At 46.8% G+C, this 130312-nt stretch overlaps 14 protein-coding genes and 1 long non-coding RNA gene across 100 annotated transcripts; 10 read left to right on the forward strand and 5 right to left on the reverse strand.

The window, feature by feature from the left end:
- The first annotated feature begins 248 nt into the window (after window positions 1-248).
- Window positions 249-4827, forward strand: AOC2 (amine oxidase copper containing 2). 12 transcript variants are annotated; one of them, XM_085532426.1, is made up of 6 exons: window positions 309-1290; window positions 1423-2023; window positions 2987-3272; window positions 3493-3622; window positions 3837-3984; window positions 4410-4750. In XM_085532426.1, the coding sequence occupies exons 1-6, from the start codon at window positions 460-462 to the stop codon at window positions 4748-4750; spliced, it is 2337 nt and encodes a 778-aa protein (XP_085388552.1). In that variant the 5' UTR covers window positions 309-459. The 12 variants fall into 12 exon arrangements, 11 of the variants coding, with proteins under 11 accessions (XP_015741496.1, XP_085388552.1, XP_085388560.1 ...); XM_085532434.1 differs by having other exon boundaries at window positions 309-2023; window positions 3815-3984; window positions 4707-4827; XM_085532428.1 differs by having other exon boundaries at window positions 309-2023; window positions 4707-4827.
- On the forward strand, window positions 4749-9861 carry LOC107325298 (amine oxidase [copper-containing] 3-like). Of its 3 annotated transcripts, none has more exons than XM_015886009.3 (5): window positions 4749-6358; window positions 6571-6856; window positions 7454-7583; window positions 7696-8016; window positions 9112-9861. In XM_015886009.3, the coding sequence occupies exons 1-4, from the start codon at window positions 4792-4794 to the stop codon at window positions 7993-7995; spliced, it is 2283 nt and encodes a 760-aa protein (XP_015741495.2). In that variant the 5' UTR covers window positions 4749-4791; the 3' UTR covers window positions 7996-8016; window positions 9112-9861. The 3 variants fall into 3 exon arrangements, with proteins under 3 accessions (XP_015741495.2, XP_015741493.2, XP_085388563.1); XM_015886007.3 differs by lacking the exon at window positions 9112-9861 and adding an exon at window positions 8131-8400; XM_085532437.1 differs by lacking the exon at window positions 9112-9861 and having other exon boundaries at window positions 7696-8400.
- Window positions 9862-11082: 1221 nt separating this feature from the next.
- On the forward strand, window positions 11083-14055 carry G6PC1 (glucose-6-phosphatase catalytic subunit 1). The gene is made up of 5 exons (XM_015886014.2): window positions 11083-11339; window positions 11712-11821; window positions 12504-12612; window positions 12728-12843; window positions 13126-14055. Exons 1-5 carry the CDS (start codon window positions 11110-11112, stop codon window positions 13635-13637), a joined length of 1077 nt encoding a protein of 358 aa, XP_015741500.2. The 5' UTR covers window positions 11083-11109; the 3' UTR covers window positions 13638-14055.
- Window positions 14056-14541: 486 nt separating this feature from the next.
- AARSD1 (alanyl-tRNA synthetase domain containing 1) lies at window positions 14542-18552 on the reverse strand. Of its 3 annotated transcripts, none has more exons than XM_015886015.3 (12): window positions 18380-18552; window positions 18181-18303; window positions 17950-18109; window positions 17661-17718; window positions 17155-17311; window positions 16942-17058; window positions 16620-16750; window positions 16389-16455; window positions 16125-16216; window positions 15727-15781; window positions 15181-15275; window positions 14542-15018 (listed from the first exon to the last, which is right to left on the reverse strand). In XM_015886015.3, the coding sequence occupies exons 1-12, from the start codon at window positions 18416-18418 to the stop codon at window positions 14883-14885; spliced, it is 1230 nt and encodes a 409-aa protein (XP_015741501.2). In that variant the 5' UTR covers window positions 18419-18552; the 3' UTR covers window positions 14542-14882. The 3 variants fall into 3 exon arrangements, 2 of the variants coding, with proteins under 2 accessions (XP_015741501.2, XP_015741502.2); XR_014940807.1 differs by having other exon boundaries at window positions 14764-15018; window positions 16381-16455; XM_015886016.3 differs by lacking the exon at window positions 18181-18303.
- A 54-nt stretch (window positions 18553-18606) lies between these two features.
- PTGES3L (prostaglandin E synthase 3 like) lies at window positions 18607-20520 on the reverse strand. Of its 2 annotated transcripts, none has more exons than XM_015886026.3 (7): window positions 20447-20520; window positions 20050-20163; window positions 19884-19950; window positions 19524-19622; window positions 19112-19201; window positions 18971-19024; window positions 18607-18808 (listed from the first exon to the last, which is right to left on the reverse strand). In XM_015886026.3, the coding sequence occupies exons 1-7, from the start codon at window positions 20452-20454 to the stop codon at window positions 18797-18799; spliced, it is 444 nt and encodes a 147-aa protein (XP_015741512.2). In that variant the 5' UTR covers window positions 20455-20520; the 3' UTR covers window positions 18607-18796. The 2 variants fall into 2 exon arrangements, with proteins under 2 accessions (XP_015741512.2, XP_015741510.2); XM_015886024.3 differs by having other exon boundaries at window positions 20050-20178.
- A 67-nt stretch (window positions 20521-20587) lies between these two features.
- RUNDC1 (RUN domain containing 1) lies at window positions 20588-24161 on the forward strand. 2 transcript variants are annotated; one of them, XM_015886011.3, is made up of 5 exons: window positions 20588-20950; window positions 21639-21797; window positions 21989-22187; window positions 22395-22502; window positions 22731-24161. In XM_015886011.3, the coding sequence occupies exons 1-5, from the start codon at window positions 20639-20641 to the stop codon at window positions 23594-23596; spliced, it is 1644 nt and encodes a 547-aa protein (XP_015741497.2). In that variant the 5' UTR covers window positions 20588-20638; the 3' UTR covers window positions 23597-24161. The 2 variants fall into 2 exon arrangements, with proteins under 2 accessions (XP_015741497.2, XP_085388614.1); XM_085532488.1 differs by lacking the exon at window positions 22731-24161 and adding an exon at window positions 22634-22701.
- Window positions 24162-24590: 429 nt separating this feature from the next.
- RPL27 (ribosomal protein L27) lies at window positions 24591-26369 on the forward strand. Its single transcript, XM_015886027.3, has 4 exons — window positions 24591-24777; window positions 25030-25199; window positions 25637-25747; window positions 26279-26369. Exons 1-4 carry the CDS (start codon window positions 24697-24699, stop codon window positions 26325-26327), a joined length of 411 nt encoding a protein of 136 aa, XP_015741513.1. The 5' UTR covers window positions 24591-24696; the 3' UTR covers window positions 26328-26369.
- Window positions 26370-26908: 539 nt separating this feature from the next.
- Window positions 26909-29950, forward strand: IFI35 (interferon induced protein 35). 3 transcript variants are annotated; one of them, XM_015886019.3, is made up of 9 exons: window positions 26909-27116; window positions 27220-27300; window positions 27580-27732; window positions 28026-28139; window positions 28392-28536; window positions 28721-28854; window positions 29005-29194; window positions 29411-29517; window positions 29686-29950. In XM_015886019.3, exons 1-9 carry the CDS (start codon window positions 27105-27107, stop codon window positions 29875-29877), a joined length of 1128 nt encoding a protein of 375 aa, XP_015741505.2. In that variant the 5' UTR covers window positions 26909-27104; the 3' UTR covers window positions 29878-29950. The 3 variants fall into 3 exon arrangements, with proteins under 3 accessions (XP_015741505.2, XP_085388620.1, XP_085388621.1); XM_085532494.1 differs by lacking the exons at window positions 26909-27116; window positions 28392-28536; XM_085532495.1 differs by lacking the exons at window positions 26909-27116; window positions 27220-27300; window positions 27580-27732; window positions 28392-28536 and having other exon boundaries at window positions 27999-28139.
- A 159-nt stretch (window positions 29951-30109) lies between these two features.
- On the forward strand, window positions 30110-35842 carry LOC107325297 (uncharacterized). Of its 4 annotated transcripts, XR_014940792.1 has the most exons (6): window positions 30110-30515; window positions 30622-30725; window positions 31641-33155; window positions 33566-34541; window positions 34878-35086; window positions 35403-35842. XR_014940792.1 is itself a non-coding variant. In XM_015886005.3 (5 exons), exons 1-5 carry the CDS (start codon window positions 30338-30340, stop codon window positions 35470-35472), a joined length of 3462 nt encoding a protein of 1153 aa, XP_015741491.2. In that variant the 5' UTR covers window positions 30110-30337; the 3' UTR covers window positions 35473-35842. The 4 variants fall into 4 exon arrangements, 3 of the variants coding, with proteins under 3 accessions (XP_015741491.2, XP_015741490.3, XP_085388544.1); XM_015886005.3 differs by having other exon boundaries at window positions 31641-34541; XM_015886004.3 differs by lacking the exon at window positions 34878-35086 and having other exon boundaries at window positions 31641-34841.
- A 345-nt stretch (window positions 35843-36187) lies between these two features.
- On the reverse strand, window positions 36188-43650 carry VAT1 (vesicle amine transport 1). Its single transcript, XM_015886017.3, has 6 exons — window positions 43261-43650; window positions 42187-42394; window positions 41807-41977; window positions 41634-41723; window positions 40594-40835; window positions 36188-40207 (listed from the first exon to the last, which is right to left on the reverse strand). The coding sequence occupies exons 1-6, from the start codon at window positions 43594-43596 to the stop codon at window positions 40106-40108; spliced, it is 1149 nt and encodes a 382-aa protein (XP_015741503.1). The 5' UTR covers window positions 43597-43650; the 3' UTR covers window positions 36188-40105.
- A 2547-nt stretch (window positions 43651-46197) lies between these two features.
- LOC146752265 (uncharacterized) lies at window positions 46198-47007 on the forward strand. Of its 3 annotated transcripts, none has more exons than XR_014940818.1 (2): window positions 46198-46286; window positions 46853-47007. It is a non-coding gene; the product is annotated as an uncharacterized LOC146752265 (long non-coding RNA). The 3 variants fall into 3 exon arrangements; XR_014940819.1 differs by lacking the exon at window positions 46198-46286 and adding an exon at window positions 46328-46465; XR_014940817.1 differs by lacking the exon at window positions 46198-46286 and adding an exon at window positions 46640-46733.
- A 1738-nt stretch (window positions 47008-48745) lies between these two features.
- On the forward strand, window positions 48746-58131 carry RND2 (Rho family GTPase 2). 2 transcript variants are annotated; one of them, XR_014940809.1, is made up of 5 exons: window positions 48746-48852; window positions 48949-49036; window positions 55003-55112; window positions 56018-56214; window positions 56740-58131. XR_014940809.1 is itself a non-coding variant. In XM_015886023.3 (5 exons), the coding sequence occupies exons 1-5, from the start codon at window positions 48751-48753 to the stop codon at window positions 56986-56988; spliced, it is 684 nt and encodes a 227-aa protein (XP_015741509.1). In that variant the 5' UTR covers window positions 48746-48750; the 3' UTR covers window positions 56989-58131. The 2 variants fall into 2 exon arrangements, 1 of the variants encoding a protein (XP_015741509.1); XM_015886023.3 differs by having other exon boundaries at window positions 56080-56214.
- A 3606-nt stretch (window positions 58132-61737) lies between these two features.
- Window positions 61738-78123, reverse strand: BRCA1 (BRCA1 DNA repair associated). Of its 11 annotated transcripts, none has more exons than XR_014940785.1 (21): window positions 77761-78123; window positions 77052-77151; window positions 76453-76506; window positions 76099-76179; window positions 75530-75618; window positions 75283-75440; window positions 74825-74933; window positions 74093-74138; window positions 73674-73789; window positions 69827-73165; window positions 69095-69180; window positions 68177-68351; window positions 67075-67400; window positions 65997-66084; window positions 65097-65174; window positions 64821-64861; window positions 64469-64552; window positions 64010-64064; window positions 63576-63649; window positions 63262-63418; window positions 61738-62847 (listed from the first exon to the last, which is right to left on the reverse strand). XR_014940785.1 is itself a non-coding variant. In XM_015886047.3 (21 exons), exons 2-21 carry the CDS (start codon window positions 77129-77131, stop codon window positions 62738-62740), a joined length of 5202 nt encoding a protein of 1733 aa, XP_015741533.2. In that variant the 5' UTR covers window positions 77132-77151; window positions 77761-78123; the 3' UTR covers window positions 61738-62737. The 11 variants fall into 11 exon arrangements, 9 of the variants coding, with proteins under 9 accessions (XP_015741533.2, XP_085388529.1, XP_015741532.2 ...); XM_015886047.3 differs by lacking the exon at window positions 63262-63418 and adding an exon at window positions 63147-63207 and having other exon boundaries at window positions 75295-75404; XM_085532403.1 differs by lacking the exon at window positions 63262-63418 and adding an exon at window positions 63147-63207 and having other exon boundaries at window positions 75283-75404.
- A 388-nt stretch (window positions 78124-78511) lies between these two features.
- Window positions 78512-95811, forward strand: NBR1 (NBR1 autophagy cargo receptor). Of its 2 annotated transcripts, XM_085532424.1 has the most exons (21): window positions 78512-78846; window positions 80818-80880; window positions 82242-82260; window positions 82647-82669; window positions 83506-83652; window positions 84199-84273; window positions 84410-84627; window positions 85205-85369; window positions 85809-86015; window positions 86760-86919; window positions 87399-87686; window positions 88107-88259; window positions 89021-89096; window positions 89529-89630; window positions 90119-90280; window positions 90402-90536; window positions 91137-91494; window positions 91787-91881; window positions 92448-92526; window positions 92919-93024; window positions 93417-95725. In XM_085532424.1, the coding sequence occupies exons 1-21, from the start codon at window positions 78745-78747 to the stop codon at window positions 93588-93590; spliced, it is 2907 nt and encodes a 968-aa protein (XP_085388550.1). In that variant the 5' UTR covers window positions 78512-78744; the 3' UTR covers window positions 93591-95725. The 2 variants fall into 2 exon arrangements, with proteins under 2 accessions (XP_085388550.1, XP_015741536.2); XM_015886050.3 differs by lacking the exon at window positions 90402-90536 and having other exon boundaries at window positions 93417-95811.
- Window positions 83065-104911, reverse strand: MPP2 (MAGUK p55 scaffold protein 2). 50 transcript variants are annotated; one of them, XR_014940800.1, is made up of 12 exons: window positions 103249-103332; window positions 102093-102307; window positions 101245-101397; window positions 101002-101151; window positions 100302-100529; window positions 99266-99397; window positions 98769-99051; window positions 98515-98676; window positions 97955-98157; window positions 97755-97883; window positions 91119-91336; window positions 83065-84791 (listed from the first exon to the last, which is right to left on the reverse strand). XR_014940800.1 is itself a non-coding variant. In XM_085532477.1 (12 exons), the coding sequence occupies exons 4-12, from the start codon at window positions 101035-101037 to the stop codon at window positions 97492-97494; spliced, it is 1242 nt and encodes a 413-aa protein (XP_085388603.1). In that variant the 5' UTR covers window positions 101038-101151; window positions 101245-101397; window positions 104102-104618; window positions 104772-104904; the 3' UTR covers window positions 96881-97491. The 50 variants fall into 50 exon arrangements, 49 of the variants coding, with proteins under 49 accessions (XP_085388611.1, XP_085388578.1, XP_085388607.1 ...); XM_085532477.1 differs by lacking the exons at window positions 83065-84791; window positions 91119-91336; window positions 102093-102307; window positions 103249-103332 and adding exons at window positions 96881-97668; window positions 104102-104618; window positions 104772-104904 and having other exon boundaries at window positions 98769-98837; window positions 98946-99051; XM_085532474.1 differs by lacking the exons at window positions 83065-84791; window positions 91119-91336; window positions 102093-102307; window positions 103249-103332 and adding exons at window positions 96881-97668; window positions 104102-104618; window positions 104772-104904 and having other exon boundaries at window positions 98769-98840; window positions 98946-99051.
- Between the last annotated feature and the right edge of the window lie 25401 nt (window positions 104912-130312).

The following is a 130312-nucleotide window of genomic DNA, read 5'->3' on the forward strand; positions in this document are numbered from 1 at the left end:
GGAGAGTGTTTGCAAGGAAGCAGCCAGATAAATAAGGAAATTTGACAAGTTGCAAAGAGGTGAAATTCTACAGTGTGGCGACAATTCCCAGCCTGTGAGAGCCTCACTGTGGTCCCAGCCTCCTTGGGCTGACTACAGGATCGTCCTTATTACAGGCAGCCTCAGGAAACTGGGCTGGACTGAAAAAGTAACAGTGATGTTAAGTTGGTCTGAGTCACTGACTACATCCCCTGTGGTTCTCTGAGGGCAACTGCTCTTGGAGGAAGGCAGAGTAGGATGCAGTGAGTGAGAGCTGCTCTTTCTGGTCACCACGAACTTCAGATCTCCTCCTCCCATAGCCTCTCCCTGTCTTTTGTACTTTCCCTGCTACTCCATCCACTGCAGCATGAACTGGCAGAAGCAGCAGTTAGAAGCCCTGCTCTGAAAGCGACTTGAGAAGCGTTGGAACCAGCAGCAGCCATGAACATGAAAACTGCGCTCATGCTGCTGCTCCTGGCCCTGGCCACAATCTTTGCCCTCGTCTGTGTGCTGCTGACCCGGGCACGGGCCCCCGGCGCCTGCCAGCAGCAGCCCCCGGCACAGGAGGAGGACGATGGCCACAGCCGGGTCTTTGCCGACCTGAGCCCCGAGGAGCTGGCACAGGTGGTGCAGTACCTGCGGGGCAGCCTCGGGGTGCCGCTGGTCGATGCGGCGCGTGCCAAACCTTCCGACAACTGCATTGCCTCTGTGGATGTGCAGCTCCCGGCCAAGGCAGAGGTGCTGAGGTTCCTGGACGATGGAGGGACTCGCCCGCCCCGGGAGGCACTGGCCGTGCTGTACTTTGGAGCCCAGGCTGAGCCCAACGTCACCGAGTACGTGGTGGGCCCACTGCCAGCACCAACGTACCACCGGGACGTCACGGTGCAGAAGTACGGGGGGAAGGTGCCGTACCACCGCAGACCAGCGTTGCCTGCTGAGTACAAACAGATTGCTGACTTCTTTAAAAAACAAGTGTTCCCTGCAGCTCCGTCCTTCATGGAGCAAGTGATGGAGTATGACGGAACCAGCCTGGCCACTGTGACAGCTGCTCCTCGTGGATCGCGGTCTGGAGATCGGCTGACCTGGTTTGTCATGTTTCAGAATGTGAGCGGGTTCTTCCTGCACCCAGTGGGGCTGGAGGTGCTGGTGGACCACAGCAGCCTGGATCTTACACAGTGGGCAGTCCGCAGGGTCTTCTACAATGGGCAGTACTACGGAGACATGTCTGAGCTGGAGAGAATCTATGTGCAGGGTGGTGTCCGTGTGGAGAAGGTGAGAAAAGCACCACGGGATGGGGACTTCTCATCCATGAGGCCCCGAGCACCAGTGGCTGCGACATTCCCTTTGCAGTATGAGCCCCAGGGGCCGCGGTACATTATCAGGAGCAACCTCGTTATCTTCCAGGCCTGGAGCTTTGCCTTTGGAATGAGTGTGACGACAGGCTTGCGCCTGTTTGACATCCGATACAATGGGGAGAGAGTTGTGTATGAGCTGAGCGTGCAGGAGGCGCTGTCAGTGTATGGCTCCAACTGCCCTGGGGGGATGTCCACCCGCTACATGGATGGCAGCTTTGGCATTGGGCGCTACGCCTCACCCCTGGTGCGAGGGGTTGACTGCCCATACATGGCCACCTATGTGGACACGCACACCCTGCATGAGGGCCTGAGCTCCAGCAAGAGGACAGTGGCCCTCTGCATCTTCGAGCAGAACCTGGGCTCCCCTCTGCGGCGCCACTACTCCAACCTACAGTCATTGTACTACGGTGGGATGGTCAACTCCGCGTTGGTCCTTAGGTCCATCACCACTGTGGGTAACTACGACTATGTCTGGGACTTCATCTTCTACCAGAATGGGGCCATTGAAGGCAAAGTCCAAGCCACAGGGTACACGAGCTCGTCCTTTTTCCATGGGAATGGCCTGCAGTACGGCAATAGAGTTTGGGAGCATACACTGGGTACAATTCACACCCATTTTGTCAACTATAAAGTGGACTTGGATGTGGGAGGTAGGTCTTGTCTCCCTTTGATTTATGCCATTATAGTGGGGAATGTCTCAGCTCTGAGGGGGGTTGCTTTCTGGTCTCTGGAGTCTCTGGTAGTTGCTGTCAGATCATTGCTTTTTCTATTTCCCAACATTTGATTGCAAAATTATTTTTCTGTGTGTGTAGTTGTCTGTCCAGGTTAGGGAGTTGTAGGCAGAGGAAATTGTCTGTGAGCTCTGTATTCATCCTAGGGAAAGTATGAAAAGTAGCAGCTGCAGAACATGAGTTTCCTTGAGGCCCCATGTCTGGCACTGTGCATGTTGCCAAAAGCATGGCCAGGCAGACGGGGCAGGCACAGCCCTGTCTGCAGCATGAGAGGTGTGAGCTGGCTCCTGCAATGCCTGGTGCTACTCCTGGCATCCCCTCACATGCACAAGCATAGCATCCCTTATATGAGGCCTGCTGCAAGGCAGCTGTTGGGACCTGAAGAGAAAAGGGACTGGAAGTGAGGCAGAAAGCAAAATAATCTAAATTAATGTAGTGGGAGAAAAACAATATGGAGCTATGAGACTTCATCTTCTAACAGAATGGGGCTGTCGAAGCCAAAGTCCAGGCCATGGGGTATGTGAGCTCCTCCTGTTTTTCCATGGAGATGGTACAGCAGTAGGGTTTAGGATTCTGTGTAAAATATGCATTCGTCCCATCAACTTTAAAGTAGACTTGGATGTGGGAGGTAGGGTCTGGGTTTTGTCTCTTTTGTCTCTGAGTTCTTTCAGACTCCCTAAACTCTACTTAGTGGTCCTAGTTTTTCTTCCCACATGTGGGGTAGGTGATGTGCTCTCACAAGGAGCATTAAGGCCCCCAAAGCAATACTAACTCCTGCCTGCAGGTGGTGGTGATTGGAGCCTAAAGTGCAGGAAAGGCCAAAGGAGAGAGTGGGATCTGACTGCAGAAAAGTTCCTCAGCTGCTTTGCTTTGTCCTCATAGAGGTGAAGAACTCTTTGGTGGCCCATGACATGGCATTTGAGATGGTACAGGCTCCCTGGAACCCAGAGCAGCAGATTGAGCGTCCACGGCTCACCAAGAAGGTCCTGGACACGGAGGACCAGGCTGCCTTCCGGCTCCACTCCCCGATGCCCAGATACATCTACTTTGCAACCAACCAAAAAAATAAGTGGGGCCACCAGCGCGGCTACAGGATTCAAATCATCAGCTTTGCAGGGGATCACATTCCCGAAGCCAGCTCCATGGAGAGAGCCATCAGCTGGGCAAGGTCAGACTGCTCTTATGGGGACACTGAGTACTCTGCAATGCTTCCAGCCTCACTGGCTGAGGAGGTGCTGCAGGGATGCTCCCTGTAGGGAGGGGAGAGGGGTGGATGCAGCCCAGGGCCACAGTTTACTCCACAGGACCAGCCTAGTAATCTGCAGGCTCCAGGGAGCAGCCTTTAGCTCTGCGCTGCCCCAGGGTCCTGTCTCTGTCCTTGTCCCCAGGTACAAGCTGGCTGTCACCAGGCGGAAGGAGGAGGAACCCACCAGCACCAGTGTCTACAACCAGAACGACCCTTGGACCCCCACTGTCGCTTTTGCTGACTTCATCAACAATGAAACTATCACCAATGAGGTGAGGAGGGTCTGGAGCCATGGGCTGCTGGTCCCACACACTGCCTGTGGGATCCACTGTGACAGCAGCAGAGCATGAGGAGAGTGGGTTGGAGTGTTGCTGGGCTGTGGGAATGCGGGCTGCTGGTGCCCACTGAGGTACCCTCTGCTCCTCTGTGGCCCAGGCACAGATTCCAGTCTGAAATAACCACAGTCATGTACCTCCTCCTGCCTAGGACCTGGTGGCCTGGATAACTGCTGGTTTCCTCCATATCCCTCACTCAGAAGATATTCCCAACACCTTGACAGTGGGAAATTCAGTTGGTTTTCTTCTGAGACCCTACAACTACTATGACTTGGACCCCTCCATTTACTCTCCCGATGGTGTGTTTTTTACCAGTGAGCAGAACTTCATGGTGTGTGAGGTTAACCCCATCACCTGCCTGTCCCAAACTGCCTCCTGCTTGCCAAGCCTGCCCCCATTCACCTATGATGGATTTCAAAACAGCAGCAGGCTTTGAAGGTCTGGCAGGCAGGGTCAGAGGCTGATTGTTTTCTGCGTTTGCCATCGTGTAACAACTTTACTTTTTATTGTGGCTTTTATAATGCAGTGATCTGTATGAGTGAAGCAAGTTGCTGAGCAGAGGTCTGCAGAATCTCTGCTAACTGCTGCATGCCAGGGGTAAAAGTGAGGAGAAAATGCTCTTCCCCTCTTGTAGCAATAAATGCTGTGTAGTGCCAATGTCAGTTAAAAAAAATAATAATAATCCAATGCTATTCCATCTGCCTTGTTCTTATGCTTCCAAAAGTGGCTGCTGGGGGGTCCTGGGGCACCGTGCTGAGTGCAGGGGGTGCGAGGAGAAGGCGGTGCCAGGAGCACACTTCTTTCTCCCCATTGTCCTGCTGTGTCCGCCCTGTGCTGCAGCGAAGCCTGCGGGACAAATGGGGAACGGCGGGTGCAGGAGCAGAGAGTCGATTTAACACTGTGGTCTGCTGGAGGAAGCAAAGCAAAGTTGCCTTTTATGGTTCCCAGCAAATCCCAGGCACGTCTGAGAGCACTGTAGTGCGCCCTCCCCATGAGCTCATCCGGGCCATCCTCTCTCCAGAAAACAAGGGAGAAAAAACGCCCAGCCCACCAAATCCAAGCTGACAGAAGCAGCGACTTGAGAAGCGTTGGAACCAGCAGCAGCCATGAACATGAAAACTGCGCTCGTGCTGCTGCTCCTGGCCCTGGCCACAATCTTTGCCCTTGTCTGTGTGCTGCTGACCCGGGCACGGGCCCCCGGCGCCTGCCAGCAGCAGCCCCCGGCACAGGAGGAGGACGATGGCCACAGCCGGGTCTTTGCCGACCTGAGCCCCGAGGAGCTGGCACAGGTGGTGCAGTACCTGCGGGGCAGCCTCGGGGTGCCGCTGGTCGATGCGGCGCGTGCCAAACCTTCCGACAACTGCATTGCCTCTGTGGATGTGCAGCTCCCGGCCAAGGCAGAGGTGCTGCGGTTCCTGGACGATGGAGGGGCTCGCCCGCCCCGGGAGGCACTGGCCGTGCTGTACTTTGGGGCCCAGGCTGAGCCCAACGTCACCGAGTACGTGGTGGGCCCACTGCCAGCACCAACCTACCACCGGGACGTCACGGTGCAGAAGTACGGGGGGAAGGTGCCGTACCACCGCAGAGCTGTCACTGGTGCGGAGTACGCAGCCATCAACGAGCTCATCCAGAAGGAGCTGAAGAAGGCACCGCGCTTCCTCGCTGCATGCTGTGCATCTGACGGAACCAGCCTGGCCACCATCACCACTGCTCCCCGCGGCTTCAAGTCTGGAGACCGCACCACATGGTTCGTCCTCTTCCATGCCATTGATGGCAGCGGTTTCTTCGTCCTGCCTGTGGGGCTGGAGGTGCTGGTGGAGCATGGGCCGCTCGACGTCTCCCAGTGGTACCTGCGCCAGGTCTTCTACAATGGACACTACTTCTCCAGCACCGCTGAGCTGGAGAATGCGTTTGTGACCAAGTCACTGAAGGTGGTTGTGGTTCAGAAGCCCCAGGAAGACACAGTGCTGGGCTCCATGAGACCCCTCCTCTCACCTGGTGCTCCGGGGCCACTTCAGTTTGAGCCCCAGGGTCCCCGCTACAGCATCAGGGACAACCACGTCACCTACCAGGGCTGGAGCATTGCCTTTGGCATGAACCCCAACACTGGCCCACGGCTCTTTGACATCCGTTTCCGTGGGGAAAGGATAATCTATGAGCTGAGCCTGCAGGAAGCCTTAGCTCTGTATGGCTCCAACTGTCCTGGGGGTATGTCCACCCGCTACCTTGATGGCAGCTTTGGCATCGGCAGATTTGCCTACGAGCTCGTCCGGGGTGTTGACTGTCCCTACACGGCCACCTACGTGGATCGGCACTACCTGTCAGAGTCAGATGTTCCCAGAACCAACCAGAACTCACTCTGCATTTTTGAGCACGACACTTCCCTTCCTCTGCGGCGGCACTTCTCTGACACGCATTCCTTGTACTATGGAGGGCTGCGGAAGAACACCCTGGTCATCCGTGCTGTCTCCACGCTCATAAACTATGACTACGTCTGGGACTTCATGTTCTACAGCAATGGGGCTGTGGAGGTCCGGGTCCATGCCACTGGCTACATCAGCTCCTCCTTCTTCCATGGCCAAGGCACCACCTATGGCAACAAGGTTGGGCCACACACACTGGGGACGATGCACCTGCACCACATTCACTACAAGGTGGACCTGGATATTGATGGTAGGTCTCATCTTGTGTGGTCACCAGGGCTTGAGGAGGCTGTTTCCCCCCTTGGGTGAGCACTCTGCCTACAGACGTGCTCTGTGTCTTAAAAGCTGCTGCCTGCACACCCAGGGATGTGCAGCAGAGCAGTCCCCCAGATGCGTTTCTTAGTGAGATGCAGCTGTACGCAGGGTGTGGAATTCAGAGGGATTCTCCCTTTTACTTCACAGGGCAGCTGAACTCCCTGGAGTCCCATGACATGGGGTACCAGACGATAAGCGTCCCCTGGAGCCCAGAGAACACCCTCCAGCAGCCGTTCCTCCACCGGGAGAAGCTGGAGAGAGAGAATGAGGCGGCGTTCCCCCTCAATGCCTCTCTCCCCCGCTACCTCTCCTTCACTGGCCCCAAGCCCAATCGGTGGGGACACCTTCGCAGCTACCGGGTGCAGGTGGTCAGCTTCCCTGGGGAGCACCTGCCCACCAGCAGTCCCATGGAGAAAGCCATCAGCTGGGGCAGGTAGGTGGGGGGCTGAGGCTGCAATCATGCTGCAAGCTGCCCATATTGGCAGTGCATGGGGCAGCTCTGCATTCTGTGCCATTGGGACTCACTGATACCATTCCTGCAGGTGCTGAGAAGCTTCCCAGCCACCCGTCCCCAGTCTGGTCCCCTCCTGCTGACAGAGTAGGGTCTGTCAAGCCTGTCTGCAGGGAAGGGTTAAATAACAGGGTCGTCTGCTTCTTGTCTTTGACAGTCCATATAAAAATTGCTCAATGGCATCTGTTCATAGTAGTTCCCAGGCAGGAATCTGACCCCAGATAAGTTTAATTTAGAACAATCACATGTTTTCCCAAGGGCTGCATTGGTATCCGGAGGTCTTGACTCCTCTGCGCAAGGACAGGATGCCTTTTGGAAAAATGCTGTGGAAAACTGCAGTGCTGGCTTGCAACCAGGGTGAAATCTAATGACTTGTGTTCGGGGGGAGGTTGCGTAAGTTAGACCTAAAGTCAAAGCATTGGGCTGTGCCTCTCATGGCCAGCAAAGTCCTGCAAGCTCCATAGCACTGCACCCACCCTGTGCCCTGTCCCGGTGTCACAATGCCTCCTGCTCCAACAGATACAAGCTGGCTGTCACCAGGCGGAAGGAGGAGGAACCCACCAGCACCAGTGTCTACAACCAGAATGACCCTTGGACTCCCAGCGTCGCCTTTGCTGACTTCATCAACGATGAAAGCATTGCTAACGAGGTGAGCTCCATAGGACTGCCTGTGGCCAAGACTTCATGGTCACAGTGGGTGTGAACAGGGCTGGAAGGGATGGTGCAGCTGATGATGCTCTGGTCTCCCCTCTCTCTCCCAGGACCTGGTCGCGTGGATTACTGTGGGGTTCCTCCACGTTCCTCATGCTGAGGACATCCCTAACACAGTGACTGTGGGAAACAGTGTCGGCTTTTTCCTGAGGCCCTACAACTACTTTGACCAGGACCCCTCGCTGTACTCACCCGACAGCATCTATTTCAGCAGTGAGCAGGGGATTGGGGCATGTGGAGCCAACCCCCTCGCCTGCCTGTCCACAGCCAGCTGTGCCCCACGCCTGTCACCCTTCCAATACGGTGGCTTCGTCAACATCAGCCTGGGCCCCCCGCTTGGCAGGCGCTGATGGGGTCAAAGAGGAGGACAGGTACTGGCACAGACAGGCTGTGTCCAGCCACTAGGCTGCATTCCGGGAGGCCTTCAGTGATGGAGGGAGTGCAGCCAGCTGACTGCAACCTGCCCTGCTCGTTTCCTCCTTCAGGTCATGGATGTGAGGCTCTATCCCACCAAGGTAGTCAGGCACCTCTGTGGGGATGGAGCTGCCCAGGGCCAGGCTGGAGTTGCCCTTGGAGCCGTACTGCTCAGTGGCTGCTGTGCCAGGTGATGCTGGGTGCCAGCTGCTGTGGCAGCACTGGGCACTGGGAACAGTACTGGGGATAAGGATGAGCACTGGATGAGGATGCTACTAGATGGCAGCCTGGTGCCCAGCCAGCTCCAATAAAGAAGCACATTAGTGCATTTTCTGACCCAACTCTTGCATAGCTCATCAGTGTGGCTTTTGATGGTCAGATCCTGGATGCTGGTAGTGTTATGGGGTTGTGTTAGTTTGCAGGCACATGCTGGAGGGGGCAAAGGTCCAGTGGTGGGCACAATGCCCAGCATGGCTATGTGAGCATACACTGGTTGTACTCTTGGACCCTGTGTGCTAGCAGGACCCTTCTGCAGCAAAATATGGGACAAACAAAGGAGTTAATGTGTAACAGCTGTATCGAGCTGGATTAATTGGTGCTGGCCTTGGCTGCTGCCTGGGGCCTTGTTCTCACCCCCCAGCTTGGAGACCCTTGCTTCAGTGCCTGCACAGCCCCAGCTGTAGGAGCATGAAGCTCATTGCCAATGCATTGGGCTGGGTCGGGCCTGTGGTGCGCCAGGATTCAGTGAGGTTTGGCTCCAGTGCTGGCATCTCATGGGCAGTTGGCTGCTGTGTCACCAGGAGTTGCAAAGGGATCTGCACTCCCTGGGGTCTGTGATGTGGTGGCCTTGAGGAGCCCTAATGGCAACAAGTATATTCTGGAGGTGCCTTGGACTGCAGCAGAATGGAGGGACTGAAACATGGGGAAGCGGTTTGGGGTGGGATTGATTGCATTATATCCTCAGGCCTGAACGGGGAGCATCAGTCCTGGGAGCTTGGGGGAGCAGGTTCAACATTCCCTGTGTGGGGACGTACTCCTGTGTGTGTTTACAGGTACTGCCTGGACTCTGCCCACATGCTGACGCAGGCAGTACTGACCTTGTTTCCAGCCCCAGCGCTGCAATGGACTGAGAATCTTCTGGATGAAACCCTGGTGCTAAGGGGCAGCCAAGTGTGACAGCGTGCGCTGCGCGTGCCTTGGCCGTGTCTGGTGGCCTGGGAACCATGGGGACGCCGTGTCCTGGAGCCAGCTGCTGTCACTGCAGGGCATGCAGCTCCTGGGCTGCCAGCTCATCTGGCTGTGGCTGTAGGGGAGCCATTGTTCCCATTCCAGTTCCTGGCCTCTCCCAGATGCAATCCCCATTTTGTTGCTGTGACTCCTTCCAAAGGGGCTGGAGTGTGCTTGTCCTGCTTGTCCCCATCCCCCAGTTCCTTTTGCTCCCATTTTCTGCAGTGAAGCTTTTGAGGGATTAATTGCTAACTGTTCAAAACATCTTGGATGTGGGAGCCAAGCCCACTGAATTCCTTTGTGCTGGCCAAAAGCTTTCAGTTGAGGACAGTGAAATGAGTTGCTGAGGAATTTAGTTTTACAAGAGTAATTCTGTTTTTGTGCAAACTTCTGCTCCATTTTGGGTACTGGCGGCTGGGATGCTGTGCTCTCCCTCAGGTGATGCTGATGTGTGACCTGCTGCACTGCCATGCTATCTCCAGCCTCCTGCTGCTCTGCACCTCAAGGTAGATCTCTAAACATTTTCACTGCCATAAAGAAACTGGTGTTGGCCAATAAAAACGGCTCTTCCTTGACCTGGCAGTTGCAATTGTGGACGTCATGGTGGTCACTTGAGGCAGGGGGCAGGAAGAAGGAGGACGCTGCCCTGTGCCTCCTGCTGCTGCTGGACACAGCCTCTGCATTGCGTCAAACCGCACCACGGAGCAGTTCAAGGCTCCTGACCTGAACTTTCTAGCAGAGTGAGAGATAAGTGGTACATTTTCACTGGCTGCTAATCATTAACACTCTGCTGTCTGCTCCTGCTGTGTGTGCAGCTGCGTGCCTGGGGCTCTGGCCAGGTGCCCCGTGCTGCTGTGCTGTGTGTATCTGCAGCAGCCAGGGATGGACACCCAGGTTTGTCCTGCCAGGCCGACCCCCGTGTCCCAGGATCCTGTAGAAAGATCTGTGTTAACCCGTTCACCCTTTACTCCCAGAGAGGAGCAAGAGAACAGATCTGCATGACTGAGGTGGAAAGTCGACAGGCAGGGACCCTGAGTGACAAGGGATGTCTTCAGCTCCATCTGCATTGCTGGGGGCTGACAGGGCAGGAGGGATTAACCTGGGGATGTACTAGTTAGGATCACTCCCCCTGCCTGGTTTGCACAGGTTCTGAAATCTCACAGATCTCAGGAAAACACTATTGGAAGCCAAGACCTCCCCAGGCCTTACTCTGGGGATCTCCTGAAACAGCTTGGAAAGTTTCTTGCTGAGGAGAGCACTGTTTGTGTCAGCATGGCAAAGACTGCAGCACAGCACGTTAGCATCAGGTACAGGTTTCAGAGGGGGTCAGGGTAATGGGCAGCTCTGCTCTATGCACAACCCATTCCATGCACCAGCAATGCTTGGGCTGATGGCAGAGGGATGGGATAAATGTCACTCCATCCCTCTGCAGGCACTTAAACCTCTCCCCTGCTGAAACACTGGGGTTCACAAGCAGATCATGTGTTGTTTTGTGTTTTTTTTTGTTTGTTTTTTTTTTTGAGGAGGAGCCAGACAGAGCAGGGGCTGCAGAAACCTCTCCTGAGTAATGGGACAGAGGAGGATTAAGACTCCTAAAGGCCATGCCCTATGCCACTCTGCAGCCTGTTTTTCTCCTTTATGCAAGTTGTTCTAAGCATGTTTGTAACAACCTGCCAGTGATGCACCCTTCAGCAAAAGTGGTTTTGGGTCCAAAGATCAAAGCTGGGACAAGTGACCTATCGGCAGCAAACACGAACCCGTGGGGTATAAAACTGCAGCTGAGCACGGGACAGCCTGAACCAGGCAGGAGGCTGTGGAGGAGGATGGAAGCCCCCATGAACCTCCTGCATGATGCCGGCATCCAGGCGACATACTGGCTGCAGAAGCATTTCCAGGGCTCTCAGGACTGGTTCCTCTTCATCTCCTTTGCTGCAGACCTCAGGAACACTTTCTTTGTTCTTTTCCCTATCTGGTTCCACCTGTGTGAGCCAGTGGGCATCCGGCTTATCTGGGTGGCCGTGATCGGGGACTGGCTCAACCTCGTCTTCAAGTGGTGAGTAGAGCTGTGCTGCAGCTTGCTGCAGATGCACCAACATAGCTGGATTAATATAGCCAGATGTGTGCCTAGTCCAGACGTACAACCTTACACTCTAAGCATGTGATGGGGACAGGTGGCCTCTGCCCATGCTGGCACCATTGGATGGCTGCTCATAGACTGAAAAGGCATGGAAGGAGCAGACATATCCTCTTCATCAGCTTGCTCCCAGGGCATTCCTGCTCCTCCTGATAAGGATTTGGGGCTGGGGACAGGACCAGGTGCTGTCTGGGTGCTATTTTGACACCTTCCAGCTCACAGCCAGAGCTGGAACCACAGCCCGCTCTGGTGCCCAGGATGACCATGAACCCCTTTCTACTTCCATTTCAGGATCCTGTTTGGGGAGAGGCCATACTGGTGGGTGCACGAGACTGATTATTACAGCAACACCTCTGCGCCGGCCATCCAGCAGTTCCCACTCACCTGCGAGACCGGCCCTGGTAGGGTCCCCTGCTCTGAGACAAGCAGTTGGCACGTTGTTCAGGGACCCCAGAGCCCTGATCCTATGCCAGGGGCAGGGGGGTGCCGGCACAGCCAGAACTGTTACCTTGGCCATTATCACTGAGCTGTGGGGCCACTGCCATGCCCTGGTGCAGAGCAGACTTTTACCCTTGGTGTGTGCAGATGTGGAAATTTAGCACAAACTCTGCCTGTGCCAGGCTGCAGAGATAGTGGGAACCTGGAGCACCTTGTGATGATCTGATCAGTGCTGATTAGTGTCTGAAGGGTGGAGGCCAGGATCCAGGATCCCAGGCACCAGGACAGGGGGCACTGGGCACAGTTCTATCTGACTGCAGGGAAGAACTTTTGTGCTGTGAGAGTGGTGGAGCTTTGGCACAGCTGCCCAGAGAGGTGCAGGAGTCTCCTTCTCCAGAGTTATGCAAACCCATATGGACTCAATCCTGTGCAACCTGCTCTGGGGAAACTGCTGGGGTGGGGGGAGGTTGAAATGGAAGAGCTCCAGAGGTCCCTTCTGCCTCCTGCAGTTCTATGATTCTGTGCTCCCTGTGCCACACTATCACTGCCTATGGGTGGGTGCTCAGTGCCGGAGCCCCTGGGGCATGAGGGCAGCAGGGACAGCCTGCTCTGAGGGGGCTGACTTAAGCCCTGCTTCTCACCCAGGGAGCCCCTCTGGCCATGCCATGGGTGCAGCAGGAGTTTACTACGTCATGGTGACCGCTCTTCTTTCCATCGCCATGGGCAAGGAGAAGTCAAAACCACTGAAATACTGGTGAGTGTGTGCAAGTCCTGACCCAGAGATGAAGGGGACTACGATGCTCTGGCACCGCTCAAAGTCCGTAGCGTGCGCCAGATCTGGCACTGATGGAGCTCTCTACCCCTTGCAGGATTCTGTGGGCCGTGCTGTGGATGGGGTTCTGGGCTGTTCAGGTCTGCGTCTGTCTGTCCCGCATTTTCATCGCTGCCCACTTTCCTCATCAGGTCATTGCAGGGGTCATATCTGGTGAGCTCACCTTGTTTCTGTCCCTTCCTCAAATTAGCATGCCCCTGTGCTCCCACTGTGTGTACGAGAAAGGAGCAGGGGCAAGCAAGAACTGCAGACAATGGCTCTGCACTTGTTGCTGTTGAGAAGGAGCCTTTGTCCATGTGCCATTGGATGTGGGCTGGGGGACATAAGAAGAGGGATTTATGAGTGTTAAGGGTGCAGCAGTGACTGTCAGGTCTGCACCGCACTCTGGAGCCATCTCCATCCCACTCTGACTGCCCGTACCTCTTCTCCTGGCAGGCATGGCAGTGGCTGAGACCTTCCAGCACGTCCACTCCATCTACCGTGCCAGCCTCCGCAGGTACCTGGGCGTCACCTTCTTCCTCTTCAGCTTTGCCTTGGGCTTCTACCTGCTACTGCGGATGCTTGGTGTTGAACTGCTCTGGACACTGGAGAAGGCACAGAGGTGGTGTGCCCATCCCGAGTGGGTCCACATTGACACCACGCCCTTCGCCAGCCTTCTTCGCAACCTGGGCATCCTTTTTGGGCTGGGGCTGGCCCTGAGCTCCCACATGTACCTGGAGAGCTGCCGGGGGAAGCAAGGCCGCCAGCTGTCCTTCCGCCTGGGCTGTGCTGCTGCCTCACTGCTGGTCCTGCACCTCTTTGATGCCTTCAAGCCACCCTCCCACATGCAGCTGCTCTTCTATGTCCTTTCCTTCTGCAAGAGTGCAGCTGTGCCGCTGGCCACCGTCGGCCTCATCCCCTACTGCATCTCTCAGTTTCTGGCCACGCAGGACAAGAAGGGTGTCTAGGGGCAGGTAACAGCATGGCCACCCTGGCTCAGGGCTGGGGACAGGAACCATGGGTCTGTGGGGGTTGTGTTGGTTTCTCCCCATTACAGCTTCATGGGCTGACTCCAGCACAGCGTGCACTCACAGTGCCAGACGTGCCACAGGTGCCAGTGGCACAAGGGACAGATATGGCAGGAGCAAGGCACTGTGCAGTTGTGGGTGCTCAAAGGCTGTTGCAAGGCAGCTCTGCAGGGGGACAGGCAGGAGATGGAAACAAACACCAGCTTATGGGAGCCCCCAGCCCCAAGGCTCCTCAGCCCCTGGGACCTCTGCCCAGTATTCACTGCTGCGTGGAGCAGCTCTCGGTACGTGTGTATATGTGCACATAAATGTAGCGGTGTGTCGAGGGGTATTTTATTAAAGCTGAAGATGTATTTTACTGGTGAGTTCGGCTGTCTTATGGGTGCGCGGATGGTGCCCAAGTGCCATCCCCAGGGTCAGGGAGGCTGTTGGTGCCGCAAGAAGGATGTCCCTTCTCAGGTCCTGCTCCTGCCTGCTGCAAAACATGGCTGGAAGCCCAAGGAGAGGCAGCACCAGGCTGCCCCAAGGCTTTCAGCTGCCCAGAACACACAAGCACATAAAGAGCTCAGGACTTCTGGGAAGGTACATGGAGGCGTCCTGACCAAAGTTCAGCAGCGGCTGCACACAGAGCAAGGAGGCAAAGCTGTTTTTGTGCTCTTTGTTCAGGGGCCCTGTGTGCACCACATACCAGCAATGAAAACACATTTGTGACACCCCACCAGGCTGAGGCTGGGTGGGGTCGGTGCAGTGCTGACTGGCAATCCCACATCCCCTGTACCCTGCCCCATTAGCTGAACAGCTGACTGTGATAGGGGTGACCCCAGTACATACACCCACAAAGCAGTTAAAGCTCACAAATGTAATCAGTGCATGCTGGCAACTGTCAGAGACACGGCCCATGTACAAGGTGTGAGCAGCCCAGGTAACAAAAACCAAAGAGCAAATCATCCAAATCCCATGCTAAAATTCATATCAACTGCTTTTTGACCATGGCTCTTCAGTGACCCTTTGGTTTCTGCAGCTGAAGTTGTAGCAGCCTTGGGAACTGCTGGCAGAAATGGCAAGATTGGAGAGACATGGAGCAGGAGTCATTCCTAACTCCATGGGACTTTTTATTCTATGGGAGATAACTTAGTGGAGATCATACAAAGCAGGGATGACAGCCCTACTTTTAAAATCCTTTCTTTACGCTTCATCTCTTTGTTGACTGATGAATTCCTCGAGCAGAGCCTGCACTTCTCCTCGTCGACTCATCTTGGTTGCCTTGCCCTGGTATCGGCCTCGCTTCCCAGCTCCTTTGCCTTCCAGCAGCTCTGCCACCCTGCAGTAATGTCAGGACATGCTGAAGGCCACTCACTTGCAGAGGAAAGTGGCTTGCCCTAACCTGCTCAAGTGAGCACACAAGGGTCTGTGCCCTGATTACACTGCTCAGCTGCTTGGGTGGAAGTGTCACTAATTTTACAGAAACCATAGAACACAGTACCTGGGACCTAAATTCTCAACTGCTTCAGCAGATCCAGCTAGAAGGAAGAGTCCTGCTTCCTTTTCATCTCCCACAGTCAGGAACAGCAGGGTTTCCTGTTGACGAAAAGAGGGATGATGCTCCTGAAGGGCCTGTGCCCTCCTTTTCCCATTAAGACATTAAAACAAGTTGCAAGTTTGTGCTCATTACTGGAACTCAATTTGAATTAAGAGGGGAGGGAGCTTTTGAACCTTTCATACTGAACTGTATATTGTGGGGGACTGAACAGGTACCGGAGTATCCTAAGTTACCATGTCCAAGGAGGATCTGTATGGCTTTTTGTGAGACAGGCTCTTCCATGGTGCTCTGAATTTTCACTGCTGTATTTTTTACTACTGAGGATCCCCAGCACACTGAGGCTGCTGGGGACTACAACCTTGTCTAACTTTTGGAAGGAAAAAGATCTGTAGCTTGTGACTGTGGTGCAAATGGAAGCCTATCCAGCCCGTGCTACAAAGTTGAATGAAAATACCACTGGTGTCAGGTTTGTCTGTACCGACAACTCACCTCTTTCCCAATCTCATTAGCGATGATGTTCATGAACTCAGAGTCACCTTCTTTCCTGCATGGACAGGTAAAAAGCCACTTCAGAGAGGAAAAAATGCATGTAGATCCACACCAGAGTCCAAAATTTAATTACCAATGGCAGGCTATGACTCTCCAAGCCTAACAATTCCTAAAAATCAGAGGAATTTAGTGACTGAACTACTAACACATTTCTTTAATCACACAACCGTCCGGCAGGCCCAGACAGTTCAATCCACATTGTTTGCATTTCTCCTTGAGGATTCTTTGACTTTTAAAATATCACTGTTATAAACAGGCCTGAATAGGTGTCAGGAAAATGCAGCTGTCACAAATGATACACCATGGGTTCTTATCCTGTTCCCTGAACTCCTTCATACCTGTGTAAGACAAACAGCGGACCCTGAACAGGTTTGCTTTTGAAATCCCGGGCTATCAAAACAGCAATGTCTCTTAGCAGGTTCAAATTATTCTGAAAGAAAAGTAAAAAAGCAGCACTGCAGATGGTCAAGCCAGCATGAACACTGAGCTGTGTCTGCAGAATTGGAAACAGTTTTGATAAAAATGGATGCCTTAAATTCAATTGCTCAGGTCTACAAGAAGCAGACAATCTGTTTTTCCCAGCCAACCTCATACCTTCGTACCTTCTGAAGCAGTTTCACAGAACTCTGCAATCTCTTCACGGCCTCTACGTGTTCACCTGGACCATTTCTGAAAGAAAAAGGAGAATTTGGATTCCTGCTCTGAAGATCTACTGATAGAGCAAAAGTGGGTAATGTATAATAAAAAGCATCATGTAGATGCACCTGAGACTTATGCTATTTTTGTCAGAAGGAAAAACAAAGATGAAAGAACCAAAGTGAAAAGGGTATTACTTCAGCAGTGAGGTCAGGGCCTTCTCAGTACGGTGACTTTGTTCAACTGACTTCAGCAGTCTGTTTCCTGCCAGGAAAACCAAGTTGGTTTTGTTCTTTTTCCCTTTCTCTGTGCAAAGAAGTTTAATAGCCTTAAACAGAAAAATAACCCAGTTAGAAAAGGAGAATGGTATTTTGCTTTTACTCTCATATGTGGTCAGTTTTGACCATTTTCCCTCCAGGGCAATTTCAAGTAGACCTCCTGTCTCCAGGATTTCCGCTGTCCTTGAGCTGTACGTGTGTTTTGAGGGCTCCTGGAGGTAATGTGGTTGCAGTCCCCTACCTGCAAGTCACTCAGGTTGGAGACATGAGTCCCACAGCACATGTTGGAGTCTATGCCTTCAATGTCTACAACTCGAACTGGCCCCGTGTAGTCACCTGGTAAGCCGCGACTTCTCACCTAGCAAAGCAGGAGAATGGCAGACAAACCAATATACATGCTGCAACCGCTTTGGCCCAATGGATATCACCAGCTCCCTTCATTCCCATCACTCACTGTTTCAACCTCAGGGTCATCTGCAGCCAGTTCCCGCACTGTCACAGGTATCCTCTCACGGATCTTCTCGTTCACGCTCTGCTCCAGGGCCTCCATTTGTGCTGCGGTCATGGAGGGGGTGTCCAGCTCAATGACACACTGCTGCCGGCCCAGCTCCCTGCACAGATGAAGAACATCTGCTGCTGTGAAGAGCAGGTGAATATACCCATAGGCAGCATTAAGTGCCACCTGAGAGGAGCTGCTGGGATTGAGACTGAAACAAAATGCTTTTCTCCTCTCCCTGCTGTTTAAAGAGCATAAGATGCACATCGTGCCTATGCAACAGGACGAGACAAAGCAAACTGTTTACGCAGCTCGTCTTATTTCAGCCAGTCCTCCCAGACCTTCTGTGCTTAGGTGAAATATCACAGCATGTGCTGCTTTCCATTACCAACGTGCATCTCCTCCTGCCCTGGAGGCACAGACACGAGGGGAGGCTGAGCTTAGTGGCTGCTTTTCCTGCTCACCATGAAGTTGTTTTGAATCCGAACATCCGCTCTGCCATGGCAGTGATGAGGTGCTGTCCTGGAAGAGAAGCGCAAGCAGTGGTTTGAGCTCGGGATGCAGGGAAGGTTCCTCCACCAAACCGCAACCTTCGGAGACCCCGGGGCACCACGGAGCGCTCCGATCGCCTCCGGTGAACCCCGCGCTGCCTCCAGCCCCGTGAAGCCGCCTTACGAGCACGGGGTGGGGGGGCGATCGGGAGGGAGGGAACCGGGGAACGAACCGGGATGGGGACCCGCCCCGGCCCCGCACCCGAGTGCTGCTGCATGTGATCGAAGCGGCGCTCCCAGTCCAGCGACAGCAGCACGGCGCTGCCCGGCTCCAGCGCCGACTCCACGAAGTGCACGGCCTGGGCGCCGCGCCGCGTCACGCGCAGCACCGGGACGGCGCCGATGAGGCCGCGGTCATCGGGCTGCGGAGACAGAGAAGCCGCTGTCCGGGCCCGGCCGTGCCGCCCCGCTCCTCGCCCGGTGCCGGCCGTACCTGCCCGCCGCCCTCGGGGAACAGGATCGTGTCCTCCAGCACCACCTGGAAGCCGCGTATCGGTTCCCCGCCGCCCTCAGGCCGCAGCTCGGCCTCCCGGCACGACACCACCCTGGTACTGAACTGCAACGCGGACACGGCGGCGCCGTGACGAGCGGGGCCGGGCCGGGCCGGGCCGCGCCGCCAGCCCCGCCGGTACCTGCCGGGCCCAGCTGTCCCGCTGGCACTGGAACACCATGGCGGCGGCACTGGAACAACTCCCGGGCTGCGGGAGGATCAATAACGGGTAACGGCCGGCGGGAGAAGCTGCGGGCGGGGCCTGCGGGGCGGCGGATCCGGGCGATGCCGACGGGCGCAGCTCCGCCCCTCACTGCGGCCCGCGCTGCGCCGCCCCCCGTCCCGCGTGTCCCCGAGCTCACACACGCATCCGGCAGCGGTTCCCGTTTATTGCCCCGCGCGTAACCGGTCCCGGAACAGCCCGCAGCTCCCGCCGCCGAGTCCGGTGCCCGCCGCGCTCTGCCGCAAACCGGCGTCGTTCTTCGGGGCTCCGCTTTCCTCGCCCGTGTCCCGGCTCGTTGCTTTGCACGCTGCGGGGCCGCGCTGTGTCCGAGGAGCTTCACAGATCGTCCTGCGGGGGATGAATGAGGAGCGGGTGGGCGGAGGCCGAAAGCACCCAACGTGCTGGAGAGCGTCACACAGCACAGTGCGAAACAGGGGCAGCAGCTGGAGCAAGAAGAGCGCCAGGCATTTCTGCAGTGCCCGGGGGATGGAGCTCCTGGGCTCTACTCACATCCAGGTCATCCATGGTCGGAGGGGGGGCTTTGTCCGTCACCTTCTCCAGGAGCTGGATAGGGAACAAAGATCTGTGGGAACTCCGTGGCTGGCTGTCCCCACTGTGCCAAGCACCCTGTGCACACAACACCAGGCTCACCTCTGCATACTCCTCCACCATGGCCCTCTCCACCTCCTCATCCCCTTCCCAGTCTCGCCAGTTGTCAAAGTCAACGGAGAGCCAGGCTGGCTGTGGGCAGAGAATATCCCGTGAGGAAGGAAGCACTGTGGCCTTACCTCACACAGAGCAAGCACGGGCTGCTCCTGCGTAGGAGAACATCCCTGTGGCTACAGGGGCCAGTTCTGGCCCTACCCGCACCGAGGGATGGGGGTGCCACATCTTCCTCAAAGCACTTAAGAGGGCTGACAGGGAGCAGGAGGCATTCCCGCATCTGCCTACTGGGAGCTCTATTCTGGGGTGTCTGTCCTGGGGGCACGTGGAACCTGGGAAGCCCCTGCACTGGGTACAGACAGCCCCAGGGGCTCTCCTTACTGTCTGGTGCCATATGCACCTTGATGTTTTCCTTGGTGATGCGGGGCCAGGCCACTTTCTCCTTCCACTTCCTCATAAAGCATGTGATGGAGCGGTCAGAGCGCTTCTCTCGTGAGTCCTGCCAAGAGATGAGGATGCCTCCCCTCAAGAGTCTGCTGATTTTCTCTCTAACCCACTGCAGATGCACAGAGGATCAAAGCTCAGCCATGCTTGGGCTGTGGTACACGGAGCCATGGAGAGGAGTTGTTTGCAGCCCAAACAACTCAGGAAACGCACAGAATTCAGCTCTGCGCTGCACTGCTCAGGACAGCACAGGCTCCGTTCAATCCTGAGCATGATGCAGGCTGTCAGGGAATGGCTCGCTGGGGAGAAGCCTCACCTTGGAGTTCACTCTGGCGTACAGGTTGATCTCATTGTAGAATTCTACTCCATCTGCGTTTTTACAGCTGCCAAAATACAGATCCGTGGTTTAGGACAGAGCTGACTGTGCTTCACACAGGGTCCTCCTGCCCCAGGACCCCCACAGCTCCAAACCTACAGCTCACCTGAACACCACTCGGTGATCCTCGATGACGACCTGGACATCCGTGCTGTCCTCCACACAGAACTCCAGGAACACATACCGCGGCCGGTCGTACCACAGCGTCTTGGCGTGTTGCCTGTTAAAACACGGGCTGTGGGTACGTCCCGCTGCCTGCAAAGCGGGGACGGGCAGAGATTTGGGCCGAGGCCTCGTCGTGCCCCTCACGGGCTGCACCGCGGGCTGCAGCGGGGCCGGGACAGGCCGCCCCCGCCGTGTCTGTCACGAGCAGCCGCTGTTTGGGGCCCTGCCCGGGGGCCTCGTTCGGGTGCTGCCCCGGGGCCTCGTGTGGTTGTTCGGGTCTGGGCCGGGCGCTGTCCCGGACCCCGCCACGCGCCGTCCCGTGCAGCAGCCCGGCTCACCTCGCCATGTCCGCGCGCACCACGTCGGACCCCCGGGACCCCCGGCCGCTTGTCCCCGTGGTTCCGCCGCTCCTGCAGGGGGCGCTCTGCAGCTCGCGCCGGGGGGGGCCGCTCTGTTGCCGCTCAGGCCCCGCCCCACCCGCGCCGCTCCGGGAAGATGGCGGCGGCTGCGCGGAGCGGGTGGTGGCCATAATGGAGGCGGAGGGCGGCCCGTTCGGCCCGGGGGAGCGCTGGGCGCCGGTGGGCGCCGTGACGGCGGACGAAGAGGAAGAGGAAGAGGAGACGACGGGGTCGCCGCGGTCGGTGCCGCGGTTGCGGGCCGAGCGGCGCCGCCTGCACGGGGCGCTGCTGGCGCTGGCCTCGCACTTCGCGCAGGTGCAGTTCCGGCTGCGGCAGGTGGCCAGGGCCGGCCCGGCCGAGCAGCAGCGGCTGCTCCGCGACCTCGAGGACTTCGCCTTCCGCGGCTGCCCCGCAGCGCTGCCCCACGAGCTCGGGGATGGCCCGGTGCGTGCGGCGGGACCCGGCGCTGCGCTGGGGCAGGAGGCGGCGCGTGTCCCGGGGTCTCCTGAGGGGCTGCGGGGGGACGCGGCAGGGACTGCGGTGCCGGGGGGACGCGGCACCACCTGGGGGTGGTTTACATGAGATGTCGGATATTCGCTGTGACGGCTCTGAAACACGAACACGGGAATCTAAGGGTGCCCCGGCCCTGGAGTTGTTTGAGGTCAGGTTGGATGGAGCTCTGGGCAACGTGGTGTAGTGTCAGGTGTCTCTCCTGTAGCTGAGGGTGGAGCTGAATGGGCTTCAGGGTCCCACCCAGCCTTAGCAGTTACGTGATTCTATGTCTTGTTTAAAATCCAATTAACTACTGCTGTACCCCTTCCCCCTGCTGTGACAGGTTGGTTGGTACAGCTGCCCAGCACAGCTCTGACTAGAGGTGCTGTACCATGACAATGTGCTTGTGATGGGGCTTGTCTGCAGAGGTTCTTGTCTGTCACACGAGCTGATGTGGCTACGACTCTCCTTGATGTGCAGACGCTCCTTTTTCTTGAAGTGATTTGTAATGTTCACCAATTACTTGCATGAACTGGAATCACTCCTCATATCACAGTCCTGTGCCGTGGGACTGGCCTGCAATAGTGAATGTTTGATTTTATTTTCTGACAACTTTTTTTTTTTTTTTTTTTTTTCCCAGAGTGGGCAAGAGAAGCAGGAGCAAATTGAGATCCAGAAGGAAAAGCAAAGAGAGCTGATCTTACAGCTTAAGACACAGCTGGATGACCTAGAGACGTTTGCATACCAAGAGGGCAGCTATGACTCTCTTCCACAGTCTGTAGTTATGGAAAGGCAACGGGTAAGGCTCCTGAGGTTCTGTATTGCTCACAGTCATTAGTAATGCAGTATTGATGGTTAGTCTGCACGCATGTGTGCAATCTTGTAATCTATTGTGATTTTCATTGCGTGAGGAAGCCTGTTTCCAAGGTAGCGAGTGGAGTATTTTGGAGGTCATGGATAGTGGTGATACAACTGACTGATGTTTTGCAGATGATCATAGATGAATTGATTAAGAAGCTGGACATGAACTTGAGTGAAGATATTGCAACACTCTCTCCAGAAGAACTGCGACAGCATGTGGATGCTGCCATAGCACAGATTGTTAACCCAGCACGGGTGAAGGAACAGTTGGTGGAACAACTGAAGACACAAATAAGGGACCTTGAAATGTTTATCAACTTCATTCAAGGTCAGTGCTCAGTTTTTAAACAAGTAGATTGGATTGATATATAATTCTGACATAGTTATGAGGAGGGAGTTTGCAGATGTCAAAGGACGTTCAGAGCTGTTGGTGAACAGAAACAGACTGTCAAGCAAGGAATAGAGTGGTTTGAGTACTGATCTTAATACACGGGATATGCAGTTTGAACTCACAAGTGTGGAATTCTTGTTCTAGATGAAGTGGGAAGCTCTGGTAAGGCGGAAGATGGACACTGTGAGTGCGCAGGCAGAAAAGATGGTGGTGGTTCCTGCAAACCAAATATGTGGTCTTCTGGAAACAGAGGTAGGCGCTGCTTGGCATGAAGCTTTGTCTCTTTTTTGCTGTCACTCATTTGTTGTTCATGGAGCATGAACCAGCGTCCAGGTACATTAGCATATTTTTAAAGTGTTATTTATTATAAATTCTGTAGACAGGTCTGTGTACAGTTCTTTTGCCCTTCTTAAAAGCAGGTATGTTGATTCCTTAATGAGAAAGTTTCTGGTTTTTTACTTTCTTTTCTAATTTGAGCAGTGAACCCAGAAGATGCCAAAAAGATGCGAGAAACAGGCCTGCACCTCATGCGTCGCATGCTTGCTGTGCTACAGATATTTGCTGTGAGTCAGTTTGGTTGTGGTACTGGTCAAATTCCTCGCAGCCTCTGGCAGAAGGACCAAGCCAACAAGGACTATTCTCCCTTAATTAAGAAACTGGAGCTGTCCGTAGACCGGGTGAGGCAGCTAGCTCTGAAACACCAGCAAGATGACCATGTTATCAGTTCTTCTGATCTGCAGGACGTTTCATTAGGAGGGAGAGATGAACTGACTCTGGCTGTGCGGAAGGAGCTGACCATTGCTTTGCGAGACTTAATGGCTCATGGGCTCTATGCCTCTTCTCAAGGGATGAGCTTGGTGTTGGCACCCATTGCATGCTTGATTCCTGCGTTCACCTCCTCGCCACAGACCATGCACCCCTGGGAGCTCTTTGTGGAGTATTACAAAACTAAAAACGGACAGGCTTTTGTGGAGTCTCCAGCTCGCAAGCTCTCCCAGTCCTTTGCTTTGCCTGTGACAGGAGGAGTCACTGTCACACCCAAACAGAGCCTGCTGACAGCAATTCACACGGTTCTCACTGAGCACAACCCCTTCAAGCGCAGTGCAGACTCTGAACTGAAAGCTCTAGTGTGTATGGCGCTAAACGAGCAGCGCTTGGTCTCCTGGGTAAACCTGATCTGCAAATCTGGAGCTTTGGTGCAATCTCACTACCACCCGTGGAGCTACATGGTAAACACGGGCTTTGAGAGTGCACTTAATATCCTCAGTCGTCTGAGCAACTTGAAGTTCAACCTCCCAGTTGACCTGGCTGTCCGGCAGCTGAAGAACATCAAAGATGCTTTTTGATTTATTTTTATTGTAGGTCATCCACTTTTTGTATGTGAGCGGCTGTTGGTTGCCGGAAGCCTGGCCTTTCTTTCTTTAAGACCAAGTTTGGCTCTTTGAAATCAGTACTTGCTTTTAGAGAAATCTTGACGCTGGTGGCTGGGTGTGGTACAGTGCTTTATCCTGCCCTTCTTGTGCAGTTCTGAATAGCAAAACTGGTGAACAGATGAATGGTGCCAGGTGCTGAATGGGTGCAGGAGGGTCCTGCCCACAGAGCCTGCCCATGATGGTGCCAGTACGAGGCGCCCCTCAGGATTGTGAGGCAGCCTGAGGCTGCTCGGCAGTGGGAGGTTGGTTGCTGGGGTTTGATGTGGCTGTGAGGGGTCAGGGGTTTGTTTGAATGTAAGAGAACTGGGGGCAAATCATGGCTGAGGAGCCGGGCACGCGCTGAACAGCAGCATTCATCCAGGTGCTGGGTGAGGGGTGACGTGCAAGTTCCTTTGTGCTGTTGTCTGGAGCTCGTGTGCAGCGGTCAGAGCAGCACAGAGCTGCTCAGAGCAGATGTATTAAAGTTCCTTACTACGTGTCTGTGGGGAGAATCCATTCCCGGTGCCTGTTTTATGTGCATCTGCCGTTACCCGTCGCGCTGTGCTGGCTCACCCGGCGCTGTAACGTTGATGGCGTCACTTTGAGTATCACAGTCCGGTATGGTTTGTGTGCGGGCCGTGACAGCAGCACCGCTGGGAAAGGAAACGGACAGCAGAGCGCTGCCCTGAATGCAGCGTGACCTGCCGGCACCGGGCGGAACCGCTCACAGTGATGGAGCCTCGAAGGCGCCGCCGCCGGGACGGAGCGGACACAGCGCGGGGCGGACACAGCACGGAGCGGACGTGGAACGGGCCGCCGCTACCGCGGACTGCGGGACGGATGTGCGCATGCGCCGTGAGCCCGGTCGGATAATGCGGAAGTGACGTCAGGGCGCGGGGTGAAGGGTCGGCGGAGGGAGGGGAACTTCCTTTTCCGCCGCGGCGCCATCGCAGCCGCCGTGTCGCTGAGCCGCGGGATCCGCGTCCATCCGCCGGGAACGGCCGCGTTGGGAACGGCCGGAGCGCAGCGCTGAGATGGGCAAGTTTATGAAGCCGGGGAAGGTGGTGCTGGTGCTCGCCGGGCGCTACTCGGGGCGTAAGGCCGTTATCGTGAAGGTGAGCGGGGCTGGGCCTTGGGGCTGGGCCTTCCTGCCCGCGCTGCCGCCCCGGGACGGACCCGGAGAGCGGCCGGGAGCCGCAGCGCAGCCGGGAGCGGCGGGTCGGAGCGGGATGCGAGAGGGACACGGCTGGGCAGCAAAGGGCGCTGCTGGGGACGGGGGGTGGGGGTGGGATGTGATGATGGGATGTGGGGGGGTGGGTGGGGGCGGGTTGTGGCGGGTTCCTCAGCCCGGACACCGGATGTTTCAGAACATCGATGACGGCACCTCTGACCGGCCCTACAGCCACGCCTTGGTGGCAGGAATCGACCGGTACCCGCGGAAGGTGACGGCAGCGATGGGCAAGAAGAAGATCGCCAAGAGGTCTAAGATCAAATCCTTCGTGAAGGTTTACAACTACAACCACCTGATGCCCACCCGGTGAGTGTGGGTATCTCAGCAGGACCAAGGGCTGATGGTAAAGGGCCAAAAAAACGCGTTGTGTGCTTTGGTGTTTGTAATTCTTGCACGTTCTCTTGGTAAGTGCTGCAAATTGTAGAGGTTCTCCATTGTGTGGCTGAGTGTATGTGGGGCGTGCTCTGAAAATAGCGACCTAAGGTTTGTAAAGCTGATGTGAAACATCAGCATAATGCTCAGATGGCGCAGCTGGCTTTAAATTTCAATCACGTTCAGTTTAATTTCAATTAATTGCAGAATGTCAGTGGCTGAACCTTTAAAACTGTCGTAACTTGGTGCTCATGGCACCTGTTGCCACAGGTACTTTAAGTCCGGTCATTCTTTAGCTTGGTACCAGTACATATGTGTGTCCTTATGCCAGGTACAGTGTTTGTCTCTCAGCTTTGTGCTCTCTTGTCCAGGTATTCTGTTGATATTCCTTTGGACAAAACTGTTGTCAATAAGGATGTGTTCAGGGACCCTGCTCTGAAACGCAAAGCAAGACGTGAAGCTAAGGTGAAGTTTGAGGAGAGGTGAGTTGGAAGCTCATAGTCTTGATGGTGTCTCACTTTCTGGAGGACTCTGTGATAACGGTGTTGCCCTGGCTCAGCCCTAGCTTGGACTGCCTTAATTTCAGTATATTTTTGGAATGATTACTTCTCTCTTGCTGTGCTTTCTCTCACAACCAGACAGGCTTCATGGGCTGAATTTGTCCATGTTCCTGTTTACAAATTCCAGTAGACTCATGTTGACAATTACTTTGCTGCTGCCTCACTGGAAAAAGTGAAGTGTTCATGTGACCTGATGATATGTTCGCATATCCCTCGTAATATGGCTTCATGAGTCGTGAAAATCTGGAGGCTGATAATCACTTCCATGGGAACTTTGAACTTTTAGAAAAAGTTTAGTTGGCGAGTTGGGGGGAAGAGACAGTGCACGGTACCTGTGGGTAAACAGTGCTGCTCTTTGCTTGGATGGGGGATATGGAGGGGTTGGGTGAATGTTTTATGCTGTTGCCTGTTCCTGCAAAGTACACTCTGAAATTTGTGTTCCTCTTCTTTCAGGTACAAGACGGGCAAGAATAAGTGGTTCTTCCAGAAGCTGCGATTCTAAATTTGAAATAGGACTGTTTCAATAAATGTTTATTAAAAACCATCTGGCTTTGTTATATAAAATGCTGTTGGTAGGCCTTTCGCTGGGGTGTAGATTTGCTTTGGGTCTTCAAACAAGAGTTGGAAAAGCAATTGTAAAGCAGGTAAGCTTTTGAGAAATCTGGGATGGTGAAGGGTGTGTGAATGGAGCTGCGTCTGTGCCACTGCTGGGCTCCTTGTACCACTCCTCATGGTGCAGTAGGAGATGGCACTTTCCACTGACTGCTGCTGGAATGTCCTTTGTTTTATTGGAGATGTCTGGGGGTAAATCCCCAACACTGAAAGCAGATGGGAGAGGGAAGAGGAATTAGTGATTCCAGATAATCTGGCTGATAATTGCAGTGGCTGAGCCCGTGCCAGGGTGCTACTGTGTTTTTTGTTACCATTTTTTACATATCAGCTAAACAGCACCGTTCCCACGTCCAGGCAGAGCAGTTCCTCTGGGTACTGGGTTAAAAGCTGGGTTATTCGGCTCTGCCCCTCCTGGGGGAGGCCCGAGCTGGGCCTGCGCGGGATGGAGCGCCGTCCTCCAAGCACCGGGGCGGGGCCGGGCTGCGGAAGGAAAAGTGAAAGCGCTGGGCCCGGAGGAGCGGGGGCTCCTGCTGGTCGGAGTGAGGCTCCTGCTGGTCGGAGTGAGGCTCCTGCTGGTCGGAGTGAGGCTCCTGCTGGTCGGAGCGGGGGCTCCTGGGCTGCTGTGAGTTCGGCCGCGCCGCCCCCATTCGCTGTCGGAGCTGCCGCCATGGACTGGGAGGTGACGGTTCCAGGCGGGGCACCCGGGCGGGCTGAGCCGCAGGGTGGGAGGGGGGGGGACAGGCCAAGGCTCGGAGGTTCGGCTTTGACCCCTCGCTCTGCAGGACTCCTTCGTGCGGCACTGGGTGGACTGCGGCCTGGAAATGAGCGCCGAGCGAGCCCGGCAGGAGATCGAGCAGTACAAGGTGCGTCCTGCTCCAGCCGCGGCCCCGAGAAATGAATTGGGTCGGATCTCTGTCCTCTGAGGCCTCTCACAGACGGCCCAGAAAGGCCACAGCTTCCCTGCTCAGTGCAAACCAGAAGCAGTGGAGAGGGGATACTCACATCTATGAAATGCCAGGACTGGGCTCTAGGGCTGTGCATAGGGACCAGCCTGCTGCCCGCCCAGACAAGCACGTACTGGGGTTGAACACACTGTGGGGTCATTGCATTGTTAACAGAGGCACTGATGGTCCCTCTCACAGATTTTTTGTAGCGCTCTGGACCAAGACAATGCGATGCTGCAAAAGGACAAGGAAACTGTAGAGCAGATGTTACAACATGCAAAGAAAGAGAGAGAACTTCTTCAGAAAAATCTCAAGCAAAAGCTTCCAAATGATGGAAAGGCATCCCTCCAGGTGCGTGCTGAAGGAGTTGTCCCAGGCAAGGCAGCAGTGGAAAGTCTGGCTGCACTGCTCAGCTCACTGCTCTGAGATAACTTGGCTGGGGTACAACAGTGGTTACATGGAACAGTACAAGGGGCCTCTGTTGGGAAATGAGCTTGTGCTGTGGAGGAGGGCTGCAGTGGAAAGCCAGGGTGCAGGATGATGAGCAGGAAAATGGTGCAGTTGGAGTTGCTTAGATCAAAGAGCAGCTGTAATCCCAAACTTTGTCTTGATTCCCCTACTGCTCGCTATTTATTTTCTTCCAGGTGGATATCTCTGCAGCACGGGATGAGAAGAGCAGACTGACACAGGAGAAGCAGATGCTGGAAAACAAATTGGAAGAAATGAGGAAGAGGATTCTCTGGGAGGACCCAATGATGGTAACAGAGGGTGTGAGCCAGGCTGGAGAGGCTGCTGGTGAATGCAGCTGGCCACTGTGTGTTATTGGGCCCAACTCTTGTCAGCCTGGGGGCCAGAAGCAGTGGCTTTGGTACTGCTGGACCATAGGAGAGACTCTGCTAAGTCTTGCCAACTGTTTGCTTTAAGCCATGATCTTATTTCTCATCTGGGTGGTCAAGGACAGGCCTTGTGCAGGGTGCAGTCTCTTCCAGCTGCTGTGTTCTCTAACCTAGATGCTGCACGCCTTGCCAGAGAGGAAGGTAGTGTTTAAGGGACTTACAACAGATAAGGAAGACATGAACAAGCTGGTGCTCAAACCTCTGATCCGCTATCCTCTGTCAGGGGGCTCAGCTCTCATCACCTTTGAGAAGGCAGAGGGTAAGAGTGAAAAGAGCACTGCTGTGGGAAAGCATCTGTGTCACTGGAACTTGCCAAGCATTGCTACAGCCACAGCACTCACAAGCACTGCCTGTCCTGGCCAAGCCATCATTGTGCAAGGCTGTTCCCCTCTCCCATGCCCTGTCCTACTGATTGCCTGGGCTGAGGGCTTTTCCTTTTGTAGTGGCCCAGCGGGTGATAGAGATGAAAGAGCATGTGGTGGAGCTGAGCCACGGGGAGGACCCAGAAGACCTTGACCGGTGCCAAGTGAGAGTACAGGCAGGCCCAGTGGACATACTGCTGCCATCTGCCCTGGAGGTACCTGGAGGTTCCAAGGGCATGGGGCTGGGTTCTTGTCCACTACTGTCTGGGCTGGGTCACTGGTAGCAGCTCAGCCCAGCACACCAGTACTGCAGATCTGATCTCGAGCTCTGCCCTGCTGCCATAACTACCTTCTGCTGCTCCCAGATTGGGCTCACTCGAGGCAGCAGGAGTATCCTGGTGTCTGGCCTACCCAGCCTGGGCATTCCTGAGGACATCCTACTGGACAAGCTGGAGCTCTTTTTCAGCAAGACAAAGAATGGAGGCAGTGAGGTGGAGAGCAGGGAGTTCCTGGATGACTGTGGCCAGGTGGTGCTGACCTTCACGCGGGATGGAGGTATGTGGGACACACTGAGAATAGGGCTGTTGGAGGAGGAAGGCAGCCCTGCCAGCTTTGGGAAGTACTGGCTGTCTCCTGAGAGCAGGTGGAAGCTGTGAGGAATGGGGATGGGAGACTGAGCTGGAGCTGAGCAGTGTTGGTGATTATGCCAGAAACATAAACAAGAGTTCAGCAGGGGGCTGTGGAACTCAGAGCTTTACTCTCCATCTCCAGTGGCCGAGCAGCTAATCGCTAGAGGGCAGGTCCAGGTGCCTATTGGGAAAACAAAATACCAACTCAAAATATCACCCTACATGAGTGGAGACATCACCAACCTGCAGGTGAGGGTCTGCACTCTGGTGCAGAGTAGCACCCACCAGCCCCAGGAGAGCCAGCACACGCCAGGGGCTCCTGAAAGCCAGAGGGGTGTGTTTCTGGTCCCCTCAGCTGCTGGGGGATCCTGGCCATGCTGTATGGGGTCTGCAGCTCTCTCCTCTATCTACGCCTAGCTGCAGCCCTCCCGCTGCACCAGGACCGTTCTGCTCTCGGGGATCCCAGATGTTCTGGCTGAGGAGCCCATGAGGGACGCGCTGGAGATCCATTTCCAGAAGGCCAGCCGTGGTGGTGGAGAGGTGGATGTGCTCGGCTACGTCCCAGCTGGGCGCCGGGCAGTGGCTGTGTTCAAGGAGGATGTGGGCTAGCCCTGACCAGCGCTGTTAGCCTGGCTTACGTTCATCGGGAATTCAGTGTGTGAATTAAATTGGCCTGCCCGGAGCTCTGTGTCTGTCGTGCTGGGTGCTGCCTGGGACAGGGCCGGGACTGTGAATGGTGGGAAAGCCGCATCCCAGCACGGGTCCAGAGACGGGACTCTCCAGGCCGGCCCGGGGCGCGGTGGGGAAGGGGGCGGTGCCGGCGGTGCGGGGGGGGCCGCCTGCTTTCGCTTTCGTTTCCCGGCCGTAGCGGCGGGGCCTCGGGGCCGCAGGTAGCGCGGTGGGGTCGCGGCGCTGGGGCCGGGGGCGGACAGAACCGGGTCTTAGAGGCAGCGGGGAAACGCGCCCGGTGTGGGGCGGCCGGACCCGCTGAGAGCGGTGAGGTCCGAGCAAGCCCGGCCCGGGCTGTCGGTAGGTCCCTGTAGGGCCGTGTCTCCCCGGCCCCGCAGACATGGCCGGCTGCACGGTGCAGGTGTGGGGCATCCCCACCGACCAGCCCCTGGACAGGGTGGCCGACAAGCTGACCATCCACTTCCTGCGCTCCCGCAACGGCGGCGGCGAGATCACCGACGTGCAGGTGCTGCCCGGCTCCCCGGCCTGCGCCCTCATCACCTTTGAGGCAGCAGCAGGTAATGGCTGGGCCGTGCTGCCCGAGTGTCACCCCGTTATCCCCTGCCCCGATCAAACGGGAGCTGCTCCTCGGCGGGGCCATCTGGAGCCTGTTTGTCCACACAGTGGCCCAGCGAATCTTGAAGGTGAAGAACCACGTGCTGTGCATCGGAGGGAAGAAATACCCCCTGGAGGTGAAGGCGCACGCAGTGAAGCTGAGCCCTGATGAGGTAGAGTGGGGCAGAGCTGCCCACACAGGCAAAGCACGTCACTGTGACAGCCCCAGCTGGCTCCCAGACAGGCTTTGTTCCTGGCAGACACGTTCAGGAAGGGAGAGCTTGCTCCTTTTAATTTTAATTAGATTTTGTTCTTATTCATATTCAAATGAGGATATATATATATATATTTCACACTAATAATACAGCAACAGTGAAGCAGACTTTGCAGTCAGTCATTTGGTATTTATGCCTGTCACAGCAAGGAAGAATAGTCAGACTCAGGGGAGGGGTTCTTGTCCCCCTCTCCATCTGGTGGCAAAGAGATGATTCTGCTAATGCCTTGGCTCTGCCGTTAGCTGGATGCTGTGTAATTAGCTGGACACGCACAGGGTGTTTTTGCTTTTTCCCTTCCACGAAAGACAGACATGCTGGTGTCTCGGAAGCACTGGAGATTTCATAAATCTTCTTCCACGTGTCTTTATCTTCACATCCAAGCGCTGAAAACGAGGGTATGGTAGTTGACTGGGCACTAGAGACCTTGCCACAAGCCTGTGGTGCCAGAAGGAGCACTGTGAGAACAAGAGGGTAGCTGCATTTCAAATGCAGAAAGGGGAGTGGATTTGGGCTGTTTGCAGAGCTCCCAGCTTGTAGAAGTAGGTCTGCATCTGTGCGGTTTGCCCTTTGCATTCCTTGTTTACCCAAAGCTTTTGACTGTGGATACAGGATCAAAAAGTCACTTAGGCTGGCTGGATCTTTCAGTCCTGCCTGTGTTATTCTTCCACTGAGCATCATGAAAGCAGGTTACTTTTCTGTCACAGTATCACAGGCAGCTGTGGTAAGAGTCAGGTATATTCGCTTCCACCCTGTGCCTTGGAGGGGCCTTATTTTTGGTCCATGCTTTCTCACTCCTTTTGTCTCTACCTGCAGATCTTTGTACGTGTTTGCATGATGGTTGACTATGGTAAACTTCCTGCTGGTGAAATGCTCCTGAAGAACTTGCAGAAGGGCTACAATAGTGTGCAGTTTGACTTTGACTACAGGAGCACACTTTGCAGAGTCAAGGGAACATTCAGTGAGCTGCAGGCCTTCAGCAGAGACCTGCTGGCCAGCCTGGACCTCAAAAGTCAACTCAGTGGAGAGAGCCTGCCTTCAGGATCCAGCCATTCGTCCAAAAACACCAGCATGTATGATTACCAGCAGGAGCCTGACTCTGCTGGGTCAGCATCAAAGGCAGTAAAGCTGCCACACTGGGACCAGGTGTGTGACAAAGCAGCTGATGGCCCATCACCTCAAAGCCCAGTGGATGGGGAAGCTGTGGAACAGCTGGAGGACTTTTCCCTGGTCATGGACTCAGACATTTACTTGTACATACAGAGGTTCTGTGTTTCTGAGTACCAAGGCATACTTTGCCGGTATCACGTAGATGTGGTGGATGTTAGCAGCAATGACATAACCATACTGTACCTCCAACCATCTCCAGGTACATCTGGGAACATGGACACTCTGCAACAGTCCCGCCTGGCTCTACAGCAGCTCTACCAGCAGCTGGAAGCGAGCTTGCGCAAGGAGAAGCTCTCCAAGGGAGGACTGAACAACCAGGCACTCAGGGCTCTGACACAGGAGCTGCAGGAGCAGTATCCTCAGTTGCTCTGCTATGAAGATGGGAAGCAGCTTTACCTTATTGGAAACCTTGTTGATGTCTCCCAGGCTAAGCAGTATGTTCAGTGTTTCAGCACCAGAAGTGGTGCCCCACAAATGGCTGGCATGTTCAGTAGCTCCCCACCCTCACAGACAGCAACTTCCTGCACTACAGAGACTTCACTGGACAAGCCCAAAGTTCCTGTGGACACCTTGCCTCTAAAGCTGAGCCCAGGCAAGCCAGAGCTGAAAGCTGAGCACAAGTTGGCTGCTAACTTCAGCGCTCTGAAAACTAGCCGGCCTCAGTGCCCTTTGGCAAATCAGGACTCGCCTCCAGTGGGGCAGGCGCAGCTTTCTGGAAAGCATTTCTCAGAGACAAGTGCTCTGGGTCCCAGTGACCCAACAGCACTGGCACAGCCATACCAGCCTCATATCTCTACAGTGGATGTAGGTTTGGAGTCAGCAGCAGAGTCTCAGAAGGGCCCCAAAGAATGGGACCATGTGAAAGGAGGGGCTAGGCTTTCAAGACAAAAGAGTCTGTCTCCATTAAGGATCAAAGAAAACAGCACGTTTAAGCATCCTGGGGACTTGAAAGGCTCAGATCCCACCAAACACCATTCCCTTGCTGGCACGTCTAGTACCTTTCAGTCTCTGAGTCTCTTTGACACGACAAGGACCCCTTTAGACTCCAAATCCTCTGAATCCAGGCCTGTTCTGCGACGCTCCAGCAGCTTTTCCCTGTCAAAATCAAAGGAAAGCAACAAGCCCCAAGACACTTGCAGGGCAGCCAGTGGAGACAATGTGGTGAGTGAAGAAATGAGCCTGGATTCTCTGCAGTGGTCTTATCTGAAGTATGTCTATCACTCTGCTATTGCTGAATTGTGCAGGGGCAGAGTTGTGGAGATCTCAGAGCGTTCCACTGGGGACTGCACTGTACTCACACTGCAGGCAGCAGACAGGAGCAAGCTTCTCCAAGCTAAATGGAAGGTGGAAAATCTTGTGCAGAAATGTCCTGACCTTGTGTGTCAGAGTATGAGCTACTCAGAACTTGCTGTAAATGGACCAGATGACGACGCCCTGAGCGAACTGTGCAACCTCTTGCAAGGAGGTTCCCTCCAAGTTGGGCTCAGCAAAGACAAGTATAAGCTCCATCTTGTCTGTCCCAAAGACATACTGCCAGGAGTGACTGAAACCTTCCATCTGTTTTATTCCAGGAGGCTCCATGCCCCGAAATCTTCATCTTTGTCTCCAGGACAGAAGAGAGATTCAAGTGCAGGGCACTTAAATGCTGTCCAACCAAGCAGAAGCCAGGACACCATGGTGGATGCAGCCCTTCCCAACAGCCTGGAGTCCCTGCAGATGGACCTGCAGCACCTGGACATTAGCAGTGAAACAGTGCACCCAGAGGTTCTAAGTGCTTTCCAGCAGGTAGAGGCTGATGAAAACAGATCCCCTGGTCTTTGGAGGTTCCCACAAGCACTGGGACAAGAGGAGGCCAATGACTGCATAGATCCTGGGACTGTGCAGGGGAGAAGCAACCTTCTCAGCCCTAGCATAATGGAAAACCTCAGTCCCACTGCTCCGAAGGAGTCCAAGGAACAGCTGAAGACCAAAGTGATGCTGGGGGAACCTGACACTGCACGGCTAAAGCAGGTTTTGCCAGACAGGTTCCAGTTTGTGAAAGACAAGAGCAGAGGAGGTCACAATGATGCCACAGGACAGCTGCAGTCACCAGTCCTCACAGCTGGTGATGCTCCTCACTCCCTGCCCACCTGTCTGTACAAGAGTATGGCTCCTGATTCACCCCAGGCTGCATCTGAACAGTCACCTGTAGCTGAGCCCACGTCCCAGGGAAGTAACAGTTCTGGCAGGAACAGTGTTCAGGAGGAGCCCAACCTCCCAGCACTGCAAACAAAAGACACCAGCCTTGAACAGGAAAGCTGCAAGACTCCTCTGGGCCAGTGTGATGTTTGCCAGGACTTATGTGTCACATGCCAGGCCCCCTGTGGTCATGCCTTGTGCAGGTCATGTTTTGCAGATCAGCCAGCTTGCTGCAGCTCCTCCTTGGTTGCCTCTGGTTGCAAAATCTCAGGGACTCTCAAGATTTCTTCTTTGTCTCAGAGCCTGCCTGGCTACTTCCGAGATCTGACACTTCAAATTACCTACACCATCCCCGATGGCATTCAAGGGGTAGGTACACCACCAGAAAGGACTGCCTATCCTGATGGAGGCTGGGCAGTGGATTCTGTGAGTGTGACTGGGGCTATAGGAGGACAGTTGAAAGAGGGCAGGTACAGCTCCATGCCCCGTATACAAAGCAGCAGAGGTTTTGCCTCATGGAATTGCATTCCACACAAGGTGCTTGCTGCTTTTGAAGAATGTGTGAGCTCCAGTGTTAGTTCAAAGCATCTAGCAGCTCATGGGCACCACAGCAGTCTGTTTTCAAGCTGGACAGTATTTCAGAAGCCAGAACTGAGATTATGCTCTCAGGTGATTGTTTAACATGCTTTCTTCTTTCTTATTAAGGTCGGTCATCCCCATCCAGGAAAGCCTTACAAAGGGGGACGTTTCTTTGCATTCCTGCCTGACAACAGTGAAGGGCAGAAGACAGCAATTCTGCTGAAAAAAGCATTTGAGCAAGGGCTGACATTTCAAGTCAAGTCCTACAATGGAGAAGAAAGAGTGACATGGGGCCCTATCCCACACAAAACCTCCTGGCATGGAGGCAAAGCCAGGTATGATCCAGTTAGTACCACACCTTCAAGTGGGATAAAGCCCTTACTCACACTTGTAAGCCCTCTCCATGGCCAAGTATTCTGATCCCTCTTCACTTAGAACTTTCCTGTCTTTTCCATGCCAGCTCTGCAGTCAGCTCTGAGTGCAAGCTGTGACTTTAGGCAGCAGCAGCTGGCAGCTCCTTGCAGCTCCCAGGGAGCAGGACTTCCACCCTCATCCTCTGCTGAAGGGACAGGGCAAAAATACGCTGCTGCCCCCTCAATGGTTTTTAGCACTATCAACAGGATTTACATTGCTTCCCTCTCTGCCCTACAGGAATGGCTATCCAGATGCCCAGTATCTCCGTGAGGTTTGTGTTGTCCTGAAGAAATTGGGTATTGACTGAGACTCTTTACCTGAGCATTTGCATCCTGTGCCTTCGCTTCACTTTCCTTCCCTGTTGACAAAACTACAGCTCAGCACAGCTCAAGAAAAAAAGCAGACTTCTGGAAGACTGTTCCCACTGGCCACCTCCACAGCCTGTGCTAGAGCTAAGCTATCATTAATTTCAGATGTTTATGTAGATATTTCAGTCCTCAAGCTGACAGCCATGAGGTACAGCCCCTCCCCAACACCTGCTCTGGGGACAGCAGGGAAGTTTATGCGTGGTTGGGGAGCAGCAATGAGTTTCAGATCTGAACAGCTGCCTCCTGAGAATATTGGCCATAGACAGGCTGCAGGTGCAGAAACACAAATAAACAATATTTATCTCCACAGTCTTTGTTGTGGCTGCTCACACACAGATTGCCTTACTGTCACTCTGGGACCCCCTTTCAATCTCAGCAGTCTACAGGGATACCCCAACACAAACTAAAGTGCGGAGACCAGCTCAGTGCTTTGCAAACAAAACCAATCACTGTAACTGCCCTCCAAAATAGAGTATTACAAGAGTGATACAATGTCTCTGTCTCAACAGAGATTAACAGTTATCCTTGAGAGCAGCGGCAGCTTTTCAGCCTAGGAGAATTGTTGGGATTTGTAAACTGATTACATCCACACTGCTGCCTTTTGAAGCAATACAAGGGCCCCAGAGACTGGCAGAATATTGAGCAGTTCACCACTGAGGGTTTTGTTATGCTTTAATTAACATTTTAAACACATAAGGCATATGGAAACATTAGATGGAGGAGCATTACACATTATAGTCATGTAAACAGCATTGGCACACTTGCTTTCTGTCTCACTTGGTTATACAAAGCAGAATACATTTTTAAACAAAGATTTTCCAAGTGTCTGTAGGGTGAGCATCACTCATATCACATATTTGCACATCAACATAACTCAGACAGTACAGATCAGACCATATGCTGTAAGAGGCTCAGTCTAATGCATTTCACATCACAACTTGCCAGTCACTTTGCCATCACCAGGGTTTCATACAGAAGAGACTTCATTAGGCAACAATAGTGCTTTCACACTTGGCCTGATAGCAGCTGCAAGTGGCCAACATTCTGTGCTGATTAAAGCCTGAGGCTCACACTGGCTTTGTCTTGCCACTGATCCTTCAATTTTAGTTTAATACAGTTGGAAAAAAAAAAAATAATAATAAAAAAAAAAGAAAATACACAGCTAAACCCCTCCCCAGCCCAGAGCACTTAGAGGGGGTCATGTTCTTTGTTCTTTCAACTAAGGCTGCTTTCCTTCCTATCCCTACACTTGGCATGCAAGAAAAATGAACTAGAGAGAAACTGAAGAGTCAGAGGTGACAAAAGTTGCTTGATGATAGCAAAGGGGGTTGCATTTTGCCCAAGCCTAAAAGTACCAGTCTGGGAATGCAACTATAGCAATAGCATTGGAGTTAACAGTAGGACTGGCACCCCTGCCAGGGCTAGGGGAGCCTCTCCTACACTTACCTTCCAATTACTTATGCTTTTCACCTGGACATCTCTCCTCATAGCATAACCTTTGGATCAGACAATGTAAATCAACACTGAATTGCACTTCTGAATGCAGTAATGGCACTCACAATTTAAGAACAGGCATCTCCCATTTCCTTGACAGTATGACTTTGCCCTAAACAGTTAAGCAACACTGAATGGAATGATTTTTTTCTTTGTTTTGCTTTGGTCCTTAAGTGTACAAATGTGCTGGTTAACTTTAATTCATTAAGACACTTGAAGTTGTTTTACATAGGTTATTGATACATAAAATGTTTATCTGTTAAAAAAGTAAATATAAGGACTACTAAAACAAAACTAGAACAGAGCATTAACCCTGGCCTGTCTGTAGAAAACGTGGTTGATACTAAGGGAAATAAAAACAGTGCTCAGCTCTAACAGAAGGCTATAACAATGGATTAGTACTCACCCTGATAAGGCTTTCAGGCATATGCAGGTAGCAAATACATGAGCAGCTCCCCTAAGAGCACAGGGAGCCCTGATTTTTTCCAGGGAGCCAAGGCAGAGCAGCTGATAAAGCCTCACTTGAGGACTGGCTCTGAGCTAAACTTTCACCCTGCGAGTAAGAGCTGCAATAAAGCAGCAGCTACAAGGCAGCTCTTTTGGCTGCAGGAGCACAGATGTCCAGGAGAGCCATACACAGCCCATGACACTTGCAAAGAGAGTTACATTCACGCTAAGTCAAACTACAACAATAGTGTTCACAAAATAGAGCAAGAGTGATAATGTTTTTTGGCAGTACTTTGAAAGGCCAGAATGGAAGAGGCTCCAGTGACTTCCCAGTCCTTACAGACATGCAAAAGAAGGCACCAAGATGCTACACTGTGGTGTATCATAAGGCAGCAAGGCAGAGAGGCCTGGCAGCACGCTGCAGAACTCCCACTCCTCTTCTACATTCCATAAAGAGGGCCTGGGCAGTGAAAATGCTGCCTAATCCAAAGCCATCCAAGTAAGGCACTGAGCATACTCCTGGCTGACAATAAAGCAAGAAAATGATGTTATGGTAAAAACAACTGGAGAGATTTCCCTTTTACAGCTGCAGAACCTGAAGATGTGTGGCATGGTATGCCATTTGAGCATGCTGCTCTTTCATCAAGGTGAAGTCAGGTTCCACAAAGGAGACTTTCCAATGCAGCAGCTTAGACAGCCATTCTGTTGTCAGATTTGGTAAAGCTCCATTAGACACTGTTGGATTTAATCTAAATTAGCAAGATAGGGGCAGGTTAGAAGGAGAAACAGCAAGATTCTGGATTCAGAGATGTCAGAAGTTGTGCTTCTGAATTTCATGTGACCATGTTATTGTTGGTGGTGTTCACATGTGCAACAGATGGAACAATGGGTGTCTGTGCCTGGACATATGGCCCTTCTCTAGGACCATAGGTAATGAGGCTGTGTTAAAGCTAGGCAGAGTAAGTCCTCTAGAGTATCTGCCCAGGCATTTTAATAGGCACCAGAACTAAGCACCTGAAATTCAAGCTGAACTGATGCTAACAGCACTGGTTTGGAAACAGAGAAGAAGAACTCGCACACTTAATCTGCTTGGGACCCCTCCCACCCCCTGAAAGTGTTTGTTCTCCAGCAGATGTGGAGCTTCACCAATGGGTCCACTTGCCCATGCATCCCCTTCCCTCTTTGGAGTCAGGACAGGCAGGACTCCAAGCAGCCAACATTTGTTTCTGCAGCCTGACCTCACCCACAACAGGCAGTGCTCCTTGATGCCCTCAGGTTTTCCTTTTAAAAACCCAAATGGAGCCTAAAGCACTGCAGCATCTATAATCCACAACAAAGCCTCAAACTGCTAAAGCAAGCACCTACCACACTGTGGTCACCCAGGGCTGGAAGCCAGGTGGAGCACGAAGGGGAAGTCCTCACAGAACTAGCTTTGGGTGTATGTACATTTCTGTTTCCAAACACAATGAAGATAGAAAAAAGGAAGAGAAACTAAGTTCTAGCTCAGGAAGAGCACCCTAGGCATTTCTTAAAGCCTCAGCGCTGGAAGGGGGCTGACAGCTGACACCAGGAGATTTGTTACACATGGAACCCAGAGCCCCACAAAGCAGGCTGCTTTGCTATGTCTCCTCAGCACACAGAACAAAGCAAGCAAAACCAGGCTTATTTGGTCCCATCTTGCTGAAGTCTGATTCAACACTGTAGGTCTTGGAAACACAAAGACAAGGGTGAAGTTTAGTCTTAGCAATATCAACTTGAAGTCTAATATTAATGAAGCATAGATCCAACATCAAACATTCCAGTCATCTGAGACACAGTTCAGTCCTTGTGGTCTCTAACAATCAGACACAGTTTAGGTCTCTCTTTACAGTTTGAAATCAATAACTGAACAGCATCAAGTTATTCAACTGAAACTTTTCTTCTGTACTCACAGAGCAGCACAGCCTGCCAGGTTCCTTATACACCACACAGAGAAGTGACTACAAATTAAATGCAATACCCTAAGGACTCCAGAATGCCAGGATGGTTATTTATGAGGCAAAGACAATGTGATTTGTTATTATCTTACTGGTGTTAGAGGCCTGTGAAAGCAGAGGGAAGTAAGCACATTTAGTGTAAACAGAGGAACAGCCAGGGCTGGAATTAAACTGAAGAAGCCATGCTGTTCCTCTGGCTATTAAGAAGCATTCTCAGCCTGGCCCCTTCTTCTGCTGAGCACGCTTCTCAAAGGTGGCAGTGCAAGTGCTCCAGCATGGGCTGGGGGTCTGTGGAGATGCCTGGCAGTATAGCATTTTACATCTTCACAGTGACAGTCTATGCAGCTGTTAAGCATCAACTGCCTCAAAGTTGCAGCTATGCTGCCAGAAAAAAAAATAACATTAGTTGAGAACTCAAGTAAGAAAGAAAGAGATTCAAAAATGTACAAAATAACCAGGCTTCAAAACGGAGAGCTAGGGCAGAAGACATATCTGCAGAAGGTCAGTCACAGCAAGAGCATGCAAACTTCATCTGAGCTTTAACCACAATGTTCTTATACTGGTAATAATGCAAGCTACTGATCTGTCCAATTCCAGGCCCCAAAGAGAGCAGCAAGTTAAACCGTGAACTCACAATCAGCACACATCTCTCTCCTTAGTTCTCTGCCTTTTTGGATTCTTCCTTGGGTGCCTCAGGAACCAGGATGACCTTTCCAATGTTCTTCTTCTCTTGCATGTGTTTCATGGCATCTGCCACCTGGAAACAGTGGGAATCTCATGAAACTACCCACGGCCACCCCACAGTGCAACCAGGACCCCCCCCCAGGTCCCCTTGGTCCATGCAGAGCCAAGGGCATGCAGGAGGCAGCTCTCCCTGTAGCAGCTCTCTCTGCAGCCCACATCAGGGTTGAGCCTACAAATGCATTTTGGAGAGAGCTGGGCTGGAAGCATTTTCTGTGCACTGGAAAACAAGAGCCCAATCACTTTAATATCTTAAAAGAAAAAATTGCACCAACTCTTTAAGAACAGATGGCTCTTAGAATTGTTCAGCCCCTGTGAACAAGGTGCTCACTCTGAAACAGAGCTCCCTGTGCAGAAATCCCTTAAGGCTTTCTGTTCACCTACATGCTAGCTCAGACTCACCTGATCAAAGGACCACACAGAGTCTATTTTGGGCTTGATCTTTCCTTGATTGTACAGGTTAATCAGCTTGAGTACAACACCTGTGATAAGTTTGTATTCTTCATCCATATTTCCAAGATCATAACCACATATAGCCTTATTATGGTGTAGAAGCTGTATGGCATTGATACTGAACTGGTTCCACCAAGTTTTAGCCATGGCCACGAGGTTCTTCTTCTGCCCAGTGATCAGGTTTGCTACCCCTAAGAAGAAGACAAAGCCTTGGATGAGCTGGGATCAGCACAGAGAGGCAGCGAGCAGCCCATGCAACAGAATCTGGAGTATTGGCTTGAAAATATTGCGAAAACATAGAACTCCTCCTCTCTTAGAGAGGCAGTAGTGGTGCAGCTGAGCCCTAGCAGAGGCAAGAGGGGGGTTACAAGTCACAGCTATCAGGGCTGGTGGGACAGCAGCACTCCCCCTCCCCTACAGGCAGCCTTTGCCAGGGAACCTCACACTGCCTGCAATGGCTGGGACAGAAGCAACACTCTGCTGCAAGTGTCTGGAATCCTACTGGAGGCTGTGTGAGGGCTTTGTCTCCAGGGACAAAATCGCAGTGTTTTAGAGCTGGGGAATGGAGAGAGAAGTATTCAGCAACCTCAAATCTCATCACCCACACATCCTCTAGAAAAAAAAAAGCAAGGCTCTATTAGTGCTGTGCATTAAGGCAGCCTGGACAAAGTAGCCATGCCAGGATTCTTCCATGGGGACATTACAGTTTCCTGTGCAGGCACTGGGGCTTGAGGAGTAATCTCACCATGGGAAAGAAGAGCACTGGAACTTGTGACCACAGCCCTGAGGACAAGGAACACATCTTTCTCCCGTTGGTGCCTTATCCAGGCAAAGCATCCTAAAATCTTCACAGAAGTTGCAGAGCTATAACACAAACTGCAGCTAGCAACCACAGTGCTTCCTCCTGGCCACATACCCAGGTGCAGAACAGTGTACACTTGCATCAGTCCACAACTAAATTGGGGATGGGACATGGTGCCCACACTCACCATAAGTGATGACTTTACCCATTGGCTTCAGCAGGTGAAATGCTTTGGATGTGTCAGATCCTCCCAGGGGGTCCATGACAATGTCAACACCTAGAGGAAATGGAGAGCAGCTACAAATCTTCGCACATGAAAGAAGAATAGGGTCACTGTAGATGTCTTCCACAACACCATACCTTTGGGAGAGATTTTCCGGACCTCCTCTGCATAATCCATAGTTCTGTAGTCAATGGGGTGAGCAACTCCGCTCTCTTTGAGTGAATCATGCTTGGAGGCAGATGCAGTGCCAAAAATGGTGACATTTTCCACAGTCTTGCACAGCTGGATGGCAGCAGTTCCCACACCACCTAGAAACCAGCAAGGAAGAATGACTTAAAAGTAATCATTGGAGTTTGGGACACAGGTTTAGTCTGGGATAGGCTGAGTACATGCTGGGGAAGACTGACAGAGGCTATTGGGAAATGTTTTTCTGGTCCAGCACCTTTCTGTGCTGCTTTACTCATGCCCCCACAAAGATACATGTTGAGAAAAGAAACCTCAGCAAGAATTAACTTACCTGCAGCCATGTGGATGAGGATGCTCTGGTCAGGTCTTAGGTTGCCAAAGTCAAACAGGATCATGTAGGCAGTGATGTAGTTGACAGGAAGAGCAGCTGCTTCCTCAAAGCTCATCCCATCAGGCATCAGGAATGTCTGCACAGCGGGCACATTCACAACTTCTTGCCAGAGCCCAGTCCTGGCCAGGATCATCACCTTATCTCCAACCTAAAACAAGAAGGTGTAAAATGAGCTCAAGATCCACAGAATTCTTTGCTCTTGGCACAGCAGGACCATGCAACCACCAGCACAGTGGGGGCCATGCCCAGTGCATGGGGCATCAAAATGCAGCTGCTCCATATGCAATAGGAAAGAAACCAAGTAGCCATATTAGAGAGCAGATGACAGATGAGAGGTAGCTAGAAGAAATGCTCCTCATTTTGCAGGCTGGACATTTACATTTGGATAAACCAAGTCGTTTTCCTGGAATGGAGGGAATCATCCTTAAAAAAGAATTTTTTAGGAGGCACTGTTTCACTATCTGTGTGCCTTGATGGCCGTGGGAGCCAAAGCTCTGGGATGTTCAGAGCTGTTTTGCACCGGGGTTTTCTAGAAATGCAACAGTCTGAGGCTCCCGGGTCAACAACCCCAGCACCCAGCCTGCTGCCACCCACAGCTCAGCACCTCCGTGAAAGCTGGAGCCATTTCCTTCACCATTCACGTAGCCCAGACGGAATCGCAAGCAAGCAGAAACAACACAGTCATGCGTCAGCCTTTTGTCCTACCAAGTGATAAGAACATTCTATATACGCAAAGGATCTCCTCCAGCCTTTTCCCCACGAGGATAGACCAGCATGGACGGCTATCGCTGCCGCATACAGGATTTTGACAGGGGGAGGGTTGGGTCTGAAAGCAGCCAGAATGAAGCAAAGCACAGCCCCACCTCGAGCCCGCGGCCCAGAGCGGTACGGGGCCGTGAAACGGGAGCTTCCCATCCCATCCCCGTGGGCCCGGCACGCCCATCGCCGGTACTGGGGAGGGGCGGCCACAGCGCAGCGGGCACCGGGTGCGAACCGAACCGGGGCACCGCTCACCTGGCGGTCGCGGACCTCCTCGCCCACGGCGCACACGATACCGGCGCACTCCATGCCGGGGCAGAAAGGCAGAGACGGCAAGCGGTCGTACAGCCCCTGCCGCATCATCACGTCGGCGAAGTTGAGGCCGCACGCACGGACGCGCACCGTGAGCTCCCCGAGCCCGGGGCTGCTGCTCCGCCGCGTCTGCACCTTCACCTTCTCGTAGCCACCGAAACCCGTCAGCACCAGCGCCCGATGCTCCGGGGCCTCCCCGCTGCTCGCCGGCTTAACAGGCTGATCGAGGGATTGCTCGGGGGGGGTTGCTGCGGTAACCGGGGCCGGTTCGGAGGACATGGCGAAGAGAACCGAAACGAAACGTCGACGACTGCGAGAAGGGGCAACGGCGGCGGCGGGCGGGGAAAAGGCAGAGAGCGGAGCGGGGCGAGGCCGGGGGGGGCGGGCAGGGAGCGGGGGCGGAGCTGCGGCTGGAATGGTGAGGTGGTCCCCGCGGTCCCGGTGCCGGCGGTTCTCTCGCAGCCCGGTATTTACAGCCTCGGCTCACTTCCCCCGCCCCTTGCTGCTGCTGCCGCAGCCCCGGCCCCTCTCGGTGCGGTGCACGGGGTCGATAGCAAAGTCCCAGCCACGCCCGTGCAGCCGCTGCGGTGCGGGAATTAAATCCTAATTGCGTCCTCCAGCTGCGGCAGCCGCAGCTCTGCATAAGCCTCTGCTCAGCTCCCTGCCCGCTTCCTCTGCATCGACCTTGTTTTTCCCTTCCTTTCTGCTAAATGTTTCCTTTCAAGCAAAGTGCGTCTTTCTGGAGCCACGTTTGGAATGGCTGCCTTGGTGGGTAGTCACTTCCATGAGTACTTCTACAATTTATCATAAATGACCGAGGTCACTTCCAGGGCGATCCTGTAAACAGCTCTCTACAAACAGCTCTCTACTCGTAGCCCTGAAATGGCCTTGGGCGCTGGACAGGAGGCACAGGCTGCCTCCCAGACAAGAGGGAGGAGTCCTCCAGTCCCATAACTGCAGATAAATAAATGCGGCTGCATGCGTGGATGGATCCATGTATCTGACCCCTCCTCCTGCATGAAGCATCTGTCATCAGGCAGCAACCAACTCTGTGAAATGCTGTTCTGATTCTTGCCTGGCTCCCCAGCTTGCTACTGCAGTGCAGATTTGTGCTGTGCGCAGTCAGAGCTTCTCCATAACAGTCAGGGGAGAGCATCCTCATGCTCCCAGTGCACTGCAACTCAAGGGTAAAGGCTCAAAACTGCAAGACAAGCAGTCACTGACAAAGAGAAACATCCACCCCCAAAAGAGAAAAACAAAGTCCATCCCAAGGATGACAGAAACAGACACATTAGAAGTTTCAGTGTTGCTCCAGTGCTGTCCAGAATTCCCTAACCAAACAAAATCGAGTACAAGGCCAGCCTTGGGCAGGGCACTCGCAGCGCTGCTGACAGCATTTGATGTAAGGTTTTGTCCTGGTGGCAGGTGGACAAACCTCAGCAGTTCCAGGGGCTTTGTAACAGCCATACAGCTCCTCAGGCAGCTGCTGACAGAAGCCATCAGCAGTTCTGCGTGGATGTGGCCACAGGGCTGTGTGGGGCCAGGGGCAGCAGGATGGGGCTCTTCAGGAAGCAGAGCACAAAGGCAGGAAAATCACCAGAGGTTTGGAGCAGGCTGTAAATCATCTGGTTCTGCTGTATGGCATATTTACAGTTGTTCGGATGGCTGCAGTGACAGCAAGGAAGAATCTTGTGGCCTGTTTGCACACCAGGACCTCAGAGCAGCTTGGGCATTTACACTCTTGTTTGCTATTGCTTGGCTCTGAGGAACACAGACATGACTTTATAATGGCTGAGCATCTCTTGTACTCAAAGCTAAGAACAAGGGATCAAAGCACAATCCTGCTTCACACTGCTCTTCCTGTGTTCTTCTTGGAGTCTTTCATAGCATTTGTCCTCCCAGTAATTTATTTTTGGTGTTGTCAGGACACCCATGGTAGATGAAAAATGATGTTCACGAGAAAGCTCTTATAAACCTACAGAGGTACATCAGATAAGGGGAAGCCTTCAAGAAACTCAGCGCTGGATGAAGTCAGTGGGGTTTGGGAGGCTCCTCTTATGCTAGGCTGCTCTATTTGTGTGCAATTAAAGATATTTTTGCAATCTGGAACCCTGCAGCAAACAGCATCAGGATAGGGGGCTAAACCATTGCTCTGAGAGTGAACACGCTGGAGACACCATGAAGTCATCTCCAAGCCCAGCCATAGATAAAGAGCTCAGAGCAGAGGTTTTGTGTTTCTTCCAGAGCCCTGACCAGTGCAGATCATCTCCCCCTGTTTCTCCACACTCCCTGCTCTAGGAAAGAGGCTGGAGGCTGCAAGCAGCCTCAATAGGACGTTGCAATCTAAGGTAACATCTTCTGGGCTGTATGTTTTGCCATCCTGGAACTGCTGACACTGTTGCATTTATCCGAGTGTGTAGGGACACCCAGAGGCTCCTCCTGCCTCTGCTCTGCCTTCCCTTCACTGATGCCTGCTGTGCATTGTCATGGACAAAGCAGCAGTCACAGATGAGATCTCTCAGCCCCATTGTTCATGTTGGGAGTGCTGTGCCTGCTGCATTGCATTCACGCCTTCATCCCAGGGACACTGAGATGTGACAGCGTCACAGTAGGTGGAATAGATCTGCTCCCACCCCCCAGACGAACCTGCCACTCACAGCCACCACCCCCATGCTGCTGTTTTGATCACGGAGACAATGGAGGCAATCGTCAAGCACTAACCAAGGCTGGGTGAATATCACTTCGATCTGCAGTGACAGCAGGCTCAGAGAATGCTCACAGCACAGCAGTATCACTTCCTGCACTGAGCTGTGGCTGCTCCACGCACTGCAGAGGCTGAGGAAGGACCAGGTCCATGCAAGGCATCTTTCAGGGAGCGTGCAGAGCAACACCACTCCGTGTCCTCTGCTGCGGGCCCTGCAGACAGCCAGCTGCATGAGGATCCTTCTGCTCTCCAGCCTTGCAGCAGTGTCAGTACCAACAGTTACAGTCTTAAAATTACAGGCTTAGTGCATCCACACGCTGTGCTCCCATCAGAGCACCATTATTTGTCCAGCATGCTGGGAATAGGGCTGCTCACTTCCACAGGAGTGTGAAGGGAGCCCCAGGTCACCTCCTCAGTACACGGGAATTTGCAGCAATCATCGAGGTATTATGTCTCTTCCAACTGTAGCACACATGCTCCAACTGCAGTCTTTCCAGCAGCAGCCTTGTTGGTTGAATGCCTCCTTGCTCTAATCCCTGGTGTTGCTGAAGGATGCTGCTTTCATCTGATAGCATTTATGAACTGCTATAATGAGTTCTGGCTTGCTGAGATAAATCGCTCACCCAGAAGTGCAAACTTCATTAATGCCAACAGTGACTCAGATTAGCATTATTCTAGTTCAGATTGTAAACAGACTGGACACACGAAAGAGGTTTGGCATTTTTTCCCCCTTTCTCTTAAAATTCCCCTTCCTCTTTCTAATTGCTGTTGGTTTGTCTCTTTTGCTCTGCATGTTCTAACTCTGCGCTTCTCCACCTCTTCATCTTCCAGGAGAAACTGTTGTATGACACACCACCATTCAGGACCAACTGGTTTAGCTGCCGATTAACAGTGAAAGATATTCTGCAGTTTTGCCTGGCAAGTTTTGAGCTCTTTTACGTGTTTGTCAGATCAAAAAAACAAAACAAAACAAAAAACACACTCAAGAATTGAGCTGATGAAAAATTAAAGTCTCCTCTTTCTGCTCCAGGTTAGAGTCTCAGCAGGGAAAATTCCACAGTGGAAATAAAATGTTGCAGGCTGAGACAAATGTTAAAGAAAAGATGTGTATGAAGTAACAATGCACAACATCAAAATACAGAAACGTGTCACGGTATGAAACAAGGAGAACATGGATTGGCAAGACGGAATGCAGCCACTGGAGGAGCTTTTTCAGGAACAAATGTGCTGGAGCCATCTGCTGCTTCCCCAGCAATGGTGACAGTCACAGCACACCTCTCCCTGTAGCCCACTCTGAAAATTGTCTACTATATATTTTGCAAGTGTTGCTTGCCAAAAGGTGCAGTTGCACCAAATGGGACAGTGATGGCACTGTCCCATGCGGCTCCAAGCAAAAGGTGCCCTCAGCTGCACTCCCTCTGCAGGGGAAGGCAAATGCAGCTGTGGGAAGTTGTAAAGTCTTGAATATTCAATGAAGAGGAAGCTTTTCTTTGTCCAATGCAGGGTCCCAGAAAACTCTTGGAAGCAAAAAGATTATTTCCTACTGAGATACATTCCTAATGAGGTACAGCAGAGAGCAGAGCAGTGCTTTTGAGCTCTGGGTGCTGGTGTGGCAGTGAGCCTCACCCCGTGCCTCTGGGCTGTGCTCATCCCCACGCACAGCACTGATATTTATATGAGAAATGGCTGCAATTTCCGCAAAAACAAACTGCTGCCTCAGTCCATTAATAAATCTGCTTTTCCTGCCAAAATATTTTAATTTCCACTTCCTCAGACTTGATTTGTCTTTGTTGTCTCTATTTTTACTACATTTTGTGACAGATGGTTTGTCTCTGACAAATGAAGGTTTGCTGTTATGGCAAATCTTTCTGCAGGATGGAGTGTATCAGCAGGAAAGGAACCTTTCCTTTTAAATCATTTTGCTAATTAAAGACACTGCCTGCAATTTGCATTGTTCATAACCAGGGAGAAAGAGAAAGGAGAGCTGATTGCTGCTGTGCAACCAGTGCTCTTGGGCAGACGACAAGCCTCCTGTCTTTGCCCATGTAACATGGCTGTGTGCATCAGAGAAACATGATTTTTAAGACTTATGTAGAGCCAGCTGAAGTGCTGCATGCTCCCATTTTTGCTGAAATTCTGCATAGGAACAGCTCATAGTTCTTTATCGGTGCCAGATCTAGTAGACCCAGGTAGGAAGCCAGACGTTGCTGCTGCAAGAGACATGATAAACTGCTGGCCAGTCTTGTTCCTCACCCTCCTGGCCCAAAGTGAAGCCCTACCTCCACCTCCTTGGCAGTGCAATTTTTGACATCTGCGATGTGCAGCACCAGCTTGGGCAAGGATTGGGCCCTCTCTGCCAGCCGGATTTTCATGGGTGGGAAAAAAACCCACATTTTTATTGTTGCTGAATGCTGGAGGGTGAGGTGGGGAGACGGATGGGATGCGCAGCGGCAGGAATCTGGATCACAAGAAAGAGGTGACAGAGCCTGGCGTGAGCTTCCCGGTAGCATCAGAGCCGCTTCTCACGTTGCATCCCTGCGATCAATGGAGGGAGGCGGCCCGGCGCGGGGCGGGCAGTCGTTCCCGAGGCCGGGAGGCGGCCGGGGGCGGCGGTGACCGGGTGGCCCTGCCCAGCTCCAGCTCCGGTTGGTGCCGTCGGGGCCGGGGGCGCGGCCATTGCGAGCGCTGGTCCCGGTAAAGCGGCGGCGCTGCCGGCGCGGCCCCGCACCATGGAGGGACACCTGGCTCGCTGCAAGATCGTGGTGGTGGGGGACACGCAGTGCGGCAAGACGGCACTGCTCCACGTCTTCGCCAAGGACTGCTACCCAGAGGTGTGCGGGGGGCGGAGGGGGGCGGCCGTCGGCGCGGCTCGGCTCAGCTCGGCTCAGCTCGGCTCAGCTCAGCTCACCTCCCTTCTCCCTATGCAGAGCTACGTGCCTACCGTTTTCGAGAACTACACGGCCAGCTTCGAGATCGACAAGCAGCGCACTGAGCTCAACATGTGGGACACCTCAGGTGGGCTCCGGGAGGGACGCGGTGGGTCTCGATGCGGCCTCTGTGGGATCCGCAGCGGGCGTCAAACACTGAAATCCCCTCTTGGTGTCTTTGCGTTGGATTTTGTGGCTTTCTTTCCCCCGGCATTGGGGCTGGCTCTGCACATCGTTTCTGAGCCGACTGAGTTATCGGTGCGTCTCAGCCCTGACCACGTATGAGATGCAGCAGAGCACCAACAAAACCAGTTCTGGGGCTTGAGATGAGGCTGGGAAGGAATGGGGAAGGAAGCAAGGTGCAGCCAAGATGGGAGACCTCACCTTGGAGAGGAATGTGCTGTGGGAATATGCTGCCCTTTCATCACTCACTCCAGGAGAGCTTTTGGGCTGCTTCAGTTTTTTTGTGTTTTGGTTTGGTTTTGCCTCTTCATCTGCATCCTCAGCTGTGATGCTGCAGGGAATCTTGGGCACATCTCAGCCCTCCAAAACCCTTTTCAAACTTCATGCTGCCTCTCTGGGGAGACATGAGCTGTAAGTGAACTGCTTGATGCAGAGCTAATAAAAATGTTGGCATCTAGCAGAGGTTATGTGCACCCTTTAATTTACCTCTGACAACCTTTCTGGACTGTTGTGTATGCATAGAACTGAATGCTGGGCTGTGGTGGTGTACATACATAATGGACTTGCTGATGATCGTTCCCCTTAATATTTAGAGTCTTCTTAGAGCTCAAGAGCAAAAATAGATTAAAACGTGACATTAGACAGTTTTAGGTCTTGTGCACTCAAATTCCTCTCTATTATTTTACATCCATCAGATTACAGCTGTAGGATCAGCACTGCTCTACTTAGAGCAGTGGCTTTACTGATTTTTGGACCAGCTTTAAATTGTAAAATGTTTATTGAGCCTCTACTGGAGGCTTCCCAACCTGGCAGACTTTGCTTTTGCAAATTTTTATATCCTGAAACAAACAGGGGTCTTTTGCCTGCTGAGTGAGCCCTGGGGGTTTCCAAACTGGGGACTTCTGCAGCTGATGGGAAGGGACTGGTTGTGTTCTTATTGTTTGATGCTCAGCAGCTTTGCTCTGACTGTCTGCATCTGATGAGAAAAACTTCACCTTTGGAGTGTGTGGAAGCACTTAGTGCACTCTGTGGGTTTTTTTTAGGAATTCTCTGGAATATTTGGCTTTGATCTTACAAATGTTGAAAGAAAATAACGTGATAAAATGGCTTTGAATTTGTGTATGTGCACCTGATACCTGCATCTGTTGCTGTCATGCATTCATTTTTACCGTTTTCAATGAAAGATATGTTTGTCTGCTGCTTATCTCTACAGCCGAGAGGAAATGGACTTTGATTTTTTATTTTATTTTTTTTTAATTTTTTGATCTCCCTTTTTAAGAGCTTTGTTGTAGATAGAGCTCAGTAGATAGTTTTCCAGATAAATTGCCTCTTTTTGCAGCTTTCATTTGAAATACCCAAGTGCTATATATCAATAAACAGTCCTGCAAAGCAATACGTAGCAATTTTCTCTGGTAATCACACTGACATTTTTAGCTACAGACTTCAAGCTGCTGCTGTATTTCTACCGCCCTTTGGAGACACCTGTAAACAGCTTTTGGTAGAAAAAGTTTTACACAATAACAAATGGAGCCAACTGAGCTGAAGGGATTGAGAGTGGCTGATTGTCCTAATAATGAATATGACAGGTGCTGGGTGCACTTTCCCTTGTCTCTGCATTATCTGCCACCTCTTTTAAGCAGCACTGTGGGCAGGGGCCTGTTGTTAGTGTTAAACTCATCCTAGCTGGAACAGGAAGGGAGATTCTGGGATTCTGCTTCCCTCTTTTGTATCTTAAACACTTTCCATCTTTTAGTTAAGTAACTGAAGCAGAAGGTCCCCTCCAAAAATCAGCAGACAAATCTGGACAGGGACTGTTGAGTTCCTTGCTATGAAATCAGCCATGAGAGTGGTGAGAGGCACTGTGGGCACCAGTGAAGGGCAGCTGTCCTGGAAAACCTGCTGCAGGGGTCCCAGATTGCCTGGCTGCTGCTGGCTCCTTTTGGTAATCCTTGCCCACGTCTGGGTGTTGTCTGCTCCCTGGACACGTAGTACTAGCTGCTGTGGGGAACTTGGGAAATGCAGCCTTTAGGTATGAATTGGCCCCTCCTATTAATATCACAGGCAGACAGGCAATAAATGTAGTTAGAGAAACACTGCCATACTGTGGGCAGGGGTGATGGGGAACTGAGTTGCTACCACATTGTATTGGGACCTTGAATTTCCTTTAAGTGTCTTGTAATCCTTGATTATTTTTTCCAAGGCTGAAAGGAGGCTTACCAGTACTAGGAGTCCTTCAGACATGGCAAATACAGCCCCTCTGTGCTCACTGAAATGCTGTTGATCCAAATGCCTGTTAGGGAATAAAGTGACTGGGTATGAGCCTGACCCCTCAGTACTGCCTGCATTTTGGATTAGTCCCTATTTAACTCAGACCCGCCCCCATGCACAGTGCAAGGCTGAAATTGCTCCAGGTGCTATTTTTCAGTGCAGTAGGGATGTCCCATCTTTCCATTTCCACCATTTCCCAAAGCATCCATTTGAAAACAATTTGATATCTTCGTGTGTGAGAGCAAGGTGTGGAGGAGATGGGGCAGCTGCTGTGCTCTGCTTCTCAGTGGATGATGTCCTGTTTTGCTGCTATTTCTGTTCTCATTTTGGCTAATTCCCCCACTGATCAAATGTGCTTAGCACAGAAACAACTTCTCTTCATGGCAGTGGTATGGGGAAACACCAGCTTGATGGAATACCTGCTGGCTGGTCAGGACTGCTCTCGAAGGGCCGGGTGTCTCCTGGACGCTCAGTGCTGCTGTGTGACACTGACAAGGAAGTTTCCATTCTGCACAGCCTGCTGGCTGATGTTGTGACCACTCATCATGCTTTACGCAGTGCAGCCAAATTGCATTCCTGTGCTTCAGTGGTGGGAAGGGCATGCAGTCATAACGGGCAAGTTGGCTTCTCAGAAATGCAGCAGCTCTGTTTTGCATGTGAGCTGATACACTTTTTGCTGGTGCATCCCCTGGTGTAGAGCATAGCTGCCTGGATGTCTGTGCTTTTGGCTTATGGGAATGCCAAGGACTGGCACTGCGCCGTGTATTTGCTCACTGCCATCTTCCAGAGCTGCTGGAGAGGACTTTTCTGCCCACACAGAACCCAAGCTGGTCCAGCAGCACTGCTGTCTGCTCTGCACTGCAGCTCACAGCAGGGGAGCCTTTTGCAGGGACTTGTGTCTCATAAGTAGATTCACTCTCAAAACAAGAATAACATTGTAAAGTGCAAATCCCTCCCTACCTCCCTCTTTGCCTGCGCTCAGCAAACAGTCTGCCTTGGTATGGCTGTGTGGGAACCAGCAGGCTCTGATAGCAGCCCCTTCATTAGGGGAACTACCCAGGAATGTTGATGAGATTAGAGAGCTGAAAGGGGCTGAGTTTAGCAATGGCATCTCCATTGATGCTGGGGCTGAGGATTCCCAGCACGCAGCTCTGAGACTGCAATGGCTGCCTCTTCTCATGCATTCTGAAGCAGAGAAGAATGTGGAGCTGCCCTTTCCATACCAAAATAGCTCCTCCCATGCTCCCTGTTGAGGCTGGGAGCCTCGAACAAGCATACTTGTCTTCTGCCTCAGCACAAAGACATAGTTAAGCCTGAAAATATGTGTAGCTGGGTCACATTCTTAGGCAGGTCAGGAACCAGTTTGACAGAAGTTGAAAGAGCTGCAGCAGAAATGCATATCCTGGAGAGAGCAGAGGATGGATCTGGGAGGACTGACACGATGGGAGAGGACTGGATGGGACAGCAGAGTCCCTGGGGTATGTCAGGCTGGGCATGATGTAGGTGCTGCATGGTACAGAGGCAACTGCTCTGCCTGTATGACTTGGGGGTGTCCCTTCTACCCCAGACACCCATCAAGCAGCAGTACCTTAGCCAGACAATCATGTAAAGCAAGTGCCAAAAATCCTTGTAGGAAGGGGCTCTCACTCCATCCTCTGAGCATGATGGCTTTGCCTTTCTGCCCATGTGGCACCCAGGTGCCCCCCACTGTGCATCAGGGTGGTCCTGTGAGTACTTTGTGGTAGGGAGAGCTCCAGAGAAGCTGGTTGGTGCCATGCCACCAGCCCTGCAGAAGAGGCCTGGGTGCAGCTTTCTTCTTGCCCTAGATCCTATGGATTAGATCAGTATGCAATTAAACTTCACAGGCATGCAGGTCCAGCTTTCCCTGTGGGGAGAAACCTTATCTGGTGGGCAAGCAGCCAGGGAGGAATCTGCTGCTTGTGCACAGCAAAGTGGAAATGTGTAGCACTCCATAAAGATAATTTGTGCTCACTCAACCCACAGATATGTCCCCAAAGCCAGAGGTCTGTGGACCTCAGAGGAATTGGCTGCCATTCCTGGTTCTTTTTACACCCAATAAAATCATAGAATCATAGAATTACCCAGGTTGGAAAAGACCTCGAAGATCATGAAGTCCAACCACAGCCTAACCATAGTACCCTAGCTCTAACAAAATGATGACAGACAGGTTGCGGCAATGCCAGATGTCCTTGTGATGTGTCAAAATTGCCTGGAAGGGACTTCTGGTTCCTGTTTGCCTCCCTTGTCTGCTGCCATGGGTGTGATTGCTAGCACCCTTGTGTGGAGCCCCAGCCAGGTACTAGGGCTGTGCTCTCACCTCAAGTAGTAACAGATTCAAAAATTAGAATGATCAACCAAAGAGAATATCCTGATTCAGCAGAGAGAAAGCTGGGGATGATGCACAGCACAGCAACCACTGGTTCCCATTGGTCTCTTAGAGTGGCGGAGAGTCTTCAGGAGATCAGCCAATGGTGAATAGAGATACCAATGGGGCCAGGGCCATTCCTGTCCCTTGGAGCTGGGAGCAAAAATTAGAGCGTACAGAAGCAATTTTGATCTCATTAACAAAATGATGCTCTTAACCTGGGGCAGTTCTTCCTTCCCCTCCTCCTGCCATCTCCAGCAGCTGCCCAGCTGTGTCCTGACACCAGGCTGGGGGTTTGTGGGATGGGTGGTGACCACCTGTGTGGGCAGCACTCTGCTGCACTATGTACTCTCTGCCAGTGCAGTCCGTGATGTGCTGAAGAAAGCAGCAGGTTGCTATGATACACTTTGCCGTAGCAAATGTAGCTCCTACAAAAGGAGCATTCCTGGGTTGGGAGGAGGTCAGATTTATCTGCAATATTTTTGTGAAGTGGAGGAGCAACTGGGAGAGGTTGTGCACGGAAATGTTTCTCTCCCATCTCGGGCAGAGGCCCCTGCCTGGGGCAGCTGTACCAGGAGGGCATGGTTCTGATAAAGGGTCTGACACATCTGAGCATGCAGATCAGTGCTGGATCTTGAATCCCTCTGGGCAATGTAATGAGAACGCAAGCTTGGTCTGAAGGGCAGCTTGGTGCTGCAGAACTCAGTGCTGCCAACAAAAGCACCAAGTCACTCGCAGGATGGGGACTGCTCATAGTGCCAGCTCTGCCTATCAGAAGGTGAAGCATCCTTAGCCTGAAGCAGTGTCAGAGATCTCCAGGGTTTGCTGTGCTCCAGCCTGTATCTTCTGTCTCCATGCTGGTCAAGGCACCCCAGGCACTGACTCCACACACAAAGCACGACTTTCCCTCTACAAAGAGGGATGGGCTCTGCAGAGGTTGCAGTCTGATTCTGCCCTGCTGGATGCCAGCTTCTTCTCATTCCAGTGATTTTGCAGGGACAAAAAACTGTGCTGTATTTTTTCTCACTCATGGCTGTGGGGACTGCAGCAGCAGAATGTTCCTGCAGCTGGCTTTGCTGTGAACACAAATGCACATGGGGTGCTGGCATGGCTGCTCTGTGAGTGGTGTGGAGTGTCCCCACTGCCCCCATCCTGCTTCCAAGGAGGCAGACCCAACAATGGATGAGACTTTCTGCTGATTGCTTTTCTCTCTGCAGGCTCAGCCTATTATGATAATGTCCGTCCATTAGCATACCCGGACTCAGATGCCGTGCTCATCTGCTTTGATATCAGCCGCCCAGAAACCTTGGACAGCGTACTCAAGAAGGTGAGTGTCTGAGCTGGGATGGAGCCCTGCATCCCCAGTGCTCTCACCAGGTCCAAAAGCTCCCTTGGATGGAGTTTGACTGCGGCAGTTGCCCATGGTCTTTAGCAGAAAGCAAGGAATTTCTTTGTCTGCAAGGAGCACCATCAGTGATGCAGCTCATTGCAGTATGCAGTGCTCGTGTAAGGTCTGCCTATGTGCACACATGCAAACATGGGAATGGGGAGAGATGGAGGGTATCTGTTGTGTTTCTCATGTCAGCACTGGGAAGAAGCCCTTGGGGCTCCGGTGTCCTGTCATGGGGACAAAAACCCTCCAATAGCTCAGTCAGAAGCTTGGGGTTGGGCTCCAAGAGAGCTCCCAGCACCCAGCTCAGGGGGCAGAAATTTTTCATGGGGATTGGAAGCATCTGCTGATCATGACAACAGCGTGATAACACAAGCAAATCTCTTGTACCTTAATGAGATGCAAGCCCATCAATAATAAGCTGGAGTTGGGCTTTATCGATGTCTGTCTACATGCTCCTTGTGTGAGCCTGCTTTGCTCACTACAAGGTCTTTCCCGTGTGGCCTCACAGATGCTTCCAGTGCTGTTAGCAGTGTCTGATACAGAAACTTTTTATCCCCATGTCACAGGGTATTTCTTAAGTGCCTCTGAGCAGATGCCTTGTTTCCTTTGGTCCATGTCAGTTGTTAAGGAAGAGCTAATTGGCTTCCAAACAGCTGTCACTCCAGTGAGGAAAATCCTCACATGGAAGGCTTCCAATGCAAAGGCAATGTATTGTTATGGCTCCAGGGAGCAACTCTGTGAACCCCAGCTGATGGGGCCTCAGGGATTGTGCAAAGTGGCCATCACTGTGCTGAGACCGTATGATTGGCTTTGTTTCTCCAACCTTGACTCTTTTATAGGCCGTCCATTGTCACGCAGCCTCTGGCACAGCTGTGCACCTTCTCTCTTGTCTTCCCTACAGTGGCAAGGGGAGACTCAGGAGTTCTGCCCCAATGCAAAGATCGTGTTGGTGGGCTGCAAACTAGACATGCGGACGGACCTGAACACTCTGCGGGAGCTTTCCAAGCAGCGCCTCATCCCAGTTACACATGAGCAGGTGGGTTTTTGCAGCTACTCATCCCCACAGGGATTAGGGACTTTTCTCCTGCACCTCCTCTGATAAGTTAGCTCAGCAGCAAAGGACCTCCACTGGTCTTGGTCTGAAGCTGACTGGACCTTGGCTCAGATACTCTGAGCTTGCAGCATTTTTCTCCCCTGCCCTGGGCACGCTGTGACACATTGGCAGTGCTCTGCTGAACCACTAGGAGGTGGTTTGCAGCCAGGAAGTCTTTCCCCAGAGCTGGTAGAGATGCCCAGCTTAATAACTTAGACTGCCTAAAGTAGGACGAATGTGTTTCTGCATCTCCTTGTTGGGCATAGCTGGACTGTCCTGCTTGGATGCTGCTTTGGGGTGGGGACAGAGTCACAGCCTGGGAACTGCTGCAGTCACCAGCACAGGGATGCAGGCTCTGATGCTGCACCTTACTGCAGTTCTGGAGAGCTGAAGAGAGTGAAGGATGCTGCTGCAGGGTGCTCTGTCCTAACCTCACTCTTCCTTCCTTCCCTGCCCTCTGGGTCTCAGGGCAGTGCGCTGGCACGGCAGATTGGGGCAGTGGCCTACGCCGAGTGCTCCTCCAAGGTGTCAGAGGACAGCGTGCGGGATGTCTTCCATGTCACCACGCTCGCCTCGGTCAACAGGATACACAAGAACCTGAAGCGCTCCAACTCCAAACGGGGACTGAAGCGGGTGTCACAGATGCCCAGCAGGACGAACTTACTGAATGACACGGAGATCAGGAAAGACCGAGCCAAGAGCTGTTCCATCATGTGAAAAACAGTCTGTAAATAACATACGTGTGTTGTCCATTTTGTACAGTAACTGGCGAAGACCAGGGCATGGTGCTGGCTGCAGGAGCCAGCTTGCCTTTCTGAAGCCTTTCTTAGTCTTCAGGGCTGAGCAAAGGTCACAGCTGCAAACTGAGGTACAGGAGGCACCCTGCATTGCCAAGACCTGTGGGTCGGCTGCTGCTGTGCTGATTGCTTGGGAGAAAGGAACCACTTGATAGAGAAACATTTAGGCACTGGAAGGTCTACAGCTGGATGAAACAAAGCAAAAGAGAGTGATGCTGCATGCATGCCATCCTCCTGTCCCCATGGCCCAGCCTCTAGGTGACATAGGGTGGTAGTACCTGGGCTGGAGGCTGGGAGTATTGGGAACCGCAAGCAGCAGAATATCTGGGAAAAGGTCTTGTTCCAATCTGTCTTTAGAAGAGAAGCATTACTTGAGCTGTTGCTATCTGCAGTTGGGCTGGATGGCAAGCCACCAAGGAACCACCCTGGGGAGGAAGCGTAACCTGGTGAGCACCACACTGATCACCTCCTGGGAGACCATAGATAGGCAGCTTTTCTCATGGTACTTTAGATACTTGAATTCTATTCCAAAACCAACAGAGCGGATCTGGCTGCTAGGTCTGTCGTAGATGCATCCTGAAAATTGTGGTTCCCTTCAGCAAGCAAATGCCACTCAGGAGCTTGTGCCTTGCTTCTGCCAGCCTGGTTCTCCATCAGGCTGTTCACTGCCACAGGCAGCTGCACCTCCAGGCACACAGCTTCCTGAAAAGCAGACTGCAATCACTCTCCATGTCCTCCACCAATTCTGAGCTGCAGGTTGTGTTCCATGGTGCTCTGTTTGTCTGGTACAAGACACAAAAAGGATTATATGTGTCTCCGTACCCTGACTCCGCTGCAGCTGTGGGAAGAAAGGTGCTCCCTGCCCATTCTGTATGGCAGTACAGCCTGCTGCCAACGCCTCTTATTGCTTCTGCTGCTGCCCTCTCTAAATGCCTTTAACAACAGTGTTAGCCTTGATCTAATGACACATAGACACTTTATGGAAAAAAAAAGTCTGCTCCATTGCCAGATCCAGCTGTGTCAGTGAGCTACAGAAAAGAAATAAACACCAGTGGAAAAAGCATGGTGCTTGACTCTGTTCATTTTTAATAGTCATCCTCTCAAAATACCTTACCACCTAGCTTCTGTTCGTGTCCTCATGGCTCACTTTAACTCTTGACATTCTCTCATGCACACTTAGGCAGAAAATAAAGAGGTCTTAGCTGCATGTATCCATTTCAGAGCCAAAGTCTTCAATTGAATAAACTCTCATTCCATCCCGACTCATTCAATAGTAGGCAGCACTTGCAGCTTGTCTGTGCCTGATCCACCAGCCTGAGCTGACATGAGATGCCCTCATCCTCACTGTATTGCTAGCTGCAAGTGAAGATGGCTTTCACCTAATATTTTGTATCTCCTATCCTGCCCAGGGCTCAGACTTCATCTGCATCACAAAGACTTTTTAGGAAACTGGAACAGCTGAGTTGCCAGCACAAGAAAATTTTGAGCAATAGCTGAACACTGTTGTAATAGGCATAGATTCAGCATGCAGCTTGATATTCTGGCAATCACTTCTCTTTGGGCTTGATGGACTATAAAGAATAGTTGGCCTCCCACAGTGGTTCATTTAAACAGACTTTTCAAAGGAGCCTCTCTTCCTCTCTCTCCATCTTTAGAGGAATAAGCATGCTGAAACACAGGAAGCAAAATGAAAAGTAGAGAAAAGAGAGAGAGAGAAATGGATGGATGGATGGAAGGGAAGAAGAGCCACAGACACAGAAAAGCCCAAATAAAGCCACTCCTGGGTCCCTGCTCCTCCACACTCAACCAGCAGCTTGCCTGGGAGCAATTAGGGAGACTTCTTATATGGATATGTGTGGGAGTAGAAGGAAAAAAAGGATGAATGCATTTTCTGTTTTTTTCCTTTGGACATCTGTCTATCTGGCAACAGGTACTTTTCCCACAGATAATCCTCTTTTCTATCTGTACATAGAATTGGAACACTTTTAGGCTGCTTAAGCTGAACCCGAATGGTCTGTTCCTGCTTGGTGGGTCTGGGTGAATGTTCTCTTCCAATTAACTTCATTCTGCATTGGTTACCTTGCTCCTAGAGCTACTGATGGACAGGTAAGTCAGAGGTTCTTAACACCACCAAGCAAAACAGAAGCCCTTCCAATTTTTCCAAATGATGCCAAGCATAGCAAGGAAGCTGCTGGTCCTCCCCAGTCCCTTGGTGCTGATAACAGATTTCCAGCCCAGGAGGGACACTTCGCTCTTGCTTTATAAAGGCTGCTGAGTTATCCCATGTGCTGAGAAAAATGCATTTGTGTGCACTGGCCTCATTTACAACAACACCATTGTCTGCAGCCGCTGAGCCCAGGCTGCCCCAGCTAATTAGCATGGAGAAATCAGCATTCTTGCTGCACCCCTGGTGTCACCCAGGGAAGAGGGACAGGCTGCCAAGCAGCTTCCCAGAGCTGTGCCCCTGTGCCAGAGGGAGGACTCTTCTCCTGCTTTTGTGCAGGGCTTTGTGGGTTTACATTCGCAGTAGGACACAGGAACTTCTGCTTGCTGAAAGCAAGCAGGTCAGGGTGAGCTGCTGCAGCACCTGGGACATGGCAGAGCTGGTGTTAAGTGCTTGGTCTAGGACTGCAGCAAGCAAGGCCAACAAGGAGCCTCTAGCTTTTTTTTTTTTCCCCATCTCACAGTACAGCTGACAACCAAGTTATTCAGGCTGCTGGAGCCTGTCCAAACATCTTTTATCCTAGCTGCATTCTGCTTATTTAGGGATAAAGAGATCCCAAAAGCTTTGATAAAGCTGCCCATCACCTGCACAGGCTTCTTATTGACGAGGTCACCAGAAGAGCACATCTGCATGCCCCTTTTCTACTTCCTAGATCAAATGAAAACAGAAAGAAAAGTCTTCTTTCTTATTCTAAAGAGAGAAGCTCCTGGAGCAAGGGGAACATGGAAAGCCCCATGGACTGTGCCAGCAGCTCTTTGATTAGTATTGCCAGCACACACTTGAACAGATGCACATATGGTTTCCTGGCTATAGAGACGGACAATTCAGATTTCGTTACCCCTCCCCTTCAGCTCCCAAGAGTAGTATTAACCACAGGACACACCACACAAACCTCTGTGTAACACACTGACCTCACAGAAAAGTCTTCATACAGCTGTGCTCAGCAGCTCAAGGAAGGGGACACAGAACAGTCTGAAGTCACTCCTAAAATCAAGCCCATTGGTTCTGGGAAAGAGGGCTGAGGCTCCACCAGGCTTTAAATATTGGCTGCACTCTTATGGTAGTGGCCTTAGAATCACATGGGCAGCATAAGGAACAATCCACACAAGCAAGAAAACAGTTTCCCTTTGCTCCAACAGCAAAGACCCCAAGCAATCGTTATAGCAAACTCTTCTTCAGAATATTCCACATTGATCCAATTCAAATGTTTATGTCTTAATCAGTGACAGACGTACTACAACTCACACAAAGTTATTACTGCACAAACCCTGAAGAGCCTGTTTGTAGTCCCAGGACCATAGTATGATTCCCAAGGAAAGAAAGCACACACCTTGCAAGACGCAGGGAGAGGATAGAACCCTGTCCTGCTCAGCTTCAGCTTGCATCCAGTGAGCCTGGTGAGTTCACAAGCATTCACCGTGCTGAATCATTCTGACTGTGCAAAAGGTTTCAGAATATCAACATAATAAAACTGTCAGGCCCAAGATGAAAATATTTCAACAAAACACCAACAGTAACTATAGGAAGACACTGAATATTTATTTGATTTACCATTAACTCAAGTGACAAGTCAGATGAGCGTTCTAATTGCATCCATGAATAAGCTGCTCTCATGAATGGCTTCAGATCTGCAAGGAAATAATCCTTTGTGAATTGATCCTAATGCACAGAGAAGCTTTTAAAGAGTAATCAAATTTAGCAAAAAGCTGTATGTGTAGTCATTGCTGCTCTTCAGCAGTATTAGTAGGTCACATACTCAAATAGGTGTAACCTCACAGAATTCAAAAGGAATGCTTTTCCAAATAAGAGGCACGCACACAGAAGATTGCCTGTAGCAGCAGAACAAGGTTACAAAAAAATACCCTTTTGGGACAAAAATCTGCTGTCTCAAAACAAACCAGTCTGCATTCCCAGGAACTCTCCATGAATCAGTGAAGTCTCATGAATGTTTGCTCCTCTGTGGGGCTGTATAGAGCAGGATCCCACCCAGGCAATGCAGCCCTGTTGGAGCCAACCCAGCTTTCCTTCTGCAAGCTCTGTGTCACACAAATCCTCTCCAGTTCTGTGTCAGGAGCAAGCAGCCAGAGAAGAGGTGGCTAACTCAGAGTCCCCATATATTAAGGACACATTTTTTGCATCAAAACCCTCTTCCAAATGAAAATGACTAAGTGAAGCTGCAAGGCAGGGACCACAAGCTAAAGAGTTCCTGCTCTTTACAACTTCAAGTGGAAAAGAAAGAAGGTTTAGGAAGGCAAAATTTGCATTCCTGACACCTCCCACTGCATGAGGCTGGACTTCAGACATTTTATAAGCAATTCATAAAAGAGCAGAACAAATCAGGGAGACACTTGATAAAATCAATTTAAACACTGCAATATTTATAAACATATTTTCATGTAAGTTTCCAAAGATAATCTAGCACCATTCAAGAACCAAACAATGATCTGAGATAATCTATAAGTTTTTATTATGATTTTTTTTAAACAACTTTATGAAAACAGGTTCTGAAGGTACAGAACTATTTTTTGAAGTTGAACTGCTTAGAAACAAAGAAGCAATATAGTTTCTTCCATAAAAAGCAACACATCTCTTCAGTTTCATTCTGCAGACAGGGACTATTAGAAACAGATTCTTACAAAGCTTATTGTAAGTCACCAGGATACTAAAGTGCCTCTTAATTATCTCTTCCTAGTTGCCACGTACACTCTCAAAAGAACATGACGCTGGCAAAGGCTTGTTGTTTTAAGAATTTCTTTGTTTTAGGAATCAAGTACAAGCTGTATAGGTCACTTGTGTGGTCACACAGTTTAAACTGATATCGAAGTGTCTTAACTACAGGGGTGCTGTTCATAGTTTTCAGAACAGCTATAGTCCACGGCCTAAGATTATCCATGCACTGGTAACCACAAAATAGTGTTTCTTCATATCGATATTCAGGATACTTAGGCAAAATGAAAATGTAAAGATTATTTGTGAATGCAAGTGTATTTTAATTCAAGCTGAGCCCAGTATTAGTCTTGTAAATAAGTATTCTTCCAGGATGTCCTTAAATATATAGGCAGAAACTGTCTGGGATGGTAAATAATTCATCACTGTTTCTCTGAGGAGGCCACATTATATATTTTTTTCTTCCCTTCCCCCTCACCTCACCCCAATTTGGGTTTTAACTTCTTTTATTTATTTTACACGAGTTTTAAATGACTGTTTTGAGATTAGAAATGTTAATCTTTAAAGAACAAAATGGCAACAAAGATGGTAACTTTCTTTATACAGTAATATTAACAATAAAAATACTTAAGTAACAAATATGTACTTATTAATTCTGAGAAAGAATACTACAAGCACATAATCTCTGCACATTACTTAAAAGTCCATAGTTCTTAAAACAATTACTCAAGTATCAGTACTGATAAGAACTCCTGTGCAACAGAAAATGAACTGCAGATCAGTCTTGGGACAAAAGGTAAGCATCCAATTCCTGGCACTTAAAGCAAGCAACACTGTCTAACACCCACTCTCGAGTCACCACGATGACATTATTCTTCTGCTGGATGGCTGCAAGACAGTGACCCAGGATAAAAACAATTATAAATTAGGCAAAGCAAATTTAAAGTGATCTTACTGATATCTTTCACAGGAAACTGTATGTCTTGACCCCTTAAAGGCCTTGATTAAAAAAAACAAGAATCTAAAAACAGCAGTGTGACACTACTATTCCTTTTAACAGTGCTGGCTGTATTGCTGCTCTATTCACCTGCTCTCTACCTCTCTGATATCTAACTATTAAAAACACCGAGGTGCTAAAGACACTCAACATGTACCATGAAACAATCCATGACAATAAGTAGTCTTACCTTCATAACTTGTGCCTTCCATCCAAGCATCTGGCTGCACAACAACAACAGCAGTGGAATTCTAGGATTCCAAGATAAGAAATGCTACTGTTACCTGTCCGTCTTTAAAACCTACCATCAGTGAGTGGTAACAGAGTGATAACTGGGCTGATTCTGCTTCTTCACTTTGGGAGTGGACTTCAAGAGGTGGTGAAAGGAGAACATAATTTTTTCTCCCCCTCCCCTGTTATTTTTCTCCAGGAATACTGTGCCTAAAGTTCAGGATTCTTGCACTGGAAAGTGAGAGTCAGTGTTTATTTCTGTAGAGAAGCATAGAATACTTGGATTCATCTTTGACAAACCTATGAAGGCCACATACCCTTTCAACATGTACTTTAATTAACGTGGTGAATGGTGTGTAGCTAAGCACAACATTCATTTAACACTTACTACTTTGTGAGTGAACAGATGAAGTTGTTTCACTACAGAGGCACCACAAAGCTCCAACATCCATTCCAAATGTCCTGGAGGAGGAAAAAACAAACAAAACAAAAAGACAGTCTTACAGATAAATAGTCTTACTACAGTGCTCTACAAAAGGAGAGAGAAATTAGATAAAAGGCCTATTTTGAAGTACAGGAGAACCAGCAGAGCATCTTCCCGATGCACCTGCTGAGATCACCTGAAATGAGGAGAACACTGTTTCTGTTCTATCGGTATCTCAAATAAGTACTTTAGAATTATCAGGGTAAAGAAGGAACAAGAGTTTCTGAGAGGTCAAATACAAAACCCGATGAATGCATGAAGTCTTCCTTCACATCTTTATATTTTAAATAAATATTTCAATAATGAGAGTTTATTCAGTTCCACCAAAAATCACATACCTGTAGACATACCAGTGAAAGGTCCATAGCAGCAGATCTCAAAGTCTTTAAAGATCTGAAAAACAAGGAATGTGTTAACAATACACATACGATATGTTTACAGGACAACATCTACAGCATGCTTATTCCACTGCACTTCCAGGACTCAATGATCTAAGCACTGTTTTGCAAAGCTTAACTAAAGCGTTTTTGTGTGAGATTCTTTTGTTTTGCATGTTATTAAAAATAAATCAAGCTCATGCTATTCTAGACTGACATTATAAAAAGATATCATCCACTCTAAGTACAGAAAGTCACTTTCATACATGAGATGTGAGCTCTACCAGTGGCACTGAAAAATACACTCAATTTGTACAACTCTATACATTATAGAACTGGAAAATGTTCCAGATAGGCAGGCTACAACATATCTTGAACAGTCATGTCCAGACAGGAGTTTCTTCCTTGATATGCTCATACCTTTTCAGCCAGACTTTGCCTAGCTCTCTTAGGACCTTGGTGGTTTCTGCCATTGATTACATCTCCTTTAACTTCAAAGTTCTCCTGGAACATGACATAAACAAGCAACCTTAAGTCAGAGACTGAGAACACGTTCCTGGTCAGAGTTCCGGGTAGAACAGGAGAAATCTATTAAGATAGCAGAACTGGAATCTTTCACTTTTCTTCATATACTTAATTCTAAATGTTTTCAAGAAAGAATAATAGCAGTACTGGAACTTCTGAAGCATCCTACAATATCTAAAGAAACACACATCATAGTAAAATGATACAAAGATATGGCAAACGGTATAGAATCAACAAAACAATTTACCTCATCCAGTATTCTGCCTTCTTTTAAAGACTGAATTATCCCTAAACAAAAAGATCAGAACAGGACAAGTTATTCTATTAAGCAAAATTTGATACCATTCAGAAGACACAGATGCTTGATCTTACTGCTGTGTTAATTTGAATATGCTGACATAATATTCAAGATATGTAAATATGTATATTTTTTCCTATGTATATGTTTTAATTGGAACAACAGGAGAGTACATTTGTAGTAGAAGGACAGAGACTACTTTCCTTCAAAATAACTTATACTCACACTGGTAACTAACCACCCATTTTCTTCCTGCAATACCCAGAAAGTACTTCAACGTCCGTTCACATACCAGCTCCTCATCTGCAAGGTAAATAAGATCAAAGCAATCTTTCAGTTTTGCCACTAGTGAAAAGCACCTCAGATAGTTCATATCTAAAAGCAAAAGAATCATGCTAAGTGAGGCAAGGGAAATATTAAGACCAAAGACCAGACAGGCTCAGAAATTCTAGAACTTTTTTTTTTTTTTTTTTAAGCTAGTCAGTAAAGATAAAAGTCAAGGAAAGGAATGAATACTATCACAACACAGGACACTGAGGATTCAGTGCCTAGCGTTCGCATAAACATTTATATGACTAGCTGTCTTGGCTCCTCTTCTGCTCTACTGACACAGGTACAACTTTCAGAAGGCAGTCTATCCTATCTGTATTTGTATGAAGGCAGAACAACGTAGCTCTTCAAAACAATATGGTCATACTGTTTATGATATGCTTGGAGAAAAACACAAAAACAATTCCATTGATGAGGAATAACAGGACTTTCCGGCTCCCTTTTTGAATTGGCTTTTAAAGGCAGCAATGTATCACTCAAGGGACTGTATCCAAACATCAGCTACCCAGAAGTGCTTCTGTGACAGAACGTAGCATATCCACATTCAGATTTGGGCCAAAATATTTTGCTCTAATAACTTTTTAAAAGCACAAAAGGAAACAAAACACTCCTTCACTGATTCTGTGAAACAGAATTATAGATTTGTATACCCAAATGTAAATAAACAAAAAATTATGAACAACATCTCCTCTAACATTTAAATTTGTTGCCAAACCATCTGCTTCTTGCTTAGTTGTTAGTCAGTTGTTTTTACTTGTGTAAACTTGGGGTTTGTTCACATCTCTCCCAACAAACCTGTTTTCATTACGACATGGGTTGTTCCATCAGTTATGTGATTAGAGAAAGCGCTCTGAGTTTTTCTGGCAAACTTCTGGACCATCAACTGAAAAGCAGTTAGAAAATGGACAGCTAGCAAAACATGTTGAGATAAACAAGCCATTCCAGATCATAGGAAAATAATGTGGTTACTTTATATAAATGTTTTTTTTTATTTGTGTTAGCACACAGAATGTACAGCTCTGCTAAAGACTTCATAAAAGCCACTCAACAGGCTAAGGAACTCTTGATCAGTAGTTTGTGTACCAAAAGCCATATAGCCTCCTATAAATGCTTTGCAGAAACATTAAGGTACTTACTGATGGTTACAAAACATATTAAGAATCAGTAACTAGCATGAATGTTTCCACAATACTATTTATAGTATTATAAGTAGAAAATAAATAAAAAATTCCATTCTCATCCTGCTTCGTACAGAAGATTCAAGAAATGCTAAGCAGCAAAGACTAATATATTTATCAGGATCATTAGTAATTTCAGATCTATTCATTACAGAAATCCTCATTATGGAGTGTAAAGACTATTTCATTATTTGTGATTACATTCTTAAGCCAGGTAAATTTTGGGGAAAAAAAAACCCCAATGACTATACACTTCTTTTACTAAATGAGAATTAATTCCAAAAGCTGACTAAATTACAACTGTGGTTCGGAATTGAGCAATATTAGAACAATATGGTATTTATGAAGCTGACAATTAGCTTTTATGATCTTCGTATGCATCTTACTTTAGAAATTTTTAGAAGAGCAGGCATTGCAACATTTGTTTGCCAAGACATTCTAATAACTCCAAAACATGTTTTGGAATAACACATTTTCCTCCTAGACAGTAGGAAATCTCCTAAAATGCTCAGAGTTCTCCAAGCTTCATAGTGCTGTTTTTAGGCCTCATTCTTCATATTTCTGGTTACCACAGTTACAAACAGTAATTCCTGTAATATTAGTTTCCTGTATAGGATCTAATCTCTACATTGAGGACTACAACAATCAATGGGTATATTAACAGCAAGTCTCTAAGCATTCCAAAATATACTCACATGTTCACTCTGGTTCAGACCGGATGCCACAATTGACATTTCTGTCCTGTGAGTCATACCTGAACTTGCAGCATTTTCTTTCCCAGCTGAATTGTACAGTACAGATGTAGGAAAACATATACTTCTCTTTGATTTACATATTTGAACATTGCTTTTGTTATCACTCTGAGATACAGTGGAACTGTTTGTTGCTTTTGCTGTTTGAGGGCAAGGATGCTTTATAGAGGAAGAAGAGCTATTTGGATTCCTGGTCACATTTACACACAGATCTGGTAAAACAGATTTCTTACTTAGCTTGGTCTCAGGGTCATGCTCAAACACATTTTCTAGAGGAAAAGAAAAATTAAACTTTTAAATAACTTCACATTTCTTTCATTCATAGTGGAGAGCTGTTGTGTCACCTTTTAAATTTACATGCTGGAATAATCTCCTGTGCTTATTTATTTGCTTATTGTTCAGCATTTCAGATACTGTCATTTACAAAAGTAAGATTTCAGTTAACATATCATGTGGCTAGAACATATTATTAAACAGGCCATGAGCAAAATTGCACTATTTAGTGTATTACACTAAATACTACATTACCATATCTGTGTTCAGAAGCAGTAGAAAGGCATTTATTTGAGAGTTGGAAGGTGCCTGTAACTTGTAAGAAACTGACAATAATTCTAATCAGTTTAGGCTTTTACGAAGCAGAAGTCTGTATTCTAGCATAAAAAAAGTAAAATCATATTGCATTAATTTTCTACTCTGAAGAAAACTAATCATTAATTTGCTGAATTCATTATCCAACATTCTATTTGTAGTTGTTATCTATAATAGTTTTGTTTACTGGGTTTAGCAATGTCACATTTCAAAAATCTGTTCTATGAACCAACAGAATACTCTCATTCTGCAGTAAAATTCATGCAATTCAATGATCCTTATTAACTGAATGTTGATTAAAGACTAACCAACCAGTCTCTCAGTTTTAATTACACTATGATTATTTTCAGCTTAAAACATTAACAAGATACAGTAGCACCACAGTAAAAACTATACACAGTAAAGGCACGATAAGTCACTAAATGGCTTTGCATTCCAGGTTTTCCTTGATATTTACCTGTTTCTTGTCTCATCTGCTCCATTTCAAGTGTTCCTCCACTACTGGAATGTGGCAGTTCCCTATATAGGGGCAATTCCTCAGTGTCCTGACTTCCATGCTGCTTTAGCACTGCTTCAAGTACAGCCATTTCTTGTTGTAGCTTTTTTAGGTTATTCTGCATAGCATTTTTCTGCTGCAAGTGATACACAATTGTGCCAATGTTAGCAAATTCAGTTTTCAACAGTATGATTAATTTTTTCAAATACTTTGTAAAATACAAGAATAATTTTGAATTACTCATTACTACATGCTCAGAAGACAGCTGTAGTGCTTTTAGTGTAATAAATAATGAACATAGGCTGTATCAAAAGAAAATAATATTTGAGAAGAGATACTGTGCTAGATAAGCTTTTCAACAGACAGCACTTTTTAAGTTTCACACATGTATTATTCTGTAATATTGATATTGAATGCTTTTTTAATATTACCCATAAAAGGTAAAGACTATGCCTCTAAATATAAAGACAAGATTTGCTGGTCTACATTGTCACTAATTACTGTAAATCACCATCAAAAAAAGACAAGTGTAGGAAATTCTGAGGCTTCCATCAGTGGTCAAGTATGGAGATTTATTAACAAGCATCTCCTGCAATTAAGCACCGTAATCGATACCACAGAACAAGTTAAATCCATTGCAATAGAATGCCACCATGGAAAACAGCAGGAAAAATAATGGCATAGAAGCAGCTCTACAGTTCTTGATTAATTAAGTTTTACTATGGTTAGGAATATAACCTAGCTGCACAAAGAATCATACTGAAAGCTGTTTCCCACTGCACCAACTTTGCAGCTCTTGCTTATATCCCAGAATGCACACTAGCCAACTATACTGGTAACATACAAAAACCACTTCTGAAATGCAGAGCATAAGCTCACCTGTGTAGAAAGAATTTCACCCTGAGAAAAGTGTTCATGTGCATCCTCTAGGTGACTTGTTTCACCGTTGTACCCAGATGCTTCACCTTGAAGGAAAGAAAATCCAAGTTAGTCAGAAAAGAAAATCCAACAACCACCACCCACAATTTCTCTTATTGCACAGCCCTCTTAGCCAACTGCTAACTGTAAAGATAAGTCTTTCACAACCCTCTTATTTTAAGTGAGAAGCAAAGATCTACTTCAAATAAACATTCCAAAGAATACCATGTCACACGTATGGCAAAATAAGCAGAAGTCAAGGTAAATGGTTGTAACAGTAATGAGAGTGTTAAATATTCAGAAGTCATTAAAATATCAAAACAAGTACTTCAACAAACATCTCATCTGCAGTAATAGCTTAGGTAGAACCTATGAAACTCTGCTGATAGATCCAAGCATTGCCATTGCATCAGCAACACTAGTATTTCCACTCAAAAATTAATTCCAATCAAACAGGCTCTAGCTGTCCTCTGGGGCCTAGCCTATTCATTTTTTCCCCTGAAAAAGGAATTTTACTACATTAATTTTAAGGAATCAGTCACCAAGGACTGATTTTTTTTTTCAGTCCTGACTGTTCATAGATGATACATTACTTTACAAAAGCAAGCACACAAATATGAAGTTCCCATGCAAACATCAAGAACCCAATGATATCACTAACACAGCTGAAGAGATAAAAATCTTGGTTTGTACCTAGGTTTGCCCCCACGTTTGGATCTTCTGGGTACTCATCACTGGAGCTATTTTTTCTTCTCTTCAGCCCTCCACTGCAACTCTGAAGACCTTCTTTACTCTTATTTACATTGCTCACTTGTATCAAAGTTTTCTTCAGCTCCTGTGCTCCATCAACCAATTCTTCAGACATGTTGGACTGTGATGAAAATAAGTTCACAGAGCATTCCGACTCCTGGCTTGGCGAAACACACTCATTGTTTAGGGCAGCATCAAGTGTTTTCTGCTCATTATTTTCATTATGACATTCACTGCCGGACAACATGCTCAGATTTGCTGAAGACTGGACCACAGATGTAACCTGTTTTTTGATCTGCAAAGGCGTGCTTACTGATTTGCCAAACATTAATTCCTGAAAACATGGTAAATCTTCATCCTCACTAGATTCTTCATCTGAAGATTGCAGTTTCTGGACTCTTTTCCGAGACTTTCGAATACCTTCAGAACTTGGCTTACAACTAACAACTGAGTCATTTGCTTCTTTCACCAGGGCGACACTTCTTTTTACAAACACAGCAGATGTGTCTTTCCTATTAGTTACATGAAAGCTGGTGCTTTCTTCAGTATCATTGTCAGAGCACAGTAAGCCATCAGGGGTTTCAGACAGATCTGTAAATTCACTGCGGCCTTTAAGAGATTCTTCTAGTGCCTCTCTACCTAAATACTCTGACAATCCTGTGCTGACAGTTTCGATTACTCGCTCTTCATTGCTCTTTACCAGACTTCTCCCTCTTTTGCTACTTTCTTTTTCAGTGACTTCGCAGTTGAATTCAGCTGGATTTTGTTGACAAGCTGTAGGAAAAACCATTGGACTGAGCTGAGAATGTTGCATCAGTTCTTTGCCATCAACTTCAGCCTTTTCCACTTTATTGCTTTCTGAACTGAAGTGTGTTTCACTGACTGTGTTCATGTCTGTTCTTTGGAATGCATGCTCTTCTGTATTACTCTGATCACTTTGACTTCTACTGCTTCTGATTGGATTCAGTCTCAGTTTGCTTTCTACCCTTATGTCAGCTGACAATGTCTCTTCACTTCCCTGCTCTCCCTTTTGTGGTCTGTTTCTGCCTTCATTCCTAGCACCATGCATTCTTACTGGTGGTGTAGGATTCCCATGATTTGTGACCTTTGAAACATCTTCCTGATTCTTCATAGGGTGCACACATTCAGCATTGCTGACAAAGCACGACACAGGACTAACATAAGAAGATTCACAGGTCTTAAACTTCTCACAAACACTACTCGGATCTTCAGCAGTTTTCTCTTCTTGTAAGTTTTCTGTCTTTAAATATTCACTATGCCTTTTTTCTACCCGATCAAGACATGGAGTATTTTGTTCAGACGCAACAACATTTGTAGTACATGCCTTCACAGGAGTAGGATAAAGACTAAAAGACTGCCGCTTTGAACTCCTAAATATATTTCGCAGATACTGTGTGTCTAACTCACTGTCTTCAGCCTCTGTGGTCAACTCTGAAGCATTTTCAGCCATTGGTGACTTTCCAATTCTGAAGTCATCAGGAACATTCTGTGAGCAGCACCCTTTGTCATGAGGAAAAGTAGTACATGACCCAGACCTCTTCTCTTCAGTCAGGATGGAAGCAGTGTGCAGAACAGTCTTTGAAGGAGACTGCTGGAGGGAAAGTCTACCTAGCATTTCACCTTGAGAACCTGCTTTGGGTGAAGGGAAATTAAAATCTGAATGTTGACAAGTAAATATAGGACTGAAGAGACTTCTGTTTTTTGCCATATCAGCTGAATTATTTGGACTAATCTGTATTCCATTTGCCTTCAGATCAGCACCATTCTGATCAGCAAGCGATATGTAACTCAATATACCCTGCTTCTTCCCTGGGTCTCTGCACTGGGAATCGTGAACTAACACATTCCTTTCAGCTCCAAAGACAGACCCTTCTGGAACACTGTCAGAATTTCTTGCTTCCTTAAGTCTTATTTTTCCTGTTTCTTTCGTGATCTCTTCAGAAAGTAGCTGAAGCCTCCTGCTGCGTCTGACTTGTCTTTGCTCACCATCAACTTTGCTTGGTTCTTCACTGCTTGGATAGCTATCAATCAGTGACTCAGCTGGATCAAAGGAACCTGGGTTTCTATCAACTAAGTGTATAGCAGACTTGATTCTAGTTGAACGCCTGCATCCTTTTGCTGCAGAGCATGTATTCTTAGCACTCTTCTTATCAGAGTTATTCAGTACCAGTTCTCCGTCAGACTGCTTGCCTGACACGTTTTCAGTAGCATTTTTCCACTTTAATCCTCCTTCCTCAAATTCTGCTTGCGTACAACCCTTTCTTTTTTCAAGGAGGGGATTCTCCTTGACCGCAGAATTTTCATCACATTTTTTCTTCTTGGCATCTCCAAGGCTGGAGTTAATACCCTGAGGACATCTATCTACCTCTTCCAGGTCTTTCTTCTTGACAAAGTCTTCAGGCTGAAGGACACGGGCAGGCTTCCTTTTTCGTTTTAGTCCATCTTTTCTGGAACTATTCAAGCACTCCTCTTCTACAGCCACATCTTCTTTTTTTGTAGCAGGCAAAATGTCACTCAAGATAGTAGAGGGATTAGACTTCCTCCCTCTCTCATATGTTTTCCCAAATATTTTGTCATTGATGCTATATGTTGTTTGTTTTGGCCATCTCTTGTTTCTTTCAACCACTGCAAATTCCACAGAATCTACTATAGGGTTGGTCCTCTCTGAAATACATGAATCTTTATCTGATAGAGAAATATCTCCTTCGCCTGAAGCATCAGTTACTTCAGCAGGATCATTCTGGGATGAACTGGAAGACAGAATTTCATTGCTTTTTGAAAACCAATCATTGACTTTCTGAATGCTTTGCTTCAGTCTCTTCCTAGAGACCTCATGAAGGGTAGGACAGTGATGTATCTTTGGCTGGAGTAGTTTCTCCACAGGAGGTTCTTTCTCAGGTAAAGAATCATTCATGGGTTCGTACATTTCTACATCTTCCACACTTGGCATACAAATATCCTTTTCTTTTATCTTATGCAGACTATTTTCTGAGCTATATTTTAAGTCAAGCTCTTGGTTTTTACTACTGCACTGAGTTTCCTCTGCATCCATCTCTTCATTCTTAGAGAAAGGTGTGTCATTATTCTTTAAAGGACTGACATTACCCATTCCATCACACTGTTCTGTGAGTAGGTCTGCATCAAAAACATTTAAAGGAGAACTCTGGCCCTCAATTGTGTTTACTTGGTTAGATTTGACATGTTCACCGATGTTTAAAATGCGTTTCTTGCTCAAAGCTTCCTTCAAGAAATCAGTTTCACCTGAAGATTCATAAATGTTATAAATTATTAAGCCCTATTTTAAATGCATGAGAACGCCAACAAGCTTAATAACTTCCGATTTTAAGAACTGCTCTTGTTTCCCTCCAAAAGAAAACATTACACTGAACAAACCTCTCTCAAGAAAAAGGTAAAAAATATCAAATAACATGACATACTTTCATCCAACTCCTTACATGAATTACTGGATACTTCTCTCAATTTATGTTGCGAGGGATAACATAATGGTTTATGTAGAACAGAATTAGCTTTGCACTTAGAACCAAATAGTATTTTTCTTTCTGTCCCCCTGCACAAAACATCCATATCAAGCATATAGTTTACTGGCATTGCCTTGTATTACAAAGTTACTGGCTGTAGGCATCAAAAGAACTTCAGAATGCCATACTGCAAGAATATATATTTAATAATCTGAAAGCAAAATAATAACTTACGGCATTTCATTCAAGCTTTCCTCTCAATATTTCTGTCACTAAAATAATGAACATACCTATGACATCTGGTAAGATTATTTCTTTAGCAGCCAGCTTGAGTGGCTGTGTATTGCAAGAATTTCCACGCTTCTCAGCACTCTTAGGTTTTTCTAGCTCTTCCTTGTCTTCTAACCTGTTGGAAAGGTTTATGAAGGGGTAAAAAACAAACCAAAATCAAAACCACACATGAAAAAAAAACAAACACACAACCACAAAAAACAAAACAAAATTACATTTCCATTACAGAGGTAATTTCCATTATGTTCTAATAGGAGCCTGTACCTAAGTTTTCTCCTTTTTGTTCTTGGAAGTAGCCTTTGGAGAAATTGGGCTGCTCAGTAGACAATTGTGCATGATTAAACCTTGCTACAACTCGATTAAGAGTGCTGAGCTGTTATCTTCAAAAAAACACAAATTCTCAATGACATTTACTTACCCAGTACCACGTGCCAGTACAGAAAGCTCTTCAGATGAATCAGTACCTAAAAACAAGTTAGCTGTTAATTTTCTTTGGAACAGTTCAGATAAAGATTTCTTGTCAGATCCAGTTTTTATCATCACAGAAGCATGCGTGGTTAGTTTTTTACAGAAGTAGATGTCTTCAAATTTTATCAGACAAGATCAAGTTCAATTGACTTTAATTATCATCATTTCTATGTAAAAATACAGACCTCTGGTATAAAGTTGTGTTATCACATCCATGATGTTTTTAAATACAATAAATACTGGTAACAGAGTTAGCAAGAGCTTTAGTTTCCGATGTTCTACAGAAACAGCTGCCAGCACTTAGAATTTAAAACCGTAAGTCAGAGCAATATGCCTCAGATTCGTTGCTTGATAATAGCACAATGGGGGAAAACCAAACAAACAAACCCAAAAACCAAGGTAATGAATACAACCTGTTAAAATGAACACTTGCTATGTTGAAGGAACAGGGAACGAATCAGAAAAAAAAAACAAAAAAACCACTATGCACTGCATCTCTATCATTTCTTGCAGCACTCAGCATCAGATAGAGATATTTGAATTTCACATCTCATTCTTTAATATGATTAAGAAATAAAGCCTTAAGCACTAGCAAACAAGTCTGAATTTCAATGCCTTCTATTACTTTGCAAGTGTTATACGTTAGATCAAAAGGTATGCATGCATGTACTACAGCTCTTACCAAGCTCTATCAGTACACCCTTTTCACTGCGATGTTTCTGTTTTTTGCTTCTTATGGAACACCCTTCAACCCTGTTATCTGTAAGCTGTGGATCCACATTAGCTTCCCACTTACAGAAGAACAGAAATAAATAGTTATTAATAACAGTAGGCTATTAAAAAAGTTGGAACTACTTAAACTGCCTAGGGCAGGGCCTCTATACTAAATTCCAATGTACATAATTTATTATATTCATATCAGAAATGGAATTTACTACAAACTCCTCCAAAGCTATAATCATTAACAATTTTATCATACTTAATATCTATTCAATACCAGATAGACAAAATAATAATGATTAAGAACACACTCATACTGGAAAGCTGGGGAGAATCTATGTATATGCACATATTCCAAGTAAAAACAACAACAAACAAAAACCAGAGCAATTCAAAAATTCATTGCACACACACACACACACAAAAAGTCACCAAGGTATAGCTCTCTTGTCCATTTTCTTTAGCACTTTTCTTCCTGTTTCTGAAACCCTTACTCAGGATGACAGAACTGTTATTACCCAAGAGCTCAGCAGTAGCAGCATCTGTGGATGTTTTAGGAAAATAACAGCTGCTTAAAACTGAAAAGACAAAAAAGATGCAAAAATATTCCTCACACTTTGCAATAAAACATGTATTATTTATTCCTGTAAACAACTGCAATACTTACATTTTACTCCAGTGTCAAGCTCAAATGCACTGATAGCTTCCAACAGTGCTTCAATTAGTTGCTTAAATCTTGAATTTTCTTTGAGACTTCTGAAATAAAACCACCATGTGAAATGTTTCTAACAAAAATGAATGGGCAAGCTCTCAATAGTTCTCCAAGAATTTAGACTTAACAAGGAAAGAGCAAAACCACAAAGTAGAAAATGAACAACAAAAATCTTCTGCCAAGTAATACAATTCCCAAAACAGCCCACTCCAGAATTAAAACACTATCATAAAATAATAATAATAATAATAATAATAGCTACAATACTTTTCTTCACATATACCTAGCACAAAGAAACTAGTTGTAATAACTGAACAATAATACCATCTATACTTAATAGTAAAAAATCACAGTTCATTCAGTCAACTGTTTCTTTTTTGCTCTCCTGGGTTGGCCCTGCCTTCCCACCAGGTAATCAATCGCTGTTTCAAGCCATTACTTTATATTTCTGCTACAAGGCAATAATTCACCTTTTCCTTAGAGAAAACTTCTCATCCCCAAGTGCACTTGCAAAGATGCATTACCTCTTGGTAACTTCAGTCTTACACAGAGGACACTGGATTACACCTTTTTTCTTTTTGCTGAGGAGTTTAAACATACAGAACCTAGAGAAAAGAATAATCACAATGTACCACTTAGTAGATATTCATTATTATGCCGAATGCCTCCATTTTTGTTCTAATGTTAAGGTGAATTTGTTGATTCAGTTTGGCATATCTGTACAACTGCAGTTATTTCAGAATGGACTTTTCCCCTTTAGAAGTTATACTTTAGGTAATCAAAACACAGTATACATCATTAGCAGTGAGGAGAAGTATGCGTGGAGAATAAGAAGAGGTTGACTAGTAGGCACTATAATTTTAAGTTTGCAAACCTACCTGCAGAATATGTGAGCACATTTTGTTGAAACTGGCTCTTTTATTATATCCAAACTATAGGAAGAAAGATGAAAAAGGAAAACATAATTTCTGTGTTCTGGCTTGAAAATAGCAACAATACAAAATTCAGAAATACAGTGTTTTCTACCACAGACAAAATAAATCTAAGCAATTTGGTTAAACAGATGCAAGAGTCTTTTAAAAGACTATCATGCATCCTAAATAGCTAGGCTTGAACTGAAACCTATGCCTTTTTAGTATTTATCTGCATTTAAAGAGCTATGAACTGTGCTTAACTTTTAGAAACAAAAGACAAAGATCCAGGCTGGCTTGCAAACAATGCTCTAATCAGCTAACTTTTTCCCCCCACCTGGATAGAGCAATGATACCTTTGGGTTGTAATATACAAGAAATATTTACTGGAACACACTAACAAAAAGTACTTCCTGTCACACATTTACTCTTATCCATTAATATATTTTGTTTTAAGAAGGCTATTCTTTATGTTTTTCTCATGATCACAGTATTGACAAAATATTTGAACAGAAGAAAAAGAAAGAAAGACAAAGAGCACATTAATTAATTCTCTTAATGTCTACCAGACTGGACACTCCAAGTTCTTCTGCATGGCTGAAAGCACATTTTGCACATCTCCAATGGCAATCGCTGAAAAGTCCATCTTTCAGACCCCCAAACACTCTACAAACAAAAAGTAACCAGCATTATTTCTTATCTGTTGCATTCAATGATCATACTTTCTCCCAAATGTCTTTCCTATGATACATAAAATTACATAGGCCAACTGTATCCCGGGCTGCATCAACGTAGGGGTTGTTGTTGGAGGAGACTGTCCTTGGCCAAGTAGTGTCAGGACAAGGTAGAATAAGTCAGGTAGAAAAAATAAGGTTTAATACCAAAAGGAAAGATTTAGGTCAGATGTGAGGAAGAAATTCATTACTCAGAGGTGCTGAGGTCCTGGTGCTACTGGTCAGAGCAGTGTGGGTGCCCCATCCCTGGAGGTGCCCAAGGTCAGGCTGGATGCGACCCAGGGCAGCCTGATTTGGTGCGGGGCACCCAGCTCGTGGCAGGGGCTACAAAGTCCCACCCAAGCCAACCATTCTATGATTCTATCTTGACCAAGGCACATTCAGTTCAAATCCATCCAGCCTCACAGACCGAGGCAAACCAAACCAGGCTGACGGCAGCGGCATTCAGCAGCAATTCAGCAGCCGAGCCCACAAACACAGCCGAGAGCGGACGGAGCTTTCAATGCAGATGCGGCCACAAAGGAGCAGCAGCAGCACTGACCTGAGGAACCCCGGGCACCGTCCGGAAGCGATCACCACACACGTACAGCGCACCCCAGAACAAAGCCAAGCGCTGCAGGCATCGCGCGGCGGCACCTCAGGGCTCTGCAGCAGAAAAGGCCCCAGAAACAGCCGGCTCCGAAACGAGCGAACAGCCGGCTCCGAAACGAGCGAACAGCCGGCTCCGAAACAAGCGAACAGCCGGCTCCGAAACAAGCGAACAGCCGGCTCCGAAACGAGCGAACAGCCGGCTCCGAAACGAGCGAACAGCCGGCTCCGAAACGAGCGAACAGCCGGCTCCGAAACGAGCGAACAGCCGGCTCCGAGACGAGCGAACAGCCGGCTCCGCTCCTCGGCCGCCTCTAGCGCGTCACATTTCGCGCCCTTTCTGTTAATGCAGACACCGACGCATTAGAGAACCAATCCTGAGCTCAGTTTGTATCACGTGGTCCCAGAGGCACCATCCTATTCGCTTATTTTCTGGAGCCTGTCGTTCCCTATCCGGCCACAGTGAGGCGGGACAGGAAAGAGCGTGTTTGATTGGTTGTGCCGGACTGCCCTGCTCCGGAAGAGGAAGGGCATTGTGGGAGTCTCGGAAGTGCGTGCCTGCTGGCACGATGCCCGCCCACTTATTTCCGGCCTCCCTGGTTGTGTTTATTGTTGTCGTTTTAGCGCACCTGGTTCCGCCCCTCCCGCCCAATCAGAGCGGCGAGGCGGATGAGAGGCAGGCCAGAGAGCCAATAACATCGCGCGAAGTACGAGGCGCTTGTCTAAGCCAGTCCGCCATGTTAGGGATGTCGCTCTGCTGAGGAGGGGGTTTCTGCGGTGGGGGCTGTCGCTGGAGCCCAGCGGGCGGTGAGCGGCCCTGACTGCCCGTCCATTCCTTCATCCCTCCCGCCAGAGCTGGGCCAGCGGGTGACTGCGGGCCAGGGCTGCCTGGTGGGGCTGCCTGACAGGGCTTCCCTTGCTTCCCGAGGAGCGCGGCATGGAGCCGCAAGTGAATCTTCGCGTCACCTGCCGCGGGGAAACCCAGAGCTTCCTGGTGTCAGATACAGCGCACACGACGTGGGCCGATGTGGAAGCCATGGTGAGCACTGCGCCGCTTCTCTCTCGGCTTCCAGCGCTGTTGCTCATCTTACGGGGCGTTAAAATTAGTCTTTTTTCAATCTGCTGTGGACTCTTGTTTTGTTTTTTGAGTTGACGGTAACTTTGTTTTCTAGTTAAAATAATGTGGAAGAACTTGTTCTAGATAGAGTTTCGTACAGGTTAAGTTTTTTTTGTGTGTGCGTGTTGTTCTAATCCATGATTATGCGTTTTACGGCTGTCCTGTTGTAAAGCGCGATTTGTTTTGCTTCTCTCCCATTCTTCAGTTCATTCAGGTAGGCACGGTTGGGTAACGCTCATCTGTTGCTTATAGAGCATCCTCATGGTTTTGTTGTTCCCTGGGTTATTTAGTAGCTAATACACTGTTTGCTAAAGCTTTTGCTTAAATGTTCATTTCTGGTTCTAGTTATTGCAGACTCTTCTGTTGGATGAAGTTTAATCAGTGCAATAAAGATTCTGTTGGTTATGATGTAGTGACAGTGTTGTTATTTATTCTGCAGCAATTCTTCTCTTTTTCTTGTTTGTTTGCTTTTAGTTTATTCTCCAAGTTGCATCTTACCAGTGTTTTTATTTTCTCTCAAATTCTTTTTTAGCTAAAATAATATATACGGTGGGATATTCTTATGTGAGGATTTACTCAAATTCTAAACCTAAGCTGTATGATGCTTTCCTGGCTGTATTTCAGCCTTCAAGAAGAGGTGTTAGTTCAGTCTTAAAGTAGTTGTTGATGGGTAGGCTGTGTAGGAATGTTTGAGTGGGTTTGTGTTCTACTTGCATCAGAGCTGGAAGCAGATTGCTTTTAATCCTTGGTGCTCAAAGAACGAGTGTGCTTAGTTGAGGCATGAGCCCCTATTGCATTAGGGTTATTTCTCTAACCAAGGATGATCCTGCACTTTGCAGTGTTTCATGGTAGTACTAGCTAAACTATTTCTTGTGTTTTACTGCATTAGTAAATATGTCTGGTGCTTAAAAAGGACAGGCAAATTTATGGCTGTAGCTTGAGTTCTGGGGAACAACTTACGGTGCAGAGATATATTTAAATCGGCATTTTTTTCACGATGAATTTGTTCTCTCATTGCACTCCCAAAATTAATTTGGGCTATATCACTGAAAGGACCCACCAGTCACCTATAAATTCTGCAATAGAGGTAGCTCTTGTGAGGCTGTCTTGTGAGAGACATCTACTGTCTTCCAGATGGCTAGAGGTCTTTTGTTAGAACCAGGCTGACAGAATATGCCTCAAGTAGAGCGGACTTGGAGAAGTGCGGTTTGTGTGTAAAAAATGCACATGGGCCTCAAAGTCTTATTCAACATTACAGTTACTTTTGTTTACAGTTCATTTAATATTGTGAATTCTGCTCTGTTAATACAATATAGCTATTTGGATTTGTTGTTCTTATTTGGAAATGCATCATGGGTTTATGTGTTCAGGCGTACAGTGAATCTGCCAGGGAGTAGTAGAATGTAAAATTCCTCTCATCTTAACTTGCATTTGTTCTAGTTTCTCAAAATTCAGGTAGGTTTGTCAGGGGAAAGAAAGGCTGCTTGTCAGTACCAGGTGTTGTTTAATGCACAAGCTAGTGTTCAAAGATTGTTGGCTTTAGCCTCTGTAAATTGCAGTGTTTTCCATGACTGAGTTCATTAACCCTGAGCAAGTCCCTTTACCATGTAAAGGCTATTCTGTGATCTTGATTTGCTGGGTAAACGTTAACTAGAGAAGCTGGAACACTAAATAAATGATTTTCTGCTTTTCACTGTGGCAAGTTGGTAAAAAGTGGGGTTTAGGGAAGACGCTGGGAAGAGTTTTTTAACTCCAGAAGAACAGACTTTGTAAAACTGAAACTGAGAGGGAAGGGACCTTTTTTTTTTTTCCTGTTAATGGTCATGATTAACTGAAATCTGCTGGAGGCCTGTCTCATTGACTTTGTTTTAATTTTTCTCCTTTTGCTTGCAGGTTAAAGTTTCATTTGACCTGGATGACATTCAGATAAAATACATTGATGAGGATAATGATGAGGTATAATGCTGCCCCTGTCCCCCTCTCCCCTCCCATCTCTGAAATACAACTGCTGTGAACCTTTATGCCTCTTATAGTCAGTCTTTCTGGATCATATATTTTGCAGGTCAGAGGTGGTGAGCTTTGTCCCTTTGAGAAAAAATGTAACTGATAGTCTCTTGGTTTCACTCTTAATGTAGCATTCCTAATTTCAAACAGAAGCTATTGCTTCTGTTTTTAACACCAGTATAACCCTACAGAAACAGTTAGTGTTTCTTTGTGTTCTGAGGAATGGGAAGTTCTGTTGAGGAATTTTTAGTTTTTTTAAATTATTATTTTATCAGAGTAAAGTACTTGTAACTGCTTGTGTCCGAAGCCACAATAAAGCCCTGTCTCTTCAATCTACGCTCATTCTTCTGAGATCCCCTGGCATTAGCCCATGTTTACTTCAGTGATCTGGTATACTCAAATCCCCTGCTTATTTTATGTGAATGCTATAATCTGCAAGCAGATTACTGACTCAGAAGGCAAATTAGTTACTTCCAGTTGTCCTTGTTGAGTAACTTCCTGTTTGTCATAACTTTGACCTCATTCTTTCTGCTTATCTGGAGTTTAGATTGGAATGTAGCTGTCAAACAGAACAGAGTTGCTGAGCAGTCTGAGCTCTACAGATAGATTTGCCGCTTGGCTAGATTGCAGAGATGAGGATTTAACAAACAAAAAACCAAAACAAAACAAAATTCCTAATGGGAAATGTCAGGACACTTCCAGAAACATTGCAGGGAAAGATTCTGTCCTTATTTTCCAGCCTTTATTTCTTTCTTTGTCAACATGTATGTATACTTGTTTAATGTGTGTGTCTGCTCAAGATCTCTTTCATTTGCTAATAGAGTAAATATTAGAATTATGTAATGCTGTAGCAATTAAATGACTCCTTGTATGAATAACTTCTTTATGCAAATTTTGATTTAAAAAAGAAAAAAGAGCACCTGTAGCAGATTGTGTTGCCTGGTTTGTGATCAAGAACACATAAGTGTTGCATTCTTGGTATTAACAGCAACTGGGTCCAACCTCTGTTTAATTGCGTAGGAAGCCTTGTGATAGCAACACTGGTTTACTTCTGCTGAGTGAGACCATGCTTATTCTGGGTGCCAGTGGAGCCAGGGGCCTTGCTGGTGGTGCAAACCTAATAAAGAACGTGATCTAGTCCAAAACGCTTCAGCATTGGTTAATAATTAAACATTGCAGCAATAACAAAAATCTGAAAGAATGATAGGTACCTAAGAAACTGAATAAAAGTACATTTACCTTGTAAGCACGTTGATTTCTAGAACTACAAAAATAATTAACAGGCTGTTACTCATTATTATTTCTCTTTACAGGTTTCTGTGAATAGCAAAGGTAAGCTGCTGTTTTATTGAACTAAAACCAGGCTTGTTGATAGACTTCAGCTGTTACTGTAGGGAGAAACAGCTGAGAAACCTTGCTTGTTGAAATTTCATACATGCTTGTGTGTCAAATTCTTCCCAGCAGAAGAAAATGTATGATACATTGTAACTGTTTGTTTGTTTGTTTATTTATTTATTTTTTATGAGTGAGTTAATGGAATGTTAACTCTAATAAAGGCTACATGCCTTTCCTTGGTGCCACATGTGCAACAGCTACTTTAAAATAATTTATTGAAGGTGTGGAGGGAATTCCTAGAAGAAAGGGTTCTTAAATGCTGTATGCTATATTTACGTGTATTTGATGTAGGAAACATTCACATGTTTCTCTTTTCTTTTCAGAGGAATATGAAGAAGCTCTGAAGGTAACTGGTCTCTGAATTTTTCAGTATATTCAGCTTTCTAATGAGGATTGTTGTAGCTGAAAAAATAGCGTTATCTAGCATGTGGAGCTCACATGCTATATATAGCATGTAGCTCAGTTTTCCTGCTTTGGATGATAGTTTGAATATTTTGCTACGCTTTAGTCCAGCCAGGCCGATTTTGACATGGTATTAATTATTTGAGTATGTTGTGGTTCAGGGCTGTAAGCACACAGTGAACAATCACTGACTTCATCAAACATGCAGTAATGCCATGTTTGGAGGTACTCGGCTCTTACGAGATCCATTTAAAAATTTAGCTGTGCGCTTTGCAGTGTTATACTCTCTGGCAATAAAACTTCCTTTCATGTTAAGAGCTTAGTTACTTCATCAACAGGTTGTTGTTGGTTTTTTTTTTTTTTTTTTTTTCTAGACCAAATAAGGATTGCATTCCTTTGAATTGTACAGCACTAGTGCTTTCAGAACTTATGGTTTGCATTTCTAATCTGAAAATAATGCATGAAAACTTATTTCAGGTTCCTTGTGAGATTTTCTGTTGTTTACTGGCTTTATGTAAACAGCTTTATTGTAGATTTTAGAACTGCTGCAGAATATTTGCCTAATAAACTTATTTGTAGTGATCTTTCTAATAAGCATATCGGTTACAAGGCAGAATATAAGAAGCTTGGTCTGTCACTCAATTTTTCATGTCTTTTGCTGTTCCTTTCCTACCCCCCTCTTCCATCCTTGCCTCTCTGGTGCACTATAATGCTGTATTTTTACATGATTTTGTATTTTGGTTTTAAGTGGAATAAATATGGTAAATTGTGTTTATTTAGATTGCTGTTAAACAAGGAAATCAGCTACAGATGAATGTGTATGAAGAAAACTCTCCTCTGAAAGAAGCTTCATCTTGTTCTTGGCAACTGCATGAAAAAACAGTCACAGAGAAGTTGGCAGTTCTTAAAGATGAGCTGACAGCTCAGGTAGGATGAAGACCTGGATTATATTCTCATTAAAACAAAGAATTGGAACGTTATTCATTTCATAGCCTGATTATCCTTTTTTCCCATTTGTTAAAAAACTAAGCTCACAAATTGGTCCTTGTAGCTACCAGAATGTGGCCATTGAAGGTCACAACACTGTTTGAATATCTATAAGAGGATGTTTTGATGCTATATTTAGAGGTTCATTCTTTTTGACGATTATGAATATCTTGATAAATAAAACGGTCTCCTGAAGGTCTGATTTGCCTTCTAGCAATTTTTGTTTGACTCAGTTGCTTTGGCTTCGATGTTTAATTGTATGTGAATGCAAATAAGGCAGAAATCTTTCAGGAAAACTTTAGTGGCTTCCTTGTCTGACTTTCCTGCTGTTTTCTAAAGAGCCTGAAATCTTTATTTTAAAAAACACTTGAGGAGAGAGCTATTTCAAAGTGGTTGCTATGCTGAAAGTGTGGTTTGGTTGGCTGGTTTGTTTTACAGTTCCATGTATTTGATGTGTTTGACTTTTTTTTTCCCTCCCTTCACCAGCAAAAGTTAAATCACAGTAGAACAGGAAGAACAAATCAAAGCCCTCCAGAATGGTTTACTAGCTACTTGGAAACTGTAAGTGTATTTTCTTTTGCATAATCCCTTAAGAGTGTTAAAATTTGAGAGGTTTTGGGTGGAATTGATACCTGTGATGCCTTGTAAAATCAGTATCTTGAATCTCCATCTTAGTGATGATTTTTTTCCTCTTCAGTTCAGGGAGCAAGTGGTGAAGGAAACTGTTGAGCAACTAGAACAGAAGCTATACGAGAAGCTTATTCATCACAATCAGTCTTCAGACTTCTCTGAGAGCTCTATTACAGCAGCACCTCCTGGTTCAGAGACCCAAACAAAGAATGGTAATCAACGTGACTGGCTGATCTCCTGCTGCAACTGCCAGGATCGAATTGTTGGAGTTCGCTACCAGTGCAGGTAGAACATGATGAACGATGACCCCATAGAAAACTTAAGCATGTGAATGAGAGTTTGAGAAACCATCTTCTTATTTCTAGTCTGATGGGTGGTATAGGCTTCAGAACCTCTAGTATGTATCTCATAAAGAGCTTACTTTCTCTGCTGTTGCAAACAGTCTTTATCTGCATAAAAGAAAAATTAAGAATGTTTTGAAAAAAATTTCTTACAAGAATGGAAGACAATTTTCAGACTCCTATTATTCTCAAGCGCTTCAAAACTTTTTCTAACATACAGTGTGCAGTAGTTAAGCTAACCAAGTACTTTCCTTGATAAGTTAACAAAAGCATGAAAATTATAGCTACCAGTCTGTCAGAACTAAAAGGAGAGTTGTGTTTTTTTTTCTGTTGTTTTGTGTTGTTTTATGGTCAGTGATTTTAAAGGATTAAATGCTTTTTTTTTTCTTTTTTTTTTTTTTCTGAGGGTTTTTGTTTGTTTGTTTGTTTTTAAATGGAAAGATTAATTGTTATTCTTTCTTTTCTAGTGTATTAATTCTTTGTCTACCTCCTGGTAATGTTCTACCCTTTCTACTTTGCAGTCTCTGTCCAGCCTACAATATTTGTGAACAGTGTGAAGCAGGAGTGTATGGACACGATCCTAATCATATTTTGCTAAAGCTACGAAGGCCTATGCTATGTGTTGCTGAAAACTATGATGTTGCACAGTTTTCACCTTGCCTGCCCACTACTCTGGAGCAAGTTAGGTAAATGATGGCACTTGTTAGTACCTGGTAAGACTGTCCTGGCAGTAAAATAGAAAACCTGTCTTGCAGTTAGCGTTCTGCTTTTATGAATTCAGATTTATTCAAAATAGGAAATGGTACTCTGCAGAGAGTATTTAAAAATAGTTCTATACCTAGATTCCTGACTAAAGTCATTTTGTTACAGAGCTTTTAATAGCAAAATAGAAAAGATCATAGGTAGTAGTCTTTGAGAGCTTGCTTGTTTTTTGAGCATGGTCTGATCTGTCTTCTCTTTGACCAAGGCTATTCTAAATACCTTTGTCAGCAGCTATGTTCTTTGAGAATTGTCTGGTATCGAGTCTAGAAACAAGAGGTGTTACCTGAGGTGTTCTGAGACTGTATTGACTAAAGCTAAATTTTAATCAGATTAGTATGCTTAACAAAGTGATTCTCTCTGCAGGCTCCAGAAGCAGATAGACAAAAGATTTCTGAAGGCAGAAAAGCAGAGGTTACGAGCAGAGAAGAAACAGCGAAAGGCAGAGGTCCGGGAGCTCAAAAAGCAGCTAAAATTGCACAGGAAAATTCACCTGTGGAACTCTGTCCCTGTATTGGAAACTAGTGGCTCACCAACTCTGAAGTCAGAAAATCTCCAACACAGTACCATACCGTAAGGCTTGTTATTAGCCAATCAATTCTTATTTGCACTGTCTGGCTATCTGTGATGAGACCAAGTTCAAGTAATGAGGAAGGCTGTGAAGTTGTCTCTCATTCATAGTATTGTTTGTGTTTGAATCCTGTGAAAATTGTGTCTAAATAGATGATTATGTAGGTTGGCAAGGGAAGGAGAGTGCATAGGATTACATGTGTGTAATGATGGTGAACTGCTGGTGAACTGCTTCACCAATCCTCTCTTGGTGCACTAAACTATCAGTAGAGCTTTTTATTTATTTGCGTATTAATTTATTGCCTTTCAGGCAAATCTGTGGTACCTACTGAAAAAACAATGTTGCATGTAAGGCCAAATAAGATACCACTAAACTATAAGTAGTTGATTCAAAGTTGGAAAGATAGTGACTTTCTTCTGTAACAGTGTAGTAGCATTGACCAAAGTGTTTTAAAACTAAATTAAATATCAACTGAAGAGCAGTGAACCCTTCTTTTAAACCTCGATATTGTAATATTTATAGAGATTCTTCAAAATGAGCAGATATGTTTCCTTTTTAGTTAAGCTAAGCAAACTGCTGAGTGGTGTTTAGACTTGAGATGAAAACTGTACTAAAACATTACAGTTTGGAAACACATCTAGAGACAGGAAAAAAACACATTTAAGTATGTTATTCTGTTTTAGTCATAACAGCTGAGCAACTTCCTCAGTTTTGGTGTTTTGGTTTCTCTTTCTTCACCCTCCCAGGGGTCTCAGTCAACACTTCCAAGCAGTTGTCCCAACACTGAGTGCAGTTTTTGTGGATGAGAATTTACCAGATGGGACTCGCTTGCAGCCAGGCACAAAGTTCATCAAGCACTGGCGAATGAAAAATACTGGCAATGTGGAATGGAGCACAGACACAAAGGTAGCTTTCCTGTGTTGTTAACGTGTACATACTAAAATAGTTGTAGAAAATTAAAGTTTATACGTACTAGGAATCTGAATTCTCACTTGGAACCTGTTTATGATTTGACTAGTTAATTGGGAAGTGTAGGGCAGTAAGCTTTCCGTAAAACTAGAGAGCATAGAAGGAAAGCAGTCAAGGTAAACATCAGTGAAAATGTCTTCTGTTGTTGTTCTAATGTAATAGCGCGGCCTGGTTACAGCAAGTATGTTGCACTTCTGATTTCTGGAGTGTTTTCTGCTGTGAGTGTTCACTGAATTCCTGTTTAAAAATGAGTATCTTCTTACTTTGTGCTGATAGAGACTAACATGAATCTTTACTAGCAGCCATTCTTTGTCTAGCAGTTGTATGAGGCATTGTAGTACAGAAGTTCAAAATGTTTCTTCCTTACTACTTGTAAAGAGAAACTTGTAAAGTTTTTTGCTTTTTTTCTGTTTCAGTTGAAACTTATGTGGGGAAATCTCACCTTGGCATCTTCTGAGAAGAAGGATGTGTTGGTACCATCCATACCAACAGGACAAGTAGGAACTGTTTCAGTTGAGTTTGTGGCTCCCAATATAGAAGGAACTTATACCTCTCACTGGAGGCTGTCACACAGAGGGGAACAGTTTGGGCCTAGAATCTGGTGCAGTATTGTTGTGGATCCTTCCCCAGCTACTGACTCTTTAGAAGGCAATTGGAAGGATTTTGATTCCTGTCATAAAGATGATATTTCCAGTAACAAACAGGCAAGTAACTAATCCAGTTTTGGGGCACTAGTGAATTGTCTGGTAGTTTGAAGAATATGCATAGTAGTTTGCTTCTGTGTTTTTTTTTTGTTTTTTTTTTTTTTTTTGTTTGTTTGTTTTTGTTTTTTTTTTTGTTTTTTTTCAAGTTCTTTTTCTTCTCAACTAAGAATAAGAACTTCTTTTACATTTTTAAGTTATGAAATAGTAATTCTTTTTTGACAGATGCAGTAAGTTATCGATCTGTTTCAGCTATTTGTCTTTTTTTTTAATTAAAAAAAAAGCATTACAGATCTTCTTCATGTTAAGTCTTGTCCTTTTGGCTCTAAATTTGTGACTTAAATAATATTCAGGCATTATGTTTTGTGACTTAGATTTGCTACCTGACTGAGGTGTTTCTGAAACTTCTTTTGTCTTCTGCAGGATACTTACTTGAAGACAGAAAGAAATGCTCAGGTTACGGGTGAAATTGTGGAACAGGCTGAGATATCTCTGCCAACTTTTCCTTTGAAGATGAAAAATCTACCCAGTGAGAGAGAATTCTATATCCCATCTGTTGATCTTCTCACTGCACAGGTAAAGTGCTTTAAAAAAATAAATAAATCAGATAGAGATGAAACAAACAGTATTTGTTTTGATATCTATGTACATAGAAATCCATAAGAATGAGTAGCTCTTAAGCTTTAAAATAACCACTGTGTTTTCAGGAAGAGAGTACTGCATTTAATATAGCAGCAGAACAATTTCCTTGAATTATTATGGGGTCTGTCACTGTAATTAAAATATGTGCTGAGATTTTCCTTGAAGAGTTGTGGTGTGGGGTCTTTCTTTGACCTCTGACAATCGAGTACTTAATTTTCCCTCTCACTGCCTTAATCTGTGTGTTTTCTCTAGTGTCGAAAGATCTCTAAGATCATCCAGTCCAACTGTCTACCTATCACCAATGTTTTCCACTAAAACATGTCTCCCAGTACAACATCTGAACATTTTTTGAACACTCCAGGGTTGGTGATTCCACCACCTCCCTGGGCAGTTTATTCCAGTGACTGATTACTTTCTTAGAGAAGTATTTCCTAATGTCCAACCTGAATCTCCCATGGTGCAACTTGAGGCCATTTTTTTTCTAGTTCTCTTGCTAGTTACATGGGAAAAGAGGCCAACTCCTACCTCACCACAGCCTCCCTTCAGGTAGTTGTAGAGAGTGATAAGGTCACCCCTGAACTTCATCTTCTCCAGACTAAACAATAATGGATTCCGGGGATCTGATGCTGGGAACTACCACATTATGATTCCAGTTCATTGCTTGTTGATGAAAACTGTAGGATTTCTTTCTCTAGGATTTGCTGTCCTTTGAGCTACTGGACATCAATATTGTACAGGAATTAGAGCGAGTGCCACACAATACTCCTGTTGGTAAGGATATTCTGGTGAACTGTTGCTAGCATTCCATTTTACCGTTTACTCAGTGAAAATTTGTTTGGGCAAAAGTTTTTGTTTTTCAGGCTGAAGTGTCTTCCTAGTTCCTGTGTTGTTTTTTGTTTGTTTGTGTTTTTGTTTTGTTTGTTTTGTGCATCACTAGAGGAGATTTAGTTGTCACTTGTCACTTTCTTCTTTTCAATTTCGCATTCCCAGGACCATAAGATTCCAGGCATTCTAGAAGGTTGCCATTTGCTTTCCTTGACAAGTGCTGGTGATTGCAGAGTTAATTGTCAATTTTGCCAAAGTGTCTTACAACTCTGCTGCCTTCGAAGAACGTTCTTTAAGAAAGGATCTTAAAAAGTTACTTTCTTGAGGAAGGTTCCTATTACTTCAATGACGGTCATCTTCATAATTTCTGTTTTACAGATGTGACTCCCTGCATGTCCCCTTTGCCGCATGATAGCCTCTTGCTAGAGAAACCTGGCTTAGATCAGATAGAGGAGGAGAATGAGGGTAAACCAGTGTCTGGTAAGCAGTAGTGATGGGGAGCCTGAGAATGGGGAGGGAGGAGGATATTGTCAAATCTGAGAACTGGACAGTAGTTGTGTTTTATTTACCTAAAGAATTTGAACTCCTGTTTTTTGCATATCTGTGGAAAACCAGTTCATTGGATTATAAATCTATAATCTGATACTATTCTCTATAAAGCTTGGAGTGTAATGTATCTAAAATTCAGAAACAGAAAAGCATGATTCTTATGAGTTTGCTACCTAGTAGAATTGGTGAGAGAACTAAGAATTTGCCTTTTAAGGACTAGATTAGACTCGCATTCAATTTCAACTTGAAATGAATTCCAAAATCTTCAATTTCTGAGGAATAATCAGTACATAGGATCAGTATTAGTAGCCTTGGCTAGCTTTAAAAAAATGGTTTTATGCTTGTGTTTCCTTTTAGTGACATTCAAGTAATCTGTTGTTTCCCTTTCAAAGGAATGATTGAAATCTGCTTTTCTACAGATTCTTGTGTGGTGAAAATGAAAACTGAACATCCACTGAACCAAGAAGAAGGGGAAGAAGATATGAGCGGGACTCAGTTTGTGTGCGAAACTGTAATTCGCTCTCTGACTCTGGATGCTGCACCTGACCATAAACCCCCACAAAAAAAGAAATCGCAGAAGAGTGAGTACTGTACTCAGCTGACTTTTGTGGTGTTATTTTCCTTGCAGATATTGGCCACAAATTGATTTATACTGCAGCTAATGATAAATTTTCAAATTATTTTTACTGATTGCTGTATTAGATTCTTTGCAAACATTCCAAGACGCTTTCATTTGTAAGGTGATAAATGAAGAAACTTCTAGGATAAAAATTCACTCTGTTTCTAGAAAGGAATTAAAAATCCATCAGTCAGAGGCAATGATAGAAAATGGTAATAGTACGTAAAATGAGTCTAAATTGAGGGTAAAGCTGTAATAAGGGCTGCAGGCGGAAAAAAAAAAAATTCAGTTACAAAAAGGTCTGGTGTTCTGGGGCTTTGGTTCTCACGTTGTACCAAGGATCAATGTTACATCAGAATATTGTTGTCATTGCTTTGAACAGCTGTTTTGAGAGCTAGCAAAGTTAATTAAAGGAAGAAAAATAAAAAGTGAAATTGAGATAATGCTTCCAGTCAATGTTCCATTCATTACCCCAGTCATTCAGATAAGTGCTCATAGATGGCTAGCACTTGCATAGTTTGCATGCGTAGTTTGACGCCTGTGCGTAGATCTGATACATATAATGTAGGAGCTGAAAACTGCTGTTCTCAGTGTACCTGTTACTTCTGTTATATTCCACTTAAATTTAATATGAGATCAATACCTCCCTTCTCCTCTCGTGAAATAATATTAATAAAAAAAGCTCTTACACAGTTAACATTGGTAGCAAAGGTTTAAAGTTATGTCTGAATGATTGCCCTTTACACCTGGAACACTACTGCTTTTGGTCTTATCCACACAAAATAGACAATTTTTAATACCCTTTTCATTCTTTTTAGATGAGCTTCTGCTGTCTGATGAGAGAACAGACCGCTCTAGCAGTACAGTCAGATCTGATGAAGATGATGATAAAGATGATGTTCAAAGTCAAGGCTCTTCTGCTTCATCAGAGGATTATATCATTATTCTCCCTGAGTGCTTTGATACCAGTCGTCCTTTAGGGGAGTCCATGTATAGCTCAGCTCTTTCTCAGCCCAGCCTGGAAAAGATGGGAGAATCTGAAACAGGGGCAGGGAATTCAGAAGGGGAAAGGCAGCCACAGATGCATAGCATCAGTAACATTTTGACAACTTCACATACACTGGCTGTAGTACCGTTGGCCTCTGAGGTTGTGGACACCTTACCCCAGTCAGAAAGGTATGATTCTAGGACAAGAATAAAGAGTTGCTGCAGGCTTTACAGGATGTTGCATTCAACTTCAGTGTCAAAATAGAAATTGTTGCCAAAAAAAATCAGTTTTGCATGTGCCTGTCCATCGTATATCCTGTTACTTTTTTTATAAAGCCATTTGTGCATAGCTAATCTGTGAGTAGAAAAGGAAATAAGGGAGTACGTGAAGATTTCCTTTTGCTTTTTTTACCTAAACTTACCTACATGTGGGCACATTGAATGGAAGGGAAAAAGTAATTGTTCTGCTTTATGTTTTCAGAAATCTTGCATCTCTTCAGAATCATATCTTCCAAGAGCCAAACAGACCAACTTTGGAGAATGTCTCTTCCACTCCTTGTAATCAAATAAGAGAAGGTAATGACTGTACTTACTGAAGGGTGCATACATAGTTGCATCCTATTCTTTACACCTGCAGTTGAATTTCATGTCTTCTATCCTTGAGGGGAACAGAAACCTACCCAAGTAATACTAATCTGTTTCTCTGGGGGTGTTTAAAATTTTATCATACAGAAGTCTTGAATATAACAGTAATCAGCTTTGTGAATCAGGTGAGAGTAGTGTTTATTGATTAGAAATGTTAGAAGAGCACTCAGGAGTGCCTTTATACATGTAGAAGTTTATCTTGCTCTGGGATTAGTGCTGTATGCTCAAGCCATTGTTACAGCTATTTGGAGCTCAGACAGCAGTTCATATTGTGGTGAGGCAGATACCCACTGACTTTTCAGCTAAATGACTCCTAGAATTATTTTGATTTATATTAACTGTAGTGAGAATCTTGCATGCCTAGTTTGCATCTGGGTCACCAAGCTTGAAAGTAGTAATTTAGACTGAATCTCACTTTACATTTATGTGTGTGTTGAATCTCTTCAGCTTTTAGTTAACTTTATGTGTTCATATGGGGTATTTCCTTCTTCTTCCAGAACCTAGTGGTGAAGAGAGGCGTGAACCAGAATCTTCTGTATTTCTAACTAGTATCCGGAAGGGCTCTGAATATGCAAGGTAATGAAACAGAAGCTGCAGCTTTGCAAATTCTGTTTGTTCCATGGCCTTTCTTTGAAGACTAAGTGACTAAGAATCAGTGGAAACCAGACAGAAGTTACTCTGGTCTGGATGCATATGTCACAGCTTCTATGTACGTAGGCTATTCAATCTTTTCAAACTTTCATTTTACGTACAGTAAGCTAATGTATGTTAGCACTTAAAGTACATACAAATTAGCAGAAGGCATGGAACGCTTGATTCCTGAGTAGCAGTGATTCTTTTGGATAATGAGTTATTCTCTCCAGTAAGAATTAAGTCTCAGTTGAGCCATTAGTGGGGAAGGATTTGCCTTTTAGGTGAAAGAAATACGGCTTTTGCTGACCCAAATGTAATACCTAACCTTTCTGCAGACACCCACAAGGAGGCAGTATTGCAGGAGATCTAGTTAAAGGAGCTCTGTCAGTTGCTGCCTCTGCCTACAAAGCATTATTTGCTGGACCGCCCATTACAGAACAGGTAAGTGTCTTTTTCCCATGTTCTGTATGAGTTTTACAGAAGTTCAACGTTAACATTATAACTGTTGGTACCTTAATAAAACATACATTGTCTGTATTGATGTTTCACAACACACTGCTGCAACAGTAAAATGTTAAACTTGGTGGCATCTCTTGGAAGCATGGCACTTCCACAGCTGATAGAGAAGTCTGTGCTGTGGAAATAGAAGCAAGTCTCTGAGCATAATGCAAGAGAAGTAATTCAAATGTACAAGTGACCAATGAAAATAAGTGCATATTGCTTCCTTGTGGACAGAGGGCTTCAGTGTCATCACTGCATTCCAGTATAATGCAGGACTGCTGTTGAGATGGCAAAAATAAGTCTTCTTGTCTCTCTTGTTTTGTTTCTATCAGCCTGCAGCTACAGAAGAGCACACTGCTGCTCTTCTATCCAGTCTGTGTGAGATGGGATTCTGTGACAGGCAGTTAAACCTGCGACTGCTGAAGAAACACAACAATAATATGGTTCAAGTGGTAACTGAATTGCTTCAAATCAGTAATGGTGACTGGTACAGCAATAGATGCTGAGCCTTCCTGGTGGAGGGATGAATCTCCTTAGTTGAGCAAATTCTCATTAAACACTACAGCATTAGCAGACTGACCTTCAGCTACTTTGGAGATATAGATAAAACTTTGTCCTTTCCTCAAGCTTTTGTCTTTTTCCTCTCATGGAAATGTCAAACAATGCTTGTCACAACATTTTACAAATTGGACACCAGAATTTCAACTTTACTTTTGCTGAAATTAGATGTATTGAGGTTGGTAACTTTACGCTGATTCCTTTTTACCTGGAAATGTTATAGAGTGACTTTAGCCTGCACACTTCTCCTTTTACTGTATGTAAAATACTTCTAGGCAGCTGGGAGCTTTTGTTTTGTTGACTTCTAACACATTGCTTCCTATTACAAAGTTTAAAATGCTTCTGTAAAATATAGTCTTGTCTAATTTATAAGAGATACCAGCTACTTGGAAACTCTTTCTTCTGATATGATACAGTTATCGGTTTTTGTCCAGTTCTTGATAGTAATGTAACAGAATTAAACCTTACAAATAATTCTCGGGGGTGTTGGGGGGCTGGGGGAGAAGGCGATGTTGCTCATATATTAAAATTAGTCTTGAACCATCAAATGACTTCTGAAAAGCCTGAAGTTGATTTGAACGGATGTATACCAGGAAAATCACTGTTTCTTGAAGCAGAATAAAGCATAAGAGTTAATTTACCAGCTGCTATTAACTGTAACCATTAGTAGTAATTATAACAGTAAACTTATATCTAACAAAAAATATAGTCTACATAAAATATTTTGTTAAAAATGGAGTTGTACTGTAGGAAAAACCTTCCTAAGAACCTTTGAAAAGGTTCTTTGGGGGGGATGGGGGGGGAGTGTAAAAACTCAACCCCTGTGTTTTTTGTGTTGTCCAGACATCTTAATACTACATTAAGAGTTTTCATGCGTACAAAGCCAGACTTGAACTGGAGTATGAATTCTGGTAGTATTTGGGAAACAAACCCAAATACCCCCCTACCCCCCCAAGGCAGGGGTTTTACAACATACTTCATTTTGAAAAATATAGTAACTTGAGCAGTGTTATATGTATAGTCTCTGGCAACGTTTCTGGCTGCTTCTGTGTTTCTGTAAACACATCTGTAGAACTCACTTTCTCTCACAGTTTTTCTTTACGTACACATACTTATTTCAGTGTTTAAGCTCCCAAACATCCTGAGAGGTGATTTGATTCTGAAGAATCGCAAGCAACCAGTAACATACACTGCTGTGCAGTGGTGTATCTGTAGATAACTGCTCACAGGTCAGTCCTCTGAAAGTGACAGCAATGTTGGCTACATTCTTTCTTTCGAGTAAGCTTTCTAAGTTGCCGCAGTGGGAGACCACTGATCCTGAAATACAAATACTATTGCTGCTTCAAAATAAGGTGTTTCTATTTTGACACAACGTAGCTGAAGCAGCTGTGAGTATTCTGATTGATCAGATGATCAGTATTAGTTTTTTAAAGACCTAATACTCTCCATGATAAAATACCATTAAAATAATTGAAGAGAAATATGTATCATACTTCTTCTGTTTTAAACATATTTTTATAGATTGTGGAAGGCAAACTCTTAAATGCTTATTTTGAAATACAGTAGGACTATTTTGCAGTGTTTCCCATCTGTCTGTACCCCAGTACAGCTGCCTACTGTGGACCAGATAAAGACTTTTCTGTAACTTGAAATTATGGTTTTTTTCCCCCCACTATAACTTACACATACTGATCTGAATATCTTTCAGCTTATGCTTACTATACAATATGATGAGGAGGAGGGGACATGGATAAGTGCAATAGCTGGTGAAGTTATTAATCTGGTTGTTTGTTTTGATCTGTAATGCCCAGCAGCACACTTGCTCTTTCTGTGTATACCTTCATACTTAAGATTTTAATATGTTCTGTAAATTAACAAAACTAGAATGTTTGAGGAAAAGCACTTCGTTGCAGATTGAAGTGTGAAGTGTGAAATACTGTTTTCTTTGGGTTACCGTTTACTAGAGGTTAGATAGTGTATGTTCAGGCTTAAGATGTATTTCTGTTGGCTTTGTATATTTTGTTAACGGATGCATGGTATAATTTATAATATATTCTATAGTGCAAATATGACCTGTACCTTATTTAGGCTAAGTGCTTTAAATTCATCTGTGATGCGGGGGAGAGGAGGGTAGAAGACCATAACCTTACAATAAATCTCTTTATCTGGCTGGCTCTCATTGGCCTCTTTACAGGTGGCTGCTCTGGCTGGAGTGCTCAGCTGTGGCTGTTCCCCTCTGCCCTGGCAGCTCACAGCCCTGCCACAGCATCAGGACCCTGGCAAGGTGGGTGCCCCGCTTTTAAGGAGGAATGCATGCCTGCCCTGTGGCACTGATGCTGCCTGTAGTGGGTGACGGGTAAGCAGGAGGGGTGGGCTGGAGTGTCTCAGGCAATGCCAACTTGTGGGAGGCTGTGTCCTGTTGGGGCTGCAGGCATGGTGGGGCTTCTAGGGCAGTACTGGACTGGGCCTAGAGAAGCCTGCTTTCAACAGGGTCTGGGTCTGGCCTGGCCACTGCAGGGGCGGTCAGACCGGCAGAAGTTTGTTGTGCACCTGTACTGTTTTGAGGTTGTGAGGTCTCAGAACTTGCAATATTAGTTGCTTTCTACTTCCTTGGTAGAGATGAGGCCTGTCCCTGCCCTGGAGGAGGGTGTGGGAAGGAGCTAGTAAACATTAACTGAAGTGTGAGAAGCTGCAGCTTCACTACCTGTGGCTTGCAAGAGACTGCAAGAGGGTGGGGAATACTAAGTTAATTGCTGCCTCAGACCACTGTCTTGCACACTCGGAAGTTCTAGGAGTACTCTAATGTATCACAGAGTAAAGGGAGCTGCCTTTGGAGGCTCCCAGAGGGAGCACTTGTCCTGTAGGAACTTAAAGGTGCCGTGCTGTGTAGCTAAGATGCCCCCACTGCCTACTGGGACATAGATTAGATTCTAGCATACTGGGGTACGCATGAGCGTAACACATGCATAACTGTGCTAGGTGACAAGTATACAGCTAGGCCTGCTCTTGTGCAATACCTGCTTAGCTCTCTGTGTACACAGCTGCAGACACATGCCTAGACACCCTTAAACACAGGCAAGCATCCAGTTCTCCTGGTGACAGCAAGGAAGGGCCTGGGGGTGAAGTATGATACTTGTCCCCGTGCTCCCTAGCAGTTACAGCTATGTGTCCTCCACCACCTGTGCTAGTGCTTCCCCATCTCTACATGCTTGGCCATAATGACACAAAATTACTGTTATTCTCTTCTTTCTCTTTAATAATAAAATAGCAGCAAAGTACCACAAAGGAACAACCTGGGGCAGGGAGTATGGGGACCTCAGTGTGTGCCTGCAGGCATGGGCAAAGGGGACAAAGAGGACAGGGAAGAAGCAATACAGAGCCACCAGGCTAGGCCTGCCCATGTATTCACATGCATGTGTCTGAGACCCTCTGTCCCTGACCCCTGGGTTCACACCAGGGCAGCTCCCCTGTGGAGATTATTAATTACATCGTTAATTGCAGGCCAGTTACAGGATAGGGATCTGCTGGTGTTACTGGGATACAGACACTTCATCCTAGGGCAGGTTCCTGCATGGAGAAACTGAGGCAAGGGCAAGGACTACATGGTGGCACAGTCTCATGGGATAAAGTGTGGGCAGCTTTTGGCAGTGAGTTAGCTGTGTCAGCACAGGGCAGGGGGGCTGTCCCATATCCCTGGTCTCTTCCCTCCCCCTCCCCCCCCCCCAAAAAAAAAAACAAAAAAAAATAGGGTAGGTGGGATGGAGGAGCTGTACCCTACAGTGGTGGTGCTGAGCATGGTGTGGGCCCCAAGACAGGAGTAGGGAGGCACACACACACACACTAATAGCACTAATAGACCCAGGTGACAGGCACCCACTGGGGCTCAGCTCGCAGATGCTCCATGGCCTCACGTAGCTGTCCAAAGGTGTGCTCCAGGTTGTCGTTGGTCAGACTCAGGTCGAAGTAATGGCTGTAGCCCTGCTGTATGCGACTGCTCTCCTCTACTGTCCGCCGGGCATCAGCCTCCTACCCACAGCAGTGCTGCCTCAGTTTCCTTACTGCTTCCCCCTCCCCACTCCCACTGCACTGTGTCCCTAATCCCAAGCACCCACCGTGAGCTGCTTGATAGCCACGCCACTCTCCAGTGCTGCACGGTTCATTGCCCGCAGGGTTTCAGTACTGGGGGCCTCGATGAACACCACATAGGGCACGAATTCTGCTGTCCTAAGCACCTTCACTGCCTGTAGGGGGATGGGGTGGGGCTGAACACTATAGACTTCCCCTTTGTCCTCCATGTTCAGGTGCTGCATACCTGTGGGTTGACGTCCAGGATGCACATCTTGCCAGCATTCACCACAGCACGAATGGAGTCAATCTTGGTGCCGTAGAGGTTGCCCTCGTACTCGCCGTGCTCCAGATAGTGACCTGCCTTGATATCTGCCTCCATCTCGCTCCGTGATACGAAGTGGTACCCGTGCCCATCTTTCTCGCTGTCCTTGGGCTTCCGTGACGTGTCTGCCCGCAATGTCACCCTGAGCACCCAATGTCAGCCCACCCTGGGGGTCCCATTCAGTACATGGTGATGGTAACGGGGTTGTGACACAACTGTGCAAGGCTGGGTTACAGTGCTACTCATGGGGGACAGTGCTACTCATAGGAGATGGGGATACAGGGGGAAGCAGTGATGCTTTTACGGGCTGGTGATGTTCAAAGAGAACAGTGATTATGCCTGAAAGTGACCATAATGCAAATAGGGGACAGCAGTACATTTAGGGGACAATAATGCCTTTAGGAGGGTGGCAGTGCTTTAAGGGACCATAATAGTCACTGGGGGAAGGTGACACTTGTGGTGGATGACATGGGGACACTCACAGGGGATGGTGGTGCCGTAGCGTGCCTGGTCGGACATGATAAGCTTGTTCTTGAGGCTGCGTCGCCCCACGCCCTGGGCACCAATAAGCACCAGGGTTTTCCTCCGGAAAGGTGGCATGCGGGCCACCTCCTCATAGATCAGCAGCTCATGACGGTCAAACTCTGTGCAAGGGACAGGCACTCAGCGTGTGGCGTGGGGATCCCAGGGTGCTGCCACAAGCACAGGGTAGGGACTGTCCCTTGGGGATGCTCACCGGCATTTTTTGTGGTCAGGTACATCATCCTCTTCTTCCTCTTCCCACTGAGGCTGCTGCACAGGGCCCCTGCTAAGGGCACAAGGCTTGCTATGCCAGGGCTAGGGACAGCATCAGGGTGCGAAAGCACATTGCTATGGGAGCTGGGGACCCGTGGTGGGGCAGGGGGCTCCATACCAGATGTGGGAGCCACCTCCAAGTCTCTCTTCACGAAGGCTTTTCGCTTCTCCTCCAGCAGCTGGCTGGGGATAAGCCCTGCACTGCCCCCCTCCACATGGCATGCCTGGGGGGGGACAGTGTGGTGCATGGGGATCCCATGTCCATAGGAACCCTCTGCATACTGCACTCCCGGGGGGAGCACAGTATGGCACACTGAGGTATTCCTCAAGCCCACCCTCCCTCCAAAAAAACAGCACCACCGCCACATCCTCAGCAGCCCTTAGGCTGCTGGGAGACCCTGGACTGGGGAACAAAAGACAACGATGCCCAGTTCTCACCTGCCACCAGTTGGGGTCGTCCTGGTTGACGATCTGCAGCAGGTCTCCGGTGGCAAAGCGGAGTCCAGCCTCCTTGCAGGGAATGAGGCTGTCGGAGGCTGGGTCGTAGTCAAAGTGGCACTTCACAAAGACCTGGGGACAACGGGGGTCACCAGAAACAGAGGAGACACCCACGGGTGTCATGCTCCTGGCTTCCTGCAGCACAGTACCTCGGTTTTCCTAGCACCATGCACGCTCACACATGCACACACGTCCTCCCTGCCACTTGGTGCAGGCAGGCGTGCAGGGCACCCATGCACACACAGGCAGCACCCAGGGCAGCACCCAGACACCACAGCAATCCCAGGGCAGTGCCTGCACACAGCCCTGCGCCCACACACAGCCCTGCGCCCAGACACAGTGCAGCCGCAATAGCACACATGTGTGCATGCGTATGCAACAGCAGTGTCCAGTCCCTGGCTGGGCAGGAAGTGTGTGCACACGGGCAGCAGCACAATGCTTGGGGACACATGGTGCCAGGCACTGCAGTGCCAAAGGACTTGCTGACAGTGCTTCTTTGTTCCTCTCCGGGTGACAGCACGCAGCTGATGTGCAGGGTAGGGGACACAGCACCCAAGTCCCATTGTGGGGAGGGGCACGGAGTCAGATGAGCAACGCTGCAGCCACCACAGGTAGGAGCAGGGTGTCCTTGTGGGTGCCCAGGGTGCAGGACACAAGGAGGCAATGGGACCCCCAAATATGGGACACTCACAGCTAGTTTGCAGGGGACAGAATGCTCAAGGAGGCTGGAGACAAAGGACACAAAAGCATGGGTAGATGGGTCACAGGGCACACGGCAAAGGAACAGGTGACACTTGGGTATAGGGCATGAGCACGAGCACAGGGAAAATGGAAGCATGGGGACAGCACAGAGGTGGGAACAATGTAGGCATAGGGCAGTGGGACTCGTGGGCATGGAGGCACGTGAGCCATAGGCAAGGGAACTGCTGCAAGGTGCAACGTGCAGGGTACAGATGCAGGTTGTAAATGTGAGTACCTGCCGGGGCGGGTGTGGCTCCTGGTAGCTGGGCAGGATCTTGAGGACAACACTACCACTGGCGTGGCGCAGGCTGTCCTGCAGCACCCGTGGGTTGCTGCCCACCTCCTGCCCATTCACCTCCCGGATGACGTCTCCCACGTGCAGAAGTCCCTGCTGGGCCACCATGCCCCCATGCAGGATGCGGGCGATCACCAGCTCCCCCCGCTCCACCCGGAATGTCACTCCCTGGGTGGAACAGTCCCACATCAGCCCCTACAGCAGTCGTCTTATGTCTGTCCCGGTACCTGGCAGTGACACCAGTGATTTCCCCAGACCCTGCAATGTTCCCAGTACCATACAGTGTCTTCGGAACCATCCAAAGTTTTCATGCAATGTTCTCGGTAATGTCCTGACATCCAGCAGTGTCCCCAGCACCCAGCAATTTCCCTGGTACCCTGAAGCGTTATCATCACTGTGCAGTGCCCCCAGTATCCAGCAATTCCCCAAGCAATGCTGTCAGCATCCATTAACACCCCCTGCAACTTCCACTGCCCCCAGCACTCAGTGATGTTCCCAACAACATGAAATTTTCTGAACACCCTGCAATCTCTCCAAAATGCTGCAGTGTCCCCAGCACTGTGTAATGCCCTTGGAATGCTTCCAGCACCCAGCAATGCACCCTCCACCTTGCCCCCAGTGTTGTCCCGAGCCAGCTTACCAGGTTCTCACCGGCCGTCTTGCGAATGCCCACCATACGCACGGCATCAGGGGGCACGGGCTGGTTGTTGAAGGTTGGATCCAGGACAGGGCTGGGCGGAGGTGTCTCATAGCTCTTTGAGGCCACTGAGTCATGGGTCTCCAGCAGGGACTGCAAGGTGCACAGCTGTCACACATTGTGCACATGTGTGGGGTTTGCACATGCACCTTGCATGCACAGGGCTTGAACGTCTCCCCACCACACCTGGAAGTGGGGCTCACGGAGGATGCGGGCCAGCTCAGCTGCTGCACTGTCCTGCTGCACCAGGTGCCCAATGTCATGCAGGATCTCCTGCACCAGCTCCACGTTGTTATCTCGTACCGCCTCCAGCTTCGTCTCCTCCAGTCGCTCGTGGGCCTGGGGTGGGGGCAAAGGACTCCTGCTGCCACTGGTGCCCACATCTGTATTGTGGTGCACACACACACATGCATATACACTGTGCACATACACTTATGTCCACATGCACGCTCTGCACAGGCACAGAACCCTGCATTCACGTGTGTAAATTCACCTCTTTGGATGCACACTTGCACCCAGCCTTGCATGCACACTACCACACCAAACTGTGTGGTATGCATGTGCCAGTGCACGCATGCATACACAAATACAAACACGATGTGCTGAAAGTGCAGGGCATGCACCAGTCACATGCACCTCATAAGCACAGCCAGCAAGTGGCACACATGTGAATACCCCACCTTGTACACCACCTCTCCCCACTCGTACCGAGCCCCCTCTAGTCGCTCCCCAACCCCACATACAGCTGCAGCACAGGACCCTCATACACAGCTGTGTACACACACTGCAAGCACACTCAATTCCATGCACACACCTTCCTATGTGTACACATATATGCATGCATACGACCATGCACCCATACAAGTGCATTCCCACACATGCATGCACACAGATGTGCATTCCTTCTCATTGCACACATGCAAGCATTTGTTCCTCTGTGCAACACAGGTTCATGCGCACGCACACACACACACTTGTGCCCATTCACACTCACACATCCACACACCTCCATGCTCCCACATCCCCTCCTTTACCCATGCTTCAGGGTCACAGGAGGGACACAGTGCCACCGGTGCCTTGCGCCACTGTACCTTTGCCAAGGACCTTACTATTGGGCTCTCCATGATGCCACGGAGGAAGATGAGGTCAAGGTCAGCAGCACCTGGGGCGCTGGGGAGGCCCAGGAGGTTGTCGAGGACTTGCTGCATGGCTGGGGACATGGGGATGTGGGAACACAGGGATACAGGGACTCAGGGACAGTCAAGGGTGGGGGACAGGGACAGATTTAGGGTCTCCATATCCCCCTCACTTTACCCCAGGGTACTTGATGGTGGCGTGGTGGGATGCTCTGCTCCAGTGGGAGCTAGTGGCTCTGTGACATGTCCCCCCTCCCACCCATGGGACAGCATCTCCTTGCAAAGGGCTGCCTCCCCAAGCTCCCACCTATTGTCGCAGGAGGCTGAACTGCCCCTCCACCAGCCCCAGCATCGGGGGCTACAAGGAGAACCTGCCTCCAAAAAACATCACTTGGGGGGAGGGGCGTTTGTGCTTACACGGGGAAAGGAGGGAACTCCTCAAAACCCCCTGGAGGCATATTCCCCACACACAGTTCATGCAGCAGCAGGCAGGTCTGCAACACAACTGGCAGGATGCAGTAAAGCCTGGGGGGGGGGGAGGGAGGGTTGCCTTATAACCAGGCAGCGCAATGCAAACAAGAGACTGCAGTGTAAATGGGCTTGGGTGGGGGTGGGGGCGGATGGTTGGGGATGGGGGACGACAACACAGCACTGCAAATGAGGAAGTTGCAGTGCAAACACGGGGATGTAATGCATCTGGGGAGTGCAATTCAAACAGGTGTGTGATGCAATCAGCCAGGGGACTGCAATGCAAACAAGGGCTTGCGATTCAGCAGGGAGCGCTTGCAATGGAAGGAAAGGCTGCATGCAATGGCGGGTGAGGCTTGAAATGCAGATGAAAAAGGGAGGAAGGAAGGTGCTGCTGCTCCCAAACATCCCTCACTCCACACCTAGGGCGGGTCACAGCATTACCCAGGAAATCCCCCTTCCTTCCCCCCGCCCTTCACCTCCCCAACCCCTGCCCCCAGCTTACCCCTACTGCATCCCCACAGCCACCAGCCCCCGCACAGCATCACACTCTGACCCGCCCTCCGCGTCCGGGGATCCAACCTACCTTGGGGACCCAGCGGGACACCGGGGGCAGGCGGCGAGACCCCAAGGCCGGGGCCGCTGCTCATGGCTACAGGCAGCAGAGCCCGGCCTCCTGCCCGCCCCCTGCCCAGATCCGGGTACCGCGGACCCCGCCTGTGCCTGCTGCACCCCGAGCCTCGCACGCAGCACACGGGTGTGCGACAGGAGCATGGACATGCAAAGGGAGCGCGGGTGTGCAAAAGGAGAAGGGATGTGCAAAAGGAGCATGCATCCTCTGGTATGTGCTCACAGCCTCAGTCGTGGTACGTGCAAAGCCCACATATGTGTGCAGAGTTCATGCTTGCACACAAATGTCCCTGTACACAGCATACACATTAACACGTGTGTATTCTGATGTGATACACCTGTGTGATTGTCTCTGTAAAAGCATACTCATGTTGCAATGCACACCTGCCTCTGCATGCTCACATAGGTACACCTATGTGTGCAACCATGTGACCATCAGCATACAAGCACAAGCTGGTGTGTACTCATACACTTATTCACAATATGAACAGCTGTATGCATTCAAAAGCACATCTAATATGCCCCTAATATGCACACACGTGTGCACAGTCCTGGTCAGCCACAATCCCACACACTTGGTCACGTGTGCATACCCATGCCCCCAGCAGCGTGCATGCTCACATAAATGTAAATTCGTGTGCAGATGCTGACACACGCCTCCCTTTGTAGACTCACACTTGTGTTCACACACACCATGCATGTTCCCATACGTGCAGACCCGCATTCTCATACCCTGTACATGCCTCCCCTGCTTGCACACGTCCATGCACACTCACACTCACACTCGCCCCCCGCGCGCTGCTACGCACCTTCCCGCGGGTTCAGGTGGGGGAGGACGGCGTGTCCCCTTTAAGGGGGCAGGTGACGTTGCTATGGCAGCCGTGGGGACGGGCCGCGAGCTCCTCGCTGGTGGAGGGGGCACGGATTTAAAGGGGCCGCACAGCGCCCAACTTCCCCCTCTCCCCGCCGTAGCCCTTCACGTGGGTGTGATGGCCTCATGTACACGCAGTGAAATGCTGCGTGCACAACTTTTTTCCATTTTTTTTTCCTTTTTTTTTTCCCTTTTTTCTTTTCCTGGAGCAGCAGTTCAGGAAAATGCCGATGTTTATTCTCTGCTGCTGTGTTTCCCATGGTGGTATTCTAGGAACAGCTTCTGTTGTTGACTGCTTACTTACTTTAAATACGGATAGAAACAGACTGTTCTTTTTCTTCTGTTAAATTACCATTTTTTCCCATTGTTTTTTTCAGTTGTCCTCCCCAAAAGAACATACAGTTGGATCTGGAACTGCTGCCAAAAAGGTGTCTGCGGGCAAACGGTGCAGGATTCTGGAGATCAGAAAGTTCTCCTATGAGAAGTGTTCTCATATTATTCTTAAGTAGCATTGTATATTACTGCCGTAGCAAGATTCTCATTACAAATCACTTATTTTCTCTTGTTTCTTTCTTCTTCTTTTCTTTTTCCCCCTGTACTTCACTTACCCGTCTACGTACTTTGCCTCCGTCAGCAGCACAGAGCGGGTCGGCACGGACCGCGCCGCGGCGGTGAGACAAGACGCACAAAGTGTTTTATCGGTCACTGCTGCCACCGCGCGGCCAAACTGCAGAACTACATCCGTGAGTACCAGCCACCGTACAACGCATGCGTAAGATACAGAGCGACACTGCGCATGCCAACAGCAGCCTATTGTCACCCCCCCCCCCCAAAAAAAACCCCGGATTTGGCCCCAAAATGGCGCTGCGTACCCTTATAGCCTCACTGTGGGGCTCTATGGGGCTCTATGGGGCTCAGTGGGTCTCTATGGGGCGCCGGGTTCCTTCTGGCTCCTCCCCCATCTCCTCGTGACTCCCGTTGTAAATAGGCAGCCAGTTCCGGTTCCAACCGGGACGCCCCGAACCCCCCGCAGCCCCTTGGCGGAAACACCGGAAACGGACAGCCGGAAACCGAGCTGCACCCCCCACAGCCGGAACCGGAAATGAGAAAGCGGTCTCACTGATATCCCACAATCCCCTCCGCCGGAAAAGACGCCATTGCTCGCGAACAAAATGGCGCCCATCAAATGAGGCGTTATATCCCACAATGCACCTAGCCGGAAGTGACGCTATTGCGCATGATCAATATGGCGACCGCCAAGTGCCACGTTACATCCCACAATACACCATACCGGAAGCGACGCTACTGCGCATGACCAAAATGGCGACCGACAGATGCCGCGTTATGCCTCGTTATATCCCACAATGCACCATACCGGAAGCGACCCTACTGCGCATGATCAAAATGGCGACCTCCAATTGCCTCGTTATGCCTCGTTATATCCCACAATGCACCATACCGGAAGCGACCCTACTGCGCATGATCAAAATGGCGACCTCCAATTGCCTCGTTATGCCTCGTTATATCCCACAATGCAACATACCGGAAGCGACGCTACTGCGCATGATCAAAATGGCGGTTTCCAATTGCCTAGTTATGCCACGTTATATCCCACAATACACCATACCGGAAGCGACGCTATTGCGCATGAATAAAATGGCGGCCTCCAGTTGCCGCGTTATGCCGCGTTATGCCGCGTTATATCCCACAATCCACCTTGCCGGAAGTGACGCTATACCTCACTATTAAAATGGCGCCCGCCAAGTGCCGGGACACTGTCGGGCTTTATGGGGCACTGTGGGGCTCTATGGGACACTGTGGGGCTCTATGGGACACTGTGGGGCTCTATGGGGCTTGTATGGGGCTCTATGGGACACTGTGGGGCTCTATGGGGCTTGTATGGGGCTCTATGGGACACTGTGGGGCTCTATGGGGCTTGTATGGGGCTCTATGGGACACTGTGGGGCTAATGGGGCTCTATGGGACACTGTGGGGCTTTATGGGGCTCTATGGGGCTCTATGGGGCTTCTATGGGACTCTTTGGGGCTTTATGGGGCTTCAGTGGGGCGCTATCTGTCTCTATGTGGCTGTATGGGGCTCTGTGGGGTCTCCACCTTCATTCCCTTCACACCACCCACATCGCTGCCCCCCCACCATCACTCCCATCAACCTCATCACCCCATTACCCCCATCACCCCATTATCACCATCACCCCATTACCCCCATCGCCCCCATTATCACCATCACCCCATTATCACCATCACCCCCATTATCACCATCACCCCATTACCCCCATCACCCCCATTATCACCATCACCCCATTATCACCATCACCCCATTATCACCATCACCCCATTACCCCCATCACCCCATTATCCACATCACCCCATTATAACCAGTTACTGTTATGTCTGACCCCAATATCTCTCCTTATCACATCTTATTTTTCTTCCGCTCTAACCCCTCTTTTCTTGGTTTTCTTCCGTTCTAACCCTGCTTTTCTTGGTTTTCTTCTGCTCTAACCCTGTTTTTCTTGTTTTCTTTCGGCTGTAACCCTGTTTTTCTTTGTTTTCTTCCGTTCTAACCCGGCTTTTCTTGGTTTTCTTCTGTTCTAACCCTGCTTTTCTTGGTTTTCTTCTGTTCTAACCCTGTTTTTCTTGGTTTTCTTCCGCTCTAACCCTGTTTTTCTTGGTTTTCTTCCGCTCTAACCCTGTTTTTATTGGTTTTTTTCAACTCTAACCCTTTTTTTTCTTCGGTTTCTTCCGCTCTAACTTTGTTTTTCTTGGTTTTCTTCCATTCTAACCCTGCTTTTCTTGGTTTTCTTCCGCTCTAACCGTGTTTTTCTTGGTTTTCTTCTGTTCTAACCCGGCTTTTCTTGTTTTTTTTCGGCTCTAACCCTGTTTTTCTTGGTTTTCTTCCGCTCTAACCCTGTTTTTTTTGGTTTTCTTACGTTCTAACCCGGCTTTTCTTGTATTTTATCGGCTCTAACCCTGTTTTTCTTGGTTTTCTTTTGTTCTAACCCGGCTTTTCTTGGTTTTTTCGGCTCTAACCCTGTTTTTCTTGGTTTTCTTCGGCTCTAACCCTGTTTTTCTTGGGTTTCTTCCGCTCTAACCCTGTTTTTCTTGGTTTTCTTCCGCTCTAACCCTGTTTTTCTTGGTTTTCTTCCGTTGTAACCTGGCTTTTCTTGGTTTTCTTCTGCTCTAACCCTGATTTTCTTGGTTTTCTTCCGTTCTAACCCTGCTTTTCTTGGTTTTCTTCGGCTCTAACCCTGTTTTTCTTGGTTTTTTTCCACTCTAACCCTGCTTTTCTTGGTTTTTTTCGGCTCTAACCCTGTTTTTCTTGGTTTTCTCCAGCTCTAACCCTGTTTTTCTTGGTTTTCTTCTGCTCTAACCCTGTTTTTCTTGTTTTTTTTCGGCTCTAACCCTGTTTATCATGGTTTTCTTCCGCTCTAACCCTTCTTTTCTTGGTTTTCTTATGCTCTAACCCTGTTTTTCTTGGTTTTTTTCGGCTCTAACCCTGTTTTTCTTGGTTTTCTTCGGCTCTAACCCTGTTTTTCTTGGTTTTCTTCCGTTCTAACCCGGCTTTTCTTGGTTTTCTTCCGCTCTAACCCTGCTTTTCTTGTTTTTTTTCGGCTCTAACCCTGTTTTTCTTGGTTTTCTTCCGTTCTAACCCGGCTTTTCTTGGATTTTTTCGACTCTAACCCTGTTTTTCTTGGTTTTTTTTGGCTCTAACCCTGTTTTTCTTGGTTTTCTTCAGCTCAAACCCTGTTTTTCTTGGTTTTCTTCCATTCTAACCCGGCTTTTCTTGGATTTTTTCGGCTCTAACCCTGTTTTTCTTGGTTTACTTTTGTTCTAACCCGGCTTTTCTTGGTTTTTTTCGGCTCTAACCCTGTTTTTCTTGGTTTATTCTGGATCTAACCCTGTTTTTCTTGGTTTTCTTCGGCTCTAACCCTGTTTTTCTTGGTTTTCTTCGGCTCTAACCCTGTTTTTCTTGGTTTTCTTCCGCTCTAACCCTGTTTTTTTTGGTTTTCTTACGTTCTAACCCGGCTTTTCTTGTATTTTATCGGCTCTAACCCTGTTTTTCTTGGTTTTCTTTTGTTCTAACCCGGCTTTTCTTGGTTTTTTCGGCTCTAACCCTGTTTATCTTGGTTTTTTTCTGCTCTAACCTTGTTTTTCTTGGTTTTCTTCCGCTCTAACCCTTCTTTTCTTGGTTTTCTTATGCTCTAACCCTGTTTTTCTTGGTTTTTTTCGGCTCTAACCCTGTTTTTCTTGGTTTTCTTCGGCTCTAACCCTGTTTTTCTTGGGTTTCTTCCGCTCTAACCCTGTTTTTCTTGGTTTTCTTCCGCTCTAACCCTGTTTTTCTTGGTTTTCTTCCGTTGTAACCTGGCTTTTCTTGGTTTTCTTCTGCTCTAACCCTGATTTTCTTGGTTTTCTTCCGTTCTAACCCTGCTTTTCTTGGTTTTCTTTTGATCTAACCCTGTTTTTCTTGGTTTTTTTCCACTCTAACCCTGCTTTTCTTGGTTTTTTTCGGCTCTAACCCTGTTTTTCTTGGTTTTCTCCAGCTCTAACCCTGTTTTTCTTGGTTTTCTTCTGCTCTAACCCTGTTTTTCTTGTTTTTTTTCGGCTCTAACCCTGTTTATCATGGTTTTCTTCCGCTCTAACCCTTCTTTTCTTGGTTTTCTTATGCTCTAACCCTGTTTTTCTTGGTTTTTTTCGGCTCTAACCCTGTTTTTCTTGGTTTTCTTCGGCTCTAACCCTGTTTTTCTTGGTTTTCTTCCGTTCTAACCCGGCTTTTCTTGGTTTTCTTCCGCTCTAACCCTGCTTTTCTTGTTTTTTTTCGGCTCTAACCCTGTTTTTCTTGGTTTTCTTCCGTTCTAACCCGGCTTTTCTTGGATTTTTTCGACTCTAACCCTGTTTTTCTTGGTTTTTTTTGGCTCTAACCCTGTTTTTCTTGGTTTTCTTCAGCTCAAACCCTGTTTTTCTTGGTTTTCTTCCATTCTAACCCGGCTTTTCTTGGATTTTTTCGGCTCTAACCCTGTTTTTCTTGGTTTACTTTTGTTCTAACCCGGCTTTTCTTGGTTTTTTTCGGCTCTAACCCTGTTTTTCTTGGTTTATTCTGGATCTAACCCTGTTTTTCTTGGTTTTCTTCGGCTCTAACCCTGTTTTTCTTGGTTTTCTTCGGCTCTAACCCTGTTTTTCTTGGTTTTCTTCCGCTCTAACCCTGTTTTTCTTGGTTTTCTTCCGCTCTAACCCTGTTTCTCTTTGTTTTATTCCGCTCTACCCCTGTTTTTCTTGGTTTTCTTCCGCTCTAACCCTGTTTTTCTTGGTTTTTTTCTGCTCTAACCCTGTTTTTCTTGGTTTTCTTCCGCTCTAACCCTGTTTTTCTTGTTTTTTTTCGGCTCTAACCTTGTTTTTCCTGGTTTTCTTCCGCTCTAACCATGTTTTTCTTGGTTTTCTTCGGCTCTAACCCTGTTTTTCTTGGTTTTCTTCGGCTCTAACCCTGTTTTTCTTGGTTTTGTTTTGTTCTAACCCGGCTTTTCTTGGTTTTTTTCGGCTCTAACCCTGTTTTTCTTGGTTTTCTCTGGCTCTCACCCTGCTTTCCTTGGTTTTCTCTGGCTCTAACCCTGTTTTTCTTGGTTTTCTTCCGCTCTAACCCTGTTTTTCTTGGTTTTCTTCGGCTCTAACCCTATTCATCTTGGTTTTTTTCGGCTCAATCCCTGTTTTTCTTGGTTTTCTTCGGCTCTAACCCTGTTTTTCTTGGTTTTCTTCCGTTCTAACCCGGCTTTTCTTGGTTTTCTTCGGCTCTAACCCTGTTTTTCTTGGTTTTTTTCGGCTCTAACCCTGCTTTTCTTGTTTTTTTTCGACTCTAACCCTGTTTTTCTTGGTTTTCTCCAGCTCTAACCCTGTTTTTCTTGGTTTTCTTCCGCTCTAACCCTGTTTTTCTTTGTTTTTTTCGGATCTAACCCTGTTTATCTTGGTTTTATTTTGCTCTAACCCTGTTTTTCTTGGTTTTCTTTTGTTCTAACCCTGTTTTTCTTGTTTTGTTTTCTGCTCTAACCCTGTTTTTCTTGTTTTTTTTCGGCTCTAACCCTCCTTTCCTTGGTTTTCTCCGTCTCTATCCCTGTTTTTCGTGGTTTGCTTCCGCTCTAACCCTGTTTTTCTTGGTTTACTTCCGCTCTAACTCCGTTTTGCTTGGATTTCTTCCGTTTTAACCCTGTTTTTCTTGGTTTTCTTCGGCTCTAACCCTGTTTTTCTTGGTTTTCTTCCGCTCTAACCCTGTTTCTCTTTGTTTTATTCCGCTCTACCCCTGTTTTTCTTGGTTTTCTTCCGCTCTAACCCTGCTTTCCTTGGTTTTCTCTGGCTCTAACCCTGTTTTTCTTGGTTTTCTTCCGCTCTAACCCTGTTTTTCTTGGTTTTCTTCGGCTCTAACCCTATTCATCTTGGTTTTTTTCGGCTCAATCCCTGTTTTTCTTGGTTTTCTTCGGCTCTAACCCTGTTTTTCTTGGTTTTCTTCCGTTCTAACCCGGCTTTTCTTGGTTTTCTTCGGCTCTAACCCTGTTTTTCTTGGTTTTTTTCGGCTCTAACCCTGCTTTTCTTGTTTTTTTTCGACTCTAACCCTGTTTTTCTTGGTTTTCTCCAGCTCTAACCCTGTTTTTCTTGGTTTTCTTCCGCTCTAACCCTGTTTTTCTTTGTTTTTTTCGGATCTAACCCTGTTTATCTTGGTTTTATTTTGCTCTAACCCTGTTTTTCTTGGTTTTCTTTTGTTCTAACCCTGTTTTTCTTGTTTTTTTTCGGCTCTAACCCTCCTTTCCTTGGTTTTCTCCGTCTCTATCCCTGTTTTTCGTGGTTTGCTTCCGCTCTAACCCTGTTTTTCTTGGTTTACTTCCGCTCTAACTCCGTTTTGCTTGGATTTCTTCCGTTTTAACCCTGCTTTTCTTGGTTTTCTTCCGCTCTAACCCTGCTTTTCTTGGTTTGCTTCCGCTCTAACCCTGTTTTTCTTGGTTTACTTCCGCTCTAACTCCGTTTTGCTTGGATTTCTTCCGTTTTAACCCTGCTTTTCTTGGTTTTCTTCCGCTCTAACCCTGTTTTTTCTTGGTTTTCTTTGGCTCTAACCCTGTTTTTCTTGGTTTTTTTCGGCTCTAACCCTGTTTTTCTTGGTTTTTTCGGCTGTACCCCTGTTTTTCTTGGTTTTTTTTGGCTCTAACCCTTTTTTTCTTGGTTTTTTTCGGCTCTAACCCTGTTTTTCTTGGTTTTTTTCGGCACTAACCCTGTTTTTCTTGGTTTACTTCCGCTCTAACCCTGCTTTTCTTGGTTTACTTCCGATCTAACCCTGTTTTTCTTGGTTTTTCGGCTCTAACCTTGTTTTTCTTGGATTTTTCGGATCTAACCCTGTTTTTCTTGGTTTTCTTTTACTCTAACCCTGCTTTTCTTGGGTTTCTTCGGCTCTAACCCCGTTTTTCTTGGTTTTCTTCCGTTCTAATCCGGCTTTTCTTGGTTTACTTCCGCTCTAACCCTGTTTTTCTTGGTTTTCTTCCATTCTAACCTGGCTTTTCTTGTTTTTTTCGACTCTAACCCTGTTTTTCTTGGTTTTTTTCGGCTCTAACCCTGCTTTCCTTGGTTTTCTTCGGCTCTAACCCCGTTTTTCTTGGTTTTCTTCCGCTCTAACCATGTTTTTCTTGGTTTTCTTCGGCTCTAACCCTTTTTATCTTGGTTTTATTCCGCTCTAACCCTGTTTTTCTTGGTTTTCTTCCGCTCTAACCCTGTTTTTCTTTGTTTTTTTCGGCTCTAACCCTGTTTTTCTTGGCTCTTTTCGGCTCTAACTCTGTTTTTCTTTGTTTTCTTCCGCTCTACCCCTGTTTTTCTTGGTTTTTTTTCGGCTCTAACCCTGTTTTTCTTGGTTTTTTTCGGCTGTAACCCTGTTTTTCTTGGTTTTCTTCCGCTCTAACCCTGCTTTTCTTGTTTTTCTTCGGCTCTAACCTTGTTTTTCTTGGTTGTCTTCTGTTCTAACCCTGTTTTTCTTGGTTTTCTTCCGCTCTAACCCGGCTTTTCTTGGTTTTCTTCCTTTCTATTCCTGTTTTTCTTGTTTTTCTTCCGCTCTAACCCTGTTTTTCTTGGTTTTCTTCCGCTCTACCCCTGTTTTTCTTGGTTTTTTTCGGCTCTAACCCTGTTTTTCTTGGTTTTCTCTGGCTCTCACCCTGCTTTCCTTGGTTTTCTCTGGCTCTAACCCTGTTTTTCTTGGTTTTCTTCCGCTCTAACCCTGTTTTTCTTGGTTTTCTTCGGCTCTAACCCTATTCATCTTGGTTTTTTTCGGCTCAATCCCTGTTTTTCTTGGTTTTCTTCGGCTCTAACCCTGTTTTTCTTGGTTTTCTTCCGCTCTAACCCTGTTTCTCTTTGTTTTATTCCGCTCTACCCCTGTTTTTCTTGGTTTTCTTCCGCTCTAACCCTGCTTTCCTTGGTTTTCTCTGGCTCTAACCCTGTTTTTCTTGGTTTTCTTCCGCTCTAACCCTGTTTTTCTTGGTTTTCTTCGGCTCTAACCCTATTCATCTTGGTTTTTTTCGGCTCAATCCCTGTTTTTCTTGGTTTTCTTCGGCTCTAACCCTGTTTTTCTTGGTTTTCTTCCGTTCTAACCCGGCTTTTCTTGGTTTTCTTCGGCTCTAACCCTGTTTTTCTTGGTTTTTTTCGGCTCTAACCCTGCTTTTCTTGTTTTTTTTCGACTCTAACCCTGTTTTTCTTGGTTTTCTCCAGCTCTAACCCTGTTTTTCTTGGTTTTCTTCCGCTCTAACCCTGTTTTTCTTTGTTTTTTTCGGATCTAACCCTGTTTATCTTGGTTTTATTTTGCTCTAACCCTGTTTTTCTTGGTTTTCTTTTGTTCTAACCCTGTTTTTCTTGTTTTTTTTCGGCTCTAACCCTCCTTTCCTTGGTTTTCTCCGTCTCTATCCCTGTTTTTCGTGGTTTGCTTCCGCTCTAACCCTGTTTTTCTTGGTTTACTTCCGCTCTAACTCCGTTTTGCTTGGATTTCTTCCGTTTTAACCCTGCTTTTCTTGGTTTTCTTCCGCTCTAACCCTGCTTTTCTTGGTTTGCTTCCGCTCTAACCCTGTTTTTCTTGGTTTACTTCCGCTCTAACTCCGTTTTGCTTGGATTTCTTCCGTTTTAACCCTGCTTTTCTTGGTTTTCTTCCGCTCTAACCCTGTTTTTTCTTGGTTTTCTTTGGCTCTAACCCTGTTTTTCTTGGTTTTTTTCGGCTCTAACCCTGTTTTTCTTGGTTTTTTCGGCTGTACCCCTGTTTTTCTTGGTTTTTTTTGGCTCTAACCCTTTTTTTCTTGGTTTTTTTCGGCTCTAACCCTGTTTTTCTTGGTTTTTTTCGGCACTAACCCTGTTTTTCTTGGTTTACTTCCGCTCTAACCCTGCTTTTCTTGGTTTACTTCCGATCTAACCCTGTTTTTCTTGGTTTTTCGGCTCTAACCTTGTTTTTCTTGGATTTTTCGGATCTAACCCTGTTTTTCTTGGTTTTCTTTTACTCTAACCCTGCTTTTCTTGGGTTTCTTCGGCTCTAACCCCGTTTTTCTTGGTTTTCTTCCGTTCTAATCCGGCTTTTCTTGGTTTACTTCCGCTCTAACCCTGTTTTTCTTGGTTTTCTTCCATTCTAACCTGGCTTTTCTTGTTTTTTTCGACTCTAACCCTGTTTTTCTTGGTTTTTTTCGGCTCTAACCCTGCTTTCCTTGGTTTTCTTCGGCTCTAACCCCGTTTTTCTTGGTTTTCTTCCGCTCTAACCATGTTTTTCTTGGTTTTCTTCGGCTCTAACCCTTTTTATCTTGGTTTTATTCCGCTCTAACCCTGTTTTTCTTGGTTTTCTTCCGCTCTAACCCTGTTTTTCTTTGTTTTTTTCGGCTCTAACCCTGTTTTTCTTGGCTCTTTTCGGCTCTAACTCTGTTTTTCTTTGTTTTCTTCCGCTCTACCCCTGTTTTTCTTGGTTTTTTTTCGGCTCTAACCCTGTTTTTCTTGGTTTTTTTCGGCTGTAACCCTGTTTTTCTTGGTTTTCTTCCGCTCTAACCCTGCTTTTCTTGTTTTTCTTCGGCTCTAACCTTGTTTTTCTTGGTTGTCTTCTGTTCTAACCCTGTTTTTCTTGGTTTTCTTCCGCTCTAACCCGGCTTTTCTTGGTTTTCTTCCTTTCTATTCCTGTTTTTATTGGTTTTCTTCCGCTCTAACCCTGTTTTTCTTGGTTTTCTTCCGCTCTACCCCTGTTTTTCTTGGTTTTTTTTGGCTCTAACCCTGTTTTTCTTGTTTTTTTTCGGCTCTAACCCCGTTTTTCTTGGTTTTCGTTAGTTCTAACCCGGCTTTTCTTGGTTTTTTTGTTTCTTTTTTTAATCTTTTTTAAATACCTGGTTAGAACGGAAGAAAAGCAAGAAAAACAGGGTTAGAGCCGAAAAAAACCAAGAGAAGCCGGGTTAGAACGGAAGAAAACCAAGAAAAACAGGGTTAGAGCGGAAGAAAACCAAGAAAAGCAGGGTTAGAACAAAAGAAAACCAAGAAAAACGGGGTTAGAGCTGAAGAAAACCAAGAAAATCAGGGTTAGAGCGGAAGAAAATCAAGAAAAACAGGGTTAGAGCCGAAAAAAACCAAGAAAAGCCGGGTTAGACAGGAAGAAAACCAGGAAAAACAGGGTTAGAGCGGAATAAAACCAAGGTAATTAGGGTTAGAGCCGAAAAAAACCAAGAAAAACAGGGTTAGAGCCGAAAAAAAATAAGAAAAACAGGGTTAGAGCCGAAAAAAACCAAGAAAAGTTGGGTTAGAACAGAAGAAAACCAAGAAAAACAGGGTTAGAGCAGAAAAAAACCAAGAAAAGCAGGGTTAGAGTAGAAAACAGGGGTTAGGGTTAGGGTTAGGGTTAGGGTTAGGGTAGGGTTAGGGTTAGGGTTAGGGTTAGGGTTAGGGTTAGGGTTAGGGCTAGGGTAGGGTTAGGGTTAGGGTTAGGGTTAGGGTTAGGGCTAGGGTAGGGTTAGGGTTAGGGTAGGGTTAGGGTTAGGGTTATGGTTAGGGTTAGGGTTAGGGTTAGGGTGAGGGTTAGGGTGAGGGTTAGGGTTTGGGTTAGGGCTAGGGTAGGGTTAGGGTGAGGGTTAGGGTTAGGGTTAGGGTTAGGGTTAGGGTTAGGGTTAGGGCTAGGCTAGGGTTAGGGTTAGGGTTAGGGTTAAGGTTAGGGTTAGGTTTAGGGTTAGGGTTAGGGTAGTGTTAGGGTTAGGGTTAGTGTTAGTGTTAGGGTTACGGGTTAGGGTTAGGGTTAGGGATAGGGTTAGGGTTAGGGTTAGGGTTAGGGTTAGGGTTAGGACTAGGGTAGGGTTAGGGTTAGGGTTAGGGTTTGGGATAGGGTTAGGGTTTGCGTTAGGGTTAGGGTAGGGTTAGGGTTAGGGTTAGGGTTAGGGTTAGGGTTAGGGTAGGGTTAGGGTTAGGGTTAGGGTTAGGGTTAGGGTTAGGGTTAGGGTTAGTGTTAGGTTTGGGGTTAGGGTTAGGGTTAGGGTTTTTTTTCTTGTTTTTTTTTGGCTCTTACCCTGTTTTTCTTGGTTTTCTTCCGTTCTATCCCGGCTTTTCTTGTTTTTTTTCGGCTCTAACCCTGTTTTTCTTGTTTTTTTTCGGCTCTAACCCTGCTTTTCTTGTTTTTTTTTCGGCTCTAACCCTGTTTTTCTTGGTTTTCTTCCGTTCTAACCCTGTTTTTCTTGGTTTTTTTTGGCTCTAACCCTGTTTTTCTTGGTTTTCTTCCGCTCTAACCCTGTTTTTCTTGTTTTTTTTTCGTCTCTAACCCTGTTTTTCTTGGTTTTTTTCGGCTCTAACCCTGTTTTTCTTGGTTTTCTTCCGCTCTAACCTTTTTTTTCTTGGTTTTCTCCGGCTCTAACCCAGTTTTTCTTGGTTTCCTTCCGCTCTAACCCTGATTTTCTTGGTTTTCTTCGGCTCTAACCCCGTTTTTCTTGGTTTACTTCCGTTCTAACCCGGCTTTTCTTGGTTTTTTTTGGCTCTAACCCTGTTTTTCTTGGTTTTCTTCCGTTCTAACCCGGCTTTTCTTGGTTTTTTTCGGCTCTAACCCTGTTTTTCTTGGTTTTCTTTTGTTCTAACCCGGCTTTTCTTGGTTTTTTTCGGCTCTAACCCGGCTTTTCTTGGTTTTCTTCTGTTCTAACCCTGTCTATCTTGGTTTTCTTCCGCTCTAAGCCTGTTTTTCTTGGTTTTCTTCGACTCTAACCCTCTTTTTCTTGGTTTTCTTCCGTTCTAACCCGGCTTTTCTTGTTTTTTTCCGGCTCTAACCCTGTTTTTCTTGGTTTTCTTTTGTTCTAACCCGGCTTTTCTTGGTTTCTTTCGGCTCTAACCCTGTTTTTCTTGTTTTTTTTCGGCTCTAACCCTGTTTTTCTTGGTTTTCTTCGGTTCTATTACTGTTTTTCTTGGTTTTCTTCTGCTCTAACCCTGTTTTTCTTGGTTTTCTTCCGCTCTAACCCTGTTTTTCTTGATTTTCTTCCGTTCTAACCCGGCTTTTCTTGTTTTTTTTTGGCTCTAACCCTGTTTTTCTTGGATTTCTTTTGTTCTAACCCAGCTTTTCTTGTTTTTTTTCTGCTCTAACCCTGTTTTTCTTGGTTTTCTACCGCTCTAACCCTGCTTTTCTTGGTTTTCATCGGCTCTAACCCTGTTTTTCTTTGTTTTCTTCCGCTCTACCCCTGTTTTTCTTGGTTTTTTTCGGCTCTAACCCGGTTTTTCTTGGTTTTTTTCGGCTGTAACCCTGTTTATCTTGGTTTTCTTCCGCTCTAACCCTGCTTTTCTTGTTTTTCTTCGGCTCTAACCCTGTTTTTCTTGGTTGTCTTCTGTTCTAACCCTGTTTTTCTTGGTTTTCTTCCGCTCTAACCCGGCTTTTCTTGGTTTTCTTCCTTTCTATTCTTTTTTTTATTGGTTTTCTTCCACTCTAACCCTGTTTTTCTTGGTTTTCTTCCGCTCTACCCCTGTTTTTCTTGGTTTTTTTTGGCTCTAACCCTGTTTTTCTTGGTTTTTTTCGGCTCTAACCCCGTTTTTCTTGGTTGTCGTTAGTTCTAACCCGGCTTTTCTTGGTTTTTTTCTTTTTTTTTTTAATCTTTTTTAAATACCTGGTTAGAACGGAAGAAAACCAAGAAAAACAGGGTTAGAGCCGAAGAAAAGCAAGAAAAACAGGGTTAGAGCCGAAAAAAACCAAGAGAAGCCGGGTTAGAACGGAAGAAAACCAAGAAAAACAGGGTTAGAGCGGAAGAAAACCAAGAAAAGCAGGGTTAGAACAAAAGAAAACCAAGAAAAACGGGGTTAGAGCTGAAGAAAACCAAGAAAATCAGGGTTAGAGCGGAAGAAAATCAAGAAAAACAGGGTTAGAGCCGAAAAAAACCAAGGTAATTAGGGTTAGAGCCGAAAAAAACCAAGAAAAACAGGGTTAGAGCCGAAAAAAAATAAGAAAAACAGGGTTAGAGCCGAAAAAAACCAAGAAAAGCTGGGTTAGAACAGAAGAAAACCAGGAAAAACAGGGTTAGAGCAGAAGAAAACCAAGAAAAGCAGGGTTAGAGTAGAAAACAGGGGTTAGGGTTAGGGTTAGGGTTAGGGTTAGGGTAGGGTTAGGGTTAGGGTTAGGGTTAGGGTTAGGGTTAGGGTTAGGGCTAGGGTAGGGTTAGGGTTAGGGTTAGGGTTAGGGTTAGGGCTAGGGTAGGGTTAGGGTTAGGGTAGGGTTAGGGTTAGGGTTATGGTTAGGGTTAGGGTTAGGGTTAGGGTGAGGGTTAGGGTGAGGGTTAGGGTTTGGGTTAGGGCTAGGGTAGGGTTAGGGTGAGGGTTAGGGTTAGGGTTAGGGTTAGGGTTAGGGTTAGGGTTAGGGCTAGGCTAGGGTTAGGGTTAGGGTTAGGGTTAAGGTTAGGGTTAGGTTTAGGGTTAGGGTTAGGGTAGTGTTAGGGTTAGGGTTAGTGTTAGTGTTAGGGTTACGGGTTAGGGTTAGGGTTAGGGATAGGGTTAGGGTTAGGGTTAGGGTTAGGGTTAGGGTTAGGACTAGGGTAGGGTTAGGGTTAGGGTTAGGGTTTGGGATAGGGTTAGGGTTTGCGTTAGGGTTAGGGTAGGGTTAGGGTTAGGGTTAGGGTTAGGGTTAGGTTTAGGGTAGGGTTAGGGTTAGGGTTAGGGTTAGGGTTAGGGTTAGGGTTAGGGTTAGTGTTAGGTTTGGGGTTAGGGTTAGGGTTAGGGTTTTTTTTCTTGTTTTTTTTTGGCTCTTACCCTGTTTTTCTTGGTTTTCTTCCGTTCTATCCCGGCTTTTCTTGTTTTTTTTCGGCTCTAACCCTGTTTTTCTTGTTTTTTTTCGGCTCTAACCCTGCTTTTCTTGTTTTTTTTCGGCTCTAACCCTGTTTTTCTTGGTTTTCTTCCGTTCTAACCCTGTTTTTCTTGGTTTTTTTTGGCTCTAACCCTGTTTTTCTTGGTTTTCTTCCGCTCTAACCCTGTTTTTCTTGTTTTTTTTTCGTCTCTAACCCTGTTTTTCTTGGTTTTTTTCGGCTCTAACCCTGTTTTTCTTGGTTTTCTTCCGCTCTAACCTTTTTTTTCTTGGTTTTCTCCGGCTCTAACCCAGTTTTTCTTGGTTTCCTTCCGCTCTAACCCTGATTTTCTTGGTTTTCTTCGGCTCTAACCCCGTTTTTCTTGGTTTACTTCCGTTCTAACCCGGCTTTTCTTGGTTTTTTTTGGCTCTAACCCTGTTTTTCTTGGTTTTCTTCCGTTCTAACCCGGCTTTTCTTGGTTTTTTTCGGCTCTAACCCTGTTTTTCTTGGTTTTCTTTTGTTCTAACCCGGCTTTTCTTGGTTTTTTTCGGCTCTAACCCGGCTTTTCTTGGTTTTCTTCTGTTCTAACCCTGTCTATCTTGGTTTTCTTCCGCTCTAAGCCTGTTTTTCTTGGTTTTCTTCGACTCTAACCCTCTTTTTCTTGGTTTTCTTCCGTTCTAACCCGGCTTTTCTTGTTTTTTTCCGGCTCTAACCCTGTTTTTCTTGGTTTTCTTTTGTTCTAACCCGGCTTTTCTTGGTTTCTTTCGGCTCTAACCCTGTTTTTCTTGTTTTTTTTCGGCTCTAACCCTGTTTTTCTTGGTTTTCTTCGGTTCTATTACTGTTTTTCTTGGTTTTCTTCTGCTCTAACCCTGTTTTTCTTGGTTTTCTTCCGCTCTAACCCTGTTTTTCTTGATTTTCTTCCGTTCTAACCCGGCTTTTCTTGTTTTTTTTTGGCTCTAACCCTGTTTTTCTTGGATTTCTTTTGTTCTAACCCAGCTTTTCTTGTTTTTTTTCTGCTCTAACCCTGTTTTTCTTGGTTTTCTACCGCTCTAACCCTGCTTTTCTTGGTTTTCATCGGCTCTAACCCTGTTTTTCTTTGTTTTCTTCCGCTCTACCCCTGTTTTTCTTGGTTTTTTTCGGCTCTAACCCGGTTTTTCTTGGTTTTTTTCGGCTGTAACCCTGTTTATCTTGGTTTTCTTCCGCTCTAACCCTGCTTTTCTTGTTTTTCTTCGGCTCTAACCCTGTTTTTCTTGGTTGTCTTCTGTTCTAACCCTGTTTTTCTTGGTTTTCTTCCGCTCTAACCCGGCTTTTCTTGGTTTTCTTCCTTTCTATTCTTTTTTTTATTGGTTTTCTTCCACTCTAACCCTGTTTTTCTTGGTTTTCTTCCGCTCTACCCCTGTTTTTCTTGGTTTTTTTTGGCTCTAACCCTGTTTTTCTTGGTTTTTTTCGGCTCTAACCCCGTTTTTCTTGGTTGTCGTTAGTTCTAACCCGGCTTTTCTTGGTTTTTTTCTTTTTTTTTTTAATCTTTTTTAAATACCTGGTTAGAACGGAAGAAAACCAAGAAAAACAGGGTTAGAGCCGAAGAAAAGCAAGAAAAACAGGGTTAGAGCCGAAAAAAACCAAGAGAAGCCGGGTTAGAACGGAAGAAAACCAAGAAAAACAGGGTTAGAGCGGAAGAAAACCAAGAAAAGCAGGGTTAGAACAAAAGAAAACCAAGAAAAACGGGGTTAGAGCTGAAGAAAACCAAGAAAATCAGGGTTAGAGCGGAAGAAAATCAAGAAAAACAGGGTTAGAGCCGAAAAAAACCAAGGTAATTAGGGTTAGAGCCGAAAAAAACCAAGAAAAACAGGGTTAGAGCCGAAAAAAAATAAGAAAAACAGGGTTAGAGCCGAAAAAAACCAAGAAAAGCTGGGTTAGAACAGAAGAAAACCAGGAAAAACAGGGTTAGAGCAGAAGAAAACCAAGAAAAGCAGGGTTAGAGTAGAAAACAGGGGTTAGGGTTAGGGTTAGGGTTAGGGTTAGGGTTAGGGTAGGGTTAGGGTTAGGGTTAGGGTTAGGGTTAGGGTTAGGGTTAGGGCTAGGGTAGGGTTAGGGTTAGGGTTAGGGTTAGGGTTAGGGTTAGGGCTAGGGTAGGGTTAGGGTTAGGGTTAGGGTTAGGGTTAGGGTTAGGGTTAGGGCTAGGGTAGGGTTAGGGTTAGGGTTAGGGTTAGGGTTAGGGTAGGGTTAGGGTTAGGGTTAGGGTTAGGGTTAGGGTGACGGTTAGGGTGAGGGTTAGGGTTTGGGTTAGGGATAGGGTAGGGTTAGGGTTAGGGTTAGGGTTAGGGTTAGGGCTAGGGTTAGGGCTAGGCTAGGGTTAGGGTTAGGGTTAGGGTTAAGGTTAGGGTTAGGTTTAGGGTTAGGGTTAGTGTAGGGTTAGGGTTAGGGTTAGGGTTAGTGTTAGGGTTACGGGTTAGGGTTAGGGTTAGGGATAGGGTTAGGGTTAGGGTTAGGGTTAGGGTTAGGGTTAGGGCTAGGGTAGGGTTAGGGTTAGGGTTAGGGTTTGGGATAGGGTTAGGGTTAGGGTTAGGGTTAGGGTAGGGTTAGGGTTAGGGTTAGGGTTAGGGTTAGGGTTAGGGTTAGGGTAGGGTTAGGGTTAGGGTTAGGGTTAGGGTTAGGGTTAGGGTTTTTTTTCTTGTTTTTTTTTGGCTCTTACCCTGTTTTTCTTGGTTTTCTTCCGTTCTATCCCGGCTTTTCTTGGTTTTTTTCGGCTCTAACCCTGTTTTTCTTGGTTTTTTTCGGCTCTAACCCTGCTTTTCTTGTTTTTTTTCGGCTCTAACCCTGTTTTTCTTGGTTTTCTTCGGCTCTAACCCTGTTTTTCTTGGTTTACTTCCGTTCTAACCCGGCTTTTCTTGGTTTTTTTCGGCTCTAACCCTGCTTTTCTTGGTTTTCTTCCGATCTAACCCTGTTTTTCTTGGTTTTTTTTGGCTCTAACCCTGTTTTTCTTGGTTTTCTTCCGCTCTAACCCTGTTTTTCTTGGTTTTTTTCGGCTCTAACCCTGTTTTTCTTGGTTTTCTTTTGCTCTAACCTTTTTTTTCTTGGTTTTCTCCGGCTCTAACCCAGTTTTTCTTGGTTTCCTTCCGCTCTAACCCTGATTTTCTTGGTTTTCTTCGGCTCTAACCCCGTTTTTCTTGGTTTACTTCCGTTCTAACCCGGCTTTTCTTGGTTTTTTTTGGCTCTAACCCTATTTTTCTTGGTTTTCTTCAGCTCAAACCCTGTTTTTCTTGGTTTTCTTCCATTCTAACCCGGCTTTTCTTGGATTTTTTCGGCTCTAACCCTGTTTTTCTTGGTTTACTTTTGTTCTAACCCGGCTTTTCTTGGTTTTTTTCGGCTCTAACCCTGTTTTTCTTGGTTTATTCTGGATCTAACCCTGTTTTTCTTGGTTTTCTTCGGCTCTAACCCTGTTTTTCTTGGTTTTCTTCCGTTCTATCCTGTTTTTCTTGGTTTTCTTCTGCTCTAACCCTGTTTTTCTTGGTTTTCTTCCGCTCTAACCCTGTTTCTCTTTGTTTTATTCCGCTCTACCCCTGTTTTTCTTGGTTTTCTTCCGCTCTAACCCTGTTTTTCTTGGTTTTTTTCTGCTCTAACCCTGTTTTTCTTGGTTTTCTTCCGCTCTAACCCTGTTTTTCTTGTTTTTTTTCGGCTCTAACCTTGTTTTTCCTGGTTTTCTTCCGCTCTAACCATGTTTTTCTTGGTTTTCTTCGGCTCTAACCCTGTTTTTCTTGGTTTTCTTCGGCTCTAACCCTGTTTTTCTTGGTTTTCTTCGGTTCTATTACTGTTTTTCTTGGTTTTCTTCTGCTCTAACCCTGTTTTTCTTGGTTTTCTTCCGCTCTAACCCTGTTTTTCTTGATTTTCTTCCGTTCTAACCCGGCTTTTCTTGTTTTTTTTTGGCTCTAACCCTGTTTTTCTTGGATTTCTTTTGTTCTAACCCAGCTTTTCTTGTTTTTTTTCTGCTCTAACCCTGTTTTTCTTGGTTTTCTACCGCTCTAACCCTGCTTTTCTTGGTTTTCATCGGCTCTAACCCTGTTTTTCTTTGTTTTCTTCCGCTCTACCCCTGTTTTTCTTGGTTTTTTCCGGCTCTAACCCAGTTTTTCTTGGTTTTTTTCGGCTGTAACCCTGTTTATCTTGGTTTTCTTCCGCTCTAACCCTGCTTTTCTTGTTTTTCTTCGGCTCTAACCCTGTTTTTCTTGGTTGTCTTCTGTTCTAACCCTGTTTTTCTTGGTTTTCTTCCGCTCTAACCCGGCTTTTCTTGGTTTTCTTCCTTTCTATTCTTTTTTTTATTGGTTTTCTTCCACTCTAACCCTGTTTTTCTTGGTTTTCTTCCGCTCTACCCCTGTTTTTCTTGGTTTTTTTTGGCTCTAACCCTGTTTTTCTTGGTTTTTTTCGGCTCTAACCCCGTTTTTCTTGGTTGTCGTTAGTTCTAACCCGGCTTTTCTTGGTTTTTTTCTTTTTTTTTTTAATCTTTTTTAAATACCTGGTTAGAACGGAAGAAAACCAAGAAAAACAGGGTTAGAGCCGAAGAAAAGCAAGAAAAACAGGGTTAGAGCCGAAAAAAACCAAGAGAAGCCATGTTAGAACGGAAGAAAACCAAGAAAAACAGGGTTAGAGCGGAAGAAAACCAAGAAAAGCAGGGTTAGAACAAAAGAAAACCAAGAAAAACGGGGTTAGAGCTGAAGAAAACCAAGAAAATCAGGGTTAGAGCGGAAGAAAATCAAGAAAAACAGGGTTAGAGCCGAAAAAAACCAAGGTAATTAGGGTTAGAGCCGAAAAAAACCAAGAAAAACAGGGTTAGAGCCGAAAAAAAATAAGAAAAACAGGGTTAGAGCCGAAAAAAACCAAGAAAAGCTGGGTTAGAACAGAAGAAAACCAAGAAAAACAGGGTTAGAGCAGAAGAAAACCAAGAAAAGCAGGGTTAGAGTAGAAAACAGGGGTTAGGGTTAGGGTTAGGGTTAGGGTAGGGTTAGGGTTAGGGTTAGGGTTAGGGTTAGGGTTAGGGTTAGGGCTAGGGTAGGGTTAGGGTTAGGGTTAGGGTTAGGGTTAGGGTTAGGGTTAGGGCTAGGGTGGGGTTAGGGTTAGGGTTAGGGTTAGGGTTAGGGTTAGGGTTAGGGCTAGGGTAGGGTTAGGGTTAGGGTTAGGGTTAGGGTTAGGGTAGGGTTAGGGTTAGGGTTAGGGTTAGGGTTAGGGTTAGGGTTAGGGTGAGGGTTAGGGTTTGGGTTAGGGATAGGGTAGGGTTAGGGTTAGGGTTAGGGTTAGGGTTAGGGTTAGGGTTAGGGCTAGGCTAGGGTTAGGGTTAGGGTTAGGATTAAGGTTAGGGTTAGGTTTAGGGTTAGGGTTAGGGTAGGGTTAGGGTTAGGGTTAGGGTTAGTGTTAGGGTTACGGGTTAGGGTTAGGGTTAGGGATAGGGTTAGGGTTAGGGTTAGGGTTAGGGTTAGGGTTAGGGCTAGGGTAGGGTTAGGGTTAGGGTTAGGGTTTGGGATAGGGTTAGGGTTAGGGTTAGGGTTAGGGTAGGGTTAGGGTTAGGGTTAGGGTTAGGGTTAGGGTTAGGGTTAGGGTAGGGTTAGGGTTAGGGTTAGGGTTAGGGTTAGGGTTAGGGTTTTTTTTCTTGTTTTTTTTTGGCTCTTACCCTGTTTTTCTTGGTTTTCTTCCGTTCTATCCCGGCTTTTCTTGGTTTTTTTCGGCTCTAACCCTGTTTTTCTTGGTTTTTTTCGGCTCTAACCCTGCTTTTCTTGTTTTTTTTCGGCTCTAACCCTGCTTTTCTTGGTTTTCTTCGGCTCTAACCCTGTTTTTCTTGGTTTACTTCCGTTCTAACCCGGCTTTTCTTGGTTTTTTTCGGCTCTAACCCTGCTTTTCTTGGTTTTCTTCCGATCTAACCCTGTTTTTCTTGGTTTTTTTTGGCTCTAACCCTGTTTTTCTTGGTTTTCTTCCGCTCTAACCCTGTTTTTCTTGGTTTTTTTCGGCTCTAACCCTGTTTTTCTTTGTTTTTTTCGGCTCTAACCCTGTTTTTCTTGGTTTTCTTTTGCTCTAACCTTTTTTTTCTTGGTTTTCTCCGGCTCTAACCCAGTTTTTCTTGGTTTCCTTCCGCTCTAACCCTGATTTTCTTGGTTTTCTTCGGCTCTAACCCCGTTTTTCTTGGTTTACTTCCGTTCTAACCCGGCTTTTCTTGGTTTTTTTTGGCTCTAACCCTGTTTTTCTTGGTTTTCTTCAGCTCAAACCCTGTTTTTCTTGGTTTTCTTCCATTCTAACCCGGCTTTTCTTGGATTTTTTCGTCTCTAACCCTGTTTTTCTTGGTTTACTTTTGTTCTAACCCGGCTTTTCTTGGTTTTTTTCGGCTCTAACCCTGTTTTTCTTGGTTTATTCTGGATCTAACCCTGTTTTTCTTGGTTTTCTTCGGCTCTAACCCTGTTTTTCTTGGTTTTCTTCCGTTCTATCCTGTTTTTCTTGGTTTTCTTCTGCTCTAACCCTGTTTTTCTTGGTTTTCTTCCGCTCTAACCCTGTTTCTCTTTGTATTATTCCGCTCTACCCCTGTTTTTCTTGGTTTTCTTCCGCTCTAACCCTGTTTTTCTTGGTTTTTTTCTGCTCTAACCCTGTTTTTCTTGGTTTTCTTCCGCTCTAACCCTGTTTTTCTTGTTTTTTTTCGGCTCTAACCTTGTTTTTCCTGGTTTTCTTCCGCTCTAACCATGTTTTTCTTGGTTTTCTTCGGCTCTAACCCTGTTTTTCTTGGTTTTCTTCGACTCTAACCCTCTTTTTCTTGGTTTTCTTCCGTTCTAACCCGGCTTTTCTTGTTTTTTTCCGGCTCTAACCCTGTTTTTCTTGGTTTTCTTTTGTTCTAACCCGGCTTTTCTTGGTTTCTTTCGGCTCTAACCCTGTTTTTCTTGTTTTTTTTCGGCTCTAACCCTGTTTTTCTTGGTTTTCTTCGGTTCTATTACTGTTTTTCTTGGTTTTCTTCTGCTCTAACCCTGTTTTTCTTGGTTTTCTTCCGCTCTAACCCTGTTTTTCTTGATTTTCTTCCGTTCTAACCCGGCTTTTCTTGTTTTTTTTTGGCTCTAACCCTGTTTTTCTTGGATTTCTTTTGTTCTAACCCAGCTTTTCTTGTTTTTTTTCTGCTCTAACCCTGTTTTTCTTGGTTTTCTACCGCTCTAACCCTGCTTTTCTTGGTTTTCATCGGCTCTAACCCTGTTTTTCTTTGTTTTCTTCCGCTCTACCCCTGTTTTTCTTGGTTTTTTTCGGCTCTAACCCGGTTTTTCTTGGTTTTTTTCGGCTGTAACCCTGTTTATCTTGGTTTTCTTCCGCTCTAACCCTGCTTTTCTTGTTTTTCTTCGGCTCTAACCCTGTTTTTCTTGGTTGTCTTCTGTTCTAACCCTGTTTTTCTTGGTTTTCTTCCGCTCTAACCCGGCTTTTCTTGGTTTTCTTCCTTTCTATTCTTTTTTTTATTGGTTTTCTTCCACTCTAACCCTGTTTTTCTTGGTTTTCTTCCGCTCTACCCCTGTTTTTCTTGTTTTTTTTTGGCTCTAACCCTGTTTTTCTTGTTTTTTTTCGGCTCTAACCCCGTTTTTCTTGGTTGTCGTTAGTTCTAACCCGGCTTTTCTTGGTTTTTTTCTTTTTTTTTTTAATCTTTTTTAAATACCTGGTTAGAACAGAAGAAAACCAAGAAAAACAGGGTTAGAGCCGAAGAAAAGCAAGAAAAACAGGGTTAGAGCCGAAAAAAACCAAGAGAAGCCGGGTTAGAACGGAAGAAAACCAAGAAAAACAGGGTTAGAGCGGAAGAAAACCAAGAAAAGCAGGGTTAGAACAAAAGAAAACCAAGAAAAACGGGGTTAGAGCTGAAGAAAACCAAGAAAATCAGGGTTAGAGCGGAAGAAAATCAAGAAAAACAGGGTTAGAGCCGAAAAAAACCAAGGTAATTAGGGTTAGAGCCGAAAAAAACCAAGAAAAACAGGGTTAGAGCCGAAAAAAAATAAGAAAAACAGGGTTAGAGCCGAAAAAAACCAAGAAAAGCTGGGTTAGAACAGAAGAAAACCAGGAAAAACAGGGTTAGAGCAGAAGAAAACCAAGAAAAGCAGGGTTAGAGTAGAAAACAGGGGTTAGGGTTAGGGTTAGGGTTAGGGTTAGGGTAGGGTTAGGGTTAGGGTTAGGGTTAGGGTTAGGGTTAGGGTTAGGGCTAGGGTAGGGTTAGGGTTAGGGTTAGGGTTAGGGTTAGGGCTAGGGTAGGGTTAGGGTTAGGGTAGGGTTAGGGTTAGGGTTATGGTTAGGGTTAGGGTTAGGGTTAGGGTGAGGGTTAGGGTGAGGGTTAGGGTTTGGGTTAGGGCTAGGGTAGGGTTAGGGTGAGGGTTAGGGTTAGGGTTAGGGTTAGGGTTAGGGTTAGGGTTAGGGCTAGGCTAGGGTTAGGGTTAGGGTTAGGGTTAAGGTTAGGGTTAGGTTTAGGGTTAGGGTTAGGGTAGTGTTAGGGTTAGGGTTAGTGTTAGTGTTAGGGTTACGGGTTAGGGTTAGGGTTAGGGATAGGGTTAGGGTTAGGGTTAGGGTTAGGGTTAGGGTTAGGACTAGGGTAGGGTTAGGGTTAGGGTTAGGGTTTGGGATAGGGTTAGGGTTTGCGTTAGGGTTAGGGTAGGGTTAGGGTTAGGGTTAGGGTTAGGGTTAGGTTTAGGGTAGGGTTAGGGTTAGGGTTAGGGTTAGGGTTAGGGTTAGGGTTAGGGTTAGTGTTAGGTTTGGGGTTAGGGTTAGGGTTAGGGTTTTTTTTCTTGTTTTTTTTTGGCTCTTACCCTGTTTTTCTTGGTTTTCTTCCGTTCTATCCCGGCTTTTCTTGTTTTTTTTCGGCTCTAACCCTGTTTTTCTTGTTTTTTTTCGGCTCTAACCCTGCTTTTCTTGTTTTTTTTCGGCTCTAACCCTGTTTTTCTTGGTTTTCTTCCGTTCTAACCCTGTTTTTCTTGGTTTTTTTTGGCTCTAACCCTGTTTTTCTTGGTTTTCTTCCGCTCTAACCCTGTTTTTCTTGTTTTTTTTTCGTCTCTAACCCTGTTTTTCTTGGTTTTTTTCGGCTCTAACCCTGTTTTTCTTGGTTTTCTTCCGCTCTAACCTTTTTTTTCTTGGTTTTCTCCGGCTCTAACCCAGTTTTTCTTGGTTTCCTTCCGCTCTAACCCTGATTTTCTTGGTTTTCTTCGGCTCTAACCCCGTTTTTCTTGGTTTACTTCCGTTCTAACCCGGCTTTTCTTGGTTTTTTTTGGCTCTAACCCTGTTTTTCTTGGTTTTCTTCCGTTCTAACCCGGCTTTTCTTGGTTTTTTTCGGCTCTAACCCTGTTTTTCTTGGTTTTCTTTTGTTCTAACCCGGCTTTTCTTGGTTTTTTTCGGCTCTAACCCGGCTTTTCTTGGTTTTCTTCTGTTCTAACCCTGTCTATCTTGGTTTTCTTCCGCTCTAAGCCTGTTTTTCTTGGTTTTCTTCGACTCTAACCCTCTTTTTCTTGGTTTTCTTCCGTTCTAACCCGGCTTTTCTTGTTTTTTTCCGGCTCTAACCCTGTTTTTCTTGGTTTTCTTTTGTTCTAACCCGGCTTTTCTTGGTTTCTTTCGGCTCTAACCCTGTTTTTCTTGTTTTTTTTCGGCTCTAACCCTGTTTTTCTTGGTTTTCTTCGGTTCTATTACTGTTTTTCTTGGTTTTCTTCTGCTCTAACCCTGTTTTTCTTGGTTTTCTTCCGCTCTAACCCTGTTTTTCTTGATTTTCTTCCGTTCTAACCCGGCTTTTCTTGTTTTTTTTTGGCTCTAACCCTGTTTTTCTTGGATTTCTTTTGTTCTAACCCAGCTTTTCTTGTTTTTTTTCTGCTCTAACCCTGTTTTTCTTGGTTTTCTACCGCTCTAACCCTGCTTTTCTTGGTTTTCATCGGCTCTAACCCTGTTTTTCTTTGTTTTCTTCCGCTCTACCCCTGTTTTTCTTGGTTTTTTTCGGCTCTAACCCGGTTTTTCTTGGTTTTTTTCGGCTGTAACCCTGTTTATCTTGGTTTTCTTCCGCTCTAACCCTGCTTTTCTTGTTTTTCTTCGGCTCTAACCCTGTTTTTCTTGGTTGTCTTCTGTTCTAACCCTGTTTTTCTTGGTTTTCTTCCGCTCTAACCCGGCTTTTCTTGGTTTTCTTCCTTTCTATTCTTTTTTTTATTGGTTTTCTTCCACTCTAACCCTGTTTTTCTTGGTTTTCTTCCGCTCTACCCCTGTTTTTCTTGGTTTTTTTTGGCTCTAACCCTGTTTTTCTTGGTTTTTTTCGGCTCTAACCCCGTTTTTCTTGGTTGTCGTTAGTTCTAACCCGGCTTTTCTTGGTTTTTTTCTTTTTTTTTTTAATCTTTTTTAAATACCTGGTTAGAACGGAAGAAAACCAAGAAAAACAGGGTTAGAGCCGAAGAAAAGCAAGAAAAACAGGGTTAGAGCCGAAAAAAACCAAGAGAAGCCGGGTTAGAACGGAAGAAAACCAAGAAAAACAGGGTTAGAGCGGAAGAAAACCAAGAAAAGCAGGGTTAGAACAAAAGAAAACCAAGAAAAACGGGGTTAGAGCTGAAGAAAACCAAGAAAATCAGGGTTAGAGCGGAAGAAAATCAAGAAAAACAGGGTTAGAGCCGAAAAAAACCAAGGTAATTAGGGTTAGAGCCGAAAAAAACCAAGAAAAACAGGGTTAGAGCCGAAAAAAAATAAGAAAAACAGGGTTAGAGCCGAAAAAAACCAAGAAAAGCTGGGTTAGAACAGAAGAAAACCAGGAAAAACAGGGTTAGAGCAGAAGAAAACCAAGAAAAGCAGGGTTAGAGTAGAAAACAGGGGTTAGGGTTAGGGTTAGGGTTAGGGTTAGGGTTAGGGTAGGGTTAGGGTTAGGGTTAGGGTTAGGGTTAGGGTTAGGGTTAGGGCTAGGGTAGGGTTAGGGTTAGGGTTAGGGTTAGGGTTAGGGTTAGGGCTAGGGTAGGGTTAGGGTTAGGGTTAGGGTTAGGGTTAGGGTTAGGGTTAGGGCTAGGGTAGGGTTAGGGTTAGGGTTAGGGTTAGGGTTAGGGTAGGGTTAGGGTTAGGGTTAGGGTTAGGGTTAGGGTGACGGTTAGGGTGAGGGTTAGGGTTTGGGTTAGGGATAGGGTAGGGTTAGGGTTAGGGTTAGGGTTAGGGTTAGGGCTAGGGTTAGGGCTAGGCTAGGGTTAGGGTTAGGGTTAGGGTTAAGGTTAGGGTTAGGTTTAGGGTTAGGGTTAGGGTAGGGTTAGGGTTAGGGTTAGGGTTAGTGTTAGGGTTACGGGTTAGGGTTAGGGTTAGGGATAGGGTTAGGGTTAGGGTTAGGGTTAGGGTTAGGGTTAGGGCTAGGGTAGGGTTAGGGTTAGGGTTAGGGTTTGGGATAGGGTTAGGGTTAGGGTTAGGGTTAGGGTAGGGTTAGGGTTAGGGTTAGGGTTAGGGTTAGGGTTAGGGTTAGGGTAGGGTTAGGGTTAGGGTTAGGGTTAGGGTTAGGGTTAGGGTTTTTTTTCTTGTTTTTTTTTGGCTCTTACCCTGTTTTTCTTGGTTTTCTTCCGTTCTATCCCGGCTTTTCTTGGTTTTTTTCGGCTCTAACCCTGTTTTTCTTGGTTTTTTTCGGCTCTAACCCTGCTTTTCTTGTTTTTTTTCGGCTCTAACCCTGTTTTTCTTGGTTTTCTTCGGCTCTAACCCTGTTTTTCTTGGTTTACTTCCGTTCTAACCCGGCTTTTCTTGGTTTTTTTCGGCTCTAACCCTGCTTTTCTTGGTTTTCTTCCGATCTAACCCTGTTTTTCTTGGTTTTTTTTGGCTCTAACCCTGTTTTTCTTGGTTTTCTTCCGCTCTAACCCTGTTTTTCTTGGTTTTTTTCGGCTCTAACCCTGTTTTTCTTGGTTTTCT

Source organism: Coturnix japonica, unplaced genomic scaffold, assembly GCF_054131305.1.
Source record: "Coturnix japonica strain WE unplaced genomic scaffold, WE-NBRP24 Scf049, whole genome shotgun sequence".
NCBI classification, from domain to species: Eukaryota; Metazoa; Chordata; class Aves; order Galliformes; family Phasianidae; genus Coturnix; species Coturnix japonica.

What these genes read in the sequence shown, in the direction of transcription:
- VAT1 (XM_015886017.3), bottom strand. Translation starts at nt 43,596, where the DNA reads ATGTCCTCCGAACCGGCCCCGGTTACCGCAGCAACCCCCCCCGAGCAA. An exon ending in CCGGAAAATCTCTCCCAAAG is followed by an intron (nt 41,724 to 41,806) that starts GTATGGTGTTGT and finishes CATTTCCTCTAG; the next exon opens with GTGTTGACATTGTCATGGAC. An exon ending in GGGTAAAGTCATCACTTATG is followed by an intron (nt 40,836 to 41,633) that starts GTGAGTGTGGGC and finishes TCTTCTTCTTAG; the next exon opens with GGGTAGCAAACCTGATCACT.
- RND2 (XM_015886023.3), top strand. Translation starts at nt 48,751, where the DNA reads ATGGAGGGACACCTGGCTCGCTGCAAGATCGTGGTGGTGGGGGACACG. An exon ending in CCAAGGACTGCTACCCAGAG is followed by an intron (nt 48,853 to 48,948) that starts GTGTGCGGGGGG and finishes CTCCCTATGCAG; the next exon opens with AGCTACGTGCCTACCGTTTT. An exon ending in TCCCAGTTACACATGAGCAG is followed by an intron (nt 56,215 to 56,739) that starts GTGGGTTTTTGC and finishes TCTGGGTCTCAG; the next exon opens with GGCAGTGCGCTGGCACGGCA.
- RUNDC1 (XM_015886011.3), top strand. Translation starts at nt 20,639, where the DNA reads ATGGAGGCGGAGGGCGGCCCGTTCGGCCCGGGGGAGCGCTGGGCGCCG. An exon ending in ACGAGCTCGGGGATGGCCCG is followed by an intron (nt 20,951 to 21,638) that starts GTGCGTGCGGCG and finishes TTTTTTTCCCAG; the next exon opens with AGTGGGCAAGAGAAGCAGGA. An exon ending in GTGGTCTTCTGGAAACAGAG is followed by an intron (nt 22,503 to 22,730) that starts GTAGGCGCTGCT and finishes TAATTTGAGCAG; the next exon opens with TGAACCCAGAAGATGCCAAA.
- MPP2 (XM_085532444.1), bottom strand. Translation starts at nt 103,312, where the DNA reads ATGAGCAGCGGCCCCGGCCTTGGGGTCTCGCCGCCTGCCCCCGGTGTC. An exon ending in CCTGACCACAAAAAATGCCG is followed by an intron (nt 98,677 to 98,768) that starts GTGAGCATCCCC and finishes TCCCTTGCACAG; the next exon opens with AGTTTGACCGTCATGAGCTG. An exon ending in TCCTGGACGTCAACCCACAG is followed by an intron (nt 97,884 to 97,954) that starts GTATGCAGCACC and finishes ATCCCCCTACAG; the next exon opens with GCAGTGAAGGTGCTTAGGAC.
- IFI35 (XM_015886019.3), top strand. An exon ending in TGCTGCCATCTGCCCTGGAG is followed by an intron (nt 28,855 to 29,004) that starts GTACCTGGAGGT and finishes TGCTGCTCCCAG; the next exon opens with ATTGGGCTCACTCGAGGCAG. An exon ending in GACCTTCACGCGGGATGGAG is followed by an intron (nt 29,195 to 29,410) that starts GTATGTGGGACA and finishes CTCCATCTCCAG; the next exon opens with TGGCCGAGCAGCTAATCGCT.
- LOC107325298 (XM_015886009.3), top strand. Translation starts at nt 4,792, where the DNA reads ATGAACATGAAAACTGCGCTCGTGCTGCTGCTCCTGGCCCTGGCCACA. An exon ending in GGTGGACCTGGATATTGATG is followed by an intron (nt 6,359 to 6,570) that starts GTAGGTCTCATC and finishes TTTACTTCACAG; the next exon opens with GGCAGCTGAACTCCCTGGAG. An exon ending in ATGAAAGCATTGCTAACGAG is followed by an intron (nt 7,584 to 7,695) that starts GTGAGCTCCATA and finishes TCTCTCTCCCAG; the next exon opens with GACCTGGTCGCGTGGATTAC.
- AOC2 (XM_085532425.1), top strand. Translation starts at nt 460, where the DNA reads ATGAACATGAAAACTGCGCTCATGCTGCTGCTCCTGGCCCTGGCCACA. An exon ending in ATGAAACTATCACCAATGAG is followed by an intron (nt 3,623 to 3,836) that starts GTGAGGAGGGTC and finishes CCTCCTGCCTAG; the next exon opens with GACCTGGTGGCCTGGATAAC. An exon ending in CTCCATTTACTCTCCCGATG is followed by an intron (nt 3,985 to 4,409) that starts GTGTGTTTTTTA and finishes TGCTTCCAAAAG; the next exon opens with TGGCTGCTGGGGGGTCCTGG.
- BRCA1 (XM_085532402.1), bottom strand. Translation starts at nt 77,131, where the DNA reads ATGGACTTTTCAGCGATTGCCATTGGAGATGTGCAAAATGTGCTTTCA. An exon ending in GTCTGAACCAGAGTGAACAT is followed by an intron (nt 66,085 to 67,074) that starts GTGAGTATATTT and finishes ACTGCTTTTCAG; the next exon opens with TTGATGGTCCAGAAGTTTGC. An exon ending in GGCAAAGTCTGGCTGAAAAG is followed by an intron (nt 64,065 to 64,468) that starts GTATGAGCATAT and finishes CTTGTTTTTCAG; the next exon opens with ATCTTTAAAGACTTTGAGAT.
- LOC107325297 (XM_015886004.3), top strand. Translation starts at nt 30,338, where the DNA reads ATGGCCGGCTGCACGGTGCAGGTGTGGGGCATCCCCACCGACCAGCCC. An exon ending in TGAAGCTGAGCCCTGATGAG is followed by an intron (nt 30,726 to 31,640) that starts GTAGAGTGGGGC and finishes CTCTACCTGCAG; the next exon opens with ATCTTTGTACGTGTTTGCAT. An exon ending in AACTGAGATTATGCTCTCAG is followed by an intron (nt 34,842 to 35,402) that starts GTGATTGTTTAA and finishes TCTGCCCTACAG; the next exon opens with GAATGGCTATCCAGATGCCC.
- AARSD1 (XM_015886015.3), bottom strand. Translation starts at nt 18,418, where the DNA reads ATGGTGTTCCAGTGCCAGCGGGACAGCTGGGCCCGGCAG. An exon ending in TCCCCGAGGGCGGCGGGCAG is followed by an intron (nt 18,110 to 18,180) that starts GTACGGCCGGCA and finishes CTGTCTCCGCAG; the next exon opens with CCCGATGACCGCGGCCTCAT. An exon ending in ATGACCCTGAGGTTGAAACA is followed by an intron (nt 17,059 to 17,154) that starts GTGAGTGATGGG and finishes CTGCTTTGCTAG; the next exon opens with GTGAGAAGTCGCGGCTTACC.
- PTGES3L (XM_015886024.3), bottom strand. An exon ending in ACGCCAGAGTGAACTCCAAG is followed by an intron (nt 19,623 to 19,883) that starts GTGAGGCTTCTC and finishes ATCTCTTGGCAG; the next exon opens with GACTCACGAGAGAAGCGCTC. An exon ending in TGGTGGAGGAGTATGCAGAG is followed by an intron (nt 19,025 to 19,111) that starts GTGAGCCTGGTG and finishes TTCCCTATCCAG; the next exon opens with CTCCTGGAGAAGGTGACGGA.
- NBR1 (XM_085532424.1), top strand. Translation starts at nt 78,745, where the DNA reads ATGGAGCCGCAAGTGAATCTTCGCGTCACCTGCCGCGGGGAAACCCAG. An exon ending in AAGATGAGCTGACAGCTCAG is followed by an intron (nt 83,653 to 84,198) that starts GTAGGATGAAGA and finishes TCCCTTCACCAG; the next exon opens with CAAAAGTTAAATCACAGTAG. An exon ending in ACCTTACCCCAGTCAGAAAG is followed by an intron (nt 91,495 to 91,786) that starts GTATGATTCTAG and finishes TTATGTTTTCAG; the next exon opens with AAATCTTGCATCTCTTCAGA.
- G6PC1 (XM_015886014.2), top strand. Translation starts at nt 11,110, where the DNA reads ATGGAAGCCCCCATGAACCTCCTGCATGATGCCGGCATCCAGGCGACA. An exon ending in CTCAACCTCGTCTTCAAGTG is followed by an intron (nt 11,340 to 11,711) that starts GTGAGTAGAGCT and finishes CTTCCATTTCAG; the next exon opens with GATCCTGTTTGGGGAGAGGC. An exon ending in CATTGCAGGGGTCATATCTG is followed by an intron (nt 12,844 to 13,125) that starts GTGAGCTCACCT and finishes TTCTCCTGGCAG; the next exon opens with GCATGGCAGTGGCTGAGACC.
- RPL27 (XM_015886027.3), top strand. Translation starts at nt 24,697, where the DNA reads ATGGGCAAGTTTATGAAGCCGGGGAAGGTGGTGCTGGTGCTCGCCGGG. An exon ending in GTAAGGCCGTTATCGTGAAG is followed by an intron (nt 24,778 to 25,029) that starts GTGAGCGGGGCT and finishes CGGATGTTTCAG; the next exon opens with AACATCGATGACGGCACCTC. An exon ending in AACCACCTGATGCCCACCCG is followed by an intron (nt 25,200 to 25,636) that starts GTGAGTGTGGGT and finishes TCTCTTGTCCAG; the next exon opens with GTATTCTGTTGATATTCCTT.